The sequence below is a fragment of the Myxocyprinus asiaticus genome, chromosome 32, assembly GCF_019703515.2.
Source record: "Myxocyprinus asiaticus isolate MX2 ecotype Aquarium Trade chromosome 32, UBuf_Myxa_2, whole genome shotgun sequence".
Taxonomy (NCBI): domain Eukaryota; kingdom Metazoa; phylum Chordata; class Actinopteri; order Cypriniformes; family Catostomidae; genus Myxocyprinus; species Myxocyprinus asiaticus.
Window position 1 is genome coordinate 18,419,829 of NC_059375.1, and position 105,830 is coordinate 18,525,658.

The following is a 105,830-nucleotide window of genomic DNA, read 5'->3' on the forward strand; positions in this document are numbered from 1 at the left end:
TTCTGGCCACCATTCACTTGCATTGAATGGACCAACAGAGCTGAGATATTTTTCTAAAAACCTTTGTTTGTGTTCAGCCAAAGTCTTTCTAGCAAGTCAGTCCACAGTCAGCCATGTTTGGAACTCTCTCGGGAGGCTATTTCCTGTCATGACAGGGCAGCTCCTATCTACTTGAATGGAGAAAGACCTAAATCTCCAAAACGGTTGGTCAAGATTACTATCAAAGAACATATTTCAAATCAACAGTAAAATATGACAACACTGGAATCATAAATTGGGCTTCTTTACCTCAGATTACGCTAAAAATGAAATTTTCCAGGCTTGTACAGCTAATGCGCATGCGCGTTCTCGAGTTGATTGACATGCGATGTCTGTATATAAAATGTGATTGGCTCTTTTAATTGTTAAAGTTTTAATTTCCTTTCTACATCCGTTGACAGTTGGCTGACACTGGGCATTCCAATTTGGCCTATTCATTTTAATAGAAGTGGCCTGTATCTGCTAAACAGTCTTTGGTTCAGCAGAAGAAAGAATTCATAGACATCTGGGATAAAATGAGGGCAGAGCTGGGTGGATTACTTTTGAATTTTAATCAGGTAATGATTACAAATTACATGACAAAAAATGCAATCAGTAACACAATCTCATAAATTACATTTTTGGGGTAATCTAATATGATTACTTTTGGATTACTTTCAACCTAATTCTATTTTTTTTTTTTTTTATGTCACTTGCATTTGAGTAGGATAATCATTTTCACATAAAAGTACAAAGAGGAAGAAAATGTATTCTATTCTTTATTACTAACAAAAAGAGCCTCACAAAAAGAGCTCCTTATGATATTTTAAAAAGTGCAGTAAACATTATATAAATGAAATAAACATTAAATCTAAAAGCAATGACAGTGCATGGCCAATATTTATAATTCAAAACACAGAGACATCAAGTTAATTTTAAGTGCATAAAACAATAGCAGCTTTACGAATATTAATGAACATAAAATCAACATACAATGATCATAAAATGAATGAAAATTAATGACCATGAAATCAACAGCAGTGACGTTGCCTAGGTCAAAGCTTTCATCTAAAAACACTGAAACACTTTTAATCCTTACTGCTTACTGATAGTCCATCGCATATTCCAAAGCTGACGTGCAAGATATTATCTTTTGAACAGCAAGAATATTCTAAAAGAGCAGAATATTTTAAAACAGCATAGTTCCACCAAGTCACAAAAGGAACAGTTCTGTCAAGTTTTATTTCAAGTTTCATGCATTGGACTCCACTGCATCAGCAGCAACAGTAGAGGGATTGTCTTTGTTCCATATTGCTGCACATTTTGCAATTGAACTGTTGTGTAACCTGCGGGCAGGACCCTCAGAGATGGCATTCACTAGATACTTTGCAGCAATTAAGTTCAATTGTGAGTTGCACACCATTGGTGAAATAATAAAATAAATAAGAAATATTTAAGAAATAAGAAATAAACATATCTAGTTTATTTTAAGTGCATAGAACAATAAAAACATTACATGAACAAACAGTAATGAACCTGAAATCAACAGCAATGATATTGCTAACAGTTCAAAACTCTGACACACTTACTTCTAACCCTTACTACTTAGTAATAGTCTATCACCTTTCTTTAGCTGAGGTGCATATCTTACTGTTGTAATGTAAAAGGAGCACATGCTCAAAATGTTCATCTGTGAGACTATTGCGCTTCGGGGTAAGAATATGATGATATTTATATGAAAATGATAAATAAATGATTAACAATTTACTGCCATTGCCTTGTTAATATGTAATCATGTAATCTATAAGAGTAACTGTAGTCCCACTATGAGTATTGTAAAATGTAATTTAATATAATTACAAGTACTTGATTTTTGTAATCTGATTACATAATACAGATTACATGTAATCTGTTACTACCCAGCACTGCATGAGGGTGAGTAAATGATGAGAGAATTTTCATTTTTGGGTGAAATATTCCTTTAATCAGTGTCTCAACAACTATTAATTATATATATATGTCCTCGACACTTACACTGGTATCCTAGTTTCCCAGTTATCTTACAACTTGGCCTTTAACCGAGAGGTGGACGGCATCCTGTCCGTTCAGATGTACTCACTCTTGATGTTTTATGATTTCTCGTACATCCTATCTAACACAAATACATTCACTCTGGTTCTGATTTCTCATGTATTCTGTTCTTTATACTGCAGCAATAACTCAGACAGACTCCAGCTTCCCCTTTCCTTTGTTTATTAATTTATTGCGGGGAGTTTCCAATCAGATGTAGCAATGGGAGACACAACTCAACAAAGTTTAAACATAAGCTAATATATTTTTCATTGCATAATCACATAAAAATTCAGTAACAATAATACTTGTTTACTTCATTCTGATTGGTTTAAATCTTATTGCTCAGCCAAAGTTTCTGTTCTAAGAAGTTAATATAAAAACGTAAAAAATAAATTACTGGTGTTGCTTAATGTCAGCGTTGCAAAGATAGATATGATTCCAGTACTAACTGGTTTAAGTTCCCTGTAGACATAGATAGTCATATGCAATAATTTCCAATCATAGTTACCAAATCTCAGAACATCCTATTCTTAATTTTCATATAAATATTTTCTGACATGTACACTTATTCCAAAATTTCAATCACAACCCTTAGTTCGGTTTGTTTAGGCATAAATGAACATGGCAATCGCACTCTGATCCGCTCCAAAATAATAAGTCTGAGACTACCCCATCAAGTCTGATCTTAAACAAACTATTGTGCTGAGAATGCAGACCAACCCAGCGGACCAACAAACCAAGCAATATCCCTATGATAACCATGAACATACCTGATGGATCTTTGGAAAATCTGTAGGTCAGCATGTCACTGTCATTAATTTTCAAAACATAGATTTAGCCTTCCATTAAATAGTGGAAACTTTTTGGCAACTATGTTATATATAGTTGCATGTTTAATAAAGGTGTTACTTAATAACTCTTGGGGTCATTTTAGTATTATCGCTTCTCTCTGTTGAATAGCGGCAGAAAAGACACAGACAAGACAGTGATGGCAACTTTTTGACAGATAAAAAAATGAAAGAAAGCCATTTACAAGGTATGAAAAGAACTAGCGCATCAGTTTTCATCATAACCATCTTTACTCTGTCATTTTCCATTGCAGAAATAATGCAAAAGTAACTAATGACATATAAAAATAACCATGATGGAATTTTTACAATTCTTATCCATCCAAGTGATGGATAATGTTTATTTGAAGAACTACTTCTGGCAGTGTTTTACATAACTGTGACATAAACAATACTCTATAAAATGTGTGCTGGTTGACATTTTTACCGATATATAGTTTTAACAGGTATATCGACGTATGAGCCAAATCCCGGAACAACACATAAACATTCTGACAATGAGGACAGTTTGCTCAAATGTGATTTTTATGAACACAATTTTGGTCCGTTTTGAAATGTTGCCTTACAAAGCAATCCGAACCAATGAGAAAGTGCAGCACTGTAAAAGAATTTGACCATTTTAGAACAAATTGAACAAGCTACAGGTCTGAAAACGCATTTTAAAGGAATATTCCGGGTTTAATACAAGTTAAGCTCCTTTGTGGCAAAACGTTGATTACTACAAAAATGTATTTAGACTTGTCCCTCCTTTGCTTTAAAACAAAAAAAGAAGTAAACGTGGGTTACAGTGAGGCACTTAAAATAGAAGTGAATATGGCCAATCTGTAAACATTAAAATACTCACTTTTTCAAAAGTATAGCCACAAGACATAAACAATATGCAAGTTAATATGATTTTAGTTTGATAAAATCGCTTACTAACCTTTTCTGTGTGAAGTTATAGCCAATTTTACAACTTCAATGCCATGACGACATATCACGGTAAACCCTAAAACCCAAAACAACCGTAAAGACAAAGATTTAATCAACTTTACAGATTAAATAATAAAAATATAGAATTTTAACAGAATAATTAATGTACAGTAAGTTCTTTTATAAAATTATGAGCCTCACATTTCTGCCTATGAGCCCCATTCACTTCCATTGTAAGTGCCTCACTGTAACCTCGATTTTTGCTTTTTTTGTTAAATCCATGTCTTCTGAAGCAATCCAAATTCAAAGTTTTCCAATTTTGGGTGAGAACAGACCAAAATATGACTCCTTTTTCATTGTACTTCTTGCCAATGCTGTCAATAGGCACAGTCATGATTTCAAGCTTGATTACACTTAGCACTTCAAACAGGCGCAGAGCGCTAAATGGCGCTATAGGAAGTGTATTTGAGCTTGAAATCATGATCGCCATGGAGATTGCTGTCAAGATGTAAAGTGAAAAAGGAGTTATATTTTGGTCTGTTGGATTACTTCAAAAGACATGGATTAAACCACTGGAGATTTATGGATTACTTTTATGCTGACTTTTTCCCCTTTTTGGAGCTTTTGAAGTTTTGGTCACCATTCACTTGCATATTATGGACCTACAGAGCTGAAATATTCTTCTAAAAATCTTTGTTTGTGTTCAGCTGAAGAAAGCAAGTCATACACATCTGGGATGTCATGAGGGCGAGTAAATGATGAGAGAGTTCATTCATCCCACTTGGAGTTAAAGATTTCAATTCAAAATCCAAAAAGCCTCTCTCTGTAACCATTTCTTATCTCTATCTCCCCTCTCCTGTGAGGTAAAATCCTCACAATTCCCAGGAACTTCAGATCTGAAAGAGAATGTTTAGCATGCTTAAAATGCCGGAAAACCGGAGAACTTTTTCACCACTTTTTTCTAGTCTGTATCTAAATTCAGTGTGCAGACAGCAATTTTTGTACTTTTAAAAAATATCTTTTAAAAATACTATTCTACTGTTACTATTAATTTTGGATAAAATTTGCAATTAACAATAAAATCACTAAGAGCAACTTACTATTTTTTTAAAACAAATAGGCAGTATAAAGCATAGCCTCAGCCTTACCTACAGAGCGATCCAGAGAGAGAGAGAGAGAGAGAGAGCAGTAATAATGTGAAATAGGACTCCTTTTGCTGATCTCTCTTCCATACCTCCACTCTCTCTCAACTCCTGCATTTCCATTCCTTCACCATCCCATAGGTCACAGAAAGAGGAGCCACAGAATAAAAGCTAGACAAAAGTCTGAATCCCTTGTTTTCAAATTAAAAAAAGCCAGAAGGAGGGAAGAACAGAGGGAAGGGAAAAAAGTCGGGGATAAGAAAAGGAGGGGGAGTCCAGGGAAAAGGAGAGCACATTAAACCCAACTCAGAGAGAGGTGACAGGAGGAGGGAGAGGAGGAGTGAGAAGAGAGGAGACGAGCGCGTGCAGGAGAGTTGAGTACGAGAGAAGGATTGTGAGCTGGACATGGGTCTGTGTGCCGTGCTGTTGATCTGTCTCTCGCAGGCAGAGCTGACCAGAGTGTGGGCTCAGGAGCAGAGAGGTAAGACATTAGCAAACATGCTCTGACTCATACAGTGATATACTGGATCACCAACAAATCAAACATCCTCTGATTCACAGATCTATACCACATGACTCTCATTTGAACAGGTTATATTTTGCATTATTACAAACTGTGCAACTAGAAGCTATTTAAATTATAAATAAATGTGTATATCTGCAGATTGATGTTGTTTTGTCTTCCATGTTTGCCTCTGTGTACCTCGAACAAGAGCCTAAAAAGTTTAAAAGTCTGAGTCCCCTTGTGAAAATGCTTCTATTTTGCATTTTTCTAACTTAATAAAGTTGTTTTCATTACAAATGATATTATCAGCGTACCAATTTGAGTGGAGAGCTTAATTGAATATATATTAATATCAGAATTTCTTATTAGTTGGTATGTCCCCCCTTTTGCTATCATGACAATAAGCGCTCAAGCTGGTATGAAGTTTGTGCAAAACCTGATGATCCATGTTATTCCTGCATGATTTGAAAATGTTCCAAAGAGCATCTTGTATGCTTCAATGAAGCAAGGAAATCACACGGTCATTAGTGACCTAATTCTTATTTCATTTGGTTTAAAAATGTCAAAATCCAAAAACTTTCTGTTCATTTCCAAGTTTAAATTAAGTTTGAATCCCAGATTGTCAATGTGGACTCAGACTTTTGAACCCCACAGTATACCTGCATGTTAGAATGTGCGTATGTGTGATTGGATTGTAATGGTCCTACGTAAACCGAAGGTCAGTGCTGGGCTTGTTTGTGTAAATCTCAGTGTTTCTCCCTCGAAGGAGCTTTATGAGTCAGAGGAAATGAACCCATGTGTTGGATGCTGGGGTTTGTGTCTGAGGGCTGGCTCCGCTTCTGGAGAATGCAAGCAGAGCATCCCTCTTTCCAGCACACATGAGCTTTATGTTCAACAGATGTCAATCAGAGAACTGGGAAAGATCAGTTTGATGTTTCTGGGTCAGGCAACATGGGGGTTTAGCAACAGTGTGCCCCCTGTTGGCCAGGGCTGAGAGTTTTGTGCAATTTCAATCAAACATCCTCTTCTATGTTTCCAGGGATGAAGGTAATGTAAACCATCTGTGTGATTGTGCCTATACATAAAGAGTAGTCATACAGATCAGCTTGGCTTGTTTTATACATTGTTCTAATTTTTTTGACGGCACAAACCCAATATGTGTGTGTATTTCTGTCCTCCTTTGAGATAATGTATTTTTAGAAGCCCTGGTTCTTCTCCTCTCTGCCAGGCAGCGCTGCTCTACTTTCACTGGCCTCTTAGTCCCTCCTGCACTTCTCTTTCTCTCGTCTCTCTCTGGTCCCTCTGAGACGCCTGTGTGTGTACACATGATATACTGAGCATGGGATCCAACAAAATCTGTTAAAGACAGCTAATAAACAGACGGGAATATGGACTGTGTTTGTGCATGACCTTAAAACCAAGACCCATCACCAGAGGTGGGTAGTAATGTGCTACATTTACTCAAGTAACTTTGGGGAAATATTTTTACTTTTAGAGTAGGTTTAAATGTGGGTACTTTTTACTCTCACTCAAGTACATTTCTAATGACATTTTTTGTACTTTTACTTCGTTTCAATGGGCGCCGTTCCTATCGTTACATTACTGGGTTTAATTTTAATTAATGTGTAATTTAATGAGAGATTATTGAATGGGACTTTTACGACTGCGGAAGTTCACACAGCTACATGCACTGTCACAGACTGTCACTCAAGACGAGTACATCACTGCTGCAGCATCAAGATCTTCAAAGTGAAACACTTTCTTCACTCTGCACAGTAAAAAAAAATAATTTTGTTATGCAATGCTTTCATTTAACACCAAGACAAGTGGATATTTCAAGATTAAAATTGCAGCTCCAATTTAAGGCAGCACACTGAGGTAAGTTGTGGCTCTAAAGTTAACGTGGGATTTTCTGTGTAATGTGATGGTCATTTTCAGGGTGATTCTGTAATTGGGCTCTTATGACATAAATTTTTAAGTGTACATTTTTAAATCTGTAGCAATATATCAGTGCGTTTTGTCCCACATCCCACATGTCATGGGCAGTATTTACGCATTTATCCTGTGCCCTCACGGGTGTACTGGAAACTATCGCTACTTCGAACTGATTAACTGTATAAATCCATGTAAACATTTACGTTAAGTGTAAATGCCTTTTGCTCTGCCGATCGCGTTATTGACAACTGGAGTGCGAACAGACAGCATTTCTGCGCGTGGTGCCCTACGCAGGCTGCTACTTTGGCTTATATTTCCCTGTGGGACATTGTTCACATTTTCACTGTAATAATGTGAAAGTGATCTATTTTTCATCCACACCTATCATATCGCTTCTGAAGATATGGATTTTACCACCGGAGTCTTATGGATTACTTTTATGCTGACTTCTTTTTTTTTTAGCTTTAAAATTTGCATTATATGGACCAAAAGAGCTGAGAAATTCTTCTAAAAATCTTCATTTGTGTTCTGCAGAAGAAATTAAGTCATACACATCTGGGATGGCATGAGGGTGAGTAAATGACAAGAAAATCTTCATTTTTGGGTGAACTATCCCTTTAAGGGCTCTTGTCAGATCTGGATGAATTTGTCAATAAGAAGAGATGTTTGGAAACCTTTCTAGTAATTTGGTGATTCACATTCTTCTCTGCATATTGCCCCCTGCTGGGCTGGGAGAAGAATTTCTAGCAAAAAATGACTTAAAAATGTATCTGTTTCTCACCCACGCCTATCATATCACTTAAGAAGATATGGATTTAACCACTGGAGTCGTATGGATTACTTTTATACTGCCTGCATTTGATTTTTGGAGCATAAATATTTTGGCACCCATTCACTTGCATTGTACTGACCTACTGAGCTGAAATTCTTCTAAAAATCTTAATTTGTGTTCTGCAGAAAAAAGGAAGTCATACACATCTGGCATGGCATGAGGGTGAGTAAATGATGAGAGAATTTTCATTTTTGGGTGAACTATACTTTTAAAGTGATAGCTCAGCCATAATTTAATATTCTGTCATCATTTCCCTACCCTCATGTTGTTCCAAACCCATGTGACCTTCTGTATTCTGTGGAACACAAAATATGTTAGACAGAATGATAGGGACTGACATTCTCAGTCACCATTCACTTTCAATATATATATATATATATATATATATATATATATATATATATATATATATATATATATATAAAACACATTCACAGAAAGTAAATGGTGACCAAGGGTAACATTCTGTCTAAAATCTCCTTATTGTGTTGTATGGAAGAAAGAAAGTCATATGGGTTTGGAACAACATGATGGTGAACTATGACAGAATTTCCATTAATAATAATAATAATTCTGAAATACATGTTAAATGTGTATTATTTAATGGAATGTAGGGGGTTAATGTCCACTGTGTCATTTGTGAAAGTAACAAGTTACTTACAACTTGAGAACTCTTTTAATTGGATACTTTCTTACTCTTACTAAAGTAATTATTTATGTTAGCACTTTTACTTCTACTTGAGTAATCATTTTTTTTAAAGTAATTGTACTTTTATTTGAGTACAGTTTTTGGCTACTCTACCCACCTCTGCCCATCACATACTGAAGTGTATACTACACATGGCCATCACTACATGCTACACACCTTAAGGGTTACTGAGCATGTGCAAAACCTACAACAGCCATGTGTGGACTGAACAAAAAACAGACATGTATAAGCACAGCAGCACTTTCGTTGTTATGCAAGATGTACCATATCAGTATTAGCTGACTGGAATAACTGGGTAATTGATTGAAAATTTTAAGGTCATGGTTACTTGTGTAACCTTCGTTCCCTGATGGAGGGAACGAGACGTTGTGTCGATGTAGTGACATTAGGGGTCACTCTTGGGAGCCCGAGACACCTCTGGTCTTTGATAAAAGGCCAATGAAAATTGGCGAATGGTATTTGCATGCCACTCCCCCGGACATACAGGTATAAAAGGAGCTGGTATGCAACCACTCATTCAGGTTTTATGCTGAGGAGCTGAGACAAGGTCCAGCCATTTCAGCGGGTAGTTCAGCGTTGTGGCAGGAGGGACACAACATCTCGTTCCCTCCATCAGGGAATGGAGGTTACGCAAGTACCATGATGTTCCCTATCTGTCACTCACTCGACGTTGTGTCGATGTAGTGACACTAGGGGTCCCTATATGAAATGCCACAACAGGCTGAACTGTGTTACATGAACTGGCAGTGTGTGATGGGCAGACCACTGTGTGCCTCGTAGCCAGCACACCAGGTTGACACGTAACCTCCCCCAACATAGTTATGAGTGTCGAACGGCCCTTTGGGGACAAGTCGACTACCCAAAAGATAGAGATAGGCTAAACCGTCGTGGCCTCTTATCCCTTCTTTTTTTCCACTCCCTAAAAAAGAAGGGGGATTATTCGACTGGGCCACCAGGTCTAGTTGGGGGGTGTCCCTCCCAAGGGGAGGACACAGCGGAGACCACACCACGCCCAAAGAGAGGGGGGGATATTTAAGTGGAAAAATAAATCACATGGTCTTTCCGACCATGTGGAGGGTCTTCAAGGTAGATCCTACCCAACGGGGGAGGAGTTACTGCAAACATGGAGACTGGGGCAGAGGGGCTCTGCCCAAGGAAGACCCAGTTTGCCGACAGGGAAATTAATTAGCGGAAGATATACATCGCATGGGGTTTGCCTTAGAGGGAACCGCCACATGCGGAGCACCTACCCCAGAACAGGACTCTTAGTTAGCATGTGTACTGGGCCGGCAGCGAGTCTCTCTGAAAACTCAACTGCCACAGGGCTCGGAGGAAGTCAACCAGGGAACACAGTTTGTGAATACTACTGGGAATTAATGGCGCACGTCTTCAGCTCAAAAGAGGTGGAAGGCGCTATGTGCAAGCGATACACCCGGCTGGCTATCCCGGGCTTATCCGCTTGTATTGCGTGCCACTACCTGGAACAAAACTGGTTCCACCTGGAGGTTGTAGAACCTTGCAAAGGTGTTGGGTGTTGCCCAGCCTGCTGCTCTGCAAATGTTTGTTAGAAAGGCACCCCTGGCCAGGGCCCAGGAGGCCACTACACCCCTGGTAGAATGGGCTTGTAGCCCTACCGGGGGCGGCATGTCCTGTGGGTGATATGCCATAGCTATGGCGTCAATGAGCCAGTGGGCGATCCTCTGCTTGGAGACAGCACTTCCTTTCCGCTGTGCACCAAAGCAGACAAAGAGCCGCTCAGCGATCTTAAAGCTCTGTGTGCGATACAAATAGATGCATAAAGCAAGCATTGGACACAGCAACGATAGGGCTGGGTATGCCTCCTCCTGGGGCAGTGCTTGCAGGTTCACCACATGATCCCTAAAAGGGATCGTGGGAACCTTGGGCACATAGCCCAGTCGGGGTCTCAGGATCATGTGAGAGTAGCCCGGACCGAACTCCAGGCACGTTTCGCTGACAGAGAACGCTTGTAGGTCTCCTTTCCTCTCGATGGCAGTGAGTGCAGTCAGGAGGGCAGTCTTCAAGGATAATGCCTTAAGCTCAGCTGACTACAAAGGCTCAAGGGGGGCTCTCTGTAGACCCTGAAGAACTACAGAGAGGTCCCATGAGGGAATGAGGTGCGGTCTGGAGGGATTCAGCCTCCTGGCGCCTCTCAGGAACCTGATGATCAGGCATGCTTCCCTAAGGACTTACCGTCGACTGTGTCATGGTGTGCTGCTATGGCAGCAACGTACACCTTCAAGGTGGAAGGGGACAGCCGCCCTTCCAACCTCTCCTACAGGAAGGAAAGCACTGATCCGACTGCGCATCTCTGGGGGTCTTCCCGTTGGGAAGAACACCACTTAGTGAACAGGTGCCTCATAGAGGGGGCCCTAGTCTGAGTGATCATGTCTACCACCGCTGGTGGTAGACCGCTTAGATCTTCCATGTCCCGTCCAGGGGCCATACATGGAGATTCCAGAGGTCTGGTCGTGGGTCCCTGTCCCTGAGAAAGAAGGTCCTTCCTCAGGGGAATTCACCGGGGGGGGGGGCTGTCACGAGGAGTGTGAGGTCTGAGAACCATGTCTGGGTGGGCCAGTAGGGTGCTACCAGGATGACCTGCTCCTCGTCCTCCCTGACCTTGCACAGGGTCTGTGCAAGTAGGCTCACTGGGGGAAACTCATATTTGCGCAGGCCAGGGGGCCAGCTGTGTGTCAGCACGTCTATGCCGAGGGGGGCCTCGGTCAGGGTGCACCAGAGCGGGCAGTGGGAGGATTCTTGGGAGGTGAACAGGTGCACCTGTGCCTGTCTGAATCGACTCCAAATCAGCTGGACCAGCTGAGGGTGGAGTCTCCACTCTCCCCTGAGGGTAACCTGCTGTGACAGCGTGTCCGCTGTAGTGTTGAGGTTGCCCGGGATGTGAGTGGCTCGCAGCGACTTGAAGTGCTGCTGACTCCAGAGGAGGAGACGGCGGGTGAGTTGTGACATACAACGAGAGCGCATACCGCCTTGGCAGTTGACATATGCTACCGTTGCCGTGTTGTCTGTCTGAACTAACATGTGCTTGCCCTGGATCAACGGCCGAAACCTCTGCAGGGTGAGCAGAATTGCCAACAACTCGAGGCAGTTGATGTGCCAATGCAGTCACGGGCCCATCCACAAGCCGGCGGCTGCGTGCCCATTGCAAACAGCGCCCCAGCTCATTTTTGAGGTGTCCATCATGACCACAACACGCCTGGAGACCAGTTCTAGGGGAACACCTGCCCGTAGAAACGAGAGGTCGGTCCAAGGGCTGAAAAGATGGTGACAGACCGGCGTGATGACCACATGATGTATCCCGCAGTGCCATGCCCATCTTGGGACTCGAGTCTGAAGCCAGTGCTGAAGCGGTCTCATATGCATCAATCCGAGCAGGGTGGCCACCGCTAAGGATGCCATATGCCCCAGGAGCCTCTGAAAGAGTTTCAGTGGAACTGCTGTTTTCTGTTTGAACGCCTTCAAACAGGCCAGCACCAACTGTGCACGCTCGTTTGTGAGGCGCGCTGTCAAAGAGACTGAGTCCAACTCCAAACCGAGGAAAGAGATGCTCTGAACAGGGAGGAGCTTGCTCTTTTTCCTGTTGACCTGAAGCCCTAGTTGGCTGAGGTGTGAGAGCACCAAGTCCCTGTGTGCACACAACATGTCCCGAGAGTGAGCTAGGATTAGCCAATCGTCAAGATAGTTGAGAACACGAATGCCCACTTCCCTTAATGGGGCAAGGGCTACCTCTGCGACTTTCGTGAAGACGCGAGGGGACAAGGACAGGCTGAAAGGGAGGACCTTGTACTGATATGCCTGACCCTCGAATGCAAACCGCAGGAAGGGTCTGTGTCAAGGTAGAATCGAGACGTGGAAGTACGCGTCCTTCAGGTCTACCGCTGTGAACGAGTCTTGATGCCGGACGCTCACCAGAATGCGTTTTTGCGTCTGCATCTTGAACAGGAGTCTGTGTAAAGCCCGGTTCAGTACTCGCAGGTCCAAGATTGGCTTTTTTCGGTACGATGAAGTAGGGGCTGTAAAACCCCTTCTTCATCTTGGCCGGAGGGACAGGTTCTATCACACCCTTCCGTAGGAGGGTAGCGATCTCTGCGCAAGGTAGCAGCGTTTTCGTCCTTCACCAAGGTGAAGTGGATACCGCTGAACCTGGGCAGACGCCTGGCGAACTGAATCGCGTAGCCGAGTCCGAGGGTCCGGACCAGCCATCACGATGGATTGGAAAGCGCAAGCCACACGTCCAAGTTCCGTGCAAGGGGGACCAAAGGGACAACGTCATCGGATGTACCAGCAGGTGGGGCCTCGCAGCGGGGCGGAGCTTGAGGTGCCACACCATGTCGTGGCCGTGCTAGGGTCTAGGGAGTCTAGGGACATCGAAGCACTTACCTGGCTCCTTGTGACCACCCCCGGAACAGCCTGGGACGGGGGAGGAAGAGGCCTGTCCTCGTGACCCGTGGAGACTGTCACATCGGAGGCAGATTTGTGCCACGTCTTCGACCGGGGGATGGAGAGGTCTACTTACCAGCTCCAGAGCAGTGGGTTTCTTCGTCCCTGGGTCGCCTGTCTCAAGGGCGCTTTGAAGCCTTTCATGGGTTCTTGGTGGCTGTGAAACGGGTGGCGTCTGCTTCCTGTGGTGGGCTCCACACCGGGGCCGGGCCGAAGGGGTGGGCTGTGGCGGAGCCAGTGCAGTCACCGCAAGGGGACGTCCTTGGCGACGAGTAGACGGGGTGCAGGATCTTGAGTCGCGCTGGGGCAGGATATGCCGGATAGCCTCCGTCTGCCGTTCCACCGTCGAGAACTGCTGGGCAAAGTCCTTGACGGTGTCCCGAATAGGCCAGCCTGGGAGATGGGGGCAGCAAGGAACTGTGTCCTGTTGGCCTCACCCATCTCGACCAGGTTGAGCCAAAGGTGGCGCTCCTGGACCACTAATGTGGACATCGTCTGTCCGAGAGACCGCGCTGTGACCTCCGTCGCTCAGAGAGCGAGGTCAATCGCTGAGCACAGTTCCTGCATCAATCCCAGGGCAGAACTACCCTCGTGCAGTTCCTTTAGCACCTTGGCGGACTTGCAGGAGAGCCATGGCGTGCAGGGCGGAGGCGGCTTGTCCAGCTGCACCGTAGGCCTTGGCCGTCAGAGACGACGTAAACCTACAGGCCTTGGACGGGGGCTTTGGTCACCCGCACCAGGTGGCGGCGCTCTGCGGGCATAGGTGCACCGCGAGCGACTTTATCCACCGGGGAATTGCCAAATAGCCCTTGGCCACCCCACCATCGAGGGTAGTGAGGGCGGGGAAGCTGAAAAGATCGGGACCAGGCAGTAAAAAGTGCCTCCCACGACCTTGTCAGCTCTTCATGCACTTCCGGTAAGAAAGGAGCGGGGGCGGGGCGTGGCTTTGAGCGTCGCCATGAGCCCAGGAACCAATCATCGAGCCATGAGGGTTCAGGGAAGAGCAGAGGGTTCCACTCTAGCGACGCTCGCGGCTGCCCGGGAAAGCATGTCGTCATCTCCGTGTCAGCCTGTGACTGGGCAATCGTCCCCGAAGGGAGGAGCCCAGCTGAGGCTTCCGCGTTCCGCTCATCACTTTCACGGGCTCCCAATAAGAGGTTGAACTCGCCGTGAGATGAGCCGGCAGACTCATCCGGAAGCCCGATAGGGGCAGACGAGCGTGCTGGTGAATGGGAGGTCCACGGGGCTATACCCGGCGGAGGCGGTCCCATTGGGGTCCCCAAATCGCCCCCAGTGCTAGCCGCGCTAGCCTTATACCCATGGGTAAAAGGACTGAGGCGGGGAGCCTCTGGGGTGGCTTGCTTTCTTACGAAGGCGAGCCGTGACCGCATCGTTGCCATGGACATGTCCTCGCAATGAGTACATGACCATCCACGAATGCTGTCTCCGCATGAGCAGTGCCCAGACACGAAAGATAGTGATCGTGACCGTCAGAAGGCGAGAGATAACGAGCCAACCAGGAATAACACACAAAGGAAAGGCATCTTTAAAAAGACGCGTCTTTAAAAAGACGTTCCGTGTGTGCCACTCTTTTAGAGAAATATACTCTTTTAGAGAAATATACTCTTATTTCTGCCGAAGCGCCCAGGGGCATTCTCTGTAGTGCACCAGTGCAGAGGAGGTAGAAGCTGCTGAAATGCGCCGTCAGATCCAGCAGAGGTGAATGAACAGTCGTGGGAATTCAGCTCAGTGAGCATGACTGTTCGGCTCCGAAGAGAAAATCTGAATGAGTGGTTGCATACCAGCTCCTTTTATACCCTCAAATACCACTCGCCAATTTTCATTGGCCTTAAGACCAGAGGTGTCTCGGGCTCCCAAGAGTGACCCCTAGTGTCACTACATCGACACAACGTCGAGTGAGTGACAGATAGGGAATCTATTTTTAGGATTAAAAGCTAGGTTTTTCAACTGGCTTTCAACTCAATTCCCATTTGAAATCATGATTGAGTTGAAAATTAGCATAATTAGCATTAGCATAGCTGGTCACAGCTTGCCCTACATTCAGAAGGGGTGGGGTTATCTGGCCGCAATGCTGGCCTGACAATTTTTTTTTATTATTGGTGAATGTGACAACTAGCTCAACCTCTGTCTAGACAGCACCCTAGAAATGCGAGTTAAACACTACTTTCACTCACGCTGTGTGGATATGTACGTTATTTGAAATGTAAATGTTGGACTGAGGTTGGCTAACATGCCAAAGCTAGCGCTTGCATTTGAAACGTCACTTCAGGCAGCTAAAATATATCCATGAAGTAAGAAAATTCATACACTAGATGGCTGAATGCATAGTGTAAGTGCACAGGGTATAGTGCATCAGATACGGAACACTGTCTGTTAGTTAACTTGCCGATTTAAGTTAGAATCTTATTTAGAAAACCACCATTGGAGCTGGTCTTTTCTGCAGGGCAGTTATATTTGTTCTTTAAACAGCCTGCTGATGTTTGTTTCAATTTATTGTAATATTCTTGTAGTTTCCTTGAATTACTGCTCCTAGATGTGAGTTCTCTGATGTGGGTCACCTCCAGGTCCTCTCTCTGTATTTATCACCATTATCATCAGAACAGAAATCTGGATTTAATGGACATCTGTGAGTCAGCACACACTTGATTCTGCATCCAACAGGTTCCAGCCTGTCAAATGGTGTTCCACCTCCAGGCCACAGTCTATATCCTTTACACTTAATGTTCACAACCATGATACAAAAATCTGACACTCGCCATTTTGAATCAATGTGATGCACCAATCAAACAGTAATGAATAAATCGTAAGCTCCAGGTTCACTGTATGCTTCCATCAAACTCAGCAATAACATTGGAAAGTATTGCCGTATTCCAGTATCATTTATGTCGACACTAGTTTTCCTCATCTGTTTTGCATTGAAGCCATTGTTTTAGAGGGAGTTAATCAACATACTGTATTTTAGCGACCCCTCTCTCTCTCTTTCTTTTGCTGCCTTTATTTGTGATTGTGTGCTATGGTTACAGTGTCTGATGCAATGCCAAAAAATTTATTCGGCTGCTTTTCATAAAGAAAAGCCCCTTTCATAATCCCTGACCCTCTTCTGTGTAAGCCATAATTCACCCGCTAAATTCATTATATGTGCAAACTAGTATTGTGCTCCACAGGACACCCAGACTAATTTATAGATTTGGATTGAAGCTGTGGCTTATTGTGGGATTTTCTTATCTGCTATGGAAATGTGATGAATCAGGTTTTGATTAATATGAGCCCTGGCCATAGCATTGCCAATATCTGAAATACGGTATACGCACTTGCATATGTGGACTGGTCCCTTATGTTTGCCCCCAAGGCAAGTCATGATTGTTTGTGGTCAATGAACATCTCTCCCTGGCCAAATCAAAGGGCAACCAGACCATTTCTCTTGAAAATCATATTGCATGTAATATTGTTCCCTGAATTGTAGAGCTCTTCTCACTTTTAAAGCAAGTACCATATGGCAGAAAAACAGAAGAGTTTTTCTTGAAGGATCTGGTCTTCAATTCCAATGTTTCCCATTGGAGTTTCATACCCAGTCTCACCATCTTCGTTTCTCTCTCACAGTGCGCTGTCAACTCATGCTGCAAAAGAGATCTGTCAAGGAAACAATAGACTTTTCTTTTGGAAAGCAATTGAAATTGACCAGCTTTGTTGAGGTAACTAACAGAACTTAGAACTAACAGAACTAAAACCAATTTAAGCTGGCTTTCTGTTTGATTTTTCAGGCACTTGTCAGCTGGTCAGGGTTGGAGACCAGCTGGTCGACCAGCTAAACCAGGTGAGAACCAACTCGGCCAAACCAGTTAGACCATTTTAAACCAGCTTAGACTGGCAAAGTCTTCGGCCATATCCACACTAATCTGTTTGAGTTTGAAAACATTGTTTTCAGGTTCCTAAAGTCATCGTTTTCCAAAGTATGCAGTTATGGATTGCTTTCAGCTCATATTTCAGCCTGCCTTTCAGATATCTCGGCCTGGATGAAGGAACACCACCTTCAGCTTAACCTTGCCAAGACAGAACTTCTGGTAATCCCTGCCAACCCATCTGTTGACCACAACCTCACAATTCATCTTGATTAATAAACCAACCAGTGGCGATTTCCCATACAACTATGTCACTCACTGCTTAACCACCATAGTACAATGCATTGTTGGAGAAATTAACTAGCTAGTCACGACCAAAACCATAGTAACTATGTTCCACATCCATCGTTCGAACCAAGTTGGTTCAACAATATACTTTAGAGCTGCTGTTAAAGATGTTACGCAGGGGGTAGAGTAATAACTTCTGTGAATATCAAATTATAACAGCTCATCTACACGTACTCCAGAAAGCTGTTTAATTCCTGAAAGCCGCTAGCACTATGCAAATGTGACAGATACATTGCTCTGCAATAGTGGGGTTTCCCTTTACATCGGACTTTAGGGATCCCATAACACACCTGAGCACATCTGCACTATTCAAAAACCCATAAGAATGGCACTGATTCGTTAACATGGACAATTAGCCATGTTCACCAACAGAAGCCGTGTGTTAAAGCACTTTCTCTTAACAGCCATTAATGCCTTAAACGGCTGCATTCACATTTACGTGCCATTTCAGAATGCCACTTTCTGCAAAACCCCGGACGAAATGGTTTTCTTAAATGCATGTAAATGTGGTCAAAGTCTTGACAGCATGGAAGATATATATGGAATGAAAGATATAAAAGCCTCAGCGAAGTCAAATGTTGTCCACACCACAAACTAACAAGGAACTATGCTTCTAACCACAGGTGGCGAGCTGTAGTTCCAAACACACAACTTTGCAATGCTGTTTGCGAATGTTTGTTGGAACTGCGGTTTCGGGAAACACCAAATCATTGAACTATGTTGGTAATGGTGGAACTTGTGACCATAGTTGGCAAACGATGATTTTGGGAAACGCACCCCAGCACAGCCAGGAACCTGAGAGTAACGTTTGAAGACCAGCTAAACTTCACTGTCCACATCTCATTAACCGCCCGGTCTTGCAGGTACACGCTTAACAACATCAGGAAAATCAGACCTTTCCTGTCTGAATATGATGAGCAGCTCCTGGTACAAGCTCTTGTCATATCAAGACATGACTACTGCAATGCTCTGTGGCCGGTCTCCCCACTAGAACAATTGATCCACTGCAGTTGGTCCAGAATGTGGCAGTGTGCCTGGTCTTCAACTAACATAAGAGGGCTCATGTCACTCCACTCTTGATCTCACTCCACTGGCTACCTGTTGCTGCCCTCATAAAATTCAAGGCTTGGACAGCTGATGGAACAGCACCTTTTTACTTCAACTCACTCCTCCAGGTCTATGTCCCCTCTCGTTTCCTGTGATCAAAGAATGAGCACCGCCTGGTGGTTTCATTGCAATGAGGCACAAAGTCGCTCTCCAAATCATTCACATTCTCTGTTCTTCTGTGGTGGAATGAGCTTCCAACACCCACCCGACTTCAACATTCAAAAAACAGCTGAAGACACGTCTCTTCTATGAGCATTTAATCAGTCCACAAACATAAGGCACTTGCGTTCTATATAATATATACATATATATATATATATATATATATATATATATATATATATATATATATATATATATATATATATATATACACACACACACACACTACTGGTCAAAAGTTTTTAAACACTTGACTGAAATGTTTCTCATGATCTTAAAAATCTTTTGATCTGAAGGCGTATGCTTAAATGTTTGAAATTAGTTTTGTAGACAAAAATATAATTGTGCCACCATATTAATTTATTTCATTATAAAATTAAAATGTAATTAAAAAAATTTTTTTTTGAAATTGATGACTTGGACCAAATAATAAAGAAAAGCAGCCAATAAGTGCTCAACATTGATGGGAACTCCTTCAATACTGTTTAAAAAGCATCCCAGGGTGATACCTCAAGAAGTTGATTGAGAAAATGTCAAGAGTACATGTCTTCAGATTCTAGGTAAAGGGTGACTACTTTGAAGATGCTAAAATATAACACAGTTTTGATTTATTTTGGATTTTGTTTAGTCACAACATAATTCCCATAGTTCCATTTATGTTATTCCATAGTTTTGATGACTTTACTATTGTTTTAAAATGTGGAAAAAATTATAATAAATGAATAGTAAGTGTTTAAAAACTTTTGACCGGTAGTGTATGTGTATATATATATATATATATATATATATATATATATATATATATATATATATATATATATATATATATAAAAACATTTGTGTCTGTCTTCTGTGTCTTTCTTCTGCTCTGACTTCTTTAAAACTCAAGCTACGATTAGAATTTAGCAGTGAGATACTGTGGATATTGTTGGCTTTTGAATGACAAATTGATTGTCACTTTCAATCATTCAATCAATCAATCAATCAATCAATTTATTTATAAAGCACAACAAAAACAACACTGGTTGACCACTGTGCTGTACAACAATAATTAAAAGGACATAACATAATGTAATTACAAATCTATCTATGTACAACCCCAAAGCACAAAATGGAAAGACATCATAGCACATATAAAAATGTACACTGACCAAGGGCAGGCTCTGGGATTAGTTTTAGGCCAGCTTGAAAAGGTATGTTTTTTATCTTTGATTTAAATTCTGATTCTGTCGAAATGATTCTAAGAGATAGCGGTAGACTGTTCCACAATTTCGGGACTGCTATAGCGAAAGCATGATCATCCCTCGAATTAATCTGGATTTAAGGACCATCAAGAGTCTCTGATCCGATGATCTTAGACGTCTGACAATGTGTACTAGTATTCAAAAGGTCGGAGAGATAGATATGTGCAAATCCATTTAAAGCTTTAAAAACAAATACTAGAATTTTAAAACTGATTCTGTAGTGGAGTGGCAACCAGTGCAAAGGAAGTAAAACAGGGGTGATGTGTTCATATTTATGGGTGTTAGTCAGAAGTCTAGCAGCTGCATTTTGAAATGTTTGTAACCGATTAATGTAAGATGTGCTTATTCCTATAAAAAGTGAGTTGCAGTAGTCGAGACGAGATGAAACAAAAGCATGTATCACTCTCTCAAACTCTTCAAGTGATAAAAAGCTTTTGACCTTTGCTGTAAAAATTGGAAAAAACTTGATTTGACTACTGCATTTATTTATGTTTGTCAAATTTTAGTGCAGAATCAAATATAACACCCACATTTTTCACTGCGGATTTAGCATGGGGTGCAGACTTTGGATAAAAGTGTCTGCTGAATGACTGAATGTAAATGTATGGAGAGCGTTTTCAAAAGTCTCCATTTTCAGTGGAGGAAAACACCCTTTTAAGTGTTTATGAGAGGCATAGACGTAGAAAAATGTATGCACTTTCAAACTAAAGCGAATTAGTGTGAAGGTGGTCTTAGGCTGGTAAGTTATTATTTATTTTTTTTTAGCTGGGAAATACAATGAGCTCAATGTATGAGATATCAGTGGACTATGACAGCAGTGTTTGACAGTCAGACCCTGCCTGGCTAAATAGAGTGACAACAGAAGGGGGATTGTAAAAACAGAGAAACTGAAGCATCAGGCTTCCAGTTTTCATTTGCAAATGGATGGTTTTCTCTTTGATTAAACAAAGTGCTGTGGTGTGGGAAGAAAGCATGGTAATGCGGTTTAACTGAGGAGTGGGTGAGTGTACTGTGTCAGTGTATGTTTACAGTGCTGTGTGGGTCTGAACCTGCCCTATTTTCTTGCTTTGATCGTATTTTTATCCTCAGCTTGACATATCCTCTTTGAAATTGTCAAGTACCTTCTGCAAATAGTCTCGCAGCCATTACACGGCTCCTGCTGCACTGAACAAGTGTGCAACAGATGACAGGCAGTTTACTTGGATCGAGAGATTAGATATTTATTTGCTGAATGTAATCATGTTGATATGATTGTGTTCTTTAATTCATCTGGCATTTCTGGTACAGAAGTGAATCTCTCTTGCTTGTTTACCTGATTTTGTTCCTTCTGTTCTGTTTGTTTAAGTATCCCGAATCAGCCCTAACAGAGACACTGGAGTTAGGGTTGGACTTTCTGTTTGACCAACCAATGGAAGATGGGAGGATTGTTTGGGAAACTTGTTTGAAAAGAGTCATCATTTTTGCAGTTTGGCACAGAAATTACAAACTTCACCTTTAACCTGCCCTCTCTACACACATACACACAATCCTCACTCTCTCTTTTTTAACTGACTCTCTTTAGTGCTCCATCCACTCATGCTCATCTGTTTGTCTACCTTAAATGACCCAATTAGCAGGATTTGATTATGTGGCAGAAGATATAGCTGAGCTTTTCTGGCAATAAAATCAAACAAGACCTGTTATTAAAACCAGCAACCCACTGACACATAATTCTTCAAAACAAACACTCTCCTCCCCCTCACCGCATCTCTAATCATCTGCTCTTCCACTTCGTGTGTCCCTCTCTCCGTTCCACATTTATATTTCCCACTCTTTTCTCTCATTCTATCCATTTCACTCTCCAGCTGTTTCTATTATACCTTGTCCTTAGCAGCAACTGGAGCTTTGATCTGTGGGACTTAGATTTTTTTGAGTGTAAGAATGCAGTGAAAATGTCCAGAGATCAGAAAACAACATCGTATTGAGAGCAAGGCTTGGCAAATGTGTTCTGCAGCCTGCCGTGGCTGCTGAGTACTGATGGCAGGATGGGCAGATCATTATCCAGAATCCAGACAGGCATTTCTAGGCTTGATCATGGGATTTTAAGGAAGTCCACACAATTAATAAACCCTTCGATGGGGGCCTGGGTAGCTCAATGTGTAAAGACGCTGACTACCACCCCTGGAGTTGCGAGTTCGAATCCAGGGTGTGCTGAGTGACTCCAGCCAGGTCTCCTAAGCAACCAAATTGGCCCGGATGCTAGGGAGGACACATGGGTCACATAGAGTCACATGGGGTAACCTCCTCGTGGTTGCCATAATGTGGTTCTTGCTCTCGGTGGGGCGTGTGGTGAGTTGTGCATGGATGCGTGGATGAGTCGTGCGGTAACACGCTCAACAAGCCATGTGATAAGATGCCCAGACTGACTGTCTCAGATGCGGAGGCAACTGAAGTTCATCCTCTGCCACCCGGATTGAGGCGAGTCACTATGCCACCATGAGGACATTGGGAATTGGGCATTCCAAATTGGGGAGGAAAGGGGAGAAAAAAGTAAAATAAAAAATAAACCCTTCCAACGGGAATGAAGGACTAGTGTGCTGAAGTCACATTATTCTACTGTGCCTTTTCCAATTACTCTTGATAAAAAATGACTATTTGCAATATTTATTATTAATTATTATCAAAATATTATTAATTGTTCCCATTTTCAGTATTATTATATTTAAGACACTCTTTCTAAATATTGCCATACACAATGTGTTTTATTAATTATTATTATTATATAAATATATACAGTAAGTATTATATATACCACAAAATTGCCATTTTCAAAATTATTCTATTTAAGATTGCTCCAAAACATTTGCTTTCTCTGAATCCACACAAGAGTCTGCAATTTTTACCAGAATGCAGAGTAGGCCTTTTCCATTTTTCTTAGTTTTTCCTGTATTTGTGCACAAAATCTCTCTGTCTAAACATTGCCATTCTTATTTTCTCACTTGAAGGGTTGGTTTAGCACTCCTTTAGGCAAAATCCCTTAGTAAGTGGTTGGTTTGGCTGAACTCCCCTTGAAACCACTGAAGGAAATGCTCGATCATTTGGACGTGCAGCCCATTGAAACATAATCCACCATTTTTCTGGTTCCCTGTATCCTTTTTAATTCTTCTTATCTATTTCAATCCTTTGCATTCTCATTCCTCTCCAATATATCTTATTATGGCCTGAGAACCTTTTGCTGTTCTCCAATGTTCTTTTAATATGCTGGTAAGGAGACGTTTGAGGTCAGAAGACAAAGCACAGCTGCTGTGAATTGCTGGGTAATGGGGCAACATGTTCAGAAGATACATACAAATAAACCAGTAACCAAATTATACTGTGACTACTAGGGGTATCAATATTATAAAGTAATTTCTAGAAGTAATTTTTGGGGCACAGTCTGTTAGTATTGTGCAACCTTGTCTTTTGGCACACCTAGCACAGTTAGCTAAACGTTAACTATCTTTAGGACGTTTTTTGGGGGATACACTAGTGCTAAGTACAGTCTATCCATAATAAAGTCATGGATTATGACTGTTGCTATAGTTACCTCTTCAGGCAACTTTTGTTCACTTACATCTGTTTAGCGCCAGATCTCTGACTAGCAATTGGGGTTGCTTAACATTCCTTATATAATATGCAGAATTAAAACTTTTTAAGAAATTAAATTTTCAAGACATAACTTTTCTAACTTCCTTTGGGGGTAATTCACACAATAAAAGAGGCCTGAGTTTTTCCCAATTCATTGCTATCACTGTGTCTTTCTTTCTATCTCAGTCTCCCTTTCTTTCATCTATCTTACTCATCTTTTTTTGTCAGGCCACCATGGTCTTTGTGCAGCCCTTTTATTTTGATCTATTGCTTTTCACTTGACAGTCGTAAAATAAATAAGCATTTAATGCATTCCTGTGTGTCAGGCTCAACTCACATCTGAGGTGAAGATTAAACCAGAGAGAACGTGTTTGTGCTCACCTATGTATCTGTGTTTGAGATTTTTGTATACACATCTGTATGTGTATCTGGGGAATGCATCTGGGTAAGTGTGTGTGCATACATATATAGAAGCACATGGTTTGACGGTCTTAGCAGGTTTAAGATGTTCTGGTCTTTATTTGGTCCAACTGGCCTCCCAGCCTGGTCAAGCTGGTGTTTTGCTGGTAAAACTGTTCTATCAGTATGGTCAAACTGGTGTTTTACTGGTCTATCTGGTCTCCCAGTCTGGTCAAACTGGTGTTTAGCTGGTCTAACTGGTCTCCCAGTCTGGTCAATGTGGTGTTTAGCTGGTCTAACTGGTCTCCCAGTCTGGTCAAGCTGGTATTTAGCTGATCTAACTGGTCTCCCAGCCTGGTCAAGCTGGTAAGGAGCTGGTCTAGCTTGTCTATTAGCCTCGTCAAGCTGGTGTTTTGCGGGTCTGGCTGGTCTACTCATCTAGTCAAGCTGGTATTTAGCTAGTCTAACTAGTCCTTCAGCTTGGTCTAGCTGGTCTAACTGGACTCCCAGCCTGGTCAAGCTTGGGTCTGCTTCAAAAAACAAGTTTAGCTAACCTTGACACAAACCCTGAACTCTGGGTTGCCTAAACCAAGCCTGATTACTCATAGTTATTGATTCCAGAATACCAGTTCTGGGTTAGTTCACTCAACCCTGAGTTTGAAACTCACAGTTTGTGCATGTTCGTAGTGAACTCAGCTGAGTATCCACGAGTCACCATGGACACAGATGCTAAGAAAAGTGTGCAGACCTTTTAAATTCTATTAATGTTATAATAATTGCCTATATATGTTTGCTGTATTTTTTACTGGTGTTTTATCATGTACTGTATTTACTTCTTTTATTTTGTATACCATTTCATGTACCCAGTTTAATATTTGGGTTTCTAAAAACTTAAAATCATATCCTCTTCCATTTCACAGTTGCTGATGGTGTCATTGTATTTATAGACCCTCTTTCAATTTTAGGATCTCCCACACTTCATAATTTTCCATTTAATTCACCATTTTATGTAATGCTTTTCAGTAGGCCAAACATGATTATTCATGTGCATTATAAGATGAAGATCTACTGTAACAGAGTTGGAGAATGATGGGAGACCCAGAGAGTTATATGTCCATTATGCCCTTTTTTATTTGATGTGGCATTAAAACTTGCTTATATACAAGATGGTGTTTAGCTGGTCTAGCTGGTTCCCAGCATGATAAGTGCCCAAAACCCCTCTAAAACTATAAAAACAGACCAGCCTAACCAGTTTAGCTGATTTAAGCATTTTTTTTTTTAAATTTTTTTTTTTAGCAGGGCAGTCAGCAAACCCCTCTAAGTGGTAGACGATTATTATTCTGACTGCATGAAGTGTAGACCGAGTGCTCATTTGTTATGTGCTAAATGGCTTAAGTAAAATATACTGACACATTTTATACTCAGATATTTCTAATACTTGCATACAAATCAATTCTAACACATCAGCTGGTAAAATTCTCTTGGTTTTCCTAACCTTGATATGAGGCATCCTGTGACATGAACACACATGCAATCAAATTGGACTTAATCTACTTAGCAAAATAATTTCCACTGCATAATGTATCCACCCATCCACCCATCCATCACCCATCCACCCATCCATCCATGCCCACCCATGCCCACCCATACATTCATCCACCCACCCACCTACCCATCCATCCATCCATCCATCCATCCACCATCCATCCATCCATCCATCCACTCACCCACCCTCCCATCCATCCAAGTTAACAAAACTCTAGAAGGAGCATTTTCTACCATGTGTCTTATTGCACAATAACATGTCCCAATTAATGTTCATTTTAAGTAGACAAATCAAAAATTACAACAAGGAAAGTTTCCTTTCTTGGTCATTCAGGAATAACGACTTATTCACAATGAAAGAGGCTTAAGAAAATGTAAAATTTACAGTGTTACAACTGTATTCCTTTACAACTGTACTCGGTCTACCCTAATCTGAGTGCATGGCCACTGTGTGGTGTCTCCATCTCTGTTTACCACCTTGACTCAACAACAGTCTGTGATACTGCAATGATGATGATGATTGCAATGCAGCTCACAGCTTAATGGATCAACATCCCACCCCACTTCCTCACTCATGTCACCCCCACATTGTTTCCTGTGGCCTGATTTTTTCCGAAGAGTGGCATAATTATACAGGCACTCCATTAGCCTGTGTTTTATAGACATGATGAACAGCAAGAGATTCATACTAAAGGTCAACATTTTCTAATCGAATCTGGGGGGTGGATGCTCACATCTGATTAGGATTGCTTGCATAATGATTAAATGATACCTGTCCATCAACAAACAGCCATTCAGTCTCTATGCTCACACTACTACCCTGCTAAAAAAAAAAAAAAAAACAGGCCTGAGGTGGTATGCTGGTTTTAGTTTGTCTCCCAGCCTTGCAAAATTTAGTGGCTGAAAAAAAAAGGTACTTAAACCTCTCTAAACCCAATAACATGACCAGCCTGACTAGGCTGGGAGACCAGCTAAGACCAGCCAACTGGCTGTTTTTATTCATCTTTTTCTTTTTCTTTTTCTTTTTCTGTTTTTTTTATTTATTTATTTATTTTTTTTTTTGCTTTTTGTTTTTTGTTTTTTTTGGCAGGGTAGGGTAATGAAACATATTTTTGGCTGCCACTGATTGAGGTGATCAAACTGAGCTCCTATGCCAAACAGAGATAAAATACGGTCCCACAGAGGGTTGTAGAAAAAAGATATAGAGAAAGAAAAAACATCAGGATTGTGTCTAGTGGTCTTGTTCTTTAAAGCTGGACATTCGGCCGCCAGTGCTCTGGCCTCTGGCAGATTTCTCTCTTTCCTCTAGAAGGAATGGCTGGCAGCCTGACAGATAACTTCAAGGTTGTTTTTCTTTTCAGTTTTTCTGATAAACTTTGCCCTAATAGCCAAAAATCTGTCCAAGTTGCACTATGAGTGATTTAGCGTGTGAGAATGTTTTAAGTGTTGTCTCATCCATCTGACAGTTGCAAGGTGTCCATAGTCACATTTCATTCAAGATTAAGACTTGAAAAGAGAAATTAAAGGGATGATGTGGCTTAAGGAATAGTTTACCCCAAAAAATGAAGACTGTCATCATTTACTCACCCTCATGTTGTTTCAAACTTTCTTCCTTCCATTAAACACAAAAAGAGCTGTTAGACAGAATGTACAGGCTGCTCTTTTACATACAGTGACAGTGAATGGGGATGGGGGTCATCAAGGCATCAAGGTTTTAATAAAATGTACCTCCCTAACCTAAAACTTTACCCTAAACTTAACCAGTAGTGTCCGAAAAGAGCAATGAGAACTGAGGCTAACAAAACAGGTATCCTTACCCTTAACCAACACCTAACCTTAACCGATAGTGTTTTAAAATGCCGAAGCGAAATGAAAAGAACATTTTCTAAAGCAACCATGTCAATTCGTATAGCTTTTATGCCTCTGTCGTGTCACGTGCCAGCTTGATTTCTTGTGTGGTTTTGATCCGTTTTGATGACTGTGTAAGCAGAGAGTGTGGGTGCTAGACTGGCCTGCCCACAGTCCTGACCATCTCCACTTGAGAATGTGTGGTGCATTATGAAGTGCATTAGATGGCAACGAAGACCCCTTACAGTTGTGCAGCTAAAGACATACATAATGGATGAATGGGGGAAAATTCCACTTTCTAAACTTGACAAACTTGTGTCTTCAGTGCCCAAATGCTTAATAAATATTATTAGAAGAAATGGTGATGTTTCACAGTGGTAAACACTCGACTGTCCCAACTTTTTTGGAGCGTGTTGCAATCATCTGATTTGAAATTACTGTACATTTTTTTTTAAATAATGAAATTCACATGATAAAACATCATATAATGTGTAGTTGTAGAGCTTTCAATATAGCAAAGGGTGATTATAATTTACAAATCACACATTTTTGTTTTTATTAGCATTTTTCATACTGTCCCAACTTTTTTGGAATTGGGGTTAAAATTTTTCAAAAGATGCGTTAGAGTAAATGTGTCTCAATATCATAACATAGCATGGTCTGAGTAACAGAGAGAAAAACAAGGGTTTATAAAGTCATATTCAGCCACTGAAGTCATGATTTGAGTGAAAGTGAATAAAACAAAAGTGAATAAAACACACAGTTGTTGTAGCGTCTCCTGGTGTTCATTTCACCTGGGAATTGTACCGGGAAACATGTATAACTATAAAATGCATATAGTCACGTTTTCACTATAAGACCAGGTTGCATTTTACTGTCCAAATGTGAAACTGATTTAGAGACTTGTATTTTAACAGTCATGTATTTAAAAATGTTCACATGTAAAGACTTTTATTTTGATATTCCTACACCTGTAGAGAACTTTGTGTAACCTGTGGGTGCTGAGAGAGAAGAAAGTGAGCTAGGATTGATTGAGCATCTCCTCTCCCATTCTATGAGTGTAATTTTATTACTTTGCCCATTACAGTTGTTGATCCTGTTGAATCCTGAGTCCATCGTCTTCACTGGATATCTGTAGAGTACATGAGCCATTTTAAAGCCCTCGGTTACTGTTAAACTCCATGCCTTAAACAAATAAAGGAATTTTAAGCAAACACAGAAATTCCATGAGTGGCATGTTTGACCGTCTCACTGAGCCGCACCGCAGATCGCACTGAGAACAGCACCCAAAGAGCACGTGAAGATTAACCTCTTTTAATGCGGTGATGTACGCACCATTACGGAGGTTCATGCCAAACCCCTGCAAAAATAAAAATCAAGATTTAAATGAATGCAAAGCACTCTGGTTCACTTTAATTTAATGATTGTGTAGTGGTAAATGTTCTTTGTCATTGTGGGTTCATACACAGAGTGTTAATGGCACGCATTGACACAGGGGAGACCTGTTTCAAACCTGCTTACTCTGTAAGCACAGAATCTCCAGGGTCTTCCTTCATGTGAATAAAGGGCCTGTCGGTTTGATCAGAGGGCCGCCTCGAAGCCTTTCTGGGGTTCTTGGGGGCCGGCTGACGGGCTCCGATGGTGTGGGAGCCAGGGCCGGCACCAGAGGGGAATGGCTCTGGTGAGAAGCAGAAGGGATGCGGTACTTCGGAGGCCTTAAGGTGGCCGAGTCACACCGCAACAAGATGTGCTTAATCGCCTCAGTCTGCTTCCTCACCATCGAGAACTGGTGTGCGAAATCCTCGACGGTGTCACCAAAAAGCCCCCCTTGGGAGAATGGCACATTGAGAAAGTGGACTTTCTCGGCATCAAGCATCTCCGCAAGGTTGAGCCACAGGTTCCGGTCTTGGACCACAAGAGTGGACATCGTCTGGCCCAGGGCGCGCACCGTGACTTTCATCGCCCGTAAGGCAAGGTCGGTCACAGTACACAGTTCCTGCATCAGCCCTGGTTCGGTTCTACCCTCGTGCAGATCTTTCAGCACCTTGGCCTGGTGGACCTGCAAGATGGCCATGGCATGCAGGGCAGAAGCGGCTTGACCCGCGGCCACGTTATTAATGAGGAAGAGAACTTACAGGCCTTGGAAGGGAGCCTTGGTCAGTCATGCCAGGTGGCTGTGCCCTGCGGGCATAAATGCACCACTATGGCACGCTCTACCTGGAGGAGCTCGACATATCCCTTAGCCGCTCCACCGTCGAGGGTAGTCAGAGTGGACGAGCCCGCAAAGTGTGTACAGGCAGAAAAAGGTGCCTTCCACAACTTCGTTATCTCCTCGTGCACTTCCGGGAAGAAAGGTACCAGGGCGGGGCACAGCCATGAGTTGCGCTCCAAGCCCAGAAACCAATCATCCAGCCGCAAACGCTCAGGGCAGGGTGGAGGGTTCCACTTCAGCCCGATGTTCGCAGCCACCTGGGCAAGCATGGCTGCCATCTCAGCGTCTGCCTCATCCTGTGCTCTACCGCCCATGGGTGGGAGCTCAGAAGATTCATCCACTTCTGATAGCAGAAGCCCACCCTCCAATGCTGTGACCGAAAGCTCATCCTCGTCACGAACCGCGAATGACACATTAAACCCGCCCTGAGGCGGACCGCTTGTATCGCTCGACAGCTCTTCCAGATAGAACGAGCGTCCTGGGGGATGGGAGGTCCACAGGGGCTGAGCCGGCGGAAACGCTCCCATGTCCACATCCAGATCACCTGCGGTGCTTGCTGACCCGGCTGGCTGAGCGTCAGCCCAGGACGGACCAGGTTGGGGAGCAGCCACGGTGGCTCCTTGCTTCATGAAGAAGGAAGTAAGCCACGACCACAACATCATGGGCATGTTCTCGCAATGAGAACACGACCCTTCCAAGAAAGCTGCCTTGGCATGCTGGCACCCCAAGCACTCAAGACAGATTTCATGGGTATCCGGAGGGGAGAGATAACGGCCACATCCAGTTGCGCAAATGCGGAAGGACATCTTTAAAAAGACGCCAAGCGTTTGCGCGAGCTCTTTTAGAAGAAAATATACTCTTTTGAATATACTCTTTTAGCACCCGCAGACTCAGCTGCCGAAGCGCCCAGGGGAAGCACAACACTCGACCGTGCGAGGGTGACCGCTGATATGCGCCGTAAGAATCCAGCAGTGTAGCGAAAGGTGAGAGGACGAACACAACTTGTATTCGGCTCTGAAGAAAAAAAATCTGAATCAGTGGTGCACGCCATCTCCTTTTATACCCGTATGTCCGGGGCGGAGAATGGCATGCAAATTCCACTCACCAATTCTCATTGGCCTTTTCTATTTTAAGCAAAGGTGATTGGGGCTCTTAAGATCGAACCCCTAGTGTCACTACATCGACACAACATCGAGTGAGTGACAGACAGGGAACATATTTTCCCAAGTTGTGAATGTCCGTTTCAAGTCTGAATTGAATGTTGTGGAGATCAAAAAAAGACCATGTGCCGCATAATAATGTGAAGGAAACACGTCTTTGAAATGAATTTGTGCGCACGGGCGAAACACAACAACATCCATTGCGTGTACAGGGGCTGATCTAGGGGGTGGCCAGGGGTGGCACTCACAATTAATTTTATGTATTTCTACACCAACAACCACCAGATCAACACAAATCCCCCACTCTGTCCGACGATACGATACGTAGCCATTGTGAAAATGTAAATATATAGGAATACATTTACTAATGTTAATGAATAGCACCTTATTTTATAGTGTTAACAAACATAAATATAATAAAATTTAGATTAAAATGAAGCAAATGACCCACAGATTTGTTACTGTGAAAAGTTATTCAAAATAACGAACATGTTTTTGGAACATCTGTCAGAAAACCGCTCCTCATCACTCATCTGAGTACTTTATGTTTATCAGCACGTCAAAGCATGAAAAATGAATGAAATATTGAAAGCAGCATATCAAACGAAACTAGAGACGCTACTCTTTACAACCAAATAGGTTTCATTGAAAAAAGTTGAAGATGTTTCTTACCAGAGGCACTTATGTTGGCACTGCGCCCATAGAAGCAGTTCACGGAAATCGACGCCTTGGTGTTTTGTCACATGACTCATTGTGTCAGAAATTTAACCCTTAAATGGCTCCTTAGAGTGTTCTGAACAGTATGCAACAAGCGCTTGAGGCCTCGGGGTCGCACGAGGATATTATTCCAATTTAAATATGAATAAATGACTTTATAAGGTGTATGAAACACATTTGTATTACAACTAAATATCATAATTGTGAAAGCCCTAAAAGACATAATCATCATAATCATGAATGCCCTAATACAGACAATTAATCATCATAATTTTTTTTATGACAATTAATTGTCAGCCAAATTTCATAATCATGACAGTCCTAGCAGCAATACAATAGATTTGTGTGAGAAACAGCCCAAAATTGCTGCTGTAACTCTCAAAACTCCAAAACAGCCATCGCTGGTTGCTGCATACCATATTCGATCGCAACACAACAGGTTTGAATATGCAGAACTGCAAATTAGATTTTAGATCTTCTTTGGAGGGTATGATTTTCATCGAATTACTTACAACTTAAATGTTCATCAATTTCTCACATAAAGCTACTATATGGCTTCAGAAGAGTTGTAATGTAGCTTTTAACATATAACTACAACTTTTATGATACCTTCATGGTGCTTTTTTGGTGCTGTCCCCATTCACCTAAATTCTATGGAAAAGATCAGCAGGAACATTCTGCCTACATTCTCCTTTTGTGTTCCATAAAAAAAGGAAGTCATAAGAGTTTGGAACAACATCAGGGTAAGTAACTGATGACAGAATTTTCATTTTTAGGTGAAATACTTGACCCTGTCTGCATACCACATTCATGTCTTTGCTAAAATGGCATGTAATTTGCTTTGTTTCTCTTTCAGGTGTAATTCATGGGCAGACAGCACAGGCTGATGGAGCTCCATCAGACATCCAGAGAACAAGGAGAGGCCAACAGGATCCCAGCAGACACACTCAGAACAGAACTGGACAAGAGACGTCCAATGGCCTGTCTATTGACATGCTCTCTGACAACATGACAAGAGTGGTGGTGAGTTAATACTGTAGCTCCTACTATTATCCTGTCTCTCTTCTGTTTTCTGTACTTTTTTCTCCTTGGATTTTTTCCATGTGAATGATCTTAAAATCACTTTAAAAACTCATTCATTAACATTCAAGCCTTCTTAAATGCGTCATTGACATTAATTACTCGGCAAGTGATGTTTTTTTTTCCTTGGTAATTTAAAACCCCTCATGTCTTTACTGCCAGCATGCAATTAATTATATTGTTTACCAGAAAGGTTCGATTTAACCTTTTTTTTTTAATGATACATATGAGATCGCTTTATGTCCTGGCAACAGGTTGCAAAACTCCTCTGATGATGTGATTGTTGGGTCATACGGTCAATGGAGGAATTACTCATCTACAGGATAAACCAGCATGAATTTATGAGATCATGGCAGGGAATAAATGTCCCATGCAGGACAAGCAGATCCTCCAGCAAATCTCCAGAGTGTTTGTCGGTGCAAGTTTGTGTATATACAGTGGGGTCCAAAAGTCTGAGACCACACTGAAAAACTGGGATTCAAAATCTAATTTTAACCTAGAAAAATAAACAAAGTTTCAGGATTTCTAGGTCACTTATTAAATAAGCAAATTTGTGAAACTGACCATGTTAAGTCCTTTTGTACAAAGTGTCAGGAATAGAGAGGCTCAGGACCCAAGCATGGAGTTTTAAAAAAAACAAAGGATTTATTAACACAAAAAGGGCAAAAACAAACCAAAACTCCCACAAGGGGGAAAAACAACCATAAACTACCCCGTAGGGGGAAAAGGTAATCCAGGGCTAGGGCAGAAGGTAGTGGGGAACAGGACCGACCGGAATGGGTAGGGATGAACAGGACAGGAAACTAGACCAACCGACAGACTGACTGGAATAAACAAACAAATACACAGGACTGAATGGAAAACATGACTGGAAACAAGACAAACTGGCACTGGACAGGAAACATGAGGAGACTAAATTAGGGAGAGAAATCAACAGGTTAACAAGACAGGGCAGTTGTGACTAATAAACTAATAATGGGCACATAAGGAGGTGGGGTATGATTCAAGACAGAGACACGCGGCGATACAGAAACAAAACAAAGCCACGTGCTCTCACAAGATGAGTGCACGTCGCCAAGACAATAAGGCAATATACGCCCATGCCAACTGACAAACAAAATGAGAATGCGTAGCAACGCCAAACAAATTGATGCCACACATTCTCACACTAAACAAAACCTGAGTGAGGCAAGTGCCACGCGATGCAGGCAACAGGCGACAAAAACAAGACAGGACACCTGTGCGAGAGTTCGGCCACACACAAACCCCAAATCTCAGACAGAAGTGACCGAACCTCAGCACAACGTGAAGACAGTCACGACTCGGGTGTGCAGAACAATGCAAGCATGACATGAGGTGCACCCGTGTTCATGAGAGCCAGACATAAACTATTGACACGAGTACATGCTAAAATGACATAAAGATGACATAAGCGTGATGCACTCACGTCAATAACAGACAGGTACATGGAGCATAAGTGTCTGGATCCTGATACGGACTGAAACCGAACCAGACAGGAAGTCAGGACTCAGACACCATACTCCAGACATGAAACAAGACAGACTGAAGAGCGTATGGCAGGGAATACAACCGACACTCACACAAAAGACAGACAACGAAACAAGACAGACATGGGACGATGATGCCACGGTCCTGTCAGACGAAACCCCAGACTGACAGAGAGATAGGACTGTAACAGTAAACCCCCCCCAAGGGACACCTCACGCTGTCCCAAAACGGGAACATCAAACAATACACAAGACAGACAAAAGGAACACTAACATAAAACAGAAAACACAACAGAAAGGGAGGGAAGGGAGGAAAACTAGGGAGGGAACTTAAGGAAGGGGCAGGGTCCAGTGGCCTGTGGGGAGGCCTCAGGGTGGAGGCAGTGTCTGGCTGCCTGGGAACAGCAGGGAAACGCTGGCAGCAACAGAGGAGTAGGTGTCCTCCTCCTCTTCCGGGCAGAGGGAAGTACTGCTGCTGTAGCAGCCTCTGCCTCTTGGCGGTCAGCAGCAATGGGCTCAGCCAAGGCATCCACCTCCGTGTGGGGAGTGCCCACGTCCTCAGGTTGGGATGAGGATGGGAAGTCTCCCGAGGCACCGGCTGTGATCAATTCTTCCCATTTAAGGGCTTGCCTGACTGCCTCGAGAAAGTTCTCATCCTCACCCTGTTATGGGTGACAGGATCTAATAGGTTCATTCAGACCTGCCCAAAAAAGATCAGTTAGGCAGGTCTGATTGTATCCCAGACCTGGACTTGTCCTCCTGCCTTACCCCGCACAGCCTCTATGCGTGCTCTGCACGCTGGCGAGCAGAAGAACCGTTAAAAAGAAAATCTCTGCCATGTCCATCTTGGCCAATTCATACTGTCAGGAATAGAGAGGCTCAGGACCAAAGTGTGGAGTTTTAAAAAAAACAAAAAGGACTTAACACAAAAAGGGCAAAAACAAACCAAAACTTCCACAAGGGGGAAAAACAAACATAAACTAATCCATTGGGGAAAAAGGTAATCCAGGGCTGGGGAAGAAGGCAGCGGGGAACAGGACCGACTGGACCAGGTAGGGATGAACAGGACAGGAAATGAGATTGCCTGACAGACTAACTGGAATAAACAAACAAATACACAGGACTGAATGGAAAACAAGACAAACTTGCACTGGACAGCAAACATGAGGAGACTAAAATAGGGAGAGAAATCAACAGGTTAACAAGACAGGGCAGGCGTGACTAATAAACTAATAATATGCAAACAAGGAGGCGGGGTATGATGTAAGACAGAGAGACACGTGGCGATACAGAAACAAAACAAAGCCAAGTGCTCTCACAAGACAACAAAACACCCGAATGGCATGAGCACACATCACCAAAACAATAAGGTAATATACACCCTTGCCAACTGACAAACAAATAGCAGAGATGGGTAGCAACACCAAACAATGTGTTGCCACACATTCTCACACTGAGCATACATCGTGAGGCAAGTGCCACGCGATGCAGGCAAAAGGCGACAAAAACAAGACAGGACACCTGTGCGAGAGTTCGGCCACACACAAACCCCAAATCTCAGACCGAAGTGACCGAACCTCAGCACAACATGAAGAAAGCTTGCGACCTGGGCGCGCAGCACAATGCGAGCGCGATGCGAGACGCACCCGTGTTCGCGAGAGACAGACATAAACTTTTGACAAGAGTGCATGCTGCCAAGATGACAAAAGCGCGATGCAGACACATGGAGCATGAGTGTCCGGATCCCGACACAGACCGAAAACGAACCAGACAGGAAGTCAGGACCCAGACACCATAGTCCAGACATGAAACAAGACAGACCGAAGAGCGCATAGCAGGGAATTCAACTGAAACCGTGCTCTCACACAAAAGACAGACAACGAAACACAAGACAGACATGGGACGATGATGCCACGGTCCTGTCAGACAAAACCCCAGACAGGACTGTGACACAAAAGGTCAGATGTCCTTGTTTCCATTGATGCACAGAAGATGCTCCTAGGAACATTCTCAAATCATGCTGGATAACATGGAGCATCAGGTTTGAGTCCATTCCAGTTTGAGTGCATGCTGTCATACATTCTGAAAAACATACAAATGTTTTTATTTTACTCATCTTTTCATTCAAAATGTTATGCTAATATAATTTGTAATGAAAAACATTTATTAAATTAGAAAAAAGCTAAATACAAACATTTTCACTACAGTGGTCTCAGACTTTTGGGCTTGATATATAATATGTGCAATATGTGCATATAAAACAGCCATGTAAGAATAATTTTGATCAAATCAATTGTTACGCTTCCCTCCCCTCAGTGCAAATTAAACACAGATTTCCTTCTAGTCTTGCCAGTTTACAATGCTCCTCTAAGTGTGTGAGAGACTGTAGGGGTGTGTTTGTGTCTGTCTTCCCTGCTGAAAAAAAAAAACATTCTTAAACCAACATAAGCTCATTTGCTGGTCTTGATGTGACCTCCCAGCCTGGTCACTTTTGGGCACTTTTCAGCTGTTCAGGATGGAAGACCAGCTAGTTGACCATCTAAACCACAGTGTATAAACTGAAAGATTCTTGAGGTATCATTTGGGGTGGAACCATCTGAAGGCACCCTTTCAGTTCTCTGAGAAACATAATTCTTGTTCCTACATTAAACAATGTCAACATGTACACAAGGAATTTCAATATATATACCCTACACTGATGAGCCTAAACATTATGACCACCTGCCTAATATGCTGTTGGTCCTCTGCGTCCCTCCAAAACAGTGCAGACTCACGAGGCATGGACACTACAAGACCCCTGAAGGTGTCCTGTGGTATCTGGCACCAAGACATTAGTAACAGATCCTTCAAGTCCTGTAAGCTGTGAGGTAGAGCTGCCATGGAACAGACTTGTTGGTCCAGCACATCCCACAGATGCTCAGTCAGATTAAGATCTGGGGAATTTGAGGCCAGGGCAATACCTTGAACACTTCATCATGTTCCTCAAACCATTCCCGAACAATGTGTGCAGTGTGGCAGGGCGCATTATCCTGCTGAAAGAGGCCACTGCCATCAGGGAACATCACTGCCATGAAGGGTGTACCTGGTCTGCAACGATGTTTAGGTAGGTGGCACGTGTCAAACTGATGTCCACATGAAAGGCCGGACCCAGGGTTTCCCAGCAGAACATTGCAGAGCATCACACTCCCTCAACCGGCTTGTCATCTTCCTGATGCATCCTGATGCCATCACTTCTCCAGGTAAATGGCGCACACGTACACATTAGCCACAGTAGACCTTCTGTCAGTTCAGACCAGACAGGATAGCCTTCGTTGCCCTCGCACATTGACGAGCCTTGGGCACCCAACATCCTGTCACCAGTTTGTGGTTTGTCCCTCTTCGGACCACTATCGGTAGGTACTCACCACTAATGACCGGTAGCACCCCACAAGCCTTGCCATTTCAGAGATGCTCTGACCCAGTCATCTGGCCATAACAATTTGGCCCTTGTCAAAGTCACTCAAGTCTTTACTCCTGCCCATTTCTCCTGCACTCAACACGTTGACTACGAGAACTCAAATGTTTTAGAGAATCTTTACATTTTTACAAGCTTGGCAAAGCTTGGAGACTAGCTTTAAACGGCTAAGATGTACAAACCAGCTAAGGCTGGTCCAAATGTTTTTTCGTTTTTTTTCATGACCAACACTATGATTAGCATTTCTGTGTTTCTTTTATTGGAGTTTATTTGGTCTGTCCAGAATTTTTCTGGGCAGCCCTTAAACCATAAGCAGGAGTAATCAGGCAGAGGTCTTCTCTGCTGGAGAGATGAAAGTAGATGCTGATGGAGGTTTCCCCCAGAAATACATGCTGGTCTTTGAGTAGATAATCCGGGTTGCAGGCAGTTTTGTGGAGCTGTGCTGCAGAAAAAGAGAGAGAGAGAGCGCACTGCTTTTAACTGCTCCATTTTCCTCTGCTTCCTGCACCTTTTCTATACGCTGCTTTCATCCTTCTTCGTCACCTTGAGCAAGAGGATTCATTAATAATGTGACAAAGAACTGGGACTGCGAGGACCTTTAAGCACACACGTGCGCAAACACACACATGTGGAAAGGACTCAAGATGCATACTTAATACTATACTGATAGCCTCAGTTCTAATATTTCTTTGGTTTACCTGCAGTGGTCTCCCTGTTTGTCTCTGAGGTAAACTGTTTATCATGTTTTGAACTAAGAGTAATTACAAGTAATGGATTGGTACAGACAGAGCATACCATAGTTCACTGCAGTGTCTTATGCATAAAGTCAAATTAATTCCATGTGTGTGTGTGTGTGATTTCATTCCAGATGCATTCATGAATTAATTATATTATATTCATAGCGGTTTGATGTTGTCTTTGTCAATTTCTTGCCTCCTCCACTACCTAATTCTGTTTGTTGGAACACAACATGAGATATTTTTGAAGAATTTTCACAGCTGTTTTCCATACAAAAACAGTTTATTGTAACCACAGCTGTCAATCCCTAAAAAGACACTATGAAATCACCAGAAAAGTAGTCCATACAACTTATATTTGAATATGAATAAAAGTTAGAAATTTAAAGCAACAGTTCACCAAAAAAATTAAAATTCTCTCATCATTTACTCACCCTCATTCCATCCCAGATGTGTGTGACTTTCTTTCTTCTGCTGAACAAAAAGTTTTTTAGAAGAATATTTCAGCTCTGTAGGTCCATACAATGCAAGTTAATGGTGACCAAAATTTTGAAGCTCCAAAATGCACATAAAGGCAGCATAAAAAGTAATCCATACGACTCCAGTGGTTTAATACATTTCTTCTGAAGAGATACAATCGGGTTTGGGTGAGAATAGACCAAAATATAACTCCATTTCATAATAAGTCTTGACATCAGCAGTCTCCTTGATGATCATGATTTCAAGCTCGATTAAATTTTTTAGCACCATCTAGAGTTCTGCACATGCATCAAGCACTAGGAAGTGTAATCGAGCTTGAAATATTGATCGTCCCAAGGATACAGCAATGGCAACAGGTACAGTGAAAAAGGATTTATATTTTGGTCTGTTCTCACCCAAAACTGACTGGATCACTTCAGAAGACATGGATTAAACCACTGGGTCTAATGGATTACTCTTATGCTGCCTTTATGTGTTTTTTTGGAGCTTAAAAGTTTTTTTTTCCATTCACTTGCATTGTATGGACCTACGGAGCTGAAATATTCTTCCAAAAATCTTCGTTTGTATTCAGCAGAATAAAGAAAATCATACATATCTGGAAAGACATGAAGGTAAGAACATGTAAATGATGACAGAACAGCTCACTGGAGGGGAAGATTATCAGTTAATAACTATTTAATTTTCTCACATTTTATAGTTTGGCCTAGCTATGTGAAACGGTGTGAAAATTCTTCAAAATTTTCCTTTTGTGTTCCACTAAAAAAATGAGTAAATAATGACAGAATTTTCATTTTGGGGTGTACTATCCCTTTAATTATCCTATGATCTGCCTTTTTTCATATTTTTATTGCCGTGTTATGCTAATATTCTCTTTTTCTGTCTCGCAGGAGGACTCTCAGAGGTACTACTCCTGGTGTAGTTTTGGTCCCGGTGACAAACGAACGCAGCAGCTCTGGGTAGATCTTGATTCGGCCCATCAAGGACCTGTCAGAGTGCATGGTATTTTGTCCAACACACACCGACAAGCATCGGTGAGACAACCACGCAAATATATATATATATATATATATATACACACATATACAGTATATTCTACAGTATATTCTTTTGCTCTTACATAAATATTCACATGGCGCATGTGGGCACAGTTAAAACACACATCTTATTCTAGCATGTAATTATGTTCTTACATCTCTGCCTACGTTTCCTGTTTTTCTGTTTTTCCTCTACTTTTTGTACTCCCGGTCCCCTCGCTAGCGGGTGGCACTAACCTTTGACTTTCCATTCTATGGACACCAAGTGAGACAAATCACCATAGCAACTGGAGGTATTGTGCATAGACTCAGTTCACCTCTATCTTCTATTTCAGGCCATTTAAAGCATTTTAGAGCATTTAGAGCACACAGACACAACTGAGAAAATAACCCACAAGAGATCCATTATGCCTCTGTAAGTTCCTGTGTCTTATTTAAGAGTGGGTCAGTTCTTTCCTATTTGAGATTTAGCTCATTTCACTAAAGGGAAGTTAATAATGGGCTACTTACCGACCCTTTCCCAAATTAGTCTCAGATAAATGGAGTGGAATGAGGAGGAAGCTTTGGTTAATGAAAAATTAATATTTCCCTTCGCTTATGGGATGATTCACAGAGTCAATGTGTCTGTTTCCACATTAACCCCAGACTCACTGTAGCACCATTCTACTTTAATTAATTTCCATAAAACTATTGTCATAACATTAAATGGAATACAACAAAAGAATCTTAAAAGCTCAAAATAATCTTAATTAACAGTAATGCCAAAGGCTGTAACATATGGGAATCAAAACAAGGGTCTTTTATGAAAACATTTTTTCTTCCCTTTCAACTCTAAAATTTTTTATAGGGTTTATTTTCACTGGAGAGATCACACATCGAATGCTGACGGCAACCCAGTATATTGCTCCACTCATGGCAAACTTTGACCCCAGTTTTTCTAAAAACTCCACTGTACGGTATCTGGACAATGGTGAGTCTTGTTAAATAGAAATATGTATGGCTGCATCACAATTCACATATTATCCTCAATAGAACTTAGTCAGGATTTTATTTTATTTATTTTATTTATACCGTGCTGTGAGGGATAGACTTGCAGTGTATACCACGGCATGCATTGTATAAAGGTCCTATATCATCAAATTTTCACAACTCTAGTTTTTTATCTACTGAAATGTTTTTGGTTAGATGGTTTTTTAATGTTTTGTCAGCTGAACGATCAATGCCAATTTAAACAACAGTGCAACCCATGAAGAAACTGTATGTCTATCCATCACAGCCTTGTTTTTATTCCCATCAAAAAAATAAATATTTTGCTACTCTGAAAAAGATCCATAGTATGCAGGATTAGGACTGTGCATCCATGCATGCTTTTTTGGTTATTATTGCCCACAACCAGGGGTTAAACTGGGCTGGAAAAATCCGGAACAGTGTTCAAGCTCCACTGATTCCCAAAAAGAAAACAAAATGGCAATTTTTTTGTCAATCCATTCCATTTTCTCTATATTGCAGGTTTTATTTTATCCAGTACACATGTTCCATCTCCATTTAGAGAGTGTACTTGCTATCTCGCATATCTTGCCTAGGGCATCAGAACCACCAACAGATTCCTAGTTTAACCCCTGCCTAGAACCCCTTGTACTATGGAAAAGGAAGAGTTTGTGATGGTTTTCTATTAACTTTTTCAGTCAAACTCAGGCAATGAGTTTAACTAGATGCTAACACTTACATGCAACTGCAGACAGTACATGACAGGAAGGTCCGTTGGATCTGTGGTAGTTTGTACCAATACAGTCTGACAACATAATTAAAAGTTTGTGCTTTCCTATCACTAGAGAATATTTGCAGCCCAGCATGTCTATTTGAGCTTTAACCTAACTATTGACCTCTGACCTTTGGTGCCCCAGGTGATGTGTTCGTGGTGCAGTGGGACAAGGTGAGGCTGAAAGATCGAGAGATGGAAGGAGCGTTCACATTCCAAGCTGTTCTCCATCGTAATGGGACCATTGTCTTTGGCTACAAAGACGTGAGTCGACTTCAACTGTTTTCTTTGGCTCATCTTAACAGAGATAAAAATGAATTCACATAAGATGTTATGTAGCCAACTGTTGAAAATGTTGAAAGTATTACTTGGATAATCACTCGAAGTTTCTGTCATCAAAATAAATTTTGCACAAACCTTGACTAATGCATATCAAATTCACAAAGAAGCACAAACATGGTTTTGATAGTATCTAATTTCCAACTTTTGGCATTTCTTAACAGGTTCCGGTGCCTGTGGAGAAAATCAACTCTACAGAGCACCCACTAAAAGTGGGACTGTCTGATGCCTTTATGGCTTCTCTCTCTTCTCCACAGTCTCCAGGTCAGTTTGAGAGTGTTAAAGCGATAGTTCCCCCATAAGTGAAAATTCTGTCATTATTTACTCACCCTCATGTTGTTCCAAACCTGTATGCTGTTATTTTTTCTGTGGGACACAAAAGTAGATTATTTTGAAGAATGCAGCTCGCGCCATACAACAGGGGCTGTCAAGCACCAAGAAAGGCATAAAAAAAATACCCATAAAAGAACCTTAAAAGTAGTCCATACGATTTATATGATATCCAATGTCTTCTATAGCCATACGATAGCTTTGTGTGAGAAACAGACTAAAGTTGAAACTGCACCAGGTTAACAAATGCTGTGTTGTAACCAAACATTATGAATTTAGGTCTGTTCCTCACAGAAACCTATCATATGTCTTCAGAAGTCTTGGAATGTAGTGCACAATTCATTTGGAGCTTTGTTTGTCCTTTTTGGAGCTCGACAGCCACTGGTCACTATGAACTGTGAAGAGTCTTTAAAAATTATCCTTTTGTAAAACAACAGCAAGCAGGTTTGGAACGACATGAGGATAAGTAATGGCAGAATTTCCATTTTTGGGTGAACTCTTCCTTCAATGTGTTAATTTATGGTACATTTACACAGTTACCATTATGACCAACAATTTATTGATGTATCATCAGCAGATGCTAGACGAAGGACTATTTACGAATACCATCGGGTGGAAATTGACACAACAAAGATCGTCAGTAGATCAGCATTTGAGTTTAGCCCATTACCTAGTGAGTAAACCAATGACTTCTCGTGTTTCTCTCCTCTACATCAATCACAAAACTGCTCACTTTAAAACGTAATATTCATAAATTTGACCATATATAGTGGGAGATTTGCCTCCTGACATTAGATGTTATATTCTGTTTTATGCTGGCATATCTGTCTCTAGCCTGCCTCCAGCACACCACCTGTGGACAATGTCTCCAGTCTAACCTAACAACAGGCTGTGGGTGGTGCAATACTCTACAAAGGTACAAGCATTAACTGAGAGTCTGCTGTGTGTTTCCACTGAATTCAAGCTTAGTATACTAAAGCATTTGTCTTCTGATGTTGTGTGTGTGTGTGTGTGTGTGTGTGTGTGTGTGTGTGTGTGTTTGTTTCTGTAATCTCTCAGATGTTCAGATGGAATAGACAGATACAGGCAAGAATGGCTGGACTACAGTTGCTCTGAGGAGGTAAGTGAATTAAATCTCCAAATGTGCACAAATGGTTGTTCCTTCAAATTCAAATGTATTTTTTGTACTTTTCACATGCCTGTTACCATATGTATTGTTTTATCCTTGTCCCAGACCCAGAGTTTAAGTATTAAACTGTGAAAATTCATTTAAAAAAATGCAATTATTGCATGTTTAAAACTATGATATTCTTAACAAAGAGTGAAATAAACATAAACCATATCCGTATTTATTCTATGAAAATAATTAATCTGTCATTTAAAAAATATATAAATAACGATTGTTCTGCAGTTGTGGCATGATTTCTAACACACCCAAACATTTTGCCCCTAATAAAGTTTTTTTAAAGTTAGTGTGCCTGTTAACCAAGTCAACAAAAGTGTCAGTGAAAAACATGCTTGAGATGAAATATAAGACAAGTGATGTTTGAAGAAAACAAAGAAAAATCTAGGTAAATTTAACTTGTGAGCGGAATATTTTTATTGGGTGTAAATTCCAGTCAAGCTGTAATTGTGCCAAATTATGCAGAAGTGTAAAATATTATAAAATTGTGTGTATTTAGGATGCATTATATGTAAGTAATGAAATTAGTCTCAGGAAGACAAATGGTCAGTTATATTATAAAAAACAAACAAAAAAAAAAAACATAAAAATGTAATTTCCATTACCATCATTTCCACCACAGAATTCTACTAAGCACAATACAGAATGTGTGATGTGGTGGAAATGACACAGTGGTTAGAATTTCCATGACTAAAAAAAAATAAATAAATAAAAAAAATTAAAAAAAACTAGTGTGAAACATGTTTTAGCAAGACTTTACTTTTCTTGAAGTCTAAAGTGCTTAAAGTGCCTGAAGTTGAAGAAGCACCCATATTATACTATTACTGTCATACCAAGTAAAAGTTTTAGATTTCTTGGAAAAAATAGGGACTTTCCAAAAGGGTAGATAAAAATAGAGAATTTTGGATCTGTTGTTAAGTTGCTAATTTGGGATTATGTTTTTATAGCCACACTGTAAATAGTAGGGGTGTGCAGTGAAGCCAATATCTGTATTTGTATCTGTATCTGTTCATATGACAAAATTATTTGTATCTGTCTCTGTATTCGGATAGAAATAGAGATAGACAGAGGTGTGGGCGGGGCTTAAAAAATTGTGCGTCAAAATTAAAGAAATGCCCATTTTTAAATATTGCTCTTACATTTATATTTTCTATTAATAAAATATGCCTTTTTATAATAATAGCCTAATAATAATAATAATAATAATAATATATTATTATTATTATTATTATTATTATTATTATGCAACAATTATTTTAAAAAATCTAAAAATATTCTTTTTTTTCTTACCAGACGAAGCTGAATTTGTAGGCTACATTAACTGTGGAATATGTTGTTAACTGTGGTTTCTCCTGTTATTTCTGATATTAATATCTGCATGAAACAGAATTTGTCTGTGCATGTATAACAACATTATTCTGAAGGCAGGAGTGTCAAGTAAAATGTAAAATGTCAAGCACACATTTTGCAGAGAATAATCAATACAAATACAAACATTAAAAGAAATGAAAATAAAATCAATATAGCCTACAAACAGGTGAAATTCTCGTAAGTCTATCAGGAATTTTTACGATAACATTATTTAGTTTAATAATAATAATAATAATAATAATAATGTTACATTTATATAGCACCTTACCAGAGGTAGCACAGTTTAAAGAAGAAGAAAAAAAAAGATGGAGAATGTTTCTTTGTTTTACATAAGGAGGAATATTCTGAATAGATGAATACTATATGGAGCATTTAAACTTTTATGGAGCATTTTAACTTGTGGATTTATGTCCACAACTTGTGATGTGGACATAAATGTGGTCAACTTTATAAGATGGACAGACGGGCTCCAACGTGAAATCATCACTGTCACGGTATTGTCACCTTGTCAGGTTGGGTTTCAGTCTGACGGGACCGTGGCATTATCGTCCCCTGTCTGTCTCGTGTTTCATGTACGTTCTTTATGTAAGTGCACGGGTCCGGTTGTTGGTTACCGCCGTGCGCGAGTTTCCGCCATGCGCTCTCTGGTGATGTCACGATCCTGTCACCTGGTCAGGTTGGGTTTTGTCTGATGAGGACCGTGGCATCATCGTTCCCTTTTTGTTTTGTTTCAGTTCCAAGCGTGTTGACATTTTTACCCTCATGTGTTCCAGGTGCCGCTGGCATGCGGAATCAGCGTTTCCTTGGGAACCCTGATTGTTTCCATGGGAATGCTGATCATGCCAACTTTCAGCTGCAAGCGGCACCTGCCCCTTGTTTGTTCATACCTATATTAATCCCCTCGTGTGTCATGTCCTTTGCTGGATTGTTAAATGTAGTTAGACGTTGAATGTTTAATGTTGCTCAGTGTTGACTGAGTTTTGAGCATTGTTGTGTGATGACAAGCAACTAACCTTGCTCTCTTTGTCTTGTTGGTGCTGTCTCGTGTATCTGTTTGGTTGCCTGTCTCTGCCCGCATGTCGGGAGTGTGGTTACCTTCCAGCTTGCTGTACGCTTGTTCTCGCCGCACATGAATCGCCAGTGGAGGATTCCTCGTCTCTGCCCGCGTGTCGGGAATACGACTGCCTCCTGATCGTCTGGGCTTTGTTCTCTGCACCTCACTACGCTTTAGTGGACACTTCCTATAGATCTGTTCCTGATTTCCACAATGCATACACCTGTCTACGAACACACTCTTCCTATCTGCCCTTTGCGCGATCACAGCATGCACGGACTCATACTTTTCCCCCCGCTACTGCAGCCGGTGCTGGGATTCTTATACTTCACCAGCACAGTTTATGTTGACATTTATTGTGAATAAATTCTTTGAACTGTTCCTCTACTTTTGGGTCCCTTTGTCTTGCTCTTGCTCTGACAGAACAATCCAGCCAAGTATGGACCCAGCAGAGGAATCCACTCTTTGCTCCACCCTCTCTCCATCAAATCTCTGCTTCAAACCGGGTTCTGGAGATGATGGTTTCGCAGCTCGCCGAGCTCACCTCCGTTGTGCAGCAGCTCCGCATACCTCTCGATGCTGGCCCCTCTTTTTGATTGTGGCAGACGAGTTGGGTTGCACCTGATCTGCTCAACGGATCCTCTTGGCGCATGGGAGATGGAAGGGCTGGGGACCCTCTCCTTCTGGGAATTTGTGGGATACATCCATCACCGGAAGGAGTGGATTACACCTCAATACAGGCAACTCTCCCACACTGGCCATCCCACCATCCCAGCCTTAGACTGCCAAGTCCCCAGCGGTCCCCTAACCCGTACGAGTAGGAGGAGGAGAAGGGCACCTTCTTCTCAGCTGCTGCCAGCGTCCACGGCCACGAAGACCGTTCCCCTGCCACGGCCAGCATCCATGGCCACAAGGGTCATTCCCCTGCTGCTGACAACGTCTATGGAGGCCATTTTCCTGCTGCTGCCAGCACCCATGGCCACGATGGCCGCTCCTTGCTGCTGCCAATGCCCACAGCCACGGAAGCATTCCCCTTCTGCTGCCAGCATCCATGAACACAGAGGCCGTTCTCCTGCTGCTGCCAGCACTCATGCCTGCCCCGGTCAACAAGCCAGCACTCACGCCTGCCCCGGTCAACAAGCCAGCGCCCACAACGTCTTCACAGCCACGGAGGCTGTTCCCTTGTCACTGCCTGTGCTCACAGCCACGGAGGCTGTTCCCCAGTCCATGTCGGTCTTCACAGCCACGGAGGTTGTTTCCCTGTCACTACCAGTGCTCACAGCTGAGGAAGCTGTTCCCCAGTCACTGTCTGTGCTTACAGCCATGGAGGCTGTTCCCCTTTCACTGCCAGTGCTCACAGCCGTGGAAGCTGTTCCCCAGTCACTGCCTGTGCTCACAGCCATGGAGGCTGCTCCCCTGTCTCTGCCTGTCCTCACAGCCACGGAAGCTGTCCCCCAGTCCATGTCGGTCTTCACAGCCACGGAGGCCATTCCCCAGCCTCTGTCGTTGCCCACGGCCATGGAGACCGCTCCCCAGTTGCAGCTGCCCGTGCTCACGGCTGAGGAGGCCTTTCCCCTATCGTGGCCAGCATCCACGGACATGGAGGCCACTCTCCAGCTGTGACCAGTGCCCACACCTGAGCAGTCCACGGCTCCAACCCCCTGAGCTGCTTCCTCCTGAACCCTGTCCAGCGGCTACTGCCCAGTTCACTGTTCCCTCTGCCCTGAAGCCACCTCCCAGGCCGCCAGACCTGCCTCTACCCTGAGGCCTCCTCCCAGGCCTCTGGACCACACCCCTTTACTTAAAATAAGTGCCCAACATAGATGCAAACTCCTTCAATACTGTTTAAAAAGCATCCCAGGGTGATACCTCAAGAAGTTGGTTGAGAAAATGCCAAGAGTACATGTCTGCAAATTCTAGGCAAAGGGTGACTACTTTGAAGATGCTAAAATATAACACAGTTTTGATATATTTTGGATTTTGTTTAGTCACAACATAATTCCCATAGTTCCATTTATGTTATTCCATAGTTTTGATGACTTTACTATTATTCTAAAATGTAAAAAAAAAAAAAAAAAAAAAATATATATATATATATATATATATATATATATATATTATAATAAAGAATGAGTGTTTCAAAACTTTTGACCAGTGGTGTATACACACACACATTTATACAGTACATTCACGTTTATTCTTATAAAATATATTTTTATATATTTAAATTAATATATTTCTCTAGACTAGTAACCCGCAAGTTACATGACTATTGCTGTTTAAGATAAAAATAAATGTTATTTGGTTATTTTATAATATATGTGTCTTTTTAACTGTTATATGACGAATTGTCATGATTACCAATGTAATGGTCGCATCTCCCACAGAAAGCACACCTGAGGTTAATTAAGCTGAATTAAAGTGCCAGAGTCTTAAACTCATTTTGTTTATTTTATTTTTATTTTAGCCAAACTGTCTGTAATACTCGCAATGACTGGTGGGTAAATGTCCTTTTCCACTTCCTGTGAAGTGATGTATCAATGTACACTTATTCCCTAATGCCGTTTAGAGTGCCCTTCCAACTGAACATGTATGCTCCCTTTGGATTGGAATCTCACTTAAGATGGTTGAATACTATGTAAAGTCCACTTCGGGGACCCTTTCGGTCGATTGGAACTCACTGCTGGTATCAACGCAGGAACCAGACCAGGGTCAGCCACACTGCTGACGCAAAGCGCTTCAGGTCGCGCCCCAAAAACACACTGGAGCGAATGCAAAAATGTCTGATAGGAGATGCCACTTGTCAGTGAGTCGGCATAATGTGGCCGATCCTAGCATGCTGGAATTCTCAGAAACAATGTGCCGACTTTCCGTGTGATCATGTTGCACTCGAGTCAGCAATCGACCTTATGGGAACAGCAGGGTAAGAAACGCCATGGGATCAGTTGTGGGAAGCCCCATATCCTGGTCAACCGTCAGACTCTGGGCCCTGAGTCGATTGAAGCTGTGAAGTAGCAGTTGAATGAAAATCTGTTGGATCCTCCACAGCAGTGCAAAAAAAGTGCATTGTGTGCAAAAGAAAAAATTGTGTGCAACAATTTTTATTTATTTATTTATTTGCTTTATCCAAGATAAAGCTGTGCACAAAATGTAATTAAATAAAAAAAATAACAAAAAAAATTGCATAAAAATATTTGGTGCAAAAGAGTAAAAATGTACAAATTAAAAAAAATTAAATAAAAAAAAATAAAAAAATAAACTAAAGTAAATGGTACAAGTTTTTTTTTCTTTTGTGTGTGTGTGTGTGTGTGTGTGTGTGTAAAATAAATAAATAAATGAACAAACAAACACAAATAAATTGCTACATTAAAATAATGAAATTAAACGAACAATTATTTTCCAAAATAAAAACACATATGGACATAAAAATATACAACATTCACAGTCCTTCCGGGGGGTCCAACCTGCCTATAGCTAGGCGCCGGCCCTGCCAACAGACTTAAGTTAACATCACAGTTGGCAAAACCATAATTTGCTTCTTGCTATTGCTAGGTTGCAGGTGGTATTAGGGAAAGGTAACATTCCTTTCCATACACCTCTGTGTTCAAGACGAATTAACAATAGTTTTGGTCAGTTTTCCCAGAAGAGAAAGACTGTATCTGATACTACACTTGCATATAAATGGGCTCAAAGCTAACAGGACTAAAATTACCAACCCTCAATTTCATGGTGTCTTTAAGGACCGAAATGTAATAGCTCATGAATCACCTTGAATCTCCTCCAACTTTCTGTTTACCAGGCCAGATCTATTACCACTACACCACAAGATATATACATAATCTTATTAGTGCCATTAGAGCAAAGCTGGCTTTGTACCCACTAACACTTTTAATAAATCATAATTTGAGCTGGTATTTACTTGTCTAAGGCAAAAGGCACATGTGAAGATTATGCTCAGGGAGGACTAGAGAGTTCAATCAGCCCTTTTACTTCTTCACCACCACCGGCCACTCCCTCCGCTGCAGCACGACCCGCCAGTCCTGTGACCGAGGGTGAGTATCTCATTGAACCACAACAAGAGCCTGTGATGCTTTAAGGCCATCACATTCATAACTGCAGTATTTTGCTGATGTAAACACTCATTAAAATTAAATTTTTTGCTGACATATTCTAAAATGATCAAAAAATTCAGTCTTTTGATGTTTGTCAGTGTACAGTTTAGAAACAAGTGGTATCTGGTAGAACTTGGCACGTCACTTTTTATTTGATTTTTTTGCATGATATTTAAGGTCTTACAGCTAGTAGTAAGTTACTGTGTGTCTTTGTCTTGTGTCTTGTGAATGCATTTTGCATGTGCGCTTATGCTAAAATACTCGCTCTGTACAACAACAGTCTCTTTCCCCCACAGATGACACCAAACTTCTCTTTCACCACCATGGCAATGGTGAGTCAGTGAATGGCTCTGTGCTTTTGGCAGTCTTGGCTATATACATTTCAGTAGCAGTTTTTAGCCTGAAATCAGTTGAAGGTTTGTCGTGATCGTGAATTAAATCATGTTCAAAATCAAAGTTGGACAAGCATGTCAAAGTCGTGTCCTTCCACCATCCAGGCTTTATTTCTGTTAATTTCTATTACATTAAAATTATATTTGCTTCATTAGGTTGTAGAAGGACTGTTTCACCAAACCTTTTAACAACCTTGTGAATTTTGAAGGGCTCATCTGTTTGGGACAATTGCTCAGATCACCTGTACATCTATTGTGCACTTTTTCAACCAAAGCTACCTTAAAGGTGCAGTAAGTGCGCTTTTCCATTTAAAAAATAATTTAGGCCTACATCTAAAGAAGTAAACAGTATTTTTGAGACATATGATTAAAATGATGCACACTTACATGAGATAAAGACTCCAGTCATATCAGTGACCATGAAAAAGCTGCTTAAAGTGTCTCATCATTTACTCACCCTCATGCCATCCCAGATGTGTATGACTTTATTTCTTCAGCAGAACACAAACAAAGATTTTTGGAAGAATATTTCAGCTCTATAGGTCCACTCAATGCAAATGAATGGTGACCAGAACTTTAAAGTTCCAAAAAGCATATAAATGCAGCATAAAAGTAATCTATACGACTCCAGTGGTTTAATCCATATCTTCATAAGTGATATGATAGGTGTGGGTGGAAACAGATCAATATTTAAGTAATTTTTTACTATAAATCTACACTTTCCCTTCCACATTTTTCTTCTTTTGTTTTTGGCTGTTCGTATTCATTCTGCATATCGCCACTTACTGGGCAGTGAGGAGAATTTATAGTAAAAAAGGACTTAAATATTGATCTGTTTTTTGTCCACACCTATCATATGGCTTCTGAAGATATGGATTAAACCACTGGAGCCTAATGGATAACTTTTTTGCTGCCATTATGTGCTTTTTTGACCTTCAAATTTCTGGCCACCATTCACTTGCATTGTATGAACCTACAAAGCTGAGATATTCTTCTAAAAATCTTAATTTGTGTTCTGCAGAAGAAAGAAAGTCATACACATCTGGGATGGCATTAGGGTGAGTAAATTATAAGAGAATTTTCATTTTTGGGTGAACTATTCCTTTAACTCTACAAAGAGTGGGTCACCTCTTTTTTTAAATGTACATTATATAGCTTATTTCCAGTGCTTAAGGTGCTAAACAAAGCAGACAAGCAAACTGATTAGTAACATATCAAAATACATTTTAAAGACATATACAACAACATCATAACAAAGGAGTCAGAGTCAACAGCATAGACCAGAGTAATAGTTTCGATCAGGATGTGCACAATCTACTAGTCCAAACATAATGAGTACAAGTGGAAAAATAAAACAAGCAGTCCCAGCTGGAGCAATTAAATTTGGGGGTGACAGACAAGCTGTAAAGACCCGTTTCTCCCACGCCATAAAATGCCTCCAGCCAACACATAACCCAGCCCATAACCACATAATTCGCAGCAGCCACACAGCAAACAGTGCAGGGCAGGCTGGAGGAATACAGCAACCAGTCTCTGGCTAAACTTTTTTGGGATCGAATCCATTTAATTGATTTGTGTAGTATGAGATGGAGAAAAAAAAACAGCTGAAAAAAAAATACACAAAGGAACAAAACAACCCAGCTAAAACCAGCCTAAGCTAGTTGGCTAGTCTTTATACTGTAAACTTGTCACATAACCAAAAAAAATATTTTTCATGAGGTAACATCTAAATCAACTGGTTTTATTCAAGTCAAAAATATTTTTTTAAATTACTAAATCAACCTTATGGTTACACCAACAAAAATATTTTTATGGGTTATATCAAGTAGCTATAGATTCTTGAAATAACAATTGCAGTTTTTTTAGTGTAGTTGGTAAACAACTCAAAAACGAATAGTTCGATTTGAATGCAGCCACAGCACACAGTTTTACACCAAAGATTAAGCTTCTACTCTATTGCATTAATGTACACTTTATGATCAGGTTTTGCTGACTTGACCATAAATTCACCTTAAATATGCTGAGCTGAATCATCTCTCATGTCTTTTGTTGCTCTGTGTTCATTTAAAGATTTGCACATCCAACACATGCTCTTTGAACTGAAAAATTGTCTCCTTTGTATTCTTTGAATTGAGCATAACCACTTTGCATTCCTGTCTCTTTTCACCAACTCTTTGCATCTCATTCTCTCACACTTTCCAAATCGCCCTACAGGTGAGAGTGAGGATGAGGCCCCAGAACACACAGCGATAATTGCAGGCGTAGTTGCAGCTCTGGTTCTGCTGGTGTTCCTGACTCTGTTGGCTGTCTACTACATTAACACACATCCGACTGTCGCTCCTCCTTTCTACCTCATGCAGGTGAGCACAAATTCTTCTTCTGTTAGCACAATACAGGGGAGACCGGGGCTAGTTGTCACTTTGCTCTCCAGTAAATATTTCTCTGAGTAGGTTATTTTATAAGTCAATTTCTATATAGGCACAATAATATTTTGAATCAAGGGTGATTCCAGGATTTCAGTCTTAGGGGGGCTCAGACCCTAATGACACTATAAAGATGTACACATTTAATGTATTCCCCTTTTTTAAGTGTGTTTATTCAAGCTACCCAGCTAATATTAATTCAGAATATAGTCATTTTCTGTAATAAACACTTATAAAGTTATTAAAAAAAATAACCAAATCCGCTAGAACAACCAAGACATAGAAAAATAATATATTATCATATCGGTCTCTTTATTGGCAACATGTTTCATCTATCCTCATCATTCCTTTTTTGTTCTCCATTTATTAGCAAAAAATTATGTAACATGAATCGATAATTTCGCAACTTCTATAAATTTATGTTACATAAAACACAACAAAAACCTATTATTACAATAAATGTCAAGAGTGAATTAACTCAAGATGATGTTTCTCTGTCTGTCATTATCTTGTGATGAGTCATTTTATTCATTCTACCTTAATTCCGTCAGTGACCATTTTTGCAAATCACACATTTACAGCAGTAGGTGGCAGCAAATGAACATCTTTTATGTGTTTTGAGTGAGTTATTAAATAATTGAGGAAGCACAGAGTCATTCACGACCGTAACAAGTGTAATTATACTTTAATAAAGTAAAGGCATAGGGATAATTTGGCACCCCAGCATCCCCTTGGATCCAGCCCTGTTCAGCAGACTGTTTAAGCATTTTAAGCATTTTCTCCACAAATGACAACAATGCACAGCTATAATTTTGTGAACTGCTGTGAATGCCTATCAAGCTATACAAAAAGAACAATATTAGCCTAAAAACATTCATTCATTTCAGCTTTAACTCATAACTCAACCAGCCCCTTTCACCCCTTGTTAAATGAGATTACCAAATTAAATGAACGACATGCCTTCTCTCCTTCAGTCGGTAAACAGACGATGATCATCACTTGTTCACGAATCGTCTCGATGAAACTCAAATGACCAAATAGTAAAGTGGACAATGGCAGTCACATATTTTTAGGGGGGGCTGACTTAAAATTTAAGGGGACTGAAGCCCTCCTAAATAGGGTCTAGCAATGCCTATTCATTTTTTACATTTAAAACACACGTGACAATTTGCCCTGACGTGACTGAATACTCCTGTCCTAAAAACAAAAAAACAAAGTGCAACCATTCAGTTAAAATCAACCTTCATTACATAGTTGATTTCTTGCTATTAGCCTATATATATTACATTATATTATAGATTACTGTATATATATATATGCTACTTTTTACATTTTAGTTTGTGGGGATAGACTTCACAATAATTGTAATTTAAAAGCATTATGAAAGTGTTTGAAACTAACATACATGAGATATAGCCCAGACATATTCCCTGTGTGACATCTAGCCCTGGTCTCTCCTGCTATTCTAACCAATTAGAAACAGGTATATCTATATCTGTCTTTGTTCACAGCGCCGCACTAATAACTATTGGCCCTCCATGAAGTTCCGGAACCAAGGATGCCATTCTAGCTACAATGAGGTTGAACTTGGGGTTTACGAGAAAGAGGGCTTCATTGAGGCGGAGCAGTGCTGAGGAGGCGGGACTTCCTACACAAGCGATGAACTAAACAAAGATTACATATGTGTAATAGGGTTTTTTTGCTGATTGATTTTAGGAACAAAGACAAAGGTGCAATGAGAGGCTGTGGCAATTGAGGGATCATTCGAGACTGTCATTAAGTCCATCCTGCAACACCTCTTATGCTGTTTGATTATGATAAAGGAGGTTTCATTTGTTGAAAGAGGAACAAATCGCAACAAAGAAATGGTGATTGTGACCAGCAAATCTGCTAATTTCACTCCTTAATTGTGAGAATGAGATGTCTGTTATTACAAACGTGTTGCAGTTAATGTACAGTACAGCATATCTTTATAGATTTTTCATTTTGAAAAACATATTTTGTGATTTATATGTTCAGTGGAAAAAGATGCATAATACTCAGTTAGCCAAATGGACTTGACAGCACTTTAATTGAATTAGTTTACTCTAGTATTAGTGATTTGTCATACCACACACTTAAATTTCTTAAGTTTTGCCCTGTTATTGAATTATGAAACAGAATATTAATTTGCACAAATAATATTGATGGAAAGCACACAGGCAAACTCCAACACCACAAAATTTGAAAAGCAAATACTTAATGTTTTATTTAGTGTTTTGGCCAAGTGAAAATGGACAGTATTTCCAGACAAAAAACTGACTGCCTGCTATGTTACATTTGTGGAATTAATGTAAAAATGTGTTTTACTGCTGAGCTATGAACAAATGGTCAGAAATTACAAACCCTTGTGGCCAAATACAATGCAAAGTTAGTGGATTTCTATTGCGTTTAAAGTGATAGTTCACCCAAAAATGAAAATTCTCTCATCGTTTACTCACCCAGATGTGTATGACTTTCTTTCTTCTGCTGAACACAAACAAAGATTTTTAGAAGAACATTTCAGCTCTGTAGGTCCATACAATGCAAGTGAATGGTGACCAGAACTTTGAAGGTCCAAAAAGCACATAAAGGAAGCATAAAAGTAATCCATAAGACTCCAGTGCTTAAATCCATATTTTCAGAAGCGTGATTAGTGTGGGTGAGAAACAGATTCATATTTAAGTCCTTTTTTTACTAAATAAATTTCCACTTTCACTTACATATTCTTCTTTTGTTTTTGGTGATTTGCATTCTTTGTGCATATCGCCACCTACTGGGCAGGCAGAAGAATTTATAGTAAAAAAAAAGACTTAAAGGAATATTTCGGGTTCAACACAAGTTAAGCTCAATCGAAAGCATTTGTGGCATAATGTTGATTACCACAAAAATTCATTTCGACTCGTTCCTCCTTTCCTCTTGGTTTCAGTGAGGCACTTATTATGGAAGTGAATGGGGGACAATTTTTTTATGTTAAAATACTCTTTCAAAAGTTTAACCACAAGACATAAAGGATATGTGTGTAAAACATGATTTTAGTGTGATACAATCACTTACTAACCTTTTCTGTGTAAAGTTATAGCCAATTTTACAACTTCATTACCTAAAACGACTGAAAAAATGACCATTTAAACAACTTTACAGTTCAAATAATAAAGAAGTGGTTTTATAAAATTATAAGCTTCACATTTCTGCCTTTAAACCCTCCAAAGATTTGCCACGTTCACTTTTATTGTAAGGACCTCACTGTAACATCGATCTTTGCTTTTTTTGAAAGAAATGGAGGAATGAGTTGAAATTAATTTTTGTGGTAATCAACATTATGCCACAAAAGCTGTCAATTGAGCTTAACTTGTATTGAACCCGGAACATTCCTTTAAAAATGTATCTGTTTCTCAATCACACTTCTGTTATCACTTCTGAAGACATGGATTAAACCACTGGAGCCATATGGATTTCTTATATGCTGTCTTTATGTGCTTTTTGGAGCTTCAAAGTTTTGGTCACCATTCAATTGCATTGTATGGACCAACAGAGCTGAAATATTCTTCTAAAAATGTTAAGTGTTCAGCAGAAGAAAGAAAGTCATACACATCTGGGATGGCATGAGAGTGAGTAAATGATGAGATAATTTTCATTTTTGGGTGAACTATCCCTTTAATATCATTGCAGTGTTACATTCTGACCGTATACTAATAGTGAATCAATAAAAATAAAATGAAAAGTTTTGAAAATGTTTTTTCTTTGATAAGCACAATATATGATGAGGCTGAAAAGTGATGTAATTAACCAAATGAGCACACAGAAAATGTGGTGACTTAAAATACAGAAGTTGAAAAAAAAAAAAAGTATAATTAGACCTTCAAGTAGAGGTCTGCAACCCGACCCGGGGCCAACGGGACCCGAGAACCCGACGGGTTTCGGGCCGGGTTCGGGTCAGTTTTTCATGTAGGACTTGGGGTTCGGGTCGGGTGTGTAAGTAATGAAAAATTAAACAGGCTTACCGAACTTGTTTCGCGCACGCGCTCTCACTCACAGAGTTAGGGGCCGTTCACACCGAACGGGTTTTTGCGCGCGTCTGTTCTGTTTTCCCATTGTTTTCCAATGTAAACACATGTTGGACGAATGTCTTTGACATTTGACACTTTTCTGTTCTGCTCTAGTGTACTGAGGGGCTGCTGTGCCTTGATAAAACTGTGTATGTTTACTGTTTCAGTACTGTTACGAATGTTGCCTAAATGCTTACATAAAATACAGCCTACTGCAACAGTACTTGCTAGGAGAAGAAATTAGATAGTGAGCGATATTGGGTTTCGGGTCGGGTTCAGGCTTAAAATCTGACGGTATCGTTCGGGCCGGGTAGGGTCTATATGAGCCAGCCACACGGTCGGGTTCCATTTTAAGGCCCGTGCAGACCTCTACCTTCAAGGTGATCAACAGCAACACCTACAGGCCGTTATTAGATCCTGCAGTTGGTGTAGGATGGTTGGAGAGTAACCGATTTCTATGCTATAATAGTTTTATAAACATATATGCATATATTAATAAATATCCCAAACTGGACTTGCCATGTTCCAAATGTTTTTATATCAAGATTAAAATTTTCACAGACTGTGATGACGCTTTTCCGCCTTATTTATCAGTGTAGTTATATATATTATTATTATTATTATTATTATTATTATATTGAGTGTAAATTTATAACATTATGCTTATTGTTATATTACCCTGGAAATAGTTTAACCACAGCTGTGAGGGGGTTTCTATTACATCTGCGGGGAGAGTGACAGTAAATTTGGCATCTTCTCACACTTTACTGTCTTAATCCACCGCTCTCTGATTTTTCTCTCGTCTGGAAAGTCATTCAGATGTAATAGTGGATTTTTTTCTTTTGCTCTTGGAGCAAATGGGTAAGTGAAGATAATATTTGCTGTGATCACCCATTCACCGCTGTTGAAGTTTACCCTGCAATCGTTTACTTCCGCGTTTCAAAACACAGAGTGTGAAAAATGTCAAAGTAACGTCCCACTGTTTAATTTATTTAATGTAATATTGCTCGGTACTAACAGCCATCTAACTATGAACATACAGTCTACATTGTGTAATCTCGGAGCATTTAATTGACAAATGTTTCAAAAGAGGGGGCACCCGGATTTGAACCGGGGACCTCTTGATCTGCAGTCAAATGCTCTACCACTGAGCTATACCCCCATCTCCGTACACTATTGATCTAATATTCTCTTTCATGGTTCATGCTCTTTAATTTAGGCTAAGTTTGTTCATTTCTTGGCACGTTTATTCAAAATTAAACCACCGTTGATTATACAACCAGTAACAAGTGACTCAAACAGTATAGCATAAGCACTGTATATCACCGTTAACTCACCAGCCTTCATCTTTCAGCAAATAGTTCAAGAACTATCACATCAATTGTGTCAAATTAAATATTTTCTTAATCTCTCTGGAGACATCTATATTTAGTATAAAAAAACTCTATCCAGGTCGCTTGTTACGAAGCTACCTGCTGAGCTTCTACTTCAGATTTAAAGCTGTAATTTCAAAGAGTGGCTCTAGGGAGCAGTAACACATGCTACACTCCACCCATCGAGTTAGCACAAGGTAAAACCAAATAATTAAATTATTAATTAATTGATTATTTTTAGCTATTATTTCCCCTCTAGTTGCTCAAGCTCAGAGCTTTCCAATAAATTAATGTTTAATAAACACCCAAAAACAGCTGAGACGTGTAACGATGTATGCTTTACATTTTTTTGGACGAAGTTGCCCAGTGTTGTACATATATGGTCTTTTTGAACGCGCTTCAGCGGTTTGTAGCACAATGGCTCCGCCCACCTCTCCTCGGAACTGTGTAATGTGGGCGGAGTCACAGTGCTACAACCCCTCTGAAAGCGCGTCTCCTACTCGCTACATTACACGCGTTCGTGAGGCGTGGTTCAGGAACTCGCCCATTACAGCAGAGCATTTTAGTTGGCTGAGAGAGCGCGGGTGCACATTCAACATCCCGTTCGCTTGTCTTTTCATCTTCTGCATAGATATATCAGTGTTCTTTTGAGCTATTCAAGGAGACCAAAGGCAAGCTGAGCAACATGAATCCGTTGTGTAGCAGATGTGACAAGGTTGTGTACCCTACGGAAAAAGTCAATTGTCTGGACAAGGTGAGTGATGCTTACAATGTTATATTAGTATCAAATCGTCAGACATGTTTTGCTAAACATGTGCAACATACTGTAACACACAAAATATTTCATATTTTGTCGATAAGAACGAGTCTTCAATTTTTTCTTCAGTTATACATGTAAATGTTATATACACATAGGCTATTATTCCTTAAATACCTTCAGTAATTCATAAGCATAACACCTAGACAATGCACTATTTGATCATCAAATTAAGGCGTTTACAGACACTAAACAGTTGGGTTTTATTTTTATTTATTAATTTTTTTCTCATTGAACACTGGAGTTGGAGTCACTTTTCTACTTCCTGTAGCAGACACATTCCTATGAACGATAGAAACTAACTTTTTATTTAACTTAAGCAGTTATTTTAATAGTGTAGGGAATACACCATTTACTTGTATTAGACGTTTGTTTTATTACATGATGCAGGATCCTGACTGAATACTATAATTTTTCTTAACTGTTTTAGAAAAATGTGGGCGTAGCCGTTTTTCTGTTGCAGTTTACAGCCAGTGTGTGGATGGTTTAATTGTCCATAAATTAATGTCTAAAGAATTTATACATTTTTTAATGTTTAATGTATTACAACTGTTAAAGTATATAGTAATATGGGATCTACTTCAAACAGGATAAGAAGATTTTAGAATCCCTCTGACATGTTGTTTAATTTTTTCATTCTTTTTTTACTGGTGAGTGATCCAAGTTATTACAGTATTAACAATAATCTACTTGATTTAACCCATAAAACATACTTTCGTTGGTGTAACTAAATTTGTCAGGTAAGTTTATCCAGATTAAAGGTGTTGTAAGCACATTTTTTTTTTTTTTATGGAAAGTATTCAAAAACTTTTTTTTTACTCCCTGAAAGATATTAATAAAATAAGTGTCCTGAGATCTCACCTGTCTCTGTGAAAGCACTAGACTCTGTAAACGGCAAACAAAAATGTGTCCGCGGGCTTTTGCCTGTTAATTGTTTTGTGTGTTGTCTTAGTATTGTAGTTGTAGCAAATTATTGAGTGTGGCTAATGCAAGGAGTTGTTGAAATTATGGAAATTTCAGAATGGCTAAAATCACTTACAGCACCTTCAATTTAGATGTCACCACGTGAAGCACATTTTTAAGTTACCTCACAAATGATTTTTACAGTGTACACTGAAGAAAATAATAACCTAAAATATGCTTCATATTAAAACATAACATCTAAAGGAACTGGTGTTATTTAATCAAAATGTTATTCAACATCACAGAATCAGCCTGAATGAATTAGGTTACACCAACAAAACTAGCCTAATTTTAAGAGTTCAGGTAGAAATAGCTTCTAAAATGCTAACAATAGCAGGTTACCATTTTTTTACACTGTGGTAACTGTCGTATTTTGGCGAAAAGTAGGGTAACCATGGTACATTTTTGTAGGGGTGATAGGATTAGTCCGCTATGTTACAAGGTGTTAGTTATGGCAACTTATGGCCCTCTGCCACATTTCTTGTTGCAATCTTTACTCTTTAACAAGGGTTTCTTGTTTCTTTTGCCACTGGACTGGTCTTTATGCTTTGTTTTACTGTGACGGCCTATAGCTATTTTTAATATTTTGTGGTTTATGACAACACATCCTTTACAGATGTTACCTGTGGGCTTTGACGTGTTTTGTGCATTTATACTAAAGGCTGTCGGTTATTTTGTGGTTGGCTATTTTTTGAAAGGAAAATATTGTCAGGACACATGTTTGCTGTATTATTCCTATACACAGGGTTGTGAGGGTTACTTTTGAAACGTATTCCACTACAGATTACAGAATACATGCTGTAAAATGTAATTTGTAACATATTTCATTAGATTACTCAAGGTCAGTAACATATTATAAATACTTTGGATTACTTCTTCAGCACTGGTAGATTTTTTTCACTTGTTTTGACTATAAAAACTCTGCCAGTACAGTAAGACAAAATACACGTTAAAAATACCTTCTCTGAAAAACCTAAATATCTTATGCAGTGTTGTTTCTAAAACAAGATCAATCAAATTGATCTTGTTTTAAGGATTTTTAGATATTTTTACAGGAAAACAATACAAAAATTATTATCAAGAATATGATTTTTGCGCTAATATCAAAGGTCTTACTAGAAAAAAAGAAATTATGATCCAACGTGAATTTAATTGATATAAAAAATATGATCGTGCCTGGTAACATGTGCATGTAAAATGGCTAGAAATAGCATTTTAGCTTAGCGTAAAGCTGACAATTTACACAAGGTTTATTTCTATTTCTTCTGCTCCAAACTTACTTCAAACTTACTTCTGTTTCTGCTTGTATGAATGTAACACATCATAAGAAAGTGTTTCACCGCTGTTCAAATGCACTTTGGATCGCATCATTTATATATATAAATGTTTTCCATCTGAAAGGACTAAATATTAAATGAAACAAATGACAATAAAATGCAAAGTAATCTCTTCAGTAATCAAAATACTTTTTGAATGTAACTGTATTCTAATTACCAATGATTTAAATTGTAACTGTAGTGGAATACAGTTACTTATATTTTGTATTTTAAATACGTAATCCCGTTACATGTATTTCATTACTCCCCAACCCTGCCTATACCAGATAACAGCTACTTACAGATACTTTAGAAATTTGATGTCATATTTGCATCTTGCCATTCTGATGACAAATTTGTCTTTGGTAATAAAGTAATTACAATGTAGAGCAGTGTTATAAACTGTGTCAAGTTTGTGTATCATCGTAGAGTGAAAGCAAGCACTACATTCCCCAGAACTGTTGAGTGAGTGGGAAGTTCATTGAGTCAGTAACAGCTGAATTGTTGGTTTGCTTGAATGTTCTCATGCTGTCATTGCAGATTTCATCAACATTGCAATGGCCTTCTGATACTGATTAGATTTTTCCTATTGGTCCCATTTGAGATGTGTTTCTGCATCAACATTTGTGTTTGTCAGGCAGATGGGTGGGTTTATGAAGGGGGAGGCCGTGGGCTGATGTTTTACCATCAGCTGCTGAAGGTACCTAAGTCCCGAATATATAAAACACAATAAAATCGGCAAGAAATAGAATAATTAACGGATAATGAACAGTCAGGCGATCACAAAATAAACTAAAGCGAAGGGGAAATGTATCATTCTGGAATAATAACTAGTGAAAGACCGAAATATCAGCCTGGGCAGCATTTCCCAAAAGCATTGTAAGCCTAAGTAGATCATAGAAACCATTGGCGCCAGTGGTCTCTACGATCAACTTAAGCTTGCAATGCTTTTGGGAAATGCAGCCCAGGCTGATACATCAGCCATCGGCCATCCTTCCCTCTAGATATCGGCATCGGTCATTGAAAAACCCATATAGGTTGACCACTAATAATGACTATTATCCCTCTTATTACAAAGATAATTACCAAATAAGTAAAGAAATGGACAAGAAATATTGATTTGAGTTGAAAATATGTTATTATGTAAGAAGAAAGAGGATGTGGAATGTTAGAAGAGACATGAAATAAGCACAGTGCTCCTACACACAGGGAAAACGGTGGCTAATTATAAAGTTTAGCAGTTATTACAAAAATATTTGACCACAGCATGGTGCATTTGACTAATCAGAATCAAGTATTCCAGAGAGCTGTGTAATAAAGTGATGCTATGTATGATCTGTCTAATAGGCCTCGAGAGATTCAGTGACAGATTGTTGCCATTCATACAGAATTCCTTGAAATTTAGAAAGTCTGACTCAGAACAGTTCTTGCCAGTTCCAAATAAGGATTTTGTTGGATCGCAATACACATTACGAAAGAAATGAGGAAACAAATTGCCTAATGACCACCAGAGTCAAAGTCACTTGTGCATGACTTTCTCTGCGTAGTTACGGCATGTGGTCTTTGTGACTGCAGGGCCAACAATGCCATCTCAGTGGGAGTGCAAAGCGTCTCTGAGGTACTCTGTGGACCTTTGCAGATCTTCCAGTTTTGTGTTTATCTATAGGCCCAATTCCTCTGCAGTGTCCTGGATTCTTGAAAGCACTGTAGACCTACTTCACTTGCTGTTTTTAATAATCATGGCTCTTTTGTGCTAGCTTACTGCTGTCAAATGCATTTGTCATTTTCAGTGATGACTGGATGCTCTTTTGCTTCTTATTTTCCCCATTGTACAAAAAACAGCCCTAATGTGAAAGAACTTAATATCCCAACTGAAAATCTTTGAGGAGTTTCTAAATGCTTATTTTAGGTCATCAAGTGTTTAAAAACACAATGAAGCCAGTAAGATATCTCTGAACATTTGCCCGTTAAACAGATAAGCAAACTAGGAGGTCAAAGGTTATCATAGTGAGGTAAGCTATTCAGGTATTGTTGACTGCAGTGGCCATAGTTTAAATAGAGTCTTAGTATGCCGCACAATTGGGGTTGGTGGAATTTGTTAAGCAACAATACACAACATAACCATCTTAAGGCCGAAACGTACTTCACGCAAGTTCACAAACGCAGACGCGAGCGCTTGCTCTGGTGGTTACAAACCTCAGACCACAACGGGGCAATAGATTTTTAGGCGTGACCACGAAACTGAATGTGGTAGATGAGTCGATAGTTGAGGAGAGGGGAGAGACACTGAGAAAAAACAAGTTCATTTGAATGGACTAGGGACAAAAAGTCTTATTTATTTTTTTAAAAGATTTAACTCAAATTGCTGCCCGAGTCCGCCATGGCAGTTGTTGATTGAAAGAATAAAATCCGCTCTAGCGCCACTTGCGGCAGTGCTGAGAATGCAGCGCATACTTGCGCGTTATGAATTGAGCGCTGACACATTTCACAACACGACGCATTAAATCATGCATGTGTAGCAAGGTGCGTCTGTGTTCATGTACTTGCGGTGAGTATGTTTGAGCCTTTAAGTTACGAGCAAAGTACCCCCTGGAGAAATTTGTAGTTAAATACCTCACTCAAGTGCACAATGTTGATAGCATGTTTTGGACCTATGACCTTTTGGTTACCTGATCTTTAACCACAAGGCTACAACTACCACAATTAGAGATCAGCATCTCTTTGGAACAAGTGGAGTCTCTTAGGTTGTCAGAAGAGACCACCTGCAATACGTTTTCCATGTTGGTTCCAGCCTTCTCAGCATTCTAGTTATACTAAATTAATTTTCCTTTTCTATTCTGTTGTATTTTCTTTAACAGTATTGGCACAAAGGATGTTTCAGCTGTGAGGTCTGCAAAATGACTCTGAATATGAAGAACTACAAAGGCTTTGACAAGAAACCTTACTGCAGCCAGTAAGTTTTTTTTTCTTTCTTTCTCATCTTTCCTTTTGTCCTGCTTTTTCTTAAAGGGATAGAGCATCACCCAAAAATGAAAACTCTGTCATCATCTCATTCTACTCTACTCATAATCCACTAGATTTGAGATTTAGAATGGACCGGCAAGATTTTTAGTGAATATCAACTAAAATGTTACTCGCACAAAGCTATCGTATGGCTTCAGAAGACCTGGAATATATCACACAGAACTTCTCTGTTCTTATTAAAGCTTGACAGTTGCTGTCTACTTTTATTGTATGGAAAAGTGTAATATTTCCTTTTGTGTTCCATGGAAGAGAAATGTAATACTGGGTAGGACTGACACAAGGGTGAGTAATGATGAGAGAATTTTCATTTTTGGGCAACTTAAAGCATTTTTTTATACTTTGTCCTTGGTTCTCCAAGTCCACATTTTTTGTCATGCCTAAGAATATTTTTTAGACTGATTTCATTTTTAAGCTTGTGTGCTCTAACTTTTTTTGGCCACAATGGAAAAAAAAATAAATCTTCCTGACATTGAAATGCTTCAAGGGATAGTTTACCCATAAATGAAAATTCTCTGCTGAACACAAACAAAAGAAAAATATCTCTGCTCTGCAAGACCATTCAGTGCAAGTGAATAGTGACCAGGACTTTGAATCTCCAAAAAGCACATAAAGGCAGCGTAAATGTAATCCATAAGACTCTACTGGTTTAATCAATGTCTTATGAAGATATATCATAGGTATTGGTGAGAAACAGATCTCAGTCCTTTTTTACTATAAATGTCCACTTTCACTCTCTTCTCTCTTTAGAGTTCTTAGAGGTGATTTGCGTTCTTCGTGCATATAGCCACCTATTAGGAAGGGAGGAGAATTTATAGTACAAAAGTACATACAATTGATCTTGTTCTCACCCACACTTATCATATCGCTAATGACGGCATGGATTAAACTAGTGGGTCGTGGCCCAAAAGTGGGTCGCAGGTCTATTCGGACTGGGTCGCGGATAGCAGGGAAAGATCAATGCAGTGGTTCTCCCACTGAAGATTTTTAGGTGGCCGCCCAAGTGATAGAGATTATTTATTGATAATCTTGCATTCAGCTAAAGGCTTCTCATCTGCACTGCAATATTTTCGCGGTGCGATTAAAGCATTCACACAAGTGTAACGGTACCAGCTCGCACTAATGATCTGCTCTGCTCTCTGACGCACACGCGCAACTACTGGGCTTCCCTCGATATTGCGGCGCGCAGACCTCAAAAATGATGTGACCCATTTCAATTCTAGTGAGACTTTTCTAGTTTAAAGCCTTATGGATGAAGTCAAGTCGAACCTCTCAAACAGTAGGCTGACATGCCAAACAGCACTGAGGAGGAAAAGAGCAACTCTGTGCTATGCGCTAAAAAAAAAAAAAATCATTACACATCATCATCTTTACAAAATTGTTTCACGATTTTACATGAGTAAAAGTAACTGTTATATTTTGACAAAAAGTAATATTTTCTTATGAAATAATCTAAAGACCTCATTTTATATCAACAGTGGCAGTTGTAGTTAAAGTTTCAAAATGTGTTTCAGCTAGTATTTATTGTTTCATAAATACTATAATTTACTATTATTATAATTACTATTATTTAAGCTACACTGACCTAACCATGGTAACGAGGAGCCTTTCCACCGGTGTAATTCTGTTTGAATGATGTTTGAAATTAGGAAACAAACGGGATAATAATGGGCTCATAGCATATAAATAAATATGCTCTTAAATTTTTAAAAGGGGGGAGAGAAAACTTCCTGTAGCTTTTGTTGTTGACATCAATAGCAAAAATAATGTCACTTGATGCATGCTCTTATACTTCAAAACCATGAACAAAACTATGCAACATAAAAGGAAATGCGACCCAGGATACGTGAAATAGAGGTTAAGTTTTTACTATGGTGGGTTGACACTTGATTTCTTATGTAAAATCTGGGTCCTGAAGCAAAACCAGTTGAGAACCACTGGATTAAACCATTGTAATGGATTACTTTTATGCTGCCTTTATGTGATTTTTGGAGCTTCAAAGTTCTGGTTCCTAATTCACTTGACCTGTACCTATTGACCTACAGAGCTGAAATACTCTCCTAAAAATCTTCATTTGTGTCCAGCAGAAGAAAGTCACACACATTTGGGATGGCATGAGGGTGAATAAATGATGAAAGAATTTTCATTTTTGGGTGAACTATTCCTTTCAGATGTATGCAGACATTGTCTCACCCGTAAGACTTACATTCACAATCAAGTGATATTTTTAACTGTATCACTTTCTCCTGACAAATATTTGAAGTTCTGTTTGGTATGACCACACCTGTTTTTCAATGACCCCATACTTCATTTTGAGGAGGTATCTTGTAAGATGTTTTTGTTCAGTTAGGGAAGCCAGAATTCTTGTGCAGGTTCTGCCAAACCAACCCTTTTTTTTTTTTTTTTTTTTTTTTTTTTTAAACTGGCAATGAATGTACAAACAAATTCTTTATACTCTGTCTTTTAGCCTACTGTCTGAACATTACTATCATGTGGAAGTGCCAAAAGCTAACATTAAATAATCTTCCACAACAATACATCTTAACTTCCTTGTGACTGTTTGCACAGGTCAGTTGAGTTCAATAAAGCTCCTTTTGTGGATTAATGGTTATGCTCTGCTTTGTTTGAAACATATGAAACATTTTGTATTCTGTAAGACAAGAACATAGTCATGTACAGTAAGTAGGCTCATTGTTTCTTGTGACATACCAAAATACCAATGTTTGGCACATAGGCTTTGATAAGAAGGTGGTTTCCTTTCTGTAGTTACTTTCACCTGTGACTCAGGCTTCCAAGCTGAGTTTAAAGGCATAGTTCACATAAAAATGAGAATTCTGTCATCATTTACTCACGCTTTTGTTGTTCCAAACCCATGTGACATTTGTTCTTCTGTGGAACACAAGATTAGATGTTAGACAGAATGTTAACCTCAGTCACCATTCACTTTCATTGTATGGAAAAAACATGTGAATGTGAATGTTGACCCAGGCTAACATTCTGACCAACATCTCCTTTTGTGTTCCACAAAAGAAAAATAGTAATTTGGTTTTAGAATAGCATGATTCTAAATTTACTTCATTTTTTGGAAATGGCTACAGGAAGTGAAGTTCTCCATCACTTCAGTACACTGGGCTTTATTTAGACTAAGGCTATGGTGTTCAAACTGACCTCATTTTCAACTGATCCATTTTTGGATTTGTCTTCACAATGTGACAAATCCGAGTAGATAAAGATAGCATATTTAAACATCATTCTTGCAGCCACTGCATTTTTCCTCACCTTCACAAAGATGATCTTCAGGTCAATTCACGCTTTTTCTCGTCATGCGCGCCCATCTTCTGTTGCTCACTTGGGGAAGTTCTGACTGAAACCATTCTTGGGAAATGGTGACCTTCTCTTCATTGTGGTTTTGTGAATAACATTTTTGTTCTGTTGCATGTTTTATGATGGACTGCCCTTTTGAATGTGTCCTTGTGCCCATTATGTTGTTTGTTTACATATGTAAATGTCAGTACCTGGCCTGTAAATGCCAAACCTGGACTGTAGATGTTTTGATACGCATCACAGATGTGCAATGTCCTGACATGGATATTAGCTTGGGAATTTCCTAAATGAAGGGTGTGTTTTGTTTATTTATTTGTTTGTTTGTTTGTTTTGTAGGCTCTTTTGTTTTATACACTTTAAAAGCACTTTACATAAAAAAAAAAAAAAAACAGGTTCTCCTACCAGTTTGCCCTCCAGTGCAACTAATAATGGCCACTGAGAAGCATTTTTGTAGTGTTACCACAGTTCTTTCACAAACTCAACTGCTAAGCTTGTCTAAAATGTGACATCCTCCCTCCAGACAAAATGTTACTCAGTGCACCTACTGTCCAAATATTATGACCCACCCTTTCCACTGAGATGACTATAGATACATTCTTTTAGCAATAGCCTGTCCTAGATTTTCAACCAAATAAGGGGATTTTTACAGTTTAACTGACACCTGACCTGTGTTGGACACTTACTCCACAGGCGATGTACTTATAAACATCTTAAAGGAAGCTGATGTTGGGTAATGGCTTTTAGTCTAATGATTAGATTTAGTTAGACTGAGATGTGTTTACTCACACATGTAAAGAAAACTGTCAAAATGTCCTTGTGGGGATGTGAAGGCTCATGAATGGGCCAATTTTAACATCTTCATTAAAAACTAGAAGTGTCAAAAAGTGTATTTTAGGGTTGGGATCATCATTTACTCACCCTAAAGTTGCTCCAAACACTTATGACTTTCTTTCTTCTGTGGAACACAAAAGGTTAATTTTTTGCCATCTTGATTTAACTGCAATAATGTCAAGCTTGAACAGGCACTCACCAAAGAAAAAAAAAAAAACAGAACTCATAAAACCACAGTAAAAGTATTGACTCATGCATAAATCTTCTAAAGCGATACAATCGCTTGATTAGTTTAAACCAATGTTCTCACATGCTGTATTGGCATAGATCCCAGTGGATTAGTGCTTAACAGTTAGCTCATAATATTGTTTGTTTTGTTTTGTGTGCTTATTGTTTGAAAGTATCCATAAGAGTATGCATCTCCATATGAGCATGTATGCTTTTCAGCTAAGGATAGAGTTATATTATTGTACTTAGAATAGCTGCATTTCATATAAAACTACAAATGAGAACCTTTTTAAAATGTAGTTGAAAACATGTCAATTTTGTAGAAACTAGAGATGCACCGATCGGCTCAGATACTGCCATTTTTAGCCGGATCGTGTATTGGTCCGACGAGCCCAATCCAAATCCAAAACTGTGTGTTAGTTATGGTCATTACGTCAAGCTCCAAAAATGTCATAAAAAGCCATAAAAGCACAATTGAAGTAGTCCATATGACTCGTGCATTTTATTGAAAGTCTCTTGAAGATATATAGCTTTGTGAATCTCAAAAGGCTGAGTAAATAAGTATATATTCTGCATGCACAGACCACTTCAGTAAATGAGCGCTGCTCTGTTGTATCACACACACAAACATGGCACCATACAATCAACATCGCATCATGTACTCACCCTCATGCCATCCTAAGTATGACTTACTTTTTTCTGCTGAACACAAGCAAAGGATTTTAAAAGAATATCTCAGCTCTGTAGGTCCATATAATGCAAATGAATGATGGCCAGAACTTTGAAGGTCCAAAAAGTATATAAATGCAGCATAAATGTAATCCATAAGACTCCAGTGGTTAAATCCATAACTTCAGAAGTGATATGATAGATGTGGGTGAGAAACAGATCAATATGTAAGTCCTTTTTTATTTATTTTTTTTTAATTTTTTTTACTATAAATGTCATATTTCACTTCCAGATTCTTCTTCTTTTGTTTTTGGAAAATGTTAGAATTCACATTCTTCGTGCATATCACCATCTGCTGGGCAGGGAGGAGAATTTATAGTAGAAACGTAATCTTTATGTCCATGTGTCCAAAATGTATAGCATTTTCTTCAAAAAATAAATAAAAATAAATGAATGACTAAAAATGTTAGGTGGTGTCATGTGAGCATACACAACGTAGTCACTGATTTCAACATATTTTTCAAGGTGGAAAATATTTCTTTAGAAATATACATTTGAGTCAAAAATATCATGACGTTTTGTTGTGGATATTCCTTTTGATATGAACAAAATGTTATTTTTCAAAAACTCTGATATTTTAGTAAAAGTAAAATAATTAACTTCACTAAGAGTCATGAGGGTTTACAGGGGTCTCCTCTGTTTTTTATTTATTGATTTATTGATTGATACATGACAGAGAATGGCTACCTGTATGTTAGTTACACCACCTGACTTTGGTTTGGTGGACTAAGGTTTTTCAAATATTAATAATATTTCAAAACAAGTGTTTTTTGCTTAGTTTAATAATAAAAGATTGTTCAAAACAACTTAAACCAATGTTTCTGTTTTCAAGCATTTTAGCTTTTAATGAGAGTTTTATTTTTTACTCCAGACGGTTACACCACTTTGACTTTAAGCTTCAGAGAAATATAAAAATGGCTTTTAACTTAGAAATTAAAATTTTTTTTTTATTTTTATTTTTTTTTTACATATACCATGGTAATATATATGACCATGGTAGTACAATAGTACTTTTTGGTACTTTTGGTTTGTGTCATGTAGCCTTAGTTTTTTTTTATTTATTTTTTTTATAAAATTCTGAAGTGCATTTTATCTAAAAAAAAAAACAAACAAACAACAACAACAAAAACTGTAAATATAATGTCTGTGTATTTTCAGACATTACCCTAAAACGTCCTTCACCATCGTGGCCGATACACCAGAGAACCTTCGACTCAAGCAGCAGAGCAAAATGCAGAGTCAAGTAAGTATCCTGTTCAAAAACCTCAGCTACTTTTTATCCTTCCTTCTCCTATATCTCTTCTTATTCCCAATGCTCCTCTCATTCTTCCGCTCACGTTCACATTTATCCACTGGGAAACTGGCTGTGGATCAGATGAACTCATTATTTACAATACATCCCAAGCCTAACAAAAAAGTGAGGAGTAAATCATGCATTGAGTCCTTCTAAATAATGTGCTTTGGATTAGATTTTTTCCAGCTATCTGATCTTTTGACCATTTAATTCCATTAGTAGCTGAGTTTTAACAAAAAGTCTTACTATCTTCCAAAACATGCCCCATCTCTCTTTGAGTTGTTCTGTTTAAGGTCATCACAAACATATGGAAACTGCATTTTTTTTTTAATTATTATTAAAAAGGTAGTTGACACAAATTCTGAACCACACTGGTGCAAAACAGGTCATTACAAACTAGCACAAGAGTGGTGTTGTTTTAATGTAGCAAATTCTATTTTGTTTTAGTTTGTTTTAATTCTATTACATCGGAGCTGTGAAACACCACACAGATTTTCAAAAAATATATATTTTAAAACTGATTTCCTGAACACTTCCCCTGCCTTCAATTGTTTGGACAAACAGATTTTCCAGCCCCAAACTTAGGCTACTTTTGAGCCAATTTTGCTGTGTTGGGCTGGTTGGGATGTTGAAACAAACTGAGCGATATTTTGATAGTGCCACAGAGCCACGTTGTTTTCACTTTTTAGTTGAATCAGCATATTAATTTGGGACAGGAGAAAGGATTTTAACATTAAAAAAAAAACTTCCCCTTTAATATTCTCATAACAAATCTATGTAACATATGCATAAAAGGTCAGTACCACAGTCATTCACGGCCTTGTAAGGTTACACTCACCATGTAGCTATCATCAGCACCATCTGTTCTCTCTCTCTCGCTCACTCACTCACTACTTTCTCTTTCCTGTCACTTGCTTTCTCTCTCTTTTCAAGAGTTTTTTTTTATTATTATTGTCTTCCCAAGCAGCTGTATAATTGCTATGGTATGGAGATTTAATACATTTTATTTATTTATTTTTTCATACAGAATTTATGTATTACAGCCTGTCCTGTGTCCTGATATATTATTTTGTTAATGGGATAGTTCATCCAAAAATGAAAATCTAGTCATCATTTACTTACTTTCTTCCATGGAACACATAAGAAATTTTGAAGAACGTTGAGCTGCTGCTCTTTCCCATACAATGAAAGTGAATGGTGACTTAAGGTGAAAGTCTCTAAAATTCTGCCTGACATCTCCTTTTGTGTTCCACGGAAGAAAGAGAGTCATACGGTTTTGGAACGACATGGGAGTGAGTAAATAAGGACAGAATTTTCATGTTTGGGTGAAATATCCCTTTAAGATTGTTAAATCTTATGTTCTTAAAGAGGGAACATGGTGCAGTGAATGTGGATTAAGGTCAGGGGACCCCTGAGTAACAAGAATGGCAATCCAGATTAGATTTTTGCTGGAGGGGAGATATGTAATTTTACAAGATTTAAACATGGGATAACTGTTATGCCCGCCTTCTATCCCAGAGGCATAATGCAAAAAGATCATTCAACTGCTGTATGCAAATACATGTCCTGAAGAAGAATTAAAGGGATTATTTCATTTTCAGATATAATAGTTCAATGTACTATGAAAACATACAGTAACTTTCAGAACTCAAATCTTCCTACCCAGTCCAAAAAGACCATTAATTTACACTTAGGCCAAGTGTACACCACACGACTTGCAGTCTGCGCCCCATGACTCATAGTTCTATTTTTCGGCATGCTAGTGCGAACACAACGGGACTGTAGCGTATCAACTACATGACCATTCGTCCCCGACTGAGGCCATGAGTACACTTCTATTAAGATGCGTTTCAGATCACAAATGTCAGGCAAGACATCACCGTTACACCTGGTCGTCTCTTTTGAGCATTTTTGTTCAGATTTCGAGGAAAGACTCTTTGATTTTATTAGGACATACATCAATCATTACGTCTGTGTTTTACTAAATTATAATAAAGTGCAAAAAAGTAAAAGATGACAAAGTGATAAAAATCAGCACACAGTTTCTCTTAATTATTTGCAAACATGATGTTTAGAGCAGAATTCAGAGTTATTTTAGTGCAGTACCTGTAATTGAGCTTCTAATGTGCGTGCTGCTAATATCTGTGTCCATATTGCGCATGTTCATGCATTTGCTTTTTAAATTTTTCAATCGTATGCTTATTTCCTTTTAAATCCTTAACTGGCAAAAAAACCATCCTTTATAGCTGCCTTTAGCGTCATCCTGTTTCAAACGGATCGCCCAAAGTGCATCTTAAAATTAAGGTAACGAAAGTCATTCACGAACTCGCGCAGTTTATTCTTGATAACATGTCAACAAACATGAAAGAAAGGCTTTCGCCCGTTTTTATGCATATTTCCATAATTTTCTAAAGATAAATAATAAAAACAGATGAAAATAATAAAGACAGCTGGTAGGGAGATGCGGATGATGCTTTATTCTATTTTATTATTATTTTTTGTCTCCTGCTACACAAATCCTGTTCTCCTCTTTCAACAAGCGTGAAAGAACGGCTCGTGCCCATTTTGCTATTTGCAAATGGAAACATTTAAGAAAAACAGCTGAAAATAATAAAGACAGTGGGGAGGGAGATATGGGTGAAGTTTCATTTTATTTTCTTATTATTTTTTGTCTTCTGCTTCCTAATACCCTGCCCTCCTCTAGCACTCTCTCTTTATTTAATTGGCTGTGGCTCATTGTCGGTCTTTTGCTCGTCGGGACAGTGCGCACACCTGATGACAAGATGTCTAGATATCAAGCTGTTTTGAAAACTGTCATAGTGTCTGGAACTAGTCTCGACATGTTGCAGGAGTGCGCACACAACAAGACCGTTCGTCGTGAGATCTGAGACTTCTCGTCGCAGACCATTCGCAGACTCAAAATATCAAAGGAGATGAGCTTGAGTCATGCAGTGTACACTAGGCTTTAGTTGGAAAAATGAATGCCTCACTCACATAAGAAACCTGAAATATTTACAAATGACCACCAATGTTCACACGTCAACAACACAACGACACCAGAAGAAGTTATGACAAAGAGTAAAATATGAGTATAGTCCACCAAACCTTGTGCTTTTCCTGGCTTTGTGTAGCACCTGCTGCTCTGATCCCAATGTTCAGTTAGAGTGGCTGAAGTTGCAACATGATCACACAGGAAATCGACATGCTGATTCCGAATGTTCACATACCCTGAAATCAACCCCATTCGGCCAAATTACCAAATTAAGGGCCACCTCCCATCAGACATTTTTGCATCAATTCGGAAGTCTTTATCATGCCCTGTTGCATTACTGTGCAACCTCATAGCCCTTTTCCACCGAAATGGCGCTGGTTCTCATGCCAGAGCCTGTGCTTGGCTGGTTCTTGGCTGGGGTAATCTGGAGCCTATCGCAAAACTGCTCACTCTTTCACTGACTTAAGAACCAAACGTTGACATAACTGGACACGTGGCTACATGGTAGTTTTACATGACTACCTAAACTGATTGCCAGAGATGACATCTACGCTCAAGATGACAGGTAACGTTATTACATTATTTGGATGAGTTTTTTAATGTGGCTTGACTAGCTAAGCATTATAAACCAGGGACTAAAAACGGTTCAAGGAACGAAAACCGAAAACGAACAAATATTTTGAAGAACGTAACCGAAAACCAGATCAAAGTGAATTTAAATTGTTCTAGAGGGAAAACTAAATGCTGGTAACTGGTTGTAAATGGTTAATTTTGTTTCGAAATTTTTCATGAAACTAAAGGCCAAAGAGTTTATTGCAGTACATTTTTGGAACTACACCACTTCATGTTGCCTGAAAAAATGAAAAATGTGCTTTGACCCTGAAGGAATCTGCTTCATCACACATTTCTTTGCCTTATCGCCCATTGTGGATGTCGCATTCTCTGAATGAAGACCTTTTAAACAACTGTATAATTACTACATTTAGTATACAGGTGCATCTCTATAAATTAGAATGTCGTGGAAAAGTTCATTTATTTCAGTAATTTAACTCAAATTGTGAAACTCGTGTATTAAATAAATTCAATGCACACAGACTGAAGTAGTTTAAGTCTTTGGTTCTTTTAATTGTGATGATTTTGGCTCACATTTAACAAAAACCCACCAATTCACTATCTCAAAAAATTAGAATATGGTGACATGCCAATCAGCAAATCAACTCAAAACACCTGCAAAGGTTTCCTGAGCCTTCAAAATGGTCTCTCAGTTTGGTTCACTAGGCTACACAATCATGGGGAAGACTGCTGATCTGACAGTTGTCCAGAAGACAATCATTGACACCCTTCACAAGGAGGGTAAGCCACAAACATTCATTGCCAAAGAAGCTGGCTGTTCACAGAGTGCTGTATCCAAGCATGTTTGAACAGAAAGTTGAGTGGAAGGAAAAAGTGTGGAAGAAAAAGATGCACAACCAACCAAGAGAACCGCAGCCTTATGATTGTCAAGCAAAATCGATTCAAGAATTTGGGTGAACTTCACAAGGAATGGACTGAGGCTGGGGTCAAGGCATCAAGAGCCACCACACACAGACATGTCAAGGAATTTGGCTACAGTTGTCGTATTCCTCTTGTTAAGCCACTCCTGAACCACAGACAATGTCAGAGGTGTCTTACCTGGGCTAAGGAGAAGAAGAACTGGACTGTTGCCCAGTGGTCCAAAGTCCTCTTTTCAGATGAGAGCAAGTTTTGTATTTCATTTGGAAACCAAGGTCCTAGAGTCTGGAGGAAGGGTGGAGAAGCTCATAGCCCAAGTTGCTTGAAGTCCAGTGTTAAGTTTCCACAGTCTGTGATGATTTGGGGTGCAATGTCATCTGCTGGTGTTGGTCCATTGTGTTTTTTGAAAACCAAAGTCACTGCACCCGTTTACCAAGAAATTTTGGAGCACTTCATGCTTCCTTCTGCTGACCAGCTTTTTAAAGATGCTGATTTCATTTTCCAGCAGGATTTGGCACCTGCCCACACTGCCAAAAGCACCAAAAGTTGGTTAAATGACCATGGTGTTGGTGTGCTTGACTGGCCAGCAAATTCACCAGACCTGAACCCCATAGAGAATCTATGGGGTATTGTCAAGAGGAAAATGAGAAACAAGAGACCAAAAAATGCAGATGAGCTGAAGGCCACTGTCAAAGAAACCTGGGCTTCCATACCACCTCAGCAGTGCCACAAACTGATCACCTCCATGCCACGCCAAATTGAGGCAGTAATTAAAGCAAAAGGAGCCCCTACCAAGTATTGAGTACATATACAGTAAATGAACATACTTTCCAGAAGGCCAACAATTCACTAAAAATGTTTTTTTTTATTGGTCTTATGATGTATTCTAATTTTTTGAGATAGTGAATTGGTGGGTTTTTGTTAAATGTGAGCCAAAATCATCACAATTAAAAGAACCAAAGACTTAAACTACTTCAGTCTGTGTGCACTGAATTTATTTAATACACGAGTTTCACAATTTGAGTTGAATTACTGAAATAAATGAACTTTTCCACGACATTCTAATTTATTGAGATGCACCTGTATATGCACAGTTAATCCAGATACAAGGAAAACATTATTAGAGGTAAAAAGAACATTTCTAAGTTGTTTCCAAGTCTTCAGTGAATTATTGTTAGATATGATGCATTAATACAGATTTGATGCTGCCAGGTTTTAACTCCGAAGCAGATCTGTAAAAAAAAATTATACTTAACTGCTTGTAATGATTTGTATACCAATAACTCTGCATGCAAATCATTAAAAGAAAATTGCTTATTTTTGCTTATTTTGGTGAGGCAAGTGGCTTAACTTGAGCTTGTTTTTCCAGACCAGGTCGCTTGTTTCTTTGTGAGATCTGGCAACACTGTGATTGGTATTTCAACCACCCCTTTGCACAGAGTACTGTGACTTTAAAAAGAACATTATGAACTGTTCTTTTATTTTGTTCTAACCGGTAACCTATTGGAAAGGAGACTGCGGAACCGGAACAAAAAAAATTAAGCTATAACCTGTAACAGTGGAATCGTAATTAACATTGTTGTAGCAGATGGTTATATTTTGATTTTTTGCCATAGCAAATAATATTATGTTGACATATTGATTGATAATTCCAACAGTTTACTTAACAGATAGCCACGATCTTCCTAAATAAGTGAGTAGCTGGCCAAAAAATCCACTTACTGAATCAAAACAAGGTACAAAATAAGACGAGAAGAGTGTAAGGAAAGCTAACAAAGTTGGTAAATGTAATAACTTTCCAAGATCAGCTGCAGAGGACTCTGGTGATTTGGTGTTTGTCTCGAGCGTGACTGTCGCTGCATTCATTCAGTAATTTTAATGCCCCGGTTAGTTAGCTGGCTGGTCGGTATCCGAGTCCAAGACATCGTAGTATACGGTTTTATTGCGCTATCCGCTGCTGCTTTTGCTTGGTCCTTCTTCTGATCCCTGTACTCCTTTTCAAATTTTTTACATTTGTTTATGATTTGGTCAGTCGTCCAATTGAAGCCGCAGTTCATAATTTCTTGCCGTTTTTTTTTATTATTCTTTGCGAGCTTTCTCATGTATATTGGATCTCCATAGCAGACCATATCACAAGTAGAATGCTGGTTTCTTCTATGGACCACTGCTGAACGCTTTTGATGTCTGACATCTTTGTGGTTTTTGTTGTAGTTGTTGTTAAAGAGTGTGATGAGGAGGAGGGCGTGGCTGGTCCGTGAGGGTGCACGGCTGGCGCTGAATCAGATGATCAGCCGGAGATGCCAGTTCGAGAGAGAGAGAGAGAGAGAGACACACGCAGTCGTGCTGCATGTGTGTGTGTTTATGTTTGTTTTATGTTAAGTTTTAAATTAAAAATTAAGTTGACTGTTCAGCCGGTTCCCGCCACCTATTTGCCCATCCTTTAACTGTTACAAAGAGTTTTTTGTAAACTTTACTTGATGATGATGCATTATTCCACCCTCCGCCCCTGACGTAAACAGTTCCTGCTTAAAAACCAGCAAGCTTTTTGGGCTGGCACGGAACCAGTTTTTCCATCCCGGAACTGCCTTTTCTGTGGTGAAAACGCACAGAACGATTCAAGAATATATCAGCCCCCGAACTATGTTGGTGGAAAAGGGGTATCAGAGACACGGGTACTAGTCCCACGGAAACCAGAAAGTAGTCGCATTCACGTAAACAATGGCGAGCAGAATTTGGTGTTTGCCTTTTCTCTCTGAAATTAAATTTTTATTTCACTGATGGTTTGTTTTAGGTTTGGAGTTTGGGCTAGGGGGTAGAATTAATAAAACATGCATTCCTGTTGACTGTTTTACATCATTTACATTTAAAAATACTATTAAATTAAATAATATTAAAATAACTCTCTTTTGGCACCACCTTGTGGACATTTCAGTAAGCACAGATCAAATTCAGCAGCAGAACGTTCAACCTCCAGTCACTGAATTCACAGTTTGATCAGTCTGGAAGTTTATTTTTTAACAATATTCCTAAACATTTCATCCTGATCATAACAGCCGGAGTGGGACATTTCAGTGTGTATTGTTTTATGAACCTATCACACTGTCATACAGGCTTTGGAAAGGGGCTGTTATGGAAGAATCAGCAGTTAAAAACTATTTTTTACCCGATGGCAAAAAAAGCTGCTGAGTATTTACAGAAAAGCATTGTTGCTCTTTTCACAAGCAAAAATACCTTTTTACAAAAGTCTTAATGGAATATTCTGGGTTCAATATGAGTTAAGCTCAATCGACCACATTTGTGGCATAATGTTGATTACCACAAAAATCTATTTTGACTTGTATAGTATAACCACAAGACGTAAATATTTTGCATGTTAACATGATTTTAGTGTGATAAAATCACATACTAACCTTTTTTGTGTAAAGTTATAGACAATTTTACAACTTTGTTGCCATGATGTAATGTCAACAAACCCTAAAACCCTAAAATGATGATGATTTAAACAACTTAGCAGCTCAAATAATACATGAGTTTTAACAGAATAATTCATGTAAGTGCTTTTATAAAATTATAAGCTTCACATTTCAGCCTTTAAACCTCCAAAAATTGGCCCTATTCACTTCCATTACTGTAACACAGATTTCTTTTTTTTTATTTTTTTTTTACTTTTGTTTTTTAATAATTTTTTGTGGTAATCAACATTATGCCACAAATGCTGTCGACTGAGTTTAACTTGTATTGAACCTGGAATATTCATTTAAGGCACAGCACCAAACAATGGCCAGCTTAATTCAAAATATTAGAGAAATGGTGTAAAATGGTCATGCAAAATTAAATTATATTAATTATGAAAGAAACTTTCTGGGAAATAATAAATAGATAAATAAAACGAAATAATAAATCATCTTTAATATGACCCCTTTAAAGATAACGTATATGTCATTTTATCTATTTATCTCTTTTATTTCATCCATCCTTTTATCATGTTCTCACAGCCCCTTTGTCACTGTACAAACCACAGAAGAGATACTGCAGCAATACAGAACAACCCTCATAGCAAGGCTGTTACTCATAATTTTTAGCATAGTTGTGCAGCGGAGGGGGTCTCTCTATCCCTCTTTCTCTATTTAGGGTCTTTGTTTACAGGCTATGGCAGAATGGAGCAGTCCGACACCCCAGAGTCAGCTCAGACTGGCCACTTTATGGGGAATTTCCAGGACGATGCAGGAAAAGGGGGATGGGGATGTCAATCTGGGTAATGTCAGGGGCCTTTTTAATGCATGCATATGTGAGCATGTATTACCAACCCACCCACCCTGTCTTGGCTCAACCATAACTGTGTGTAAAAGTGTATTTGAGTGGTGTTCGTGTATTTGGGTCAGACACTCAAGGGGTGTTATAAAGCCAAGGTCTGCTGACGGTGTTTCAGTCACACTCGGGTTGACAGCTTTGTGTTTGCCAGTCTAAACGGTGGGCAGACCTCACCCAGAGTAGAGTTTTAGCTAGCAGTATACACCCCCTCACTGACAGCCTTATAAACTGTAGCCATGCACTAGCCCTCTGTAATCAATAAATTAACGTAGACTGCCAACTACAGCCTTCATTATTCAGAAAGCAAAGAAGGCTTAACTGACCCACTGTATCTTTCTAATCGATTTAGAATGGAGTTCAAAGACTATAAACTAATCATTATGTTGGCCTGACAATGGCAACATGGTGTTATTCTCTAGACTTGATTTAGGGTATTTTTAAAATCCCTAAACCGAGATTGAAATTTCTGATTGTAATTCATCCTAGAGCTTTTAAGCTTCATCCGCCAAACTCAACACAGTCCTTCAGACTGTACTGACTTTTAATGTGACTTCTAAAACAAAATATGTTTTTATTTGAAAACTCAGTTTTCAGTTTCCTAACATCCTGTTTTTTTGTTTTGTTTTTTCAAAAAATTAATAGCAAAATTAATACGTTTTCAAGTGAAAGCGGGTTTTCACTGTTACATTTTTATTTGAAAAAAACGCATTGATTTTGCTACGTTTACGCTTCTAATCCACACTAATATGTTTTTGTTTGAAAACTAATTGATTGCGCTACGTTTAATCCTACACTAGAACGCCGTTTTCCTCCATCGAAAATAGAACGCTGACATTCCGGACGCCACCCCAACCAAAAAATCCCATAGAATATGTCTAAATTTACTATTTATCCTTACGGTTTAAACATTGCCTTACTAACATATTGAATAATTTAATGTATTCTATGAACACAAGACTATTATTATGCATAATATGTACCTAGATAATATTTGACAAACATACATTTATTGTAATGGCAGACAAGTGGGCTGGTTTCTTTCAAGGGCAGTTTCCTCTAAAGATTTTTTTCCCTTTACTATCTAAACATCTAATGAAATTTTTTCTTGCCATAGTTGCTTACTGGTGGCTTAAAGACATTAAGGCATGATTTTCTGCAAAGCTGCTTTGAAGCCATACTGTATGTATTGTGAAAAGCACTATACAAATTAAACTGACTTTACTAAACTAAGGTTAGTGTTTATCTGCTGTTTGCATGGCAGTATAATAAACTGCAACATATTAAACAGTCAGAGCTGATTTTAATTTCACTCGCAGCTGTGCCAGTGTATGACAGTTAGCTATTTGTTTAACAGTCAGTCGTTTTTTTACCTAAAAAGAAGGGATTCAATGGTGGACTGTTGCTCTGTAACAGTTCCTCACACTGTTTTTATTGATGGGAGTTGGAGTGTGTGGTTTGTTTTTTGGATGTGCAGTTAAAAACAGCTTGTGCAATATTAAGCTAAGACCATCCAGACACCTCTTCATGCCAATTCACTTTTTACTGTATATTTAGTGTGTGTGTGGCTGTGTGTTGAGTCAGTGTTTGTATGCCTACAGCAAATAGCATATTTTCACCACCAAGGCTAAATCAGCAGTAGGCAGGCTATACATGTGTAGACTTGTTAGTAGCTTTTCCTTGTAAGAGCATGTTTTTGCTTCCTGGGGTCTGTCCAGTGTTAATCTTTTCCCAAAAAGTTTTGTTTTATTTTTGTCAACCATAACGAAGACGAGATGAAAATACCTTATTTCATGACGAAAATATGACACTGAAAGATATTAACAATGTAATATAGTTTTTAGAAGAAGAGAGATATAGAAGGAAAATAGTTGATTCAAATATTCCTGTCATCGTATGTTGGGGATTCCCCACTTCTGGTTGAACACTGGTAGATTTGATTTGTCTTCTCATTTTTTAGATTGGAGGGGGACGGGGTGGAATTGCACATACAGACCTGATACTAGCAACCAGTAATTATTACACTAAAGATGGAGCGGTAATCCACACATAAATGTAGAACCGGTTGCATTAGTGCGGTAAATTTTAGTTTAGTTTCACAAATTGCTTACTTTGCACTCTGCTGACAACACAGTGAACCTCGTTAAATTCTATATGTGCTTGATCATGCACTATTCTTTTGGAAGCCATGTCCTTTCTCCAAGCACATTGAATTCAAATACGTGGGAGGGATTCACGCTCTCACATGTGATCAAGACTGACAAGACCAGGCAACAGCGACATCTGTTGTCTTTGCAAAATAATGCTATTTTCAGACAAATCCACTCAAGCGTTCATCTTGTTCATGTAGCAGCCAATGAAATTGAATGTGCAACACTGAAGTACGGCCATCTAATTTGCATAGCCACAAGGTGATAATACAATGAGTGATAATTTAGTGGTTGGTGATAATTGAAATGGGACAACGGCTTGATAGTTAAGCCTGAGTGAATGATTATCTAAAGGGAAAACTTGAGGGTAATGGTTATACTTTGGATAATTGATAGTAATTGTTTGATGATTAACAGAAGTAATGGTTATATGTTTGTTTAATTGATAATCATTATTCAATGATTTACCATTATCAATTATTGTATTACCATTAACCACGTTTGTCACATTTCGTATCCCATATTCTCATAGCATTGTAGTTGCAGCGAATTATTGAGGCTTAATGCCATTTTTATTCCATGTTGCTCATAACAGTTGTCAGTTGAGGGCGCTATTTTGCTGCTGTTGATTTTGACAACCGTTTCTGCTCTTGTTGGCCTCAAAGCTCATTTGGTATCTTTGGAGTGCGGTGCTTTAGAAAATGGGGGAGTGGCTAATCCAACAGTTCAGTTTGTGGAAATTCTAGAATGGTTAAATTGCTTACAGCACCTTTAATGTTACAAATGTTTAGATATTTTTTAAAATTATTGGTTACAGTTTAGTCTGTCATAGGCCACGTCAACACTGGTTTCTTCCACAGGAGCATTTTGAGAGCACTCTCCAGTACCGCAACTTTGGAAATAGACCTTATTCACAGCTATCTTTGATTTTTGACGGGACTGACAACGAGTCTGTGAGAGATAGACGTACAGTTTCATCAATGGGTTGTACTGTTGTTTTTGGTTCGTTCCGTGGACAAAACACTGAAAAAACATCTTTCCCAGAACAATCAGTAGACAAAAAAAACTCCAGTCACTCCAGAGTTGTGGAAAATCAGATGTGACCTAGGAGCTTTTTACAGCTTTATACTTATGTGCCATTGAGGGATAGACTTACATCTCTTCACAGCCTTGTTGTCATTCCCATAAAAAAATCAAAGATTTTTACCGCTACCGTGAATAAGGTCTATAGATGATGTTGGGAAACTAGAAATGGGAGATTTTAAACGAAAACTGATTAGTGTGGATATGGCCGAAATAGATTTTTTGAAATTTTTTACATTTATACAGGGATGCAAACTATTCACCTTTCAGCTAAAGTCACCTTTTCTGAAGCTAATTTGCCAAAATTGTATGGTAAAATTTTCCACATTTTCCTTATTAAAATCAATTGAAAGGGTTACTTTAAGCTTAAACAAATCAACATAAATTACATATCTGGAACACCTGCTATGACTCTCACCTTTTTCACCGAATATGAGTTTGCATCACCTCATATTATAAGTTTTGTTTTTGTCAACAAAAATTATGTGCTTTGTTTGTCAGAGTAAAATGAAATAAGTTAAAATTAGATGACAAAATATTGACAAATTAAAATGGTATTTCATCAAAAGACAAAAACTAAGACTAAAACAAAACAAAAAATGTGTAAAAATGAATCCTAGTCACTTCTATGAATCAGATAGTGAACCTGACATGAGTCAGTTTCTCTCTCTTCCAGGTGCTGTACAAAGAGGAGTTTGAGAAGAGTAAAGGGAAGGGCTTCAGTGTGGTGGCTGATACACCAGAGATGCAGAGGGTGAAGAAATTACAAGATCAGATCAGCAATGTAAGTATAGGAAGAACATTAACAGCAATATCATGTCCAAATATGAGACATTAAGGGCACATTGTCTGATTTATGCCCACTATCTGCCCCCACCTCCATCCATTAATGTTCAAATACTTAGACCCTAAATTGCTAGACTAGCCAGGTTGTTTTGATAAATGTATCTTCACACTCACTTTTGTTTTCCTGGTCTCCACCTTCCTCTTTCCCTCCTTCATGGTTTTATCCTCATCATTATGGCTGAGTTCGAAATGGCATATTATCCATACTGCTCTTACTACTCCTGCCATATGTGTCTATGGCAGAAATAGTTTGAGTAGTATGTTAGTATGCAATTCCAAACTCAACCTATGTGTCATTGAATGTTGACAAGCAACTCTCTGATCACATGACTGCTGCTGAAGAGTCATTTCCTCTCAGTCTGTGAGCAGCCTCTTCCTTAAAGGGAAGTGTCTTGGTGCATGCAAGACCAGGCAAAGACCAAACCAAGTGGCAGCAGGGTAGAACAACACACTGACCCCTTGTGGTTAAAAAGAAGGGACAAGTTGAAATAAATGTTTGTGGTTATCAACATTATGTCACAAATGCAGTCGATTGAGCTTAACTTGTAATGTACCCAGAATATTGCTTTATGAGTTTCGTGGTGTTTAATCCATGCCTATTATCTTTGAGGCAATCCATGTGCTAATGTACTCCTTAAAGTTGACAAAAATAACTTCAAGCTGGTATTTTCATTTAAAATTTACTTTTCTGTTTTGGGAAAATGGACCAAAAATGTTACAGACTTGAATGCAGGGGAGCATAGACATTTTTGTTCAATAATATGCTGTCAAAAGAGAGAATGTTCCCTCCCACTAAATTATAAGTACCTCCTACTTTTGAATAGCAATAACAAGTAGCAAATCATCTGAAAATAAATTTCCTTTCTCAAACACCAGTTGGTTGCAATGTAAGTTCCTGGAATGTATCTATTTTGAAAGTGTCTTCATTGCTTTGATCCATGGTACAAGCTCTCAGTGTTTTTGCCAGGCAGTAATGTAAACTAAAGGCTATTGGCTATATATATATATATATATATATATATATATATATATATATATATATATATACACTATATTGCCAAAAGTATTCGCTCATCTGCCTTTAGACGCATATGAACTTAAGTGACATCCCATTCTTAATCCATAGGGTTTAATATGACGTCGGCCCACCCTTTGCAGCTATAACAGCTTCAACTCTTCTGGGAAGGCTTTCCACAAGGTTTAGGAGTGTGTTTATGGGAATTTTTGACCATTCTTCCAGAAGCGCATTTGTGAGGTCAGACACTGATGTTGGACGAGAAGGCCTGGCTCACAGTCTTCGCTCTAATTCATCCCAAAGGTGCTCTATCGGGTTGAGGTCAGGACTCTGTGCAGGCCAGTCAAGTTCTTCCACACCAAACTCGCTCATCCATGTCTTTATGGACCTTGCTTTGTGCACTGGTGCGCAGTGATGTTGGAGCAGGAAGGGGCCATCCCCAAACTGTTCCCACAAAGTTGGGAGCATGGAATTGTCCAAAATCTCTTGGTATGCTGAAGCATTCAGAGTTCCTTTCACTGGAACTAAGGGGCCAAGCCCAGCTCCTGAAAAACAACCCCACACCATAATCCCCCCTCCACCAAACTTCACAGTTGGCACAATGCAGTCAGACAAGTACCGTTCTCCTGGCAACCGCCAAACCCAGACTCGTCCATCAGATTGCCAGATGGAGAAGCGTGATTCGTCACTCCAGAGAACGCGTCTCCACTGCTCTAGAGTCCAGTGGCGGCGTGCTTTACACCACTGCATCCGACGCTTTGCACTGCACTTGGTGATGTATGGCTTGGATGCAGCCACAGTACTGTGCAAAAGTTTTAGGCACTTGTGAAAAATGTTGCATAGTAAGAATGTCTTCAAAAATAATGACATAAATAGTTTTCATTTATCACTTAATGTCATACAAAGTCCAGTAAACATAAAAAGCTAAATCAATATTTGGTGTGACCACCTTTGCCTTTAAAACAGCACCAGTCCTCCTAGGTACACCTGGACACAATTTTTCTTGGTTGTTGGCAGATAGGATGTTCCAAGCTTCTTGGAGAATTCGCCACAGTTCTTCTATTATTTAGGCTGTCTCAATTACTTCTGTCTCTTTATGTAATCTCAGAGTGACACGATGTTCAATGGGGGGTTTTGTTGGGGACATGCCATCTGTTGCAGGGCTCCCTGTTCTTCTATTCTAATCTTTTCTATATGCAAAAGTAATGTTTGAGAGTCTAACATTTATATTTCCTATTGACTCACCAAAGCTGAAGATATAAATAACCATCTTAAGACAAATGCTTTTGTGAAACATCTTATGTGCCTAAGACTTTTGCACAGTACTGTACATGTATATATATTTAGAATGGATGAGCCCTCCGATATGTCCTAACCCAACTTTCTGTTTTATTATAACAAATGTAAACACAGGAAATAAAATGTTACTTATTAAAGCATTTCATGGTTCCTTTTACACACATGCCATCAGTGTTTCTGTGAAGTGTTACAGTTTTTTGTGTTTATTAATAGATAAAGTATCATGAGGAATTTGAAAAAAGTCGGATGGGGGGAGATGGCTCACCCACTGACGCCTTCACTAGTCCGGGTATGAACGTATACACAAACAAGGCTGTTCTTCCTTATTTTGTCTGTAGGATTAAACATTTGAATACTCTAATATATATTTCCTGGTTTGTGGCTAGGCTTTCAGCAACCAGCTCACTCTCCGAGCTACAACTATGATCCACAGCCTGTGCGTTCGGCTGCTGCTCCTCCACCGCCCTCTAGTGGTGGGGTAAGGAATTTGTCTAATGCTTATTTTCATAGAAATTAATAAAAATTTGGCTCTTAAATGGATAGTTCATCATTTGCTCATATTCTTTAAACCCGTATGACTTTTTCTTCTGTGAAGCACAAAAAGAGATGTGAGGCATAATGTTTACCATTTATTTTCATTGTATGGAAAAAAAGATGCAATGAAAATGAATGGTGACTGAGGATAACTTTCAGACTCTTCTTCTTTTATGTTGCATGGAAGAAAGAAATTCAAACGGTTTGGAACTTTTCTTTCTTAACCCAGTTCATCTGTGTCTACAGAAGTGCTATAGGGCAGTGTACGACTATGCCGCTGCTGATGAGGACGAGGTATCATTTGCAGATGGGGACTTGATAGTGGACGTGCAGCAGATAGACGAGGGCTGGATGTTCGGACGCGTGGAGCGCACAGGAAAGCAGGGGATGCTCCCATCCAACTATGTACAACCAATCTAAGGAAGAATGGGTGGGGGTATAGAGGACGAAAGGGATACAGGAGTGCGGGATGCACTGAAGAGCGCATGACAATTCTGGTTACGTTTCAGTTTCTTTTCTGTTTTTAATTTGCCCCAGTGTATGTTATGATACGTTCATCCTGATCTGAAGCAAGGCAGAAGAACTCAACCAGACATCTAGGCTTTAAGCTAGACTCTTGGCATTTGAGCAAGCATTATGTTTTTCTTATTTTCAGTTTGGCTTTTTGTTTGTGTTTTTTAAAGTGATAGTTCACCCAACAATGAAAATACTGTCATCATTTACTCACCTTCATATCATTTAAAACCCATTTGACTTTCTTCTGTGGAACACAAGGGAGGGTCATACAAAGTCAAACGGGTTTGGAACAACATGAGGGTGAGTAAATGATGACAAAATTAAAACATTTCGGCCAACTATCCCTGTGAGCTCTCCCTGCAATGCTGCATAGTTTTGGTGGGGTTATGCATTGCTTTGCTGCTGTGTTGAAATTCTGCAGATTGTTTTCTGTCTTTGATTTTAAAACCGTGCAGTGAAGTGGATAAAACTTCCCATGGACCTTTTTAAGATGATTGGGTAATGCTAATCGGTACGTTCGGATTGTAGAATCGGCTGGGAATTTGTAATATTATATAAATGGCCGTATGAATGGACAACATTCATCATGCAAACAATGTCTTAAGCAGTACAAAGTCTTAAACAGTGGTCGTCTTCTACCACAAGCACTGCAGAACGGTTAAAGAATACTTTATTATGCACTTTGAGGGAATACCAAAAAGAATATTAGGTTTTATATGAAAAAAAAAAGTTTTTTCTTGGCAAGTAGGCACAGTAAACACTGAAAGCTGTTGTCCTTCAAGAATAAGAACCACAAAACAATGATGTTTTATAGAATTATAATAAAAAATGTTTAGTATAATCACCAGTTTTTATCATTCCATTGTTATTTTGTAACAAAGCATTCCAGTCCGTTATATTGAATAATAAAGTGATAATTAAAGCAATGAAAGGGTAAGTGTATTATTGTAATGCACAATAATTAAATGATAATTAAATCTTATTTCTCCCACAGAAACCTATGCAAAGATTGAGATTTTGAAAGTTTTTGCTCACTGGTCACTAAAGTTACCAGATTTGTTTCTGAGTAAACACCCCCAAAACAATAGCAGCTTGGATTAAATACTCCCACATGACACGTTATCCAGCGAATTGTCAGAAGCCCCTTCTAAGGTTGTCTGTTTTTATTTTATGTCTGCTTTTATTGTCTGTAAAACATATATAGTCACCAGCGATTTCACTTTTAAATGGGTAAGACCATATTACATATACACTGAGAACTGAAAACAGTATTAAAGGGATAGTTCACCCAAAAATTAAAATTCTCTCATCATTTTCTCACCATCGCAGATGTGTATGACTTTCTTCTGCTGAACACAAACGAAGATTAGTTCTGAATAGTAGCCAGAACTTTGAAGGTCCAAAATACACATAAAGGCAGCATTAAAGTAATCCATAAGACTCTAGTGCTTTAATTCATTTCTTTAGAAGCGATATGATAGTTGTATGTAAGAAACAGATAAATATTTAAGTCCTTTTTTTTACTATAGTCTTCCCAGCCCAGTAGGTGACAATATGCACAAAGAATGCGAATCGCCAAAAACACAAGAAGAAGAACGTGAAAGTGGAGATTAATAGTAAAAAAAAAAAAGAACTTAAATATTTATCTGTTCTTACCCATGCCTATCATATCACTTCGGAAGACATGGATTTAACCACAGGAGTCTTATGGATTACTTTTATGCTGATTTTATGTCCTTTTGGAGCTTAACATTTTTGGTACCCATTCACTTGCATTGTGAGGACCAACAGAGCTGAGATATTTTTCTAAAAATCTTTGTTTGTGTTCTGCAGAAAAAATATCAGATACATATCAGGGATGGCGTGAGGGTGAGTAAATGATGAGAGAATTTTCATTTTTGGGTGAACTATCCCTTTTTTCATGACATCCTTTACACAAATTCTGTACATACTTTCAAAAAAGAGTGCAATTCTTCTTTAATATATCTTCAAAAGCTTTAAAGGTTTATTAGGATGTAAATAATCCATTAATAATAATAATAGTCTTTATTGTTTAAATACCAAGTGTACATTTAAGTGTTTCTCATATGTGGAATGCTTGGACAGAAATATTCTTAAAACCATCAATTAAAACAAGAAATGTCCTTTATGATCTTATGATACTGCATCTATATTTTGAGCATTTGCCCTGAAGTAGGATATCCTCTTGCCAATTGTCTTCTGAAGTTTGGCTGGTAACCAAGATACTTGCTCCTGGACAGAAAATGTGTGTTTTCCAAGGCAGTCCTCACATAATCTAAAAAGAAAAACCAAATGTTTATTGAACAATATCCTTGATCACTTAAGAACACTTCAAATTAGCTTTTATATATTTATGAATAGATTATATACATATATTATTATAATTGGAAGAAAGCAACAGATTTAGTCATGGTGTTGGTTACCAATGGGTTGTTAGACTGTGGACACAATTAAATGTTTCCCAAACAGAATGACTTTATGAGCTGTTCGGTGCGGTGTGTATTTCGGCTGGCTTTTACCTTGACAGGGAGTATGGTTGGGTCTGAAACACCAACACATCTCCACAGTGACTTTGAGAGGGAGACCTGAGGGCCACCACCTACAGAGGTAGAAACGGAAGTAGGTTACAGGAATATTCAGGGTTAAATACAAGTTAAGCTATACTGACAGCATCTGTAGCATGCTGTCAGTTACCACGTACAATAACTGACTTCAATTGTAAAAAAGTATGTGGGCAAGGGTACAACAGTTCATCATAAGTGCATTTCTGTACAGAATTTTTAGAGTTATCAGTCATGTTTTTGGGGTAGTGGACAATAGAGTTAATAGAGCTTAATTTGCATTTTATTTGTATCCGTTTTTATGATGGCAGGTGCTGTGCTTGATATCACAACCTTTCAATGCATGTGCTTTGGCTGTGACTCAACTATCACAATCAAACAATGGTTTAACCAACACTTGATGGTCTTGGATGAATTCCATCTAACCAAAGTCTGCTTCTCCCAGAGAGCTCTGAGCTAATGTGTCACCCTATTGTTGAGTCCATAAGTAAACTTCCATTCATTATCCATTCATTTTGGGGTCACATTTGGTATGTGCAACCCTCCTTGATCTGCATGCAACACTTTAATGTAACAGACTCCCCGCTCAGAATGTAACCCTGTTCAGAGCTCATGGATTATGGCTCAAACAAAACAAGCCTCGAATCAGACCTTTTAAAGCCGATTCAGAGCCTGTGAACGTTCTAGCCATAAATACATCACCATGTTTATGAAAGCTGCTGTGCATTTCACGAATGCAAGCCTTTTCTAGTAGATTGCACATACCGAATCCATTAAGAAGATGAAGGTCTGGCTTCCTCCAAAAACAACTACATCACCATCCCTCCCCTTGTCAGCAGAATGCCATAACCTGAGGACAGAGAAGGTTGACACTCAATGGACTTACTCAGGCCTAATCTGTTCAGGGTTCTCATTGTCATGAAAAACCTGGAAATATCAGGAAATTTTAAAATTATGTTTTCCATCAGGATACAAAGTCAACTGGTCTAAATCCGAAGCTTTGGCTTTGACAGCGTACTGTCCAGTAACGGCCTTCCAGCTGGGTGCCTTCCAGTGGCCCAAACAGGGCATTAAGTATTTGGGAATTTTATTCCCAGCAAATTTGTCTGATTTAGTCAGAGTTAATTTTGATCCCTTAATAAAAAGTTTTTTGAATGATGTGGACAGGTGGGCTTCATTACACTTATCGATGATTGGGAATGTTTATGTAATTAAAATGAATTGTATTCCAAAATTTAACTACCTGTTACAATCTCTCCCTATAGATGTCCCCCTCTCTTATTTCAAGCAATTTGATAGCATAGCGAAGTCCTTCATTTGGAATGGTAAGCGTCCCAGATTACATTTCAGTAAGTTGCATAGGCCGATTGACAAAGGTGGGCTCGGCCTTCCCAAGAATTTGTTTTATTATTATGCATTCGGTCTCAGATATTTGGCTCATTGGTCGCTTCCACCTGAGAGACCTCCTCCCTGATTTTGTATTGAAAAGGAAGTTCTTGCCCCTATCTCGCCTCTGCATAGCCTTTCGATCAAATTAATCGGAGAAGTTAAGTCACACCCCGTTATTTTGCATTTACACCCGATATGGACAAAAGTGTCCAGAGTGTTTAATCTGGATATTTATTTAAATGTAGCCTCGAGCATATGGCACCTAAACTATGCATTAATAAGTCCCCTTTCTGTTGGTCAGATTGGATTGTGAGGGGGGTTAATACACTCGGTGACCTATATGAGAGTGGAGTATTGAGACCTTTTGAAAATTTGGTTCAAAATTTTGGGATTCCCAGATCTCAATTTTATAAGTATTTACAGCTGCGCCACCTACTCTGCACTGTTTTTGGGAGTGGCACGCACACCCTTAGTGTGGCAGATACTCTGGGAGTGGTGATTACTGCTTTTGGAAAAGTGTATTACTCCCTGCTAATTCAGAGTCTGGGGGACGGAGCTTTAAATTCCCTCAAAAGATTATGGGAGGAAGATTTAAATTTGTTTTTGGAGGAGGGAGTGTGAGCTAGGATTCTTAAAAACGTCAAGTCTGCATCTAGAGATGCAAGGGTGCGCCTTATGCAATTTAAGATTCTACATAGATTTTATTGGACCCCTTCTAAATTGTATAGGCTTGGTCTTAAGGACACACCCACCTGCTGGCGATGCCATTTAGAAGATGGAGACACAAACCATGTTTTTTGGGGGTGTCATAAGATACAGGAGTTCTGGTTGAGGGTCCAGAATTTTATGGCCGACGTATTGGGTACTCAGATCTCCTTTTGCCCCAGGCTCTGTATTTTGGGTGACGGGGCGGTTATTGATGTAGGAGATAAGTACATGAAGAATTGGATCCTGGCCGGTGTTATGGTGGGCAGACAGGTTAACCTGTTGATGTGCATGCCCCCCCCCCCACAGAACTGATGTCACTTTGCTTAAATTAGTTCACATTTACTATATAGTCTAGTCAAAAAAGAGTTAAAAATGTTGACAAATTATAAAGATGTATAATTTGTCAACATTATGAACAATTTTGAACAGCACACTATATAGTAAATGTGAACTCATTTAAGCAAAGTAAAGTCAAACCCATGGGTGGGGTCAATGAGCATCAACTGGTTAAATGTGTATGTTGTAGCCTTTTTGTTTTAGAACATATACTTTTATTTCTAAATATTTTCTTCTGTTTTATTGTTTGTTTGTGTGTCTTTGTCAATTGTATTTGACCACTGGGGTATCTGTTTGTGTTGGGTGGTGGGGTGGGGTGGTTAATGTTCGGGAGGAAGGGCTGTAAATAATATAATGTGATTCCAAATATTCTGTTATTATATATATATATATATATATATATATATATATATATATATATATATATATTATTATTATTTTTTTATGTTATATGGAATCAAAACTTTTAATAACAAAAAAAAAAAAAAACAATGTTTTCCAGGCCTGAATCATGGAAATTATTATAATCTTAAAAGTCATAGGAATTTCTATAATACATATGCATTTTTCTGGTTATGCTCTTGGGTAGAGTAAAACTTGCTCGCAAGCTATTGGATACCATTTTTTTGAGTCCGTTCTTTTCAATAGCCGTGTTTGCACTATCAGGAAAGTGTGAGCCAGGTCTATCAGCTGGCCAATAGCCTCGGACCTCGAGCCGCGAGACTAAAATCGATCTGCATTCCCACCATTGCGCCAACAGCTCAGCAGTGTTGCCCTAAAATCCACCCTTAATACGCTGCCCTGGTGCCAACGTCACAAACCCGCCCATTTCACAAGCAAGGGGGAAACTCAAGCTGAGGTATCAGACTCTGGAGACTAGCTAGCCCCTTGAAATGAACATGGTGTAGACTGAAGTGCCGTTTGCTTATTTTGGTCTTTGCTTTTTGGAAAGCGAAATCTGACTCAGAGAAACTCCACCTTTGACACTGACCTCACCTTTATGCCCCAGTTGGCCCTCTTTGACCCAAGGGTAATCGGCCAAGGAAGCCCAGAGGAGGCACAATGAAGCCCCGAAAGTAACAGTGGGAACGCAACTAGCCCTGGCACAAAGTAGCATGCCCTCATTTGGCCCAAAAGTGGAAACACAGCTAATGAATCAGTCGAACCAATTCACAAATTGGTTCATTAGCAAATCACTCTAAATTTGAATGATTTTTAAAAATCCTTATCCAGTCATTTCAAATGGCTGGAAAAGTAATAGAAATTCATTGCTCAAAAAGTGTGGAAACTCAATGCATACCACCAAATCCCCTCCGCCCCTTTAAGATTACACATAGACAACACTATATTACACCGTATTCAACCTGAGTCTGTCTTTGTGTGCATGGTCTCTCTCTCTCCATTCTCTTTTTAAAGTGTCAAATTCCCATCCATCACCTAAACAAAAGAAATATGGAATGTAAGCAAAATTTGTCATGGTTATTTTTGGACATGTATGTTTCTAAACCCTTGACTTCTGAACTTACTAAGAACCTCCCCAGAAGTACTGAGGCCTCCAAACAGGAATAGTTTGTGGTCTGAGACGGCCGTGAGCGTGTGAAGAGTGCGGCCCCGTGGGAGAGAATCAGCCTGATGGTCACTGGGTTCAAGAAAAATGCTTATTTCAAACCAGCACTTCCAGTCAAACATTTGGACTTACCTATTCTTTAATATGACTATTGTACACATTTTAGGATAATAGTAAAGTCTTCAAAAATATGAAACAACACAAATGGGAGTATGGAAATTATGTAGTAACCAAACATTTTTAACCAATTAAAACCATCTTATATTTTATCTTCTTCAAATTAGCCTTGATAACAGCTCTACACACTCTGGGGTATTCTCTAAACTAACTTCATGAGGTGCCACCTGGAATGCTTTTTAAACAGCATTGAACTCATACATAACCACTTTTAATTTTTGTCTACAATAACTAATTTTAAGTATTTAAGCATAAGCCTTTAGATCAAAAGGCTTTAAAGATTACGACAAACATTTCAGTGATGTGTGTCTAAACCTTTGACTGGTATTGTACATTCATTAACAGTTAGACTTGATGAATAATTAAGCTAAACAGTCCCATGACATAAACATAGTACATTTAATGTTGACACATCACTAATGTTTCATCCTCAATGTCTTAATCTGAAATGTTTAACTAAATGTTTTGCATATTCACGATTATGTATCTAAAATAAAACAAACACTAAGACATGAAAGCAAAACAACAGAACCAACAGCAGATATCATGCTCACTAGAAAGCTACAGAGCTGACCTTTTAGATGACTTATGTAAATGTCTCTTGAGTGTGTGCTCTTTTAGCCACGCGTGTAGCTGTCTAAAGCTGTGGTAGTCACTGCCATTTTTGCATTAGCTTCCACTTTTGTACATACTGGATATGCATGTCCACACTATCTGTTTATCGTATGTATGCTGATTTGCGAACTGCGGTCATGACAGCACCTAATGACCTCTACATAAACATCATACCACATCTGTGAGGGTAATGTAAGGTATTCAGTTGTCATAGGAAAATAATAAAAGCCATAAAGTGGTAACCTGCAATTGTTACCTTAAAGAGAAAGTTCACCCAAAAATGAAAATTCTCTCATCATTTACTCACCCTCATGTCATCCCAGATGTGTATGACTTTCATTCTTCTGCTGAACATATTTTTTTTTTTAAAGAATCTATCAGCTCTGTAGGTCCATTCAATGCAAGTGAATGGTGGCCAGAATTTTGAAGCTCCAAAAAGCACATAAAGTCAGCATAAAAGTAATCCATAAGGCTCCAGTGGTTAAATCCATGTCTTCAGAAGTGATATGATAGGTGTGGATGAGAAACAGATAAATATTAAAGTCCTTTTTTTACTATAAATCTCCACTTTCACGTTTTTCTTTTGATTTAGGCTATTCACATTCTTTTTGCATATTGGCAGGGAGGAGAATTTATAGAAAAAAAGGACTTTAATATTGATCTGTTTCTCACCCACACCTATCATATCGCTTCTGAAGATATTCGTCTAAAAGTCTTCGTTTATGTTTAGCATAAGAGAGAAAGTCATACAAATCTGGGATGGCATGAGGGTGAGAGAATTTCCATTTTTGGGTGATCTATCCCTTTAAGGAGCTATTTGTACCTGATTTTACCCTTATGTATATAATGTTTTCATTCTTAATGTATTCAGGTTGATTTGGTGATGTTAAATAATATTTTTGACTTGAATAAAACCAGTTAATTTTACCAATTTTAATTTTTTTAGGTAACCACTCAGAACACTAGCAAGCAACCTCAAAAATACACCTTAGTGAGTGCATAGCAAAGCCCTGGCAACCATCCACAACACCCTTACATTGTGGCGGCAAGTTTTGCATGGATAAGCGTCACTTCTTCAGTAAATATAAAAATTAAGTTCATTTTAAGTAATATGGCGAGAGTACTGATAAGACATGATATTTAGTCATCTACAGCAGTCACACTCCCTCGTTGTGTAGGAACCACTGTGTGCTTTAAGAGCAGCTTGTGTAGATTGTTTAACTTTGTTTGCTCTTTTTAATTAGCAACATTAGCAGGTCAATTGGAAAAAAAAAACAGCACTTACACTTGGGTCCATGTCCACGTCACCAGATCTAAGCAATGAATGTCTATCGTCTTCGTTTCCTGCAATGACAGAAGGGATTTTCAGTATTCTATGAGGAAAAATACATTAATATAGTTTTAAGGATTCCTACTACAATAACCAGACCTTGAAACATACTTTATATGCACGTAACACATAAAACATGATGCATAGCAATGCATCCAGAACACTGGCCTTGGCCTTGCATGTTCAGTGTCCTTTAGTGATCACTTTATTAATCTGAATTTTGAGAAGTCTGAAAATCTGTAAATACCATGGTTAGAAAAATACATTTTTGAAAAGTATGTGTTCACCGAATGTAATGTCTACTTACCAGACCTCCACATATATAGCCCTTATGGCCTAAAGTAGTACTGGCATGGGACGCCCGGGGCTCTGGAGGCTGACCCTGCAACAAGTGGTTCCGGACAGCAGGAAAACAAAACAAGGTACACTTTTAGTAGTATACAAACGGTAATCTATTAATAGTTATGCCTAAGAGAAGAGCACACTTGTTATGATATCCTGTTTATGTTTGCCTATCATATCTCTTTTACCTGTGTTTGTGGTTCAGTCCATGTGGCTAACTCAGGTTCAAACATATAGACTTCATTATTCCAACCCCAAAACTGGAAAAATTCTGATCCAATTGTTGCCTGTGAAGAGATGTTTAGATGAACTCCTGTTCTTCTTTACAGCAACTGCAGATGTACATTTATTTGCAAGATCCTTTTGCTTACCCAGGATGTCTCATCTACCATAAAGCTCTTGGAGTTGTTGACCTCTCTGACAGTTTTGCACCCATATCCGCCAAAGTAGATGAGCCTATGAAGAGAACATAAAAAGAGATGTTAGGCAGAATGACAGCCTCAGTCAACATTCACTTTCATTGTATGGAAAAAAGATGCAGTGAAAATGGTGACTGAGACTAACATACTGCCTAAAAGCTCCTTTTGTGTTCCACAGAAGAAAGAAAGTCATACAGGTTTGGAACAACATGAGGTTGAGTAAAGGATGACAGGTGAGCTATCCCTTAAGTTCAATTGCTTCCTTAAAGTAAAATCAATGTGCTGCTTTAGTTACAACTTGCAGCGATAAGTTCATTACACTTTTTTTTTTGACCACTCTGAATGGACTTTAAATGGATGGCATAATGATGAAAACATTGTGCTACTGTGACTTCATTCTCCCTACCTGTTTTTATAGACCCAGCAGGAATGTCTGACCCTGGGAGAGGGCGTCGCTCCTACTGTGTCTGTCACTTTTCTCCAGCTGTATTCCCCATCTGATATGTCAACACAATACACCTGTCATAACATACCACCAGTAACAAGAGCTTAGCCAGAAGCAGTGAGATTTTTATTCACTGCACAAATGCTGCCAAATACTGATCCAAAACCTGTTTATCATGTTTTCCTCAATTTTCTGCAAGATATTTGGACAGATCACATTTTTAGACTTGGCAGATATGTCTACAATTTTGAAATGTTGGTGGATCAAAAAAGCTGGAATAAGTGTTTTGTATGGAGGGAAGTGTGTAATGACACATTATGTCTTTGTTCTCTTCGTGCATCAGTGGCAGACAAGCAAGAAAAACATTCTCCCAAAAATTTTTGGGGGGTGGGGTTTCCCTTCAACAGAGGCTTTGTTCAGCCATATTTGCCTATAGTAATAAGCCATGAATAACACTATATCCAACTTCCTACAGTGTATACTGATTAAATACTATTTGTGGTTCATATCTACATTTGCAAAGTGAAATATCACTCAGATGTGCACACCCTTCAGAAAACAAAACCAGCTTAAACTAGCCTAAGAGTGTCTGCTGGTCTTAGCTGGTCTCCCAGCCTGACCAGCTGAAAAGTGCCCAAAAACAGTCTAAATCCATCTGGCAGACCAGTATGAACAGGCTGGGAGACGAGTTAAGACCAGCAAACAATTTTAAGCTGGTTAGGCTGCAGTTTGTTTTCACAGGTCATTCCCTTCTGATTGTAAAATAAGGGAACATACAGTATATATCATCTTCTCCCAGTACATTCCCTATCAGGTTATAGACAACAGATAGTAGGGATGTCCCAATATCATTTCTTTTTCGGTACTTGCAGTTACCAATAGTATTACCTGTTTTTTGTTTTTTTAACAGTTTATTTCAATTTTTCATCAAAATTGTGTCTAAATAAATTAATTCATTCAAATTTAATCAAATGAAAATAGGACAATTAATTTTCAACATAATATTGTATTTTTTTAAATTTTTTTTTAAATGAAGTGCTTTTATACAGAACCTTACAGCACAATCCAAAATACAACATTGGAGTTATTTTAGTCAAAAATAGTGCTGCATAAATGAGCATCACAGATGTGCAATATTGCTTGAATATAATACAATTACTATTAATGTATTATTATTATTATTATTAGTAGTAGTAGTAGTAGTAGTATAGTGAATATTACATAAATATACAGTAGTGATACATTTCTGTCATACTTTTTTCCATTTAAATTGAGCTTTTATTTTGGCGGAAGCTTTTATTTTGAAGGCCTTTCCGTTTCTGTGTTTTTGATGGTAGCATCTCACCTCTGGAAAAGCAAGTCGCTACTTGACTCAGTGTGATTATTAAACCTCAAAAGGCTGCTAAATATGTAGTCTGTATTTGCCTCGCACTACTAAGTGAATTAGCGCTCTGCTCGCTGTCATCTGCTACAAACAGAGCATGCGATCCTCATGATGATGTTTTCCATGAATTAATCAAGGTACTCTAAAACATTTGAGCACTTTGTGCCTTTATGTCAGCAAAACACCGGCTCCGCACCTCCACTTGGAAGCACATGCAAACTATATATTTATCTCATTAAATCACAGACTTTGCTGTTAAATAATCTCACTAGGACATAATGTGACTTTAATTTGTGCACCAAATGTTTAAGTACATCATCGTACATCAGATGGTATACATTTTTGGTATTGGAGCATTCTTATGAGCACGAGTACAAGTACAGGAGCCCAGTATTGGACCCGATTCTGATACCAGTATCAGTATCGGGACACCACTAAAAGATAGCGTATCATGTACAGTATAACTCTTGGACTTGTCCTGAACAAATTTGTTAATCTGCCTCTGTTGATGTACTTGTTGGTCTAGATAATCTGCTATGTGATGTTATCAATACTAATGCAGCTCACCAGGTTGGTGTGGCCATTGCTGTTACATCCCCCAAAAATGTAAAGCACACCCTGGAGAAATGCACCACAAGTCTCTGACAGGACAGGAGGAATGTCTCCGCCCATATGCCTCCGAGACCTGCCACACACACACATACACACAATTAAAACTCAAGGGAAAATCTTGTTGTTTTGGGTTGGCAATGGTAGCAACAAGTGAGATACTCTCCCTGATTCCTCATTAGATTCAACAACTGATGTTTAAAGTGCCATGCAACACTGCAGGTAGAATAAACACAACAGAAAAACTCTGCATAATCATGAAAGTGCAGTTTGTAGAAGGGATACCTATTGCTAGGGATGTAAGCTATTTAGGAAATGCCATACCTTGGTCAAACAAATAAGTGCATTTATTTATTTATTTATTTATTTATCTATCTATCTTACCAAACTCCACTCTCCATGTCATAAAGCCAGATCTCATTACTGGGCAGAAATGTTTCTTTTCCATCCACACACTAAAAAGTGCCAAGCAAAGAATGGACAATGAAGTACATCAAAACATCAGTTCGTGCCATTTCAAATTTTGTCGTCAATTCAAATAAAGGCAAAAAACAAAAACTTAGTTTAGACTTCTAAAACACTGGTTTTATTCGTTCAATAAAACTAAGAGGACGAAAATCGAATAAATACAACATATATCTTCCATGTCCCTCACCTGACATCCACCCCAGACGTACAGCGTGTGTCCTTCCAGGAAGGAGACGTGGTCGCTTCGCGGTGGAACCGGCAAGAGCTGCGCTGTGACAGCCGCCGGTTCTTCTGTACTTTCCATTGCTTGTGCGTTCAACGACTGTGCTCCAGCACCAGAGCGCGCAGAGACATCAACTTCTGTGTTTACAGTGACCGCAGGGGCTGGGTATGCAAACAGGAAACAGAAACAGAAAATACTGAGAAGTCATGGGCTGGACTCGAAAAGTAAAACTTACTTTTCCAGAGAGAGACAAATGTGTTGAAAACATGCTTGAAACATAATTAATGCACGTGCGGCATTAGTAATGATCACATTCCACATCCAAACCCTTGAGCAGAGGCGGTGTCTCAAAATCTTAACATGCTGCCTACATGGACAGCATTTTGGGCATCATAGGGTGTCTCACGTTTCGAAGGATACTAGTGATGGGTCGTTCGCGAACGAGTCGGCTCTAAGAGCCGGCTCTTGTAGGTAAAAGTTGGGAGCCGGCTTGCATATCAGAAGAGCCGAATCTATTTATAAAAATATAAATAAAATAAAAAAAGATATGAATAATCAAAAGATTTAAATGAATATAATTAACCAATTCAAAGAACGAAAAAATAAATAAAATAATATAGGCCTAAATGCTCAAGCGCACACATTCGTTCTGACTGTCTGCTCAGACTAACAGCATTACCTGTTGTTCCTGTCAATCAGACACGTAGTGTCAACCAATGAACCAAAGATGCGTGAGGAAGGGCGGAGCCAACTCACTCATAGAAACAGTCGTTTAATGTTTTTTAATGTTTTAAGTGGGATGCTGCAGTTTTGCACATTGTTATTTATTTTTCTTTGATATGGTGCAATATTTTATTATGTTGTTCAGATTGTATTTGTTTTGAAATTTATATGTAACGTTGTTGTGGGGTCCTTGAAACGTGGCCTGGCAAGATATGGCATGGGGCATGGCCTGGCGAGACAGGGTGTGGGGCGTGGGAACAGGGCAAAGCCAATGGAAAGTGGGGCCCTGAGAGGCTCGAGGGGCAGAGCCAATGGGACTGAGGACCAAGGCGGAGTTGTAGGGATGGAGGTCCCCAGTGGAGCAGTGGCGGGCCTGGACCGTGGAGCAGAGGCGTGCTTGTGACATGGCATGGAGCAGTCTGGGGCTTGGCTGAGACATGGCATGGAGCAGGCTGAGGTGTGGCTGTGACATGGCATGGAGCGGACTCTGGCGTGGTCGTGACATGGCCTGGAGCGGACTCTGGCATGGCCGTTGGCTCGTTGGCCGTGGCAGACGTGGCCGTTGGCTTGCTGGCCGTGGCAGGCGTGGCCGTTGGCTCATTGGCCGTGACAGGCGTGGCCGTTGGCTCGTTGACCATGACGTGGGACTCCGGCTCGGCAGCCATAACGTGGGACTCCGGCTCAGCATCCGCCTCCCCCACAGTGAACGTAGAACCAGTGATCTGCAGGGCAAGGTCGATATACTGAGCGAGGCTGAGGGAACTACGACCACCTGGCAACAGGGAGGAAATTGGCTCTTGAGGGCGACCTCATTAAAGTCCACTTCACTGGCCAGAGAGCAGAAGTCCCCCATATATTCCTCCAGGGATCAATTCCCCTGACGTAGGCGCAGTATTCGGACCGCTGGGTTCATGGTTGGCGGTCAGGTGTTCTGTATACATTGCTATCAACAGGCAGACGAAGAGATGATGATGTAGGAGTGATGAACCACTTTTTAAAGAGCCGTTTGGGAGCCAAAAGAGCCAGCTCTTTTTTGTGAGCAGAGCCGAAAGTTCCAGCTCTCTGAAAAGAGCCGGAATGCCCATCACAAAAGGATATGTCTTCCGGAGGTCGCATTTGTTGGCCGCATACATCATCGAGGCTGTCTCGTTTCAGAAAAGCAAGTAGGACACTTCGAACGCAGCCTTTGAATGCAACCTTCTTTCACGGGAATTCAGAGGATGCATGAGGTGTATCCTACATGGGCACTCACAACTCAAAATTCTTTGCTTCAACGGAAATGTCTACAAAAAATTCAAATGCAAGGAATGTTAATTCCCAAGTTGAAGTACCTCAGTAGATGGGTGCAGAGTATATAATATGTATAATTATATTAATATATAATTAAAATAAAGTATCAGACTAAAAGTACACCTGTAAAATCTATTTTTTTTTCTCTTTACATCATTATAACTCTCCTAAAATGTACTTCATACTCTCCCTTCCAGAGGGACTTTGTTCCCTTCTCACTCAAAGCGCTCGCACTTGTTATTGAGTGGTATGCTGCCATAGCAACCATGTTATATTATGTGGCCATGACATGGCCTGGAGCGAACTCTGGCGTGGCCTTGACATTGCCTGGAGTGGAATCTGGCGTGGTCGTGACATGGCCTGGAGCGGACTCTGGTGTGGCCTTGACATGGCCTGGAGTGGACTCTGGCATGGCCGTGACATGGCCGTTAGCTCATTGACCATGATGTGGGACTCCGGCTCGGCAGCCATAACGTGGGACTCCGGCTCAGCATCCGCCTCCCCCACAGTGAACGTAGAACCAGTGATCTGCAGGGCAAGGTCAATATACTGAGCGAGGCTGAGGGAACTGTGACCACCAGGCAACAGGGAGGAAATTGGCTCTTGAGGGCGACCTCATTAAAGTCCACTTCGCTGGCCAGAGAGCAGAAGTCCCCCACATATTCCTCCAGGGATCGATTCCCCTGACGTAGGCGCAGTAGTCGGACCGCTGGGTTCACGGTTGGCGGTCAGGTATTCTGTAATGTTGCTATCAACAGGCAGATGAAGAGACGATGATGTAGGAGTGATGAACCCTTTTTTAAAGAGCCATTTGGGAGCCAAAAGAGCCAGCTCTTTTTGGTGAGCAGAGCCGAAAGAGCCAGCTCACTGAAAAGAGCCGGAATGCCCATCACAAAAGGATATGTCTTCCGGAGGTCGCATTTGTCGGCCGCATACGTCATCGAGGCTGTCTCATTTCAGAAAAGTGAGTAGGACACTTCGAACGCAGCCTTCGAATGCAACCTTCTTTCACGGGAATTCAGAGGATGCATGAGGTGTATCCTACATGGGCACTCACAACTCAAAATTCTTTGCTTCAACGGAAATATCTAAAAAAAAATTCAAATGCAAGGAATGTTAATTCCCAAGTTGAAGTACCTCAGTAGATGGGTGCAGAGTATATAATATGTATAATTATATTAATATATAATTAAAATAAAGTATTAGACTAAAAGTACACCTGTAAAATCTATTTTCTTTTCTCTTTACATTATTATAACTCTCCTAAAATGTACTTCATACTCTCCCTTCCAGAGGGACTTTGTTCCCTTCTCACTCAAAGCACTCGCGCTTGTTAAAGAGTGGTATGCTGTCGTAGCAACCATGTTACGTTCCATTTCTGTTTATTATATGAAGGCCGTCTCGTTTAAACAAGGCTTGTTTAAAGGAGGACACTCAGTATACTGCAGCCTTCAAAGGATGTGTCCTACCTAGCACGCAGCCTTCCAAACGAGACACAGCCATAGATGCGTTCGGAGTCAGATGGCCATTCACACCAAACGCGTTTAGTTTTTGCCTCCATCTACACTGTTTTCTCATTGTTTTTCTATGTAAATGTGCACTAGACAAACTTCTTTGACTGTTGCATCGCGTCCGCTGTTTTTTCAGTGTCTCACGCAGAAGCCGGAAGTGGAGGCAAAAAGACCTGTGTCACACCAGCGCAAATAGTAAAACAAACCTGTAGTTAGCTGGCCAGTCATCAAAAAGAGTTACCTTTAAATTGTCTGATTAAGCTTAATGAAATATCGTGCTGCGCTGTTGGCTGTAAAAATCGCAATGAGAAAAACCAAGCACTTTTATCGGATTCTGTCAACAGAGCTGACTAGACTAAGGAGATAATTTCCAACTCAAGGTTTGCAGAAAATATTTTATTATTGGTATACCCATATCATCACAATAATAGAATAGTTAAGAATATTTCTGTATTTGATGTCTTGTCGTACTTTCGTTTAATCGATGATTATAACTACTTATGCCACTAGCAATTGACTAGTGAACCCTAACACTGCTAGCTTTGAACCTGAAGGCTAATTTCTTTCTATAATATCTTTCAGTGATATTTAGAGGAGCTCGCTAATGCTCAACTGTAACAACAGTTTGCTGGCTTTCTGCCACCACTTACTGCACATGCAAAACAATGGGACTGGATTAACCTCGCGAGTTCTGATCTATTCGTGGCGTCGCATCTAGATTTAAATGTATAGATTTGTAGCGCGAGGACGCGTTTTGTGTGAACGGCCCCTATGATGCTGCACGCGCCTATATAGTTCCCCAAAATGCTGTCTAGGTAGGCAGCATGTTAGATTTTGAGATACCGCCTACATCTCTGCTCCGGTGCCTGGTTGTGCAATGTGTTACTTTTATTATTAATGCCGCACGTCATGAAATGCGACTGAATTTTGGAGTGTTTTTCTCACATTTTCTCACAAATAAAGGTAAGCACATTTCCCTATTTCTCCATAGTTGAAAAAAGGCAACTAAAAGTAAACAGGAGTTGGTTTATGAAACTGAAACATTTAAGGTAAGGAACCGATGAAAACAATTTTTAACTAGTCTAGTAGCCTAAGTGTCTTATTATTGCCAATAATTTCGATCTCATTGGTTAAATAATACAAGGTATACTATGTTTTTAATGAAACGATGCCTAAGAACATTAGACATCGGTTTTGCATACTGTAATAATTAAAATCAACAAACTGCAACATATTTTAGTACAAATGTACTATTACTTTTTTCCCCCTCAACAATACGCACCCTCTCTATGCACTTCTGCTACTAACCAGCAGATGTCGCCATTTACAAGATAGACAGTTATGTCAAAAAGGGACTGATTATGTTCGAAGTGAGGGGCTGATGGCCTGAGAGGGGTCTGTCTGCGTCTTGCAAGACTACTACAAGACATGCCCACTACAAGCTTGGAACAATTAGATGCCATATTCGTACACTGTTTGTTGTTTCTATTTGGAGTCCCGCAGCAACCATAAACATCTATCCATCACTCTAAACCTAACCATAACCACAAAGATTTTAAAAATGGAAAGTTTGTAAAAATCATTACAAATAGCACAAATTAAAAGTTATTTTAAATTCATTCATAACGCCGCATGCATCAGTAGGTGGCGACAGTGTGGAGAAATTGAATGCAAGTGAAGAGGAGAATAAGCTAGCGGTATGCTAAGCTAATAGGCTAACCAATTAACTTGTAAGCTAACAGGACAAAACAGAACAGATAAACGTTTATCTTACCATTTATATCTTTTTTTTTATTTTTTATTGAATAAGCAGAAATTGTACAAACACCTTCAGGAATAGAGTAAAGAGCACTTCCAAAAAATTTCATATTAAACAAGTAAGTTCAGTTTACCATTTATATCTTCCGTGTCATAATATGAGATGTGACATATTAAGTTATTCTTTGTCATATTTAAAGAGTTAAAAGAAAATGAATTATACAGCGATTGCATAGGATTTTAAAAGTTGTTGTAGTCAATAGAATAGCTTGATGATCCAAAGGGGGCGTTACGTGTAGTGAGTGTGTTGTGAAGTGGGTGTTCCTTGTAGTCTGGCAGGATGCTGACAGATACACTTGGACTTGTTGCTTTAACAAAGTCTCATCAATCAAAGTTAGCTGTTTAATCTTGGAACAGGATTGGTTGAAGTTAAAATGATAGGATGATACTCTAGGGAGATTGTGTTCTCATTCAGGTAAGATCGAGGATATATTTATATAATTGTTGTTGCTGTTGTTTTTTCTAAACAGGGAGTTGTGTTGCCCAGAGAAATGCAGTACTGTTGCAATTCCGAAGAATCAACTTAAGGCATGTTTCAGGAATCTGAGGTGTGGGAAACACCGGGACCACACCAGGAGCCAGCTTCCTGTTGTTGAGGGTTGGGAGTTTCCCGCAATACAGTTAGAGGGAAACGCAGGAGGATGTTCTGAGGACTTGTGGCTGCTCAATGTGTGTGTGTGTGTGTGTGTGTGTAGTTATGCCAGTTTGTATTAAGGGATGCATGTTTAGAATTAGTTCACTCAAAAATGTAAATTCTGTCATCATTTGCTCACCCTCATGTTG

At 39.6% G+C, this 105,830-nt stretch overlaps 3 protein-coding genes and 1 non-coding gene across 6 annotated transcripts; 2 read left to right on the forward strand and 2 right to left on the reverse strand.

Moving 5' to 3' along the window:
- Positions 1-5,316: 5,316 nt before the first annotated feature.
- On the forward strand, positions 5,317-55,438 carry LOC127423289 (plexin domain-containing protein 1-like). Of its 3 annotated transcripts, none has more exons than XM_051667468.1 (14): positions 5,317-5,474; positions 32,515-32,681; positions 39,805-39,948; positions 40,175-40,244; positions 40,799-40,921; positions 41,856-41,974; positions 42,214-42,313; positions 42,954-43,052; positions 43,214-43,295; positions 43,439-43,499; positions 49,916-50,039; positions 50,396-50,431; positions 52,706-52,851; positions 54,426-55,438. In XM_051667468.1, the coding sequence occupies exons 1-14, from the start codon at positions 5,399-5,401 to the stop codon at positions 54,546-54,548; spliced, it is 1,470 nt and encodes a 489-aa protein (XP_051523428.1). In that variant the 5' UTR covers positions 5,317-5,398; the 3' UTR covers positions 54,549-55,438. The 3 variants fall into 3 exon arrangements, with proteins under 3 accessions (XP_051523428.1, XP_051523429.1, XP_051523430.1); XM_051667469.1 differs by having other exon boundaries at positions 42,957-43,052; XM_051667470.1 differs by lacking the exon at positions 50,396-50,431.
- Positions 55,439-58,071: 2,633 nt separating this feature from the next.
- trnac-gca (transfer RNA cysteine (anticodon GCA)) lies at positions 58,072-58,143 on the reverse strand. Its single transcript has one exon. It is a non-coding gene; the product is annotated as a tRNA-Cys (tRNA).
- Positions 58,144-58,889: 746 nt separating this feature from the next.
- On the forward strand, positions 58,890-88,042 carry LOC127423298 (LIM and SH3 domain protein 1-like). The gene is made up of 7 exons (XM_051667487.1): positions 58,890-59,108; positions 64,309-64,403; positions 70,742-70,826; positions 83,578-83,685; positions 86,275-86,350; positions 86,448-86,539; positions 86,842-88,042. The coding sequence occupies exons 1-7, from the start codon at positions 59,040-59,042 to the stop codon at positions 87,013-87,015; spliced, it is 699 nt and encodes a 232-aa protein (XP_051523447.1). The 5' UTR covers positions 58,890-59,039; the 3' UTR covers positions 87,016-88,042.
- LOC127423291 (kelch domain-containing protein 1-like) lies at positions 87,831-99,839 on the reverse strand. The gene is made up of 13 exons (XM_051667475.1): positions 99,670-99,839; positions 99,399-99,469; positions 98,973-99,090; positions 96,983-97,095; positions 96,529-96,613; positions 96,346-96,444; positions 96,123-96,197; positions 95,771-95,829; positions 93,653-93,765; positions 93,491-93,563; positions 90,459-90,543; positions 89,652-89,731; positions 87,831-89,407 (listed from the first exon to the last, which is right to left on the reverse strand). The coding sequence occupies exons 1-13, from the start codon at positions 99,784-99,786 to the stop codon at positions 89,266-89,268; spliced, it is 1,230 nt and encodes a 409-aa protein (XP_051523435.1). The 5' UTR covers positions 99,787-99,839; the 3' UTR covers positions 87,831-89,265.
- Between the last annotated feature and the right edge of the window lie 5,991 nt (positions 99,840-105,830).

Excerpts from the sequence above, each read along its gene's own strand:
- LOC127423289 (XM_051667468.1), top strand. The coding sequence starts at position 5,399 with ATGGGTCTGTGTGCCGTGCTGTTGATCTGTCTCTCGCAGGCAGAGCTG. Across the intron at positions 39,949-40,174 it reads ACACACACCGACAAGCATCG|CGGGTGGCACTAACCTTTGA; the intron begins GTGAGACAACCA and ends TCCCCTCGCTAG. Across the intron at positions 43,053-43,213 it reads TGAGTTTAGCCCATTACCTA|CCTGCCTCCAGCACACCACC; the intron begins GTGAGTAAACCA and ends ATCTGTCTCTAG.
- LOC127423298 (XM_051667487.1), top strand. The coding sequence starts at position 59,040 with ATGAATCCGTTGTGTAGCAGATGTGACAAGGTTGTGTACCCTACGGAA. Across the intron at positions 64,404-70,741 it reads AAGAAACCTTACTGCAGCCA|ACATTACCCTAAAACGTCCT; the intron begins GTAAGTTTTTTT and ends GTGTATTTTCAG. Across the intron at positions 83,686-86,274 it reads TACAAGATCAGATCAGCAAT|ATAAAGTATCATGAGGAATT; the intron begins GTAAGTATAGGA and ends GTTTATTAATAG.
- LOC127423291 (XM_051667475.1), bottom strand. The coding sequence starts at position 99,786 with ATGGAAAGTACAGAAGAACCGGCGGCTGTCACAGCGCAGCTCTTGCCG. Across the intron at positions 90,544-93,490 it reads GCACACAAAGACAGACTCAG|GTTATGGCATTCTGCTGACA; the intron begins GTTGAATACGGT and ends CTCTGTCCTCAG. Across the intron at positions 89,408-89,651 it reads CAACCATACTCCCTGTCAAG|ATTATGTGAGGACTGCCTTG; the intron begins GTAAAAGCCAGC and ends TTTTCTTTTTAG.